Here is a 144,179-nt window from a genome sequence, read left to right as displayed (position 1 = left end):
TAAACCTACAGTTTTTGTACTCTGGTGTTATCATACCAATGTGTTTCATCTCAAATTGTAATTAAAGACAAAGCCAGACATCAGTAATCACTGTCAATCAGAAAACATTTTCTGTATTGCTAACAGAGTGAAGTCATTTTTTTGTGTATTTTTCAACGAGGAACCTAAACAGTAACATAAACAGGAACAACAGGAACGAGGAACATAAACAGTAACATAAACAGGAACAACAGGAACGAGGAACATAAACAGTAACATAAACAGGAACAACAGGAACGAGGAACATAAACAGTCATTAAATTATTTATATTTAAATCCTATTGCATTTTGATATTTATCACAACAATATCACAGAGACATTCATTACAAGTGGCTCCTGACATAAATTGAGGTATCTTGTCAGCAGAGTTTGAATCTGGCCTACTGCCCTTAGAGGTTGTGTCAATCTTTTATCACTTTCATCTTCTCTCTCTATCTGTTCAATAGTCGTAAAATTTATTTTTTACTTAAACACTTAAAACAAGATACCAAAAAAGAAATACTATTCAGATCCTGAAGTACAGTACCCTAAAATGTGTTCCCATTGTTTCAACAGCACATGGTCAGCAACTGTCGCCAAACAACTTGGCTACCAACTGGGCACACTACGTCATTTCAAAGTGGATAATTGGGTAATATTTGGATGAGACGTTCATGAATGAGATTACAACCTATATTCACCCCCTCAAAAAGACAGCCAAAAGTTTGTTGGATTTCCAATGTGTCAGATTTCTGGTTTGGTTGTCAGCCAATGGGACACTGCTCTTTCAACCATTCAAAATCACAGCAAAATTCTGTGACAATACAGAGGCGGATGCAAGATGCAAGCAACGATGGTTTAATGAATACAGTTTACAGCAGCAACAGGACAGACTGACTGTACTCAGATGGAATCCGACCCAGGGACTAGGGCGCATCTTCCGATGATAGCGTGCTGAGAAATCCAGGGGAGTGTGTCCGGATGTGTAGGAGGGAGCACAGCAGATAATCCACACAAGGGCGGTGAGAGATGAGTACGGACACACGACACAAACTCAGAGAAGTAACAACGATCTGACAACAAGAAACACTGGTTACAGAACATATAAAGGGAAGATAAGTGATTCCAGCTGGCACAGACAATCAGGCCGAGATTGGGAACCACGCCCACACAAACACGGGAGAGAGAGAGAGAGAGAGAGAGAGAGAGAGAGAGAAAGAGAGAGGGAGGCAGTGGATTCATGAACCGTGACAAATTCAAATGGGAATAGAATCTCAGATATTCTGTTTATTTATAGAACAGATGAATATGATTTCTCTGTGCTTCATGTAATAGCAGAACCAAATGACCTGGTTTGCAGTTGAGATTACATTAAATGTAGTTGAAGATTTTGCACAGATTGTTGCAACAATTGTGAAGATTTCCACAGACCTCTTGAACATGCATGCTTTAAATGCTTACATAATAATAAATGTATAGTTACAGTAACCTACAAATGTGGCCAGATTTAATTCTCCCGTTTATCAACAATAGAACACATACAAACAACGACATCATACGAACATCAACAACATCACACCTGCCCAGACCCACTAGCCCTCACCCATAACTCCAGCGATGCCCATATCACTTCCTGCCACATGGCCTCAAACTGCATGATTTTGTTTCTCTCCGTTGCCCATGCACTTTCAATATTAGATAGAAAAGTATTTTCCAACCCACCAGGTGTCTCACTGCAGACTCATATGCCATGTCTTGAAATATGCAGACATACAAATTAAAGTACATTTACATTGTAATACTTCTGACAGCCACCTTTCCAACTCGGACCATAACTTTTGGACTTTTTAACATTCCCAGAAGTCATGAATTATTGAGCAATTGTTAGTTTCACACTTCAGATATGAATCTGCCTTTGTGCTGTAGAATTTGTGAATGTTGTCTCTTGTATAATACATTCTATACATTAGTTTAAATTGGATTAAGCGTATATTTGCAATAACTGTAATCTCATAAATTATGTTCCAACATTCCCTCTATCTTGTGCCAATATCAGTTATTTTAAAATCTTGGTTCCAATCATTTATATTTATTTCTAAGAGATTGTCAGCTGGATAGGATCTCTGCAACGTTTTGTATAGCTTACCAATCATATGAAAGTATGTTCACATTCATTTGCTCTGTTAACTGGTAAACCTACCCTTTGGAATGACTTTGATTGCAACAGTGTAATCTCGTTTTTAAATGTTTTACTGCAGTTTTACAATGATATATTGGTCATTTTTTGGGTTAATCAATATACTATACCAGGGAAATGTCTTTCAGAGTGCAGGTGCATCCTGGGTAGAAGTCATGCTTGTGTAGCTTTGAACTACTGCACCCAACACTCATTTTGATGGACACGCCTGATACAAATACATTCTTAAACTCTTTCCCCTATAAATAATTATAATCAATACATAATGTACTCAGGGGGAGGTGCCCAGGACAGCTATGAGAAACCACAGAGCAATTTGTTATTTTAGAAAATTAAGGACTCATTGTTCAATGCAAAGTGTGTTATATTTATTACAAACCACGAATATGGTCTGTCAATAACATTGTGTGTGATGAGTAGAAGTGATTGACTGAAAATATAAAATCATATAATTAATAGAACTGGTAACAAGGTCTATCATATGAATTAAACAATGAATAAATTGTCCGATTATTTGATCATTCTCACCATTTATTCAAACCAAATGCCAGTCGTGTTCATGTGGTTGAAACATTGTATGGTTACCAGCCACCAGCTGGCTTATAAGAAAGGCAGTTTATCTTCAAATGAAACAAGATAGTGAGAATTAGATCATGAAAGTGTACAGGAACAGCCCCTGGGCTACTTAACTGCTTGAACTGTCTATCTGAATCATCAGAGATGCTAAACTGGGACCCTGAAACACCCAGGTGACCGACTGGAGTTCACCAAGCATGGTGCCACACAGCTGTGAGCGTCACAGAGGGGAAGAGATAGGGGTGTGGTGTGTGAGAGAAACAGACACAACTGAGATAAGCAGAGCAGAGCCTGTGTGGAACAGAATAGATTATCAAACATAAACTCTTAGACTATGGAATGGATGCATTAATAGTTACTTCTCATACGGTTTGACCAAATTATGGAAAATGTGCTGTTTCTGTGTGACCTGATATCTTTATTGAATAAAATTAAGGAAAGCTTTTCAATAGAGATCCTTAAAGAAGGGATGATTAGTTCATCTGAACTCTCTGTACATAAAGACAGAATACACCAAACAAATGAAGAAGGGAGCATGATACTAATAATTTGAGCAGATTTGATGGATGGAGTATAACTGCTAAGAAATTGTAGTAATACAGTAATTGTGTATAATGTACATGTGTTTGAATTGTTATATTCGTTTGTATTGTGGTGTCATGTTTAGTGTTTGTATACCTTTATATTCATATGAATGTCATGGAGTTTTTGTACCGGTTCTGTGTTGGTTTGTATCAGTATGGATGGCGAGCACAATAATACACAGCTGTGTCTTCAGTCTGCAGACTCTGTCCTGGTAAAGTCATTGTGCTGCTTGAAGTGTCTCTGGAGATACTGAACTTGTTTTTCAGTTTATCACTGTAATATGTGCTACCATCGTGACAAATGAATCCAATCCACTCTAATGATTTTCATTTAGGTTGGTGATTCACACCTGTACAGTAGCTGGTACTGGTTAAAGAATACCCAGAGACTTTACAGGTGAGGGTCAGAGGTAGTCCAGGCTGCAGGATCATAGAGCCTGGCTGTGTGAGTTCAGTCTGAAGAACACACCTGTGAAACAAAACAAACTAAATATTATGTTAATTACATTTTCTAAAACTCTATTACTCCCTATTACACCAATGTTGACATATCAGTCCCCCAAAACTCACAGGATACAGCTGCACCAACAGCAGAGATACAGGGAACATGGTTTGTGTTGAAGCTGAACTGAAGGTAACTGCACTTCTGAACTCAGTGAAAGAGAGTGAGATATTCCTCTTTATACACAAGAGAGGAGAGTTGCTTTGCATAGAGTGAAAGAGTTATAAAAGGACAAAATAAACAACTTGTATCTTTGTGACAAGTTATACACAGAATCAGTATCAGAATGTAATGACTTGCTGCTGATATTTTCAGTGAAATAACAATGGTTAACTATAGCTAGCTAGTATGAACTCTGAATTTTCTTGATTATTGACACCTCTTATAGAGCAAATAAGATACAACACATCATGTAGAGGGAAATGTACAGAGGAATGATTTGAGAATTGCTTTTGTCTATTTTCACACTTGATTTACTATGTAGACGTCTATCAATGGTACACCAGTATTTCTGGTCGGGGAAATACAATATGATTAAGTTTGTTTTCTACTCATGGCTGTTGGGATTTTTGGAAAAGTTTTGGGCTTGTTTGTTTCACTGTGGTAATGCGAACAGTAATAGACAGCGGTGTCTTCAGTCTGCAGACTCTGTCCTATTAAAGTCATTGTGCCTCTCAAAGTGTCTCTGGTCAAGCTGAACTTGTGTTTAAGATAATCTTTGTAAGCTGTGCCTGCATCGTGACACAGTAGATATTCCCAACCCACTCTGGTATAAGGACTTCAGGTTGGACCCATGACACTCCATAGAGGTTGGTGCTATCAGTCAGAGAATACCCAGAGACCTTACAGGTGCTAACCAAAGACTCTCCAGAATGTATAACCTTTTAACTTGGCTGGGTGAGCTTAAGACCACAGTGTACACCTGTTCAGAAACATCATCATATCATATCGACCAATCTCAAAAGTACAGCCATGTAAGCATTAATTACATAATATATTCCTGTAACAATGTTATAAGTCTGTAATTTTTTCAGGTGCATTTGGTATATTGACTATAACTCCTCTGATTTATTAACAAAGGAGATGGGCTAGACATTCTTACTGTCAGGGATTTCCTCTTCCGAAGAGGAGAGGCGAAAAGGATCAGAGGACCAATATGCGGCGTGGTAAGTGTCCATGGTTCTTTTAATACGTAAATGTACACATGAACAACTGACTACAAAAACAAGAAACGTGAAAACCCAAAACAGCCCTATCTGGTACAAAACACAGAGACAGGAACAATCACCCACAAACACACAGTGAAACCCAGGCTACCTAAATATGGTTCCCAATCAGAGAAAATGACTAACACCTGCCTCTGATTGAGAACCATATCAGGCCAGACATAGAAATAGACAAACAAGACATCCAACATAGAATGCCCACTCAGATCACACCCTGACCAACCAAAACATAGAAACATACAAAGCAAACTATGGTCAGGGTGTGACACTTACTGAGCATTTTATGGATAAAACATTTATTTTCTATACAATTAGTGGAAAAGAGGAGCATTACATTGCTGCTCTTCAGCTTCCATATTCTATACAGTGTCTCCCAAGAGGATGGGTTTTTATACAGCTCTGGTGCTGGTTTGTATGACTGTGAGGGTAGGCACAATAATACACAGCTGTATCTTCAGTCTGGATGTTCCCTTTTAAAAACACAGTATTACTGCTAGAGTCTACTGAGAGGCCCAACATGTTATTCAGTGAATCCTTGTATTGTGTGTCTCCAGAATATACATTTCCAATCCATTCCAGTGTTTTCCCTGCAGGCTGTCGAATCCAAGCAGTCCAAGTTTTAGTAACAGAATAAGAGACCTTACAGGAGATGGTCAGTGGTTGACCTGGCTGGACAGTCATAAAGGGTGGCTGAGTGAGTTCATAACTCTGTACACCTGTTGAAAGAAAATAATGACCTAAATACACAAAATAGCAACATGTTAGTTACGCTACATAAATTCTAGTAGTTGAGTTGAAGCTAGTTTTATACTACAGGCAATTTTCTTTGTTTTGTCTTTCCTCCAAACCCAGAGAGACTGCCAGCAGCAGCAGAGATGCAGGGGCCATGGTTTATGTTGAAGCTGAACTGGTGGGAGCTAGGACAGACAGATACAGTTTAAGTAGGAAAAGAACCACGTTTGCATTGACATAAATGGGGAGGGGATGTATAAGAGGTTAGGAGATAATGCAGGACCATGACCACTATTCCTGGACACAACCTTTGCAATCTGAAAACTCAGAGACCCTCTTTAGGTTATCTTTTTGAATAGTAGGGTGGGGTAAATATGAAACATTACATTTACAGCATTCTTGCGACTAGCAATCCCGGATCCGGGAGCGTAATCATAGCCTCAAACGAATTAGCATAATGCAGCGGACATAAATACCCCTAGAAACTTTTCCTATTCATGAAAATCACAAATGAAATATATTCAAACACAAGCTTAGCCTTTTGTTAATCCCACTGTCATCTCAGATTTTCAAAATATGCGTTACAGCCAACGCTAGACAAGCATCTGTGTAAGTTTATCATGGCATAATGCTATGCTAGGCTCTGCTGGCAGCAGGCAACATTTTCACGAAAATAAGAAAAGCAACCAAATTAAATCATTTACCTTTGAAGAACTTCGGATGTTTTCACTCAGGAGACTCCCAGTTAGATAGCAAATGTTCCTTTTTTCCCAAAATATTATTTTTGTAGGCGAAATAGCTCCCGTTTGTTCATCATGCTTGGCTGAGAAATCGACCGGAAAATGCTACCACTACAACGCCAAACTTTTTTCAAAATTAGCTCCATAATATCGACAGAAACACGGAAAACGTCGTTTAGGATCAATCCTCAAGGTGTTTTTAACATATATATTAGATAATATATCCGTCGAGGCAATTGGTTTCTCATAAGAAGCTATTGGAAAAATGGCTACCTCAGTATTTTACGCAAGATTTTCTGCGGGAGACACCATGTGACCACTTGCTAAATATGGTCCCTTACGGCTATTCTTCAACGGAAATGCGTAAAAAGACGTCACAATGCTGTAGACACATTGGGGAATACGTGGAAAACGTAAGCTCATTCGTAGCTCATTCACAGCCATATAAGAAGTCATTGGCATGAGGCGGTTTTAAAAAATGCGGCACTTCCTGGTTGGATTTTTATCTGGGTTTTGCCTGTAACATCAGTTCTGTTGCACTTACAGACAATATCTTTGCAGTTTTGGAAACGTCAGAGTGTTTTCTATCCAAAGCTGTCATTTATATGCATAGTCGAGCATATTTTCGTGACAAAATATCTTGTTTAAAATGGGAACGTTTTTCATCCAAATATTAAAATAGCGCCCCCTAACACTTAACTTGAGGTGGATGAAACATATTTAAGACACTACTTTCATTTTGACAAACTAAAGCATTTTGAATCAACATCCATATTATACTTTTTTCTTGTAATACATTTAAATAGCAGATTCTTCATCAGTACCGGTCTTTATTGTATTCATATGGAGAGAGAGTGCCAGAGAGAATAAAGTAGACGGCACACATCAAACGTATGATTTATGACCCTATGTCAGGATGACGTGTGCATGCCCATATTTGGGCATCCAGTCAGGACATCCTGGCGGGAACTGATCACGTACTTATGCATATATTCCTTTGAAATTGTCATGATGATTGATGTGTAGGGACCTGGTTGAACTGGGGGGGGGGGTTTGAACATTCGAAAGAGAATGGCCCCACACACCCTATTTTATTGCCCTTAGGGTTGTTGTCTATGAAGCAGGAATGTCTGGGGGGGAATTGTGTGTGTATGTGTGTGTGTGTGTGTGTGTGTGTGTATGTCTCAGAATGGGGTGTTAGAAACAAGGTCCCTTCGCATTGTGTACATTTCAAGCTTTCAACAACAATAAAACAACCATGTAAATAATGTTTCTCGCCCCAACACACTGTTGAGTTTCCTATTTAGTTGTCTTTATATGTACATGCACAGAGCTTCGAGGTGGCTCCAGCCTATGGATGTTCGGTGCATGTACACCGGGGGGATTTTGAAAGAGGGAGATTAGAACCCCAAAGTAATAGGGGGTTAGAAAGATCCTAAAGGTAATTTCAGATTCAGGTTTAGGGTGTAATAACTTTAGGGAAACCGCATTTCACACATGTACAGACAGAGAGCCAACACATAAAGGTGTAACAAGGATGAATGGATATTCAATGTACAACAGTAGTCTTCTGTAACAAGCAATACGTGTTAAATATGTGCCACAGTCAATCATGACAGCCTCTTTTTGAAAGGCCTTTACTTATGACTTAAACTTATGACTTTCTACCCATCTTATTCATTAATACTGTGGGATAAATCAGGTGTTTCTTGGTGGGCTTAAACACATCTACTGTGAAACAAAAGTGTACAATCTACACACATGGTTATTTACTTTTAAAAAGACCACAGTAACATGACAGATATAGTGGAGATGCGACAAAGTCTGTCAGTTCTCATGTATCGGCAGGGTAGCCTAGTGGTTAGAGTGTAGAGGCGGCAGGGTAGCCTAGTGGTTAGAGTGTAGAGGCGGCAGGGTAGCCTAGTGGTTAGAATGTTGGCCTGGAAACCGGGAGGTTGCAAGTTCAAACCCCTGAGCTGACAAGGTATAAATCTGCTGTTCTGCCCCTGAACAGGCAGTTAACCCACTGTTCCTAGGCCGTCATTGAAAATAAGAATTTGTTCTTAACGGACTTGCCTAGTTAAATAAAGGTTAAAAAAAGAAAACTTACAGAGCTTTGATGGAGCGTGCATGAGAGCCTAGCATGGTGAATTGGATACGGATAATGATCAATGCTAACCAGGCCCTATATCTGTAAGAAAGGAATAGTAAAAAGGTTTAAATTGTCGGGGTGAGAGAACGAACGACACCTGCTTCTGAGTGAGAACCATACCAGGCCAAACACAAAACCACACCATAGAAAAAAGAACAGACTACCCACCCCAACTCACGCCCTGACCAAACTAAAGACATAACAAAGGAACTAAGGTCAGAACGTGACAGTCGCAAAGAAAAATACTTACGGAAAGCCATGAGCGTGTATGTGTTTCAAAAATTAAAAGGGTAGGGGGAGTGTGTTCAACAATGCCCGGGCATCTGCACTCAAGGCCCTCTCTCTCTCTCTCTCTGTCTGCAGGGGTTGTTTGAAACCAAGGTTTGCACTACCATGCAAACGGTATGTTCAGATATCTGCCTACCCCCTTCCAAGAAGTGTGTCGGTGTCTCTTTCGATTCATTAGCACATATGCCCTTTCAAATCCAAATTTATCTCACCCCCCAGAGGATGTGGGGGATAAAAAACCAAACACCCCAGAGGATGTGGGGACTAAAAAGTCAAACACTCAAGAAAGAATACAATATGGCGAGACAGCCCCCTAGGTTTAAACAATGTTATTTATAATCAGCGCATATGCTAAAGGTCCCGCCACATCAATCATCATGACAACTTCAAAGGAATAAATGCAATATATGCATAAATTAGCACACCCTCTAACGCGTGAGAATAGGAACAGGATGCCCATATATTGGCATAAGCACGTGATCAGTTCCCGCCAGGATGTCCTGACCGGATGCCCAAATATGCGCATGCACACGTCATCCTGACATAGTGTCATAAATCATACTTTATTCTCTCTAGTGCCCCCTGTTGGTGCATCAACAACACCAGCACCATGTATTTAACTGGTGTATCATTGTGTTATTATTTGATACATCATTAGAATTGTTCCTCATGTTTCCCCTTGTCATGGTCTACTGGTCATACTATACATGTGTCTGTGTGTTTGGGCAGGTCCTTCCTTTCTCTACCAGATGTTTTTTTTACAGCTATTCTCATTAGTTTAACCATAGTGAGTCTATAGCACAGTAATACACTGCAGAGTCCTCTGGCTCATGTGGAGATAGGAAAGCACAAATTTCTTCGATACAGTGAATCGGCCCCTTACTACTGGGGCATTCCTCTTGTAAGTGTCAGAATAATAGTAAATTATCCATTCAAGTACTTTTCCAGGTGCTTGGTGGATCCAGTACATATTAGTGCTGCTTAGAGTAAGTCCACTACAGGCACTTGTGAGTTTGAGGAACCCTCGGGGTCCCCTGGACTGACTGTTCAGCCTGTGTGAGTACGACAAAATGCAATTGTATTTGTTTTCCGTAGTTTATGCCTGCCCATTCCATAACCCCACCATCACCATGGGGCAGTCTGTTTACAATGTTGACATCAGCAAACCCCTTGCCCACACGACACCATACATGTTGTCTGCGGTTGTGAGGCCAGTTGGGCATACAGCCAAATCCTCTAAAACAACATTAGAGGCAGCTTATAGTAGAGAAATGAACATTCAATTATCTCGCCACAGCTCTGGTAGATATTCCTGCAGTCAGCAAGGCCAATCACATGCTCCCTCGCCATCTGTGGCATTGTGTTGTGTGATAAAACTGCACATTTTAGAGTGGCCTTTTATTGTCCCCAGCACAAGGTGCACCTGTGTAATGATTGTGCTTTCTAATCAGCTTCTTGACATGCCACACCTGTCAGGCAAATGGATTATCTCGGCAAATGAGAAATCACTAACTGGAATGTAACCAAATTTGTGCTCTAAAAGTGTGAGAATTAAGCTTGTTGTGTTTATGGAACATTTTTGGGATCTTTTATTTCACCTCATGAAACATGGGACCAGCACTTTACATGCTGTGTTTATATATTTTTTCAAGGTATTTGATAACTGTGCATGCTATGAATAATCTGTGTTGTCCACGTCAAAGCCAGACTTATACAGGAAGACAATTTTATGCAGGACTGTGATAAGATGACAGTGTTACACTCTGCCAATATTTTTTGTATCATAACCCAGGAGTGTTATTGGTTATGGTTAGGAAAAGGGTAAGGGTTCACTAGAATGCTCTCCTAACCTGCTATGAAAAGTCATTTCCGTTCATAGCTGTACTCTATCTAGTCACAACTGTGTTAATGGTCTCAAATTTTTGGATATTTCATTTATAACATATTATTTTATATTTGTATATTTTTGATAATACAGAGCTTAGACCTTCTTGTTCTGTATTGGCGAGGCCATCTTCATCTTATGAATGATTAAAACATGCAATGGATCATGGATGAGTTCATTGAATGTTTACTAGACATCAATTAGAATACCATCAAGGTTGGCAAACAATTCAAACATTTAGTTCCAGCTTAAATTAATTTACACATTGGATATTGAGGAGCATCTATGTTCTATTCAATTTATGGAGTCCTATTATACAATGAATCCCTGGAGGAAGGGTTTTTGTACAGCTCTGGTCATGGTTTGTATCACTGTGTCCACCGAGCACAATAACACCTAGCTGTGTCTTCAGTCAGAATTTATATTTTATTTTACCTGTATTTAACTAGGCAAGTCAGTTAAGAACAAATTCTTATTTTCAATGACGGCCTAGGAACAGTGGGTTAACTACCTGTTCAGGGGCAGAACGACAGATTTGTAAACTGTCAGCTCTGAGATTTGAACATGGAACCTTTCGGTTACTAGTCCAACACTCAAAGTACTACTACTGCATGTATAACCAACATGCTCCAAAGCTTTGCCTTCAGCTTGTCATATCCAGTGAGGACAGTAAGAAGATATAGAAAACCCAGAGAATTTCAGGAGATGCTGAAAGACTCTTCTCGTTTTATAACCACTGGACCAGAATGGATGAGTTCAATACCACAGCAGACACCTGGAAGGAGAAACACACATCAATACACATACTGTAATTGACCATTTTCATCTGAAATTAGAAATGATCATTCCAGAGTTGTAAGAAATGTCTATTTTCTTAACAGAGAGCCTCACAGGAGGCAGCTGCCAGCAGCAGCAGCAGAGATGCAGGGAACATGGTTTGCATTGAAGATGAACTGGTGGGAGCTGCTCTTCTTTACTCTCCAGGACTCAAAGGGCCTCTAAGGACAGACAGACAGACACGGTTTAAGTAAGGAAAAAACAAGAGGATGGGTTTGCATTGACGTAGAGTGATGGATGGAAGGAGTGGTTATACTGTAGAGGTGGGCATCAGTGGAGTCTGCTGAGGGGAGGACAGCTCATAATAGTGTCTGGAATGGAGTGAATGGAATCATTTCAAACACGTTTGTCATACCATTCCTATCACTTCGTTCCAGCCATTACGATCAAATCCAGACATTATTATGAGCCATCCTCCCCTCAGCAGCCTCCACTGTTGGACATAGTAAAGCTCTTATCATATTGACTTAAAAAGAAGGTCCACAGTTTGGAACTTATATTTTATATTATGGAGAAGGTTGGAGCTAAACATTGAGAAAACCATATCTATTCAGTCTAAGCCAATTATTTGTTATCCTGTCAATGATATCAATGTAGTACAAACAGAATTAGAAATTACATGAGGGGATTAGACTTGATTTTATTACAGCAAGAAGGTTAATATCACCATTTACTGATTGAAACATATTGCTCCAACTGTTTAAGGGATGAGTGAGTTTTTGTACATGTCTGGCCCTGGTTTGTATCACTGAGTCTCTGGCACAATAAAACACAGCTGTGTCTTCAGTCTGCAGGTTCTGTCCTGTTAAAGTCACAGTATTGCTGGAGGATTCTAACATGAGGGTGTATTTGTTTTTCAAGGAATCCTTAAAGGATGTGTATCCAGTACAGTATATATGCTTCCAATCCACTCCAATGCTTTTCCTGCAGGCTGTCCAATAGCTAGATAAAGAGTATGAGACCTTACAGGAGATGGTCAATGGTTGACCTGGCTGAGTGAGTTCTTCATAGTGCACACATGTGGACAAAGCATTTGAAATGGAACTCACTACAAAATATAATCATATTAACATTTTAACAAAGCAAAACATTTGCATAAGGAAGACAGTCAGGTATAAAAGGACTGGGAATATCAGTGCAAAAATATGGGTAAAATATGTGATAATGTGTCTGTTTTTGGCACTACACTTATAGGCAATATGGGAGATATGTAGTAACTCCTTAGAATGGTTAAACATTCTCTATGGGACACGAATTACATAGGTGCTTGCTTATTATTGGTAATCGTGGCCTTGACCCAGCTCTCTGAGGGTGTCTCAGGGGGAGTGGGATATGCATGAAAATACATTTCCAATTCACACGTGTCTAATCTTGGTGAAATAGAACAAATATAGGCACCCACCTAATTATTATATATATATATATATACACATATTTATTGTATTTTTTAAATATTTTTTTTATATATTGTTTTAAACCCCTTTTTCTCCCCAATTTCTTCATATCCAATTGGTAGTTACAGTCTTGTCACATCATTGCAACTCCTGTACAGACGAGAGAGAGAGGCGAAGGTCGAGAGCCGTGCGTCCTCCGAAACACAACCAGGCAAATGACGCAATTCACACTTAACCCAGAAGCCAGCCGCACCAATGTGTCAGAGGAAATACAGTGCCTTTGACCGCTGCGCCACCCTGGAGGCGCACCCACCTAATTAGTATGATTATTCATTCTTTACTCTAAGTACACTACATGACCAAAAGTATGTGAACACCTGCTGGTCGAATATATCATTCCATAATCATGGGCATTAATATGAGGTTGGCTCAGCCTTTGCTGCGATAACAGCCTCCACTCTTCTGGGAAGGATTTACATGAAATGTTGGAACATTGCTGCGGGAGCATTATTGAGGTCTGGCACTGATGTTGGCCGATTAGGCCTGGCTCGCAGTCAGTGTTCCAATTCATCCCAAAAGTGTCCAATGGGGTTGACATCAGGGCTCTGTTTAGGCCAGTCAAGTTCTTCCACACCCATCTTGACAAACCATTTCTGTATGGACCTAGCTTTGTGCACCGGGACATTGCCATGCTGAAACAGGAAAGGGCCTTCCCCAAACTGTTGCCACAAAGTTGGAATAACAGAATTGTCCAGAATGTCATTGTATGCTTCAGCTTTAAGATTTCCCTTCACTGGAACTAAGGGGCCTAGCCCGAACCATGAAAAACATCCCCAGACCCTTATTCCTCCTCCACCAAATTACAGTTGGCACTATGCATTTGGGAAGGTAGCGCTCTCCTGGCAACCACCAAACCCATATTTTAGTATCGGATCAATTAGTCTTCTAATGTATGAATTATTCTTTACCTCACGTTAGTCTCATTCCAAATGTCGTAAATTCTTAAAGGCTGCACGAACCCAGCCTTTACTATGAATCATCCACACACCAATTGTCTTAATCATTTCTTTACTAACTAACTAACTAACTAAATAATCACAGAAATGCATAAACAAACAACAGTAGATATGGTTACAAGGATATGATAGGGGAGGTTCCCTAGTAGGCTAAGCCGATATGACGGCTTGGTGGACAAAGGGAAGTGGGTGTGGACTGAGAAGGGCGGGAAAGACAAAAAGGAGTCACTACACAGTTGACAATTATATTGATTGAAATGCTAATCCTTTGCACATGAACGCTCACTCAGTCGGGAATAATTGCAATCAATATATATTTACCCCCAGTGTGCCGTCGTGATCTCTATGGGAATCATCAGTCCTTCTGTTGGAAAGTTCATCTGAGCGTCTCTCTGCTTCCCTGAAGTCTTTCGTGGTTAGAATCGATACTTCAGAGTTCCATTCAGAAATGTTCTTATGGAATAGATGTTTCGGTGGGTGTCGGTCTTCGCATTCCAGGTTGACATAATTTCTTGCTGCAGACTAGTAATTAGTATCTAAGATTTGCTCTTATTCTGCCAGGATCGATAGCCTCGGCGTTTAACCATTTCCACCCGTGTAGCCAATGCACCACGTGGTATGGTTAGGAATTCAACAACCATTACAACCTTAGCTTATACTGAGGTTTTTGTGATCTAAACTCAACCTTTGCCCCCTCGGTGTCCATCGATGTACGTGTGGTCTGGTGAAGATTTCTTCAGGTGGGGTGTTACAGATACAGGTATCCTGTGTGTGTATTTATTTTCTCTCCTCCGCACAGGTGGCAATCATCATTCCCCAATCAGTCATCAATCAGTCGCTAATCAGAAGACACAACTCCTCCTGTTTCCATTACCCTATCACATTCCCTTTCCCTTGGTTTAAAAACCCTGTCTGTTGTTTGCTTTAGAGCTCAATCTCTCTTTCAATGCCATCTGTCTGTAGATCTCTTGTTTGGTTTTTGCAACTACATGTCACCTTGTCCCCACCTGTGAGTATTGGTTTTGTTATGGTGTTTGTTGGACAGTGGGAAAAGGGGGTACCGAGAAGTCACCCATGGACATACATTACCCGTAGGAATACTTTGTATAAAAACACTGGTTAGAACTGGGCGGACCACCCACTGTATTTTTGGTTAGTTAGTTAGCTGTATTGAAGTAGGCTAGTCTAGCTTAGGGGTATTTTGGGATATTTGTTTCTTTCCTTGGGTCCAGCTCAGCTACACTTTGCATGGGTCATGTTACGGGTCTCGTTACCATCCCCCTAGACTGTCGGGCCAAAAGGGATTCGTAACATGGGGGGTTTTGTTTGTAACAGTAGAAAAGGGCTGTCCCATGAGCCAGATCATGTCTGTGCTCATGGGGGCGGGCCAATGACTTAGTTAAACTTTAAAGGGAATACAATTCCTTCACATTAAAGGTTTAAAATCACATTACATCATTTCACAAATAGTTTCATCTTTACTCATTCATTTATACAATAATTAGATGCAAATCTCATAATGGTGGCTCCTGTATAAACAGAGTTATGGTAATGTGGCTGTATTGTCTTCCATGAGGTCACAAACATGAAACAAAACAGACCAGGTCGTAGCTGGCTTCTCCACGGACCATTTACACGTTCTCCAAAACATGGATATTGGTCAGTTCTCAAGTTCTGTGATGTAGAAGAAGTTCCTTTGTTCTCTCTGTGTCTCTTTCTGCATGGCCAGGGGGAGAGAGTCTCCTCCAGGAATTTACAACCTGAGATAACAGAACCTGGGTGTAGGAGAGAGGGGGAAGCCACTAGCTATACCCAAAGAGGGCCACGTCATGACACTCTGCAGTGCCTTGAGGTCAGAGATCGAGCAGTTGCCATACCAAGGAAGTGATGCAACTGATGGGGCAGCTGTAGAACATTTTGAGGTTCTGAGGACCCATGCCAAGTCTTTTCAGTCTAATGAGGTGGAATAGGTTGTCATGCCCTTTTCACGACTGTCTTGGTGTGCTTGGACCATGATAGTTAGCTGGTGATTTGGACGCCAAGGAACTTGAAGCTCTCAACCTGCTCCACTACAGCCCCGTCAATGAGAATAGGGGCGTGCTCGGTCCTCTTTTTCCTATAGTCCACAATCATCTCCTTTGTCTTGATCACTTTGAGGGAGAGGTTGTTGTCTTGGAACCACGGCCAGGTCTCTGACCACCTCCCTGTCTCATTGTTGTCGGTGATCAGGCCTACCACTCTTCTGCCAAACTTAGTGATGGTGCTGGAGTCATGCCTGGCCGTGCAGTCATGAGTGATCAGGGAGCACAGGAGGGGACTGTTGAGGATCAGCGTGGTGGATGTGGTTACCTACCCTTACCACCTGGGGGCAGCCTGTCAAGAAGTCCAGGATCCAGTTGCAGAGGGAGGTGTTTATTCCCAGGGTCCTTAGCTTATTGATGAGCTTTGAGGGCACTATGGTGTTGAACGCTGAGCTGTAGTCAATGAATAGCATTCTCACATAGGTGTTCCTTTTGTCCAGGTGGGAAAAGGCAATGTGGAGTGCAATAGAGATTGCATCATCTGTGGATCTGTTAGGGCGGTATGGAAATTGGAGTGTGTCTAGTGTTTCTGGGATAATGGTGTTGATGTGAGCCATGACCAGCCTTTCAAAGCACTTCATGGCTACAGACATGAGTGCTACAGGTCGGTAGTCAATTGGGCAGGTTTAACTTAGTGTTATTGGACACAGGGACTATGGTGGTCTGCTTAAAACATGTTGGTATTACACAATCGGACACACGAGAGGTTGAAAATGTCAGTGAAGACACTTGCCAGTTGGTCAGCGAACATTTCCCTAGGGCATAGACATCACATAGTAGGATTATTTATGAATTTATTTGCAAATTATGGTGGAAAATAAGTATTTGGTCACCTAGAAACAAGCAAGATTTCTGGCACTCACAGACCTGTAACTTCTTCTTTAAGAGGCTCCTCTGTACTCCACTCGTTACCTGTATTAATGTCACCTGTTTGAACTTGTTGTCAGCATAAAAGACACCTGTCCACAACCTCAAACAGTCACACTCCAAACTCCACTATGGCCAAGACCAAAGAGCTGTCAAAGGACACCAGAAACAATTGTAGACCTGCACCACGCTGGGAAGGCTGAATCTGCAATAGGTAAGCAGCTTGGTTTGAAGAAATCAACTGTGGGAGCAATTATTAGGAAATGGAAGACATACAAGGCCACTGATAATCCACACAAGATCTCACCCTGTGGGGTCAAAATGATCACAAGAACTGTGAGCAAAAATCCCAGAACCACACGGGTGGACCTAGTGAATGACCTGCAGAGAGCTGGGACCCCAAGTAACAAAGCCTACCATCAGTAACACACTACGCCACCAGGGACTCAAATCCTGCAGTGCCAGACGTGTCCCCCTGCTTAAGCCAGTACATGTCCAGGCCCGTCTGAAGTTTGCTAGAGAGCATTTGGATGATCCAGAAGAAGATTGGGAGAATTTCATATGGTCAGATGAGACCAAAATATAACTTTTTGGTAAAAACTCAACTCATCGTGTTTGGAGGACAAAGAATGCTGAGTTGCTTCCAAAGAACACTGTGAAGCATGGGGGTGGAAACATCATGCTTTGGGGCTGTTTTTCTGCAAATGGACCAGGACGACTGATCCGTGTAAAGTAAAGAATGAATGGGGCCATGTATTGTGAGAACCTCCCATCAGCAAGGGCATTGAAGATTAAACGTGGATGGGTCTTTCAGCATGACAATGATCCCAAACACCCTGCCTGGGCAACGAAGGAGTGGCTTCGTAAGAAGCATTTCAAGGTCCTGGAGTGGCCTAGCCAGTCTCCAGATCTCAACCCCATAGAAAATCTTTGGAGGGAGTTGAAAGTCCGTGTTGCCCAGAAAGAGCCCCAAAACATCACTGCTCTAGAGGAGATCTGCATGGAGGAATGGGCCAAAATACCAGCAACAGTGTGTGAAAACCTTGTGAAGACTTACAGAAAACATTTGACCTCGGTCATTGCCAACAAAGGGTATTTAACAAAGTATTGATATAAACTTTTGTTGTTGACCAAATACTTATTTTCCACCATAATTTGCAAATTAATTAATTAAAAATCCTACAATGTGATTTTCTGGATTTTTTTTCTTCTCATTTTGTCTGTCATAGTTGAAGTGTACCTTTGATGAAAATTACAGGCCTCTTTTTAAGTGGGAGAACTTGCACAATTGGTGGCTGAAGAAATACTTTTTTGCCCCACTGTATATGGACGGAATTAATCGAACAAAAAGGACCAATTGTGAGGTTTATGGGACATATTAAAGTGCCAAAAAAAGAAGCTTGTCAAAGGTAAGGCATGATTTATATTTTATTTCTGCGTTTTGTGTAGCGCCTGCAGGGTTGAAATATGCTCCTCTCTTTGTTTACTGTTGTGCTATCGTCAGATAATAGCTTCTTATGCTTTTTGCCACGCTGCATTTTCCCTGGCTTTTGGCCAAGTGGGACGCTAGCGTCCCCTATCCTAGAGAGGTTAAGAGGGTTGGCGCACCGATCCCTTTAGCGGGATCATTTTCGTCAACAGCCGCTGAATTGCAGAGCGCCAAATTCAAATTAAATGACAAAAAATATTTAATTTTCATGAAATCACAAGTGCAATATACCAAAACACAGCTTAGCTTGTTGTTAATCCACTTGGTGTGTCAGACTTCAAAAAAGCTTTACAGTGAATGCAAACCAAGCGTTTATATGAGGACATCTCTCTCAGCCGAAAAAACATTAAACAGCTAGCAGCAAAGTAGGTTGGTCACGAAGCCTTTGATCTTCGGATGTTTGCACTCCCGAGACTCCCAGTTACACAAATGTTTGTTTTGTTCGATAAAGATTATTTTTATATCCAAAAACCTCCATTTGGTTGGCACGTTTTGTTGAGTAATCCACAGACTCGTGCAGGTCACGACGGGCAGATGTAAATTCCAAATAGTATCCGTAAAGATCGTAGAAACATTTCAAACGTTTTTTATAATCAATCCTCAGGTTGTTTTTACAATAAATAATCGATAATATTTCACCCGGACGGTAGCGTTTTCAATAGAAGAGAGATAAAAGATCTCGCTCCAGTGGCTCGCGCATGCACAAGTCTGGGGACACCCAGCTATCCACTAACGCAATGTGATCATTCTCGCTCATTTTTCAGAATAAAAGCCTGAAACTGTCTAAAGACTGTTCACACCTTGTGGAAGCCTTAGGGAAAGGAATCTGGTTGATATCCCTTTAAATGGAGGGTAAGCATGCAATGGAACAGAGGTTTCAAAATAACAGCACTTCCTGGTTGGATTTTCCTCACGTTTTCGCCTGCAATATCAGTTCTGTTATACTCAGACAATATTTTGACAGTTTTGGAAACTTTAGTGTGTTTTCTATCCTAATCTAATTATATTCATATTCTAGCTTCTGGGCCTGAGAAATAGGCAGTTTCGTTTGGGCACGTTTTTCATCCAAACATCAAAATACTGCCCCCTAGTCTCAAGAAGTTTTAATTGATCAGCAACTGTCACAAAACCAATACATGGCTAAACAACACTCAATTACTTTTCTAATCAGAATTTGACATTTTCTCCCACATCTGCAATACATCACTGTTGTGTGGTTTTAAATGTGTTACTGCACTTTCACAATGATACATCAGCCCTTTTTAGGGTTAATCAAGATGCTATATCAGGGAAATGTCTTTATCAGAGTGCAGGTGCATCCTGGGTAGAAGTCAAGCTTGGGTAGCTTTGAATTACTCCACCCAACACCCATTTTGATACACACCTGATAAATACACTTTTTTAACTCTCTCCACTATAAATAATTACAATCAAGACATATTAATGCATTTAAGTGGAGGTGCCCAGGACAGATATGAGAAACCACATGTTTTTGTTGCACTGCTTTGCTTTATGTTGGCCAGGTCACAGATGCAAAAAAGAAATGGATCTCAACTCACCTACCTGGTTAAATAAAGGTGAAATAAATAAATAAATAAATAAATATGGACATTTGTTATTTTAGTTAAGGACTCCTTGTTCACTGCAATTCTTGAAAAGTGAGTTATGTATTACAAACACAAACCATGAATATGGTGTGTCAATAACATTGTGTTTGATGAGTAGCAGTGAATGACTGAAAATATTAAATAATAAAATGAATACAACTGTTGACAACGGCTTCTAATATAAATGAAGTTGTGATTCAATTGTCTCATTATTTGAACCTTCTCCCCATTTATTAAAACCAAATGCAAATTGTGTTCTTATGGTTGAAACATTGTATGGTTACCAGCCACCAGGTGATTTATGTAAAAGGCCGTTTCTCCTCAGTTGAAACATGGTAGTGAGAATTAGATCATGAAAGTGTATAGGAACAGTCCCAACAGTTCCTGGGCTACTTAACTACTTTAACTGTCTATCTGAATCATCAGAGATGCTAAACTGGGACCCTGAAACACCCAGGTGACAGACTGGAGTTCACCAAGCGTGGTGCCACACAGCTGTGAGGGTCACAAAGGGGAAGAGAGATGGATGGGGTGTGAGGAAACAGACAACATTGTGAAAAGGAGAGCAGGGCCTGCAAGGAACAGAGTGGATTATCAAACATAAGTCCTTAGACTGTGGAACGGATGCATTAGTAGTTACTTTTCATACAGTTTGACCAAAATGGAGACTCTTGTCTCCCTCACTAACTTCAAGCACCAGCTGTCAGTGTAGCTCACAGATCATTGCACCTGTACATAGCCCATCTGTAAATACCCCATCCAACTACCTCATCCCCATACTGTATTTATTTATTTATTTATTTATTTATTTTTCTCCTTTGCACCCCTGTATCTCTACTTGCGCATTCAGCTTCTGCACATGTATCACTCCAGTGTTTTAATTGCTATATTGTAATTACCTCGCCACTATGGCCCATTTTATTGCCTTACCTCCCTTATCTTACCTCATTTGCACACACTGTGTATATATACTTTTTCTATTGTATTATTGACTGTATGTTTGTTTATTCCATGTGTAACTCTGTATGTGTCAACTGCTTTGCTTTATCTTGGCCAGGTCGCAGTTGTAAATAAGAACTTGTTCTCAACTAGCCTACCTGGTTAAATAGAAAATAAAATACATGTTTTTTTTAAATGATTGGAAAATATGGTGTTTCTCTGACTTAAAGCATAATAATTATGACAAGTAACTATAAATGTGTTTATTCCATACTCTAAGTATGTACAATTAAATAGTTAGTTTATATTGATATGTTAATTAAATTTGGTCAGAATCTGTGATGCTTTGGCTACTTCTACATTTTAGCTCTTTAAAATGACTAAAGTTTCAATATCTCAGGCCCAGAAGATCAGATTCTTACGAGGTAAAGTTCTCATGGTTCAGCATGATCCTTGGTGGTCCTACAGACCACAATTTGTAGCTGAACATCTGCATTTTTGTCCTTTCTGTATATTTGCATGTCTTAAAGCATAATAACTGTTTGAAAAGTAACTATTAGTACATCCATTCCAGAGTCTAAGTGTTGTAGCTCCCAATGTTGGTGGACGTGCAGGAGCTAGAAACACCATAGAAACATCAGACTCCTGCACGTCCACCAACATTGGGAGCTAGAAACACCATAGAAACATCAATGGTGTTTCTAGTTCCCAATGTTGGTGGACGTGCAGGAGTCTGATGTTCTAATCCAGGAGGAGATTTTTGGTCCCATCCTGCCCATCCTAACCATAGTCTCTGGAGGAGGGCAAAGAATATCAATCAGCACGAAAAAACCCACCAAAACAGGTTGAAATTTCAAACCTTTTCAAACAGCTCTTACACTAAAAGTGCATTATCATCATGTTCACAATCTCACAGTATTCCTCTAACCTCGTAGTCTGGAAATATATATAAAACACAGAAAAATCATGCTTTTGACTGCACTGGGTATTTAAATACTTGTTTAATACTTATGCTTATTAGCCTCTTATTGACAGTTCTTCATTAACAAATCATTTCTTCTAAATAACAACCAGGTGAATTCATATGACTTGATATCTGAATTTAGCAGTAACAAAGTAATAACAGGTTTTTACAGTTTTCTTACCTGGTCATTGCAGTCTTATTTACCTGTAGTTTCCTATTGACGTTATTTCAGCACTGTAAACTGAAGTGCTACCAGCCTTTAATCCAGGGATTCACCACCCATCAACAAGGCATGTTGAGACGGGGGTGCAGCCCAATATCCTAGATTGGATTCCTCTCCTTGTCTCCTTCCCTTAACATGTACAAATCTGAGCACATGGGATATGTGGAAACAATATGGTGGAAACTTATTTCTGAAGGTTCATCTCTGTGCATTTCACATCTGTGGAGAGGAAGGAAGGAGAAAAGGAGTGGAAGCCACTTCAGCCTATTGGGACGCATCCTGGCAGGGATTACATCTCCCTCTACTGATCCATACAGAGATAAAGACATCCAATACACAAACTACTAACCAGCACACTGAAATAAACAATACACTGTGGCAGAGTAGCGCAGCATCTGGGTAGAGGATAGTTATGATGATGATGGTGGAGCTGACAAGTGTTGATGTTGATTTAGTTATGTTGGTGATCACGGTGGTGACCAAGGACCTGCTGATGATAAAATGGTGACTATCCGGCTAAACGGCTGTCATTTGTTTGTGCCCTATTGAGTGAGGATGTTCACTGGTTATTTCTCCATGGTTGGTGGAGACTGAGGAGAGGGTCAGATGGAGAAAGAGGTGGTCAGACAGGGAAACGCTGCTAGATGGACAGCCTGCTGGGCATTGTGCCCTCCTCTCCCCTGTCGTCAGCCCCTCAACACGTCGGTTGTCAAAATGCTATGACTCCGTCCCGGCAACAGTGTCACAGCGTTGGTCTTCAGCCTCGGCGGTCTGAGCCAATCAGAGCACTGACTATGCCAGATTACACAGCAGCCAGCCAATTGGGAAGCTGGGTGAACACAGTCTCTTCCCTCTCACGTGAATTCCTTCGAACCCTCCAGATATACACACACACACACACACAGATATTCACGCTCACACTCTTTCATTTTTTCTTGCAGACATATGCACACATTGTGAGAATGCAACGGTCTCCTCCTCTGTATTCATGGGAACCTTACCTAAATGCAGCCAGCTAATATTTTCAGTTGTTTGCCGAACTGTGAGCATCTGCATACAGACCAGTGACCACTGTCACACATGATTGGCCTTTCACATGGGAAACGTACCAGCCCACAGTCAGATGCACCCCAGTCTTGTGGCGTCCTCTAGTGGGCAACAATAGTGTTACAGTGATGAAACTAGGTGCATGACAGCAAATGGGTGGGTTTGCTGTGGGTAGAAAATCCTAATAAATTATATTTAATTGACACACGCTGTCTCCAATCAATTAATGTCTGGTTGTGCGTGTGGTTTGGTGGCAGTATCGCCTAAGCCAGTGGAGGCTGATCTACAAATAGTATTCCCTGCCAAATAATAGGCTTTGTGTGATTTAAGATTCAAAGATCGACGCCTCCCCTGGCTTCGACAAATCCCCCCCATCAAACAAACATGCAAAACAAGACTTTTGATTGATTGATTGATTGGAGAAAGCTTGTGTCAATTTAATTACATTTCCTAGGTTTTCAGCAGCAAACGTAGCTTATCATGCTGGAAATATCAGTAGAAAGTGCCAGAAAAACAACAACCAAAAAGCATGGTACTACTTATATGCTCTCTATGTTGTTCTCAAATGACATATGCAACCATATTTATATTCTTACTAAAGGTATATTTTAACGATTTAAAAACGATTAACTACAAATAACACACGAGGGAGTGTCACGACTCCGACCGAAGGACACTCCCCTTCCCGTTCGTGCTCGGCCTACTAGCTGCTACTGATTATTTCCTCCCCCTCCTTATGTGTTGATTGTGTGCACCTGTTTTGAGTTAGGTAGTAAGGCTTTAGTAGTCAGCCGGCCCGCAGGGTTCCTTGTGCGGGATTAATTATTGTGATCGTCTGTTTGGTGTACTTGTGTGCACGTCTATGGGTTTTGTGGTTTCCCATTTTGTGGGTTTTCCCTGGACAGTTTAAGTCCCCCTGTTTGGGGCATTTGTTTGTTCAGTACGCCCTGTGTTTTTGTGAGGGTTGGCTTATGTTCAGTGTTTTCTCAGGGCATTAAAATAGCACTCCCCTGAACTCTCTGCTTCCTGTGCCTGACTCCTCACCCACTACACTCAGACCGTTACAGAATCCCGCACCACTGAATGGAGTCAGCAGGAGCAACAGACACTCCCCTCCCATCGATGGAAGAGAGGGTTCTACATCACACCACCGTTCTCCATCGGATCGGAACTGCAATGGATCTGGTGATGGAGAGAATGGACCGATGGGAAACAAGCGGTCGCCTCTCTCCACCTTCGGCCCCCCCCTCCTCAGGACTCCCCATCTCCCGACTCCAGCACCCTCCGTCTTACGCTCCCGAGGGTCTATGATGGAGCGGCAGCAGGGTGCCAGGGGTTCTTACTGCAGCTAGAACTGTACCTGGCCACCGTCAGACCTACTCCCTCGGGAGCGGAGAGGGTGAATGTCCTCATCTCCTGCCTCACGGGTCGTGCTCTGGAGTGGGCAAATGCAGTTTGGAATGGCCCAGACTCAGCTAAGGAGCACTACCCCGAGTTTTCTCGCCGCTTCCGCGCCGTGTTTGACCATCCTCCAGATGGCCGAGCGGCGGGAGAACGACTATTCCATCTCCGGCAGGAGAAAAGGAGCGCCCAGGATTACGTGTTGGAGTTCCGTACCTTGGCAGCAGGATCCGGGTGGAACGACAGGGCCCTTATCGACCACTACAGGTGTAGTCTCCGGGAGGACGTCCGCAGGGAGCTAGCGTGTCGGGACACCGCTCTTTCCTTGGATGAGCTAATTGACATGTCCATCCGACTGGACAATCTGCTGGCTGCCCGCGGGCGTTCGGAGAGGGTCCTGTGTGTTCCACCACCCAGCACCTCCACTCCTATTCCGATGGAGTTGGGAGGGGCTTTGCCGAGGGGTACCGGAGGAGGAGGCTCCCTCTGCACCAACTGTGGTCGGAGAGGACACACGGCCGATCGGTGCTGGGGGGTCCGTCTGGGAGTCGAGATGGCAGGCGGAACATTTCTCGATCACCCCAGGTGAGTCAGCACCAAACTCACCCAGAACCCCCTGTTGGTCACATGTTTGTCTTGATTTGCTAGTCGATTCAGGCGCAGCTGGGAACTTTATGGATCGCGGACAAGCGGTGTTCCGCTTGTGCCGATAGATTCTCCCTTTCCCGTGCACTCCCTAGATAGCCGGCCATTAGGGTCAGGGGTGGTCAGGGAGACCACGATCCCACTGGACATGGTAACGCAGGGGAATCATAGGGAGCGTATCAGTCTCCATATTATTGATTCGCCTGCGTTTACAGTGGTGTTAGGGATTCCCTGGCTGGCCCGGCACAATCCTAAAATTTTGTGGAGACAGGGGGTTCTCCAGGGGTGGTCAGAGGAGTGTTCTGGAAGGTGTCTGGGAGTTTCCGTTGGTGCCACCTTGGTGGAAAGTCTAGACCAGGGTCCCACAGTGAGCATTCCCCCCACATCGACCGGGAAGGGATTGTGCGATAGATCTCCAGGTAAACGCTGCGCTTCCCAAGAGTCACGTGTACCCATTGTCCCAAGAGGAGACGTTGGCTATGGAGACATATATCACGGAGTCTCTGGGACAGGGGTACATTCGGTCCTCCATTTCACCCGTCTCCTCGAGTTTCTTTTTTGTGAAGAAAAAGGAGGGAGGTTTGCGTCCGTGTATTGATTATAGAGGTCTAAATGCCATCACAGTGGGGTTCAGCTACCCACTACCTCTCATTGCTACGGCAGTGGAATCCTTTCAGGGAGCGCAGTTCTCCACAAAATTGGATCTCAGGAGCGCATATAGCCTGGTGCGTATTCGGAAGGGAGACGAGTGGAAAACCGCATTTAGTACCACATCGGGCCACTATGAGTACTGCGTCATGCCGTATGGGTTAAAAAATGCACCAGACATTTTTCAATCCTTTGTAGACGATATTCTCAGGGACCTGCACGGGCAGGGAGTGGTTGTTTATATTGATGACATTCTGATCTACTCAGCCACTCACGCCGCGCATGTGTCTCTGGTACGCAAGGTGCTTGGTAGACTGCTGGAGCATGACCTATACGTCAAGGCTGAGAAGTGTGTGTTCTCCAAACGAGCCGTCTCCTTTCTGGGTTATCGCATTTCCACCTCGGGGGTGGAGATGGAGGGTGACCGCAGTAAGGCCGTGCGTAATTGGCCAACTCCAACCACGGTGAAAGAGGTGCAGCGGTTTTGGGGTTTTTCCAACTACTACCGGAGGTTTATCCGGGGTTTTGGCCAGGTAGCGGCTCCAATTACCTCACTGCTAAAGGGGGGCCCGGTGCGGTTGCAATGGTCAGCAGAGGCGGACAGAGCTTTCAACAGGTTGAAGGCCCTGTTCACGGATGCGCCCTGTCCGGACCCCTCTCTAGCATTCATAGTGGAGGTGGACGCGTCCGAGGCTGGGGTGGGTGCCGTGTTATCACAGCGCTCGGGTACGCCACCAAAACTCCGCCCCTGCGCTTTCTTCTCGAGTAAGCTCAGCCCAGCGGAGCGTAACTATGATGTGGGGGACCGGGAGTTGTTAGCGGTGGTCAGGGCTCTGAAGGTGTGGAGACACTGGCTTGAGGGGGCTAAGCACCCCTTTCTCATCTGGACCGACCACCAAAATCTGGAGTATATTCGGGCAGCTAGGAGACTGAACCCGTGGCAGGCAAGGTGGGCCATGTTTTTCACTCGATTCCGGTTCACTTTATCATATAGACCGGGCTCCCAGAACGTGAAGGCGGACGCACTGTCCCGCTTTTACGACACGGAGGATAGGTCCCCCGAACCTACTCCCATCCTTCCGGCCTCAAAGCTGATGGCACCGGTGGTATGGGATGTGGACTCGGACATCGAGCGGGCGTTACGGGCTGAACCAGCGCCTCCTCAGTGTCCGGCGGGGCGGAGGTACGTGCCGCTTGGTGTTCGGGACCAACTGATTCGGTGGGCTCACGTCCTACCCTCCTCGGGTCACCCTGGGGTGAGGAGGACAGTAGGGAGCCTTCGGGGGAGGTATTGGTGGCCTACCTTGGCTAGGGACGTTAAGGTTTATGTCTCCTCCTGTTCGGTATGCGCCTTGAGTAAGGCTCCTAGGCACCTTCCTAGAGGGAAGTTACAACCCCTCCCCGTTCCACAACGGCCATGGTCACATCTATCCGTAGATTTACTGACCGACCTTCCCCTGTCTCAGGGCAACACCACGATTCTGGTGATTGTGGATCGGTTCTCTAAGTCCTGCCGTCTCCTCCCGTTGCCCGGTATCCCAACAGCCCTACAGACTGCGGAGGCATTATTCACCCACGTCTTCCGGCACTATGGGGTGCCAGAGGACATCGTTTCTGATCGGGGTCCCCAGTTCACGTCCCGAGTATGGAGGGCGTTCATGGAGCGTCTGGGGGTCTCGGTCAGCCTGACCTCCGGTTATCACCCCGAAAGCAATGGGCAAGTGGAGAGAGTAAACCAGGAGGTGGGTAGGTTTCTGCGGTCGTACTGCCAGGACCGACCAGGGGAGTGGGCGAGATACATCCCCTGGGCGGAAATGGCCCAGAACTCATTACGCCACTCCTCTACTAATGTGTCCCCCTTTCAGTGTGTGTTGGGGTACCAGCCGGTCCTGGCACCGTGGCATCCGAGCCAGACCGAGGCTCCTGCGGTGGAGGAATGGGTGCAGCGCTCCAAAGAAACCTGGAGGGCCGTCCAGGAATCCCTTCAACAGGCTAGTGGACGGCAGAAAAGGAGTGCTGACCGCCACCGCAGTGAGGCCCCCGTGCTTGTACCAGGGGACAGGGTCTGGCTCTCGACCCGAAACCTGCCCCTCCGCGTGCCCTGCCGGAAGCTTGGGCTGCAGTGTGTAGGGCCGTTCAAAGTCCTGAGGAGAATAAACGAGGTGTGTTATCGATTACAACTCCCTTCCTATTATCGTATTAACCCCTCGTTTCATGTGTCTCTCCTCAGGCCGGTGGTAGCTGGTCCCCTACAGGACGGTGAGGTGCTGGAGGTCCCTCCTCCCCCTCTGGACATCGAGGGGTCCCCGGCGTATACGATACGGGCCATTCTGGACTCGAGACGCCGGGTGAGGGGCCTGCAGTACCTCGTGGACTGGGAGGGGTACGGTCCGGAGGAGAGGTGCTGGGTACCCACCAGGGACATTTTGGATCCGTCAATGTTGAGGGATTTCCATCGCCTCCATCCGGATCGCCCTGCGCCTCGTCCTCCGGGTCGACCTCGAGGCCGGTGTCAGCGCGCTGCGGGAGCCACGCGTCAAGGGGGGGGTACTGTCACGACTCCGACCGAAGGACACTCCCCTTCCCGTTCGGGTGGCGCTTCACGGTCGTCGTCGCCGGCCTACTAGCTGCTACTGATTATTTCCTCCCCCTCCTTATGTGTTGATTGTGTGCACCTGTTTTGAGTTAGGTAGTAAGGCTTTATTAGTCAGCCGGCCCGCAGGGTTCCTTGTGCAGGATTAATTATTGTGATCGTCTGTTTGGTGTACTTGTGTGCACGTCTATGGGTTTTGTGTTTTCCCATTTTGTGGGTTTTCCCTGGACAGTTTAAGTCCCCCTGTTTGGGGCATTTGTTTGTTCAGTACGCCCTGTGTTTTTGTGAGGGTTGGCTTATGTTCAGCGTTTTCTCAGTGCATTAAAATAGCACTCCCCTGAACTCTCTGCTTCCTGCGCCTGACTCCTCACCCACTACACTCAGACCGTTACAGGGAGAAGGACAAAGTAGGTAGTTTTAAATTATTTTTTATTATCAGAAGATAATTCAGCAATAACTGCTATGGTATGCTTTATTTAGTAGTGGTTAAATAAATAAAATGTCATCTCTGCTCAAATTCTATAACGCATTAACAAGAGATGAGAGCAAGTAAGCGCACAACCACATTGTCTGTTTTTGTGGGGAATAAAAACAAGAACACTTCCATGTCATCAAACCAGCTACAGGAAACCATAAATTAAAACTATGTAATGTTCTAAAGAAACGTGTTGTGATTTTATAAGAAAAGGTCTCATTTCCAGTTGAACTCCTAGAGATCCATCATATGGAAGTGTCCTGAAGTCATAATTTTGTCTGAAAAAGTAAATCAAAAGTAAGTTTAAGTTGATGTGAAAACCTTGGAATGTTTGTTTTACATTCAAAATGCTGAACAGGATGTGAGAACACCAAGTGTAGCTGTGGCTTATCCAGCAATACAATGAGAGTAAGTGTCAAAATGAAATTGCAGTGACAGATACATAATGCAAAGAAACAAACATATAGCCTTTGGGGAGACCAATTTGAATAATATTGAACATGAAGATAATCTGAATCCCCTCTGTGTGGGATGACATTCGATGTCTGAAACTCAACAGGTGCTTCAACAGGGAATTAAAGCAGTAAAGACACACTGGGACATAATGCATTCTTCTTTTTAAAAAAGGCAAACCACACAAATATATATTTGCACTTCAAAGCCAGGCAGTGAAAACCTGTGAGGTGGTTATATCCTCCCTCTCACCTTGACCAGAGTGACTTTGAAGCTGTAGATGAGGGAGATGAGGAAGAGGACCAGGAAGATGCAGGCCATGTTCCAGTTCTCCTCTGCAGTGTCTGCCAGAATGGGATCAGACCTGTTCTCGTCAAAGAAGACACCCTCCACCTCAAGGAGCTCTACTCAAAATGAAAGAGGAGATTTTCAGTGAGAAAAAGTTGCGGAAACAGGCTAGTCTGGAATCCATACTGAAATGCTCTGTTACAATGCTGAAACAGAGCATATGAGGCTAGAAACAGGCTAGCACCAGGAAAATGTTATTGTATCAGAATTGAGTGAACAGAGAGACACCTGGTTTGGATATGTTCAGGGCCAGAGTCTGGGTGGAGTGGGTCACCCTGCAGGTGTAAACAGCCACTGGTGTCCAATCCTGGTGTGCCAGACTCAGGTGACTCCTGATGCCGAACTTTCCTCCTGGTGCCCTGTAGGGGGTGCTAGTGTTGTTCCACAGCTCTGTGATGTTGTCCAGCAGCCAGGTGTTGTTGATGTCTGAAGGGCTGAAGCCAAGCACCAGGCAGACGAGCTCACTGGGACCCTGGAACAGGGTGGCTGTTGGTGCGGAGGGGGTCACTGAGCCTGGAGAGAGAGAGAAAGTGAGAGTCAGGGAAGATAGACTGGAGTGGATGAGACTGGGCAGAGAGGGGGCTGCATGACAGTCTGGGAGAGAAAATGGGTGGATGGAAAGGGGGTAATCACGTGCGATAACATCAACAAAACTGTGTACGTGAACAATAAACTTTTATTTGTTTCTATAGGTATGAGTGATGATGACTGAATAAAGGATGTACATACTTTGAGGCCTGGTGCTGAAACTCCAAGTACCCTAAAATGCTATATATTCTTGGGGCATTGTTTGCATCTTACTGAATTGTATAATTCATAGAGTCTCGCTGCAGTCTGCAGCCATAAACTATGATGTTGTAGCTACAGTATATCTACTTTTTCAAAACCCTTGTCGACTGCAAATCCAGAATCCGCTCCTTGACAGCTAGCAACACAGATTATTATTGGTGGTGGTGTTGTTGTATCATTGACACTAGGGTACGTTCTGACTCACGCGGCACTTGACCGCAAGTGACTTTGGCACCAAAACTTCAGAACCTTGGAGTTGAGAACTTACTAAGAAGAAAGGATATAATCAGTACGTCCTTTTAACTACTCAAATCAAATAGCTACATTTTTACATGTTTTCACTTATGAGTTATAATGAATTGGCTAAATGTGGAAATATCTACTTGTATTGTTTTGCTTCTTAGAAAAATGTGCAAATGAATGCACTAGATAGCATAACAATATAGCTTAGTTAGCTGAGTTAGCCAGCTAGATAAACATAACCAGCGAGCCAATTCAATTTTAGTTAGCAAATCCAACAGAACTGATAATTTGACTAATTTACCAATATATTGAGTAAATGTTATTCTGAGGTGTTTATAAAAATTGTACCAATGAAAATGGTCTGAGGTCAATTCTAAATTCAACTCAAAGAGTGGTCTGCTGACCTAGCCTACATTTCTGTCATGATGACATTTCTTTTACACAATGAGGGGTTTGGAGGATTGAATAGCCTATTCGTAGACCTACTATAGGGCATGAAAGACAGAGTTGGGATGCACAAAATGGGCATTGTGCACTACAAATCATTTTTATTGGAAGACACACTAACCACATATCTCTGGTATTGTTCTCATCTAAACTCTTCAAGTCATTAGACAACATTATCAACCAACAGTTTTACTATTCATCAGTACATGTTATTACAATCTAATTCATGTTACTGTTCAAATCAACAGTCCACTCACCAAATACATTCTCTAATGTGCTGGTGATCGGTCTCTTGGGACGACTCATGTCTGACAGCATAGGAGTAATTGGAGTTCTGATTCCACTCGGACCTGGGCACGATGAGTCTACTGTTCATGGAGTAGGTGCTGCTCCCTGCATAAAGAACTGAAGGGCTACTGGAGTAGCGAGATAAAGGTAGGCGACTGCCAACCTTCTCCCAATTCACTATTACATCAGAGGGGAAGAACCCAGACACTAAGCAAAGCAGTGTGGCATCATTTGACCCCCATAGATCAGAATCTGGTGGTCTCACAATCTTTATAGAGGGTGGCTTGGGATCTGGAGGGACAAAGCAAATGAACAGGAAACGGATTAGTTATTGGATTTTGGGCCTATTCAGTCAAATGTAACATTAACATATTGTTTATTAATATCTCAGATTGGCACTGACATAATAGCATGCACAAAGATGTATGTATGTATGTAATCAACATTCTGGGTTATGTGTACCACATGAGTGTTGAATTTGCCCACCTCTGCATTTGGTGATATGCTCCTCCTGGGCTTGGCTGGAGCGGTGGTGCTTCACCTCACAAGACACACGTTTGTGTGCATGCCAGTCCCTCACAGACACGTTAAACATGATCTGCTCAGTCTGTGTCCCATTTGAATGATCCTTGGAGGTCGGTGTGACCCCACCTTGAGAAGCCACAACCCCATCCACCTTCCAGCTGACAGAAAAGTCCCCAAGGCTGAGACCCACCAGCAGACAGGTGACAGGCACCGTTCCATCTGTCCTCAGCTCTTGAAGAGTGGGTCCCTGTAGGTAAACCCCCACTTTCTGAGATGATATTGGAGTCACTGAGAGGAAGGGGAATTGAGTGTCTTAAGCCATGTTCAGATAAAGAATTCCTACATTACTAAAGGATGGTTAGGCCTATATCGCTGCTCCTGGATAATATATGTCATAATAGCAAAAACTACCTGCACATATATTGATGGTCTTCCTGACTTTCTGAAGATACTCGTCAATGACCTCACAGGTGAAGACCATACCCTGGTTCCACTCCTGCTGTGTTACTGTGATATGACTGGGTACTGCCACATGTCCGTCTTCCCCCATCCTTCTCTTATAGGCTGCTGCAGACCTCTGTTCACACCCAGAGAGCCACTTGATCTGAGGGTTGAAGCCCCACCCAGAACACATGAGTTTCTGGGTCCCTGAGCCTGACGGCTCCTCACTGGGGACTAGAAGGAGCTCCAAGGATGGTTCACCTGGAAACAACACAAACACTTTCCCATTTTAGACATGGAGTGGTAAATTAAGATTATGCAACCAAAAATAGAAACCTAATTTCATGTTGTTAGGCCAAATACCATTAAATGGTTTTTTTGTTCGAGAGTTGGTGAATAAGGCGCTGGAGAATGCGGTAACTCAGCAGATGGTGAGGTTTGGACCAATTCCAGATTCCGACCAATGGGATGAATGCTACATGCCTCTGAGCCTTGTGGGCGATGCTGATTCATTCGATCCTGATGACCTACAATTAGATAAAACTTTTCTTAGTTCTGAAGTGTGGTTGTAGTGAAAATCATAAAAACTGAAGAGCTATAACTGGAAGTAGGGATAGAACTAACCCTTTAAGTTGAGGAATTAGTGTTGTAAATACTTGTATCTTGTGTGTGTAATATTTAGTCAATGATAGATTGATAGAAGAATTTGTATTTAAAGTAATGACTAAGATATTTCCCCCTGAAACTGTATCACTTTGTGTGAAATCCATTAGACACATAAGACTATAAGTTGATCATGTGTGCGGCTTAGGCAGGATAGAATTAGGACATTGTGTTTCTTTTTAGCTATGTAAGCAGGGTGTAGTTGTGACAACAAAGGATAAGATGAGCTATCGACAGACAACTTGTGCAACCAATAAGAGAAGATTCTGTCCTCACCCAGGGTAGTGGAAAAGTTCAGCCTGTCCGACTAGGGAGTAGCCCATGATAAGAACTTGTGTGTGTGTGTGTGTATAAAAAGACTAGCTCTGCACTAGAAGGGCAGAGCTCTCTGAATAAAGAACTGATTATTTGTATGCTGGGACTGTCTGTTTATTTAAACTTAGAGTCTTACAACCTCTAGGATACAGATGGAGTTATAAAATAGTTCAGTTAGAACATTGAGATAGAACCTCCCCTGTCACGAGAATTTCTAAGATTTTTGAAACAAAGGTGTAGACTGAAAATGACAGTTGTGAATTAGGGAGATGGTCTCTGGGGTTCAGTTATTATAGCAGACTATTGTAATGGGAGGAGACATTGGCTCTTGGTACACAGAATATATTTGCATCTCCATGGGGTTAGCCTGTTATGGCTGCAATCCCGATACCGGGATCGATATGACAACTACCAGTGAAAATAGAGGGCGCCAAATTCAAACCACAGAAATCTCATAATTACAATTCCTAAAACAAACATGTGTCTTATATAATTTTAAAGCTATTCTCGTTGCTAATCCCACCAAAAGGCTTTTTAGCAAAAGCACTACAAACGATTATGTTAGGTCTCCACCAAACCACAATAAGCACAGCCATTTTCCAGCAAAATATAGCATTCACAAAAAAACTGAAATAAAGATTAAATAAATCACTGACCTTGAATTGTCTTCATCAGATGACACTCATAGGACTTCATGTTACACAATACATGCATGTTTTGTTTGATAAAGTTCATATTTATATAAAAAAATCTGAGTTTACATTGGCGCGTTAGATTCACTAGTTCCAAAAACATCAAGTGATTTTGCATAGCCACATCATTCAACAGAAATACTCATCACAAATGTAGATGATAATACAAGTTATACACATGGAATTATAGATATACCTCTCCTTAATGCAGCCGCTGTGTCAGATTTCAAACAAAGTTTACAGAAAAAGAAACGCATGCAATAATCTGAGACTGCGCTCAAAAGTAAAAACACCACAGCCGCAAAGATGGCGTCAACATAAACAAGAAATTACATGATAAATATTCCCTTACCTTTGATGATCTACATCAGAAAGCACTCCAGGAATCCCAGGTCCACAATAAATGTTTGTTTTGTTCGAAAATGTCCATTAATTATGTCCAAATACCTTCTTTTGTTAGCGCGTTTGGTATACATATCCAAACGCTAATTCTGGTCAGCGTTATATCGGACAAACTTTAAAAAGTGATATTTCCGGTTGAAGAAACATTTCAAATTAAGTACAGAATCAATCATTAGGATGTTTTTAACATATAGCTTCAATAAATTTCCAAACGGAGTATTCCTTCTTGTCTTCGTGAGCAATGAAACTCAAGTAACTACCATGAGGAAAAAGCGTGATCACAAAATGGCTGCTTGATGGACATCTGATATATTCTGCTCTCATTCACTCCCACAACAACATAGAAGCCTCATTATAATTTCTATTGATGTTTGACATCTAGTGGAACCCCTAGGCAGTGCAACATCATTCATACCTTAAGGGGATTTCATTGGGGACAGATTTCTGACTTCCTAATTTGATTTCAACTCAGGATTTTGCCAGCCAATATGAGTACTGTTATACTCACAGACATCATTCAAACAGTTTTATAAATGTCAGAGTGTTTTCTATCTAATACTAATAATAATATGCAAATATTAGCAACAATGACTGAGGAGCAGGCCGTTTGATATGGGCACCTTTCATCCAAGCTACTCAATACTGCCCCTGCAGCCATAAAAAGTTGAACTTGTTCCATCTATACTTGTTTCATCTAAACTTGTTCCATCTATACTTGTTTCATCTAAACTTGTTCCATCTAAACTTGTTTCATCTATACTTTAACGTTATTGACCTTCATGGTTCTGTATACATATTGTACTAATCCTGTTTGCTGAAATTTGACATTTGGTTTCATTCAAATATACATTACGAGGTAAATGGTTTTAGCTGCTAGAGATTATAATTGAATGGCTGTAAAGATATTTATGTTTTTATCTTACAAAAATGACAGGTATGTTTTATGCTTTTCAAATAATAATGGTTATAATTTAGAGTAGTATGTGTCTACTCTCTCCTAGTGTTGGTCGGGCCATGGGATTTATGTTGACAGAGTCTGGAGCTCAGAAATATTTCACAGAATCTCACAGTAAGAGAAGTGCTTGCTTAATCAGTTTTTGTACAGCGCAGCAGCCTCCTGTGTCACTGTGTCTATCTGGCACAATAATAAACAGCAGAGTCTTCAGTCTTCAAACGGTTAATCTGGAGATACACCTGCTGCTTGCTGTTGTCTCTGGAGATGGTGAACCGACCCTGAACAGACTGGGAGTAGTAAATGCTGCCACCATCACTGATAGTTGCAACCCACTCCAGTCCTTTCCCAGGAGCCTGTCTGATCCAAGCATTCCAATTGTTGCCACCAAACCCAGAATATGTACAGGTCAGTTTGTGGGATTCTCCAGGCTCTTTAACCACTGATTCAGACTCCGTCAGTATCTGACCCTGAACACCTTTGGAAATTAAATTACAAATAATCCATCCATTTTTCTAGCAGTTCATAAAAATAAAAACACACATGAAAATGATGGTACATTCATTTTAGTTGACACATAATATTGTCACTTACTTTTTACAGACACCACCAGGAGTACTAAAGTCCAGGCAGTCCTCATTGTTCAGTATTAGTTAGTTCAGGACTTGTAATGTTATAATGTCAGTCCAAGCTGCCTATAATGAGAAGACCAGAGTTGAGTCTCTGATTATAAAGGGATGAATGGTAGGGATACTTTGCATAGACCGCCCTCTAGAGGCTTAAATAGAGACTGAGAGAGAGAGATCTTCTGCTCTATTCCTTGATTCTCTCTCCTCCCTGTCCTTTATTCTGCTCTCTGTAGTTCATATTTCCATATGGGATGTTCACACTAGATATGTTTTGTATTTTATGCAATGCTGAACAGCACAAAAACAAGAATATTTCCTTATGTGGGACAATACCATTAGTATTGAATTGGATTTATCTCCATTATTGCATGGAACTCCCTTCCATCTTATATTGCTCAAATGAAAAGCAAACCTGGTTTGAAAAAAGCAACACCTGCCGGCACAACGCCTCTCCCCTATTTGACCTAGATATTTTGTGTGTATGTACTGATATGTTGGCTATATGTGCCTTTATGTGCCTTTTTAAATGTGTGTAGTTCTGTCCTTGAGCTGTTCTTGTCTATTAATGTTCTGTATTATGTCATGTTTCATGTTTTGTGTGGACTCAAGGAAGAGTAGCTGTTGCCTTCGCAACAGACCTGTGCAGACAATAGTTCAGACCTGTGCAGACAATAGTTGTATGTTGTAGTTTATTTGATAATACCAACATTTAAAATACTCAAGAAAGTCAAATATAGTTTGTATAGAATTATATTTCGGATGTTTCAACGAAAGGCAACTATTTTCTAAGGGTTCTAAGATGACATATGGAATTGTTTTAAGATGGTTGTACCATGGAACATTTAGCTCTGTGTTTTAGAATTTTAGGACTCCTTTGGGTATCTACTGTAGCCCATAGAAATGCATTGAATAACACATCCATTAATGGCAAAAAAGACAGTAAAAAATAAATCATAAGGAATAAGGTTTTGAAGTGTCTGTCCTTTATCTGGGAGATATAATAAACCTCAGGAAATATATATATATATTTTGGACACATATTTTGGTCAAATTGATCATATTAGTTAGCCAAACCGTTTGGACGCTACAGACATTTTCACGAAAATAACGATCCTAGGGATGTCTCATGTTCTGACAACATCCATTTGGCTCGGCCACCTTCTACCGCAGATGCAGAAGGCCGCCATAGGCGGGTGTGGTGGATTGAGACGCAGCCCATGCAAAAAGACAGGTCTAGCTTAAACTGACGGATTTCAATGGGGATTTTTTTATTATGTTACTTAGATTGACGCACCTGTGAGGGACATGGAATCACCTCAACAGTAGAGTAGACCACTTTTGCAGCTTCTAGATGACTATCAAATATATTTTCATAAGGAATGAGACATAAGGTAATACGGGAACACTTGGCATCAAGTTATTATACATGTGTGGTATCTTTGTGATTATTACAATAGCAACCACTGCTTTTAATCAGGGCAAGGTGTCTGGTAACATGACCGAATACAAACAGTGCAGCTATTCCCTCCGCAAGGCTATCAAACAAGCTAAGCGCCAGTACAGAGACAAAGTAGAATCTCAATTCAACGGCTCAGACACAAGAGGCATGTGGCAGGGTCTACAGTCAATCACGGACTACAGGAAGAAATCCAGCCCAGTCACGGACCAGGATGTCTTGCTCCCAGGCAGACTAAATAACTTTTTTGCCTGCTTTGAGGACAATACTGTGCCACTGACACGGCCTGCAACGAAAACATGCGGTCTCTCCTTCACTGCAGCCGAGGTGAGTAAGACATTTAAACGTGTTAACCCTCGCAAGGCTGCAGGCCCAGACGGCATCCCCAGCCGCGCCCTCAGAGCATGCGCAGACCAGCTGGCCGGTGTGTTTACGGACATATTCAATCAATCCCTATACCAGTCTGCTGTTCCCACATGCTTCAAGAGGGCCACCATTGTTCCTGTTCCCAAGAAAGCTAAGGTAACTGAGCTAAACGACTACCGCCCCGTAGCACTCACATCCGTCATCATGAAGTGCTTTGAGAGACTAGTCAAGGACCATATCACCTCCACCCTACCTGACACCCTAGACCCACTCCAATTTGCTTACCGCCCAAATAGGTCCACAGACGATGCAATCTCAACCACACTGCACACTGCCCTAACCCATCTGGACAAGAGGAATACCTATGTGAGAATGCTGTTCATCGACTACAGCTCGGCATTCAACACCATAGTACCCTCCAAGCTCGTCATCAAGCTCGAGACCCTGGGTCTCGACCCCGCCCTGTGCAACTGGGTACTGGACTTCCTGACGGGCCGCCCCCAGGTGGTGAGGGTAGGCAACAACATCTCCTCCCCGCTGATCCTCAACACTGGGGCCCCACAAGGGTGCGCAGAGGGAACACCCCCCTATCCACATCGATGGAACAGTAGTGGAGAGGGTAGCAAGTTTTAAGTTCCTTGGCATACACATCACAGACAAACTGAATTGGTCCACTCACACAGACAGCATCGTGAAGAAGGCGCAGCAGCGCCTCTTCAACCTCAGGAGGCTGAAGAAATTTGGCTTGTCACCAAAAGCACTCAGAAACTTCTACAGATGCACAACCGAGAGCATCCTGGCGGGCTGTATCACCGCCTGGTATGGCAACTGCACCGCCCTCAACCATAAGGCTCTCCAGAGGGTAGTGAGGTCTGCACAACGCATCACCGGGGGCAAACTACCTGCCCTCCAGGACACCTACACCACCCGATGCTACAGGAAGGCCATAAAGATCATCAAGGACATCAACCACCCGAGCCACTGCCTGTTCACCCCGCTGTCATCCAGAAGGCGAGGTCAGTACAGGTGCATCAAAGCTGGGACCGAGAGACTGAAAAACAGCTTCTATCTCAAGGCCATCAGACTGTTAAACAGCCACCACTAACATTGAGTGGCTGCTGCCAACACACTGTCAATGACACTGACTCAACTCCAGCCACTTTAATAATGGGAATTGATGGGAAATGATGTAAATATATCACTAGCCACTTTAAACAATGCTACCTTATATAATGTTACTTACCCTACATTATTCATCTCATATGCATGAGATGGAGCCAGCCTGTGTTCTTGGAGATCTTCAATGCTGCAGAAATATTTTTGTACCTTTCCTCAGATCTCTGCCTCAACGCAATCCTGTTAGGAGCTCTACAGACAATTCTTTTGACCTCATGGCTTGGTTTTTGCTCTGACATGCACTGTCAACTGTGGGATCTTATATGGACAGGTGTGTGCTATTCCAAATCATGTCCAATCAATTCAATTTACCACAGGTGGACTCCAATAAGGGTAGCCTAGTGGTTAGAGCGTTGGACTAGTAACCGGAAGGTTGTGAGTTCAAACCCCCGAGCTGACAAGGTACAAATCTGTCGTTCTGCCCCTGAACAGGCAGTTAACCCACTGTTCCCAGGCCGTCATTGAAAATAAGAATGTGTTCTTAACTGACTTGCCTGGGTAAATAAAGGTAAAAATTAAAAATTAAAGTATATACTGCACTCTATATCATCGACTGCATCCTTATGTAATACATGTATCACTAGCCACTTTAACTATGCCACTTTGTTTACATTCTCATATGTTATACTGTACTCGATATCATCTACTGTATCTTGCCTATGCTGCTCTGTACCATCACTCATTCATATATCCTTATGTACATATTCTTTATCCCCTTACACTGTGTATAAGACAGTAGTTTTTGGGGAATTGTTAGTTAGATTACTTGTTCGTTATTACTGCATTGTCGGAACTAGAAGCACAAGCATTTCGCTACACTCGCATTAACATCTGCTAACCATGTGTATGTGACAAATAAAATTTGATTTGATTTGATTTGATTTGCATACGACTTTGCATAATTTTTTTAGATAAAGATGCTCAAAACATAATAGCCTTTGAAGTGCATAAAATTGACATTGCATTAATGTACAGTATTCAGACCCCTTGACTTTTCCACATTTTGAGACGTTACAGCATTATTCTTAAATTGAAAAAAAAAAAAATTGCTCATCAATCTACAGGCAATACCCCATAATGAATAAGCAAAAACAGGTTTGTAGAAATGTTTGCTAATTTATGAAAAATAAAACATTTAGTCAGTACTTTGTTGAAGCACCTTTGGCAGCAATTACGGCCTGCAGTCTTCTTGGGTATGACACTACAAGCTTGACAACCTGTATTTGGAGAGTTTCTCTGATTCTTCTCTGCAGAACTTCTCAAGCTCTGTCAGGTTGGATGGGGAGCATTGCTGCACAGCTATTTCCAGGTCTCTCCAGAGACGTTAGATTGGGATCAAGTCCGGAATCTGGCTGGGCCACTCAAGGACATTCAGAGACTTGTCACGAAGCCACTCCTGCATTGTCTAGGCTGTGTGCTTAGGGTTGTTGTCCCTTTGGAAGGTGAGCTTTCGCCCTAGTCTGAGGTCCTGAGTGCTCTTGAGTAGGTTTTCATCAAGGATCTCTCTGTACTTTGCTCCGTTCACCTTTGCCTCCATCCTGACTAGTCTGCTGCTGAAAAACATCCCCACATCATGATGCTGCCACCACCATGTTTCACCGTAGGGATAGTGCCAGGTTTCCTCCAGACATCACGCTTATCATTCAGGACAAATATTTCAATCTTGGTTTCATCAGACCAATGAATCTTGTTTCTCATGTTCTGAGAGTCTTTAGGTGCCTTTTGGCAAACTTTAACTGAGAAGTCTGGCCACTTTACCATAAAGGCCTGATAGGTGGAGTGCTGCATAGATGGTTGTCTTTCTATAAGGTTCTCCCATCTCCACAGAGGAACTAGAGCTCTGTCAGAGTAACCATCGGGTTCTTGGTCACCCCCCTGACCAAGGCCCTTCTCCCTCGATTGCTCAATTTGGCCGGGTGACCAGCTCAACGAAGAGTCTTGGTGGTTCCAAACTTCTTTCATTTAAGAATGATGGAGGCCACTGTGTTCTTGGAGATCTTCAATGCTGCAGAAATATTTTTGTACCTTTCCTCAGATCTCTGCCTCAACGCAATCCTGTTAGGAGCTCTACAGACAATTCTTTTGACCTCATGGCTTGGTTTTTGCTCTGACATGCACTGTCAACTGTGGGATCTTATATGGACAGGTGTGTGCTATTCCAAATCATGTCCAATCAATTCAATTTACCACAGGTGGACTCCAATAAAGATGTAGAAACATCTCAAGGATGATGAATGGAAACAGGATGCACCTGAGCTCAATTTCGAGTCTCATAGCAAAGGGTCTGAATACTTGTGTTTTTTATTTTGAATAAATGTGCAATATTTTCTATAAACCTGTTTTCGCTTTGTCACTATGGGGTATTGTGTGTAGATTGATGAGGGAAAAATGAATTTAATCAATTTTAGAATAAGGCTGTATCTTAACAAAATTGGAATACTTTCTTAATGCACTGTACACCTACTGCTTGCTGTTGTCTCTGGAGATGGTGAACCGAACCTGAACTGACTGGGGGTAGCAGAACAACTACCACTGCTATTATAAGAAACTCACTCCAGTCCTTTTCCAGGAGCCTGTCTGATCCAAGCTGCATCAATATTTCATCCAAACCCATCATATGTACATGTCAGTTGGCTTTTCTCCAGGCGTTTTGACCACTGTTCCAGACTCAGTCAGTGTCTGACCATGAACCCCTGTGGAAATACAATACCAAAAACTTTAGAGTGGAAACATTCATACACATGAACAGTGACATCTTTAAACAAGTTGATAGACACCGTTGTAGCAGATGATTTTGAAAGAATTCATGAAAATGATGAGACATTCATTTTAGTTGACGGAATATCGTCACTTACTTATTACAGACATCACCATGAGAACTAAACTCCAGACAGTCCACATTGTTAATGACCAGGTCTAAGTGTCTGATTATTAAGGGATGAAGGGGAAGGAGGCTTTGCATAGACAGCCATCTAGAGGCTTAAATAGGAACTGAAAGGGGAGAAATCTGCTCTTTACCCTGATTCCCTTCCTCCCTGTCCTTCATTCGGCTCTCTGTTTTTCATACTGTAATTAGAGCAGTAAAAATAAATGTATAGTCATACATGGTGTACGTGTCAGCATTCAGGGCTCAAACCACCCAGGTTATTTATTTTACCTTTATTTAACCAGGCAAGTCAGTTAAGAACAAATTCTTATTTTCAATGACGGCCTAGGAACAGTGGGTTAACTGCCTGTTCAGGGGCAGAACGACAGATTTGTACCTTGTCGGTTACTAATCCAACACTCTAACCACTAGGCTACCCTGCCGCCCCAGGGACAAGTAAAGACAAGTAAAGACAAGTATATGGTAAAGAAAGTATTCTCTTTCCAGTCTTTTCGGTCCTCTGAAGCAGCGGGTGGTCAGCAGGTTGTCACTGTCAAAAACACTGTCCTTGGAGAGCAATTCTGAGGTAATAATTTTGTGCAGACTGAGCAAGCGTTTATACGGTGAAAGAGAACTAGAACTGCCCGGTATCCTCCCTCCTTCACGGCCGCTACGAGGTAAAATAGAGCCAAGCACCCAGCATAGCAACGGACGCTTTGGTTCATTACATAATCCGGTGAGAATGTTGCAAGTTCTAGCAAGTGTCAACCAGTGTTTATACAGTGCAGCAGACTCCTGTGTCACTGAGTCTCTGTCACAATAATAAACAGCAGAGTCTTCAGTCTTCAGACTGTTCATCTGGAGATACACCTGCTGCTTGCTATTGTCTCTGGAGATGGTGAACCGACCCTGAACTGACTGCCACCATCACTGCTGGTAAAAGCTGCAACTCATTCTAGTTCTTTCCCAGGAGCCTTTCTGATCCAACAATTCCAAATGTGGCCACATAATTCAGTATACGTGCAGGTCAGTTGGTGTGATTCTCCAGGTTTTATAACTACAGATTCAGACTGAGTCAGTGTCTCACCATGAACACCTGTGGAGATAAAGCAACATAGAGATAATACCTGGACTAAAAACCTCACATAACAATATGTTTACATAAAACTAGTCTTAAAGTGTTCACCTGTCAACCCTACAATCATCAGTAGTAAATCAATAGAATATTTCATCATGAATTGTCAGAAGTTATGGTTTGTCCCTGTTCTTCAGACTAGTCCGTTTCAGTTCCTCTCCTTCGCTCTGCAGTGAGATAAGTAGTAATGGATGAGGTCAGAATTTTGCAATGACTCCTCCCCGGGTGGGAAGATCACACAGAGATCATATGGAGATTCAGAGATGGGGAACAGGTACATTTGACCTGAAAACTTAACTTATAGAGACAGTGAGTTAATTTACATTTTAACAAAGGGGAATGGATTACAGTAAAATGATACCTTACTATAAAAAGCATTTAGTTCACCTAACCTAGCTCGGAAACATAAAAACGAAGAGGGGAGCGTGATACTAATACTTTGAGCAGATTTGATGGATGGAATGTCACTGCTAAGGAACTGTAGTAATACAGTAATTGTGATGAAAGTATATGTGTTTTAATTGATATACAACTTTGTATTGTAGTGTTTATACTCATTTGAATGTCATGGATTATTTCTTCAGGTTCTGTGTCTGTTTGTATCACTGTGGGTAGCGAGCACAATAACACACAGCTGTGTCTTCAGTCTGCAGACTCTGTCCTGTTAAAGTAACTTTGCTGCTGGAAGTGTCTGGGGATTACTGAACTTGTTTTTCAGCTTATCACTATAAAATACAGTTGAAGATGGAAGTTACATACACCTTAGCCAGATACATTTAAACTAACAATTTCACAAATCCTGACATTTAATCCTAGTAAAAATTCCCTGTTTTAGGTCAGTTAAGATCACCACTTTATTTTAAGAATGTGAAAAATCATAATAGTAGTAGAGAAAATTATTTCTTTCAGCTCTTATTTCTTTCATCACATTCATCAGAAGTTTAAGTACACTCAAATAGTATTTGGTAGCATTGCCTTTAAATTGTTTTACTTGAGTCAAATGTTTCGGGTAGCCTTCCACAAGCTTCCCACAATAAGTTGGGTGAATTTTGGCCCATTCCTCCTGACAGAGCTGGTGTAACTGAAACAGGTTTGTAGGCCTCCTTGCTCGCACACGCTTTTTCAGTTCTGCCCACACATTTTCTATGGGATTGAAGTGATGGGCTTCGTGATGGCCACTCCAATACCTTGACTTTGTTGTCCTTAAGCCATTTTGCCACAACTTTGGAAGTTTGCTTGTGGTCATTGTCCATTTGGAAGACCCATTTGCGACCAAGCTTTAACTTCCTGACTGATGTCTTGAGATGTTGCTTCAATACATTCACATAATTTTCCCACCTCATGATACCATCTATTTTGTGAAGTGCACCAGTCCCTCCTGCAGCAAAGCACCCCCACAACATGATACTGCCACCCCCGTGGTTCACGGTTGGGATGGTGTTCTTCGTCTTGCAAGCCTCCCCCGATTTCCTCCAAACATAACGATGGTCACTTTGGCCAAACAGTTCTATTTTTGTTTAACTAGCCCAGAGGACATTTCTCCAAAAGTACGATCTTTGTCCCCATGTGCAGTTGCAAGCCGTAGTCTGGCTTTTTTATGGAGTTTTTGGAGCAGTGGCTTCTTCCTTGCTGAGCAGCCTTTCAGGTTATGTCGATATGGGACTCGTTTTACTGTGGGGCTTGCAAACTATTACAGACTACAAAGGGAAGCACAGCTGCGAGCTGCCCAGTGACACGAGCCTTCCAGATGAGCTAAATCACTTTTATGCTTGCTTCGAGGCAAGCAACACTGAGGCATGCATGAGAGCATCAGCTGTTCCGGACAACTGTGTGATCACGCTCTCCGTATCCGACGTGAGTAAGACCTTTAACCTCTTGCGTCGAGCAATCCCGTATCCGGGAGCGTAATTATAGCCTCAAGCTCATTACCATAACGCCATGTTAACTATTCATGAAAATCGCAAATGAAATCAAATAAATATATTCACTCACAAGCTTAGCCTTTTGTTAACAACACTGTCATCTCAGATTTTCAAAATATGCTTTTCAACCATAGCTACACAAGTATTTGTGTAAGAGTATTGATAGCTAGCATAGCATTAAGTCTAGCATTCAGCAGGCAACATTTTCACAAAAACAAGAAAAGCATTCAAATAAAATAATTTACCTTTGAAGAACTTCGGATATCTATTCGATGATAAATCATTCGTGGCAGCTGTGTTTCTCCTCGAAGCAAACTAAAAATACACGCAGCTGGAGATTACGCAATAATTGCAACGGAGGACACCATGCGGCCACCTGGTAGATGTAGTCTCTTAAGGTCAATCTTCCAATGATTTGCCTACAAATACGTGACAATGCTATCAACACCTTGGGGAAACGACAGAACGTCTAAGCTCATTCGTGACCCATACACAGCCATATAAGGAGACATTGGAACACAGCGCATTCAAAATCTGGGGCACTTCCTGTATGAAATTTCATCTTGGTTTCGCCTGTAGCATTAGTTCTGTGGCACTCACAGACAATATCTTTGCAGTTTTGGAAATCGTCAGAGTGTTTTCTTTCCAAAGCTGTCAATTATATGCATAGTCAAGCATCGTTTTGTGACAAAATATCTTGTTTAAAACGGGAACGTTTTTTTATCCATAAATTAAAAGAGCGCCCCCTATATCCAAGAAGTTAAACAGGTCAACATACACAAGGCTGCGGGGCCAGACAGATTACCAGGACGTGTGCTCCGGGCATGTGCTGACCAACTGGCAGGTGTCTTCACTGACATTTTCAACATGTCCCTGATTAAGTCTGTAATACCAACATGTTTCAAGCAGACCACCATAGTCCCTGTCCCCAAGAACACAAAGGCAACCTGCCTAAATGACTACGGACCTGTGGCACTCAAGTCCATAGCCATGAAGTGCTTTGAAAGGTTGGTAGTGGCTCACATCGATAACATTATCCCAGAAACCCTGTACCCACTCCAATTGCATACCGCCCAAACAGATCCACAGATGATGCAATCTGTATTGCACTCCATACTGCCCTTTCCCACCTGGACAAATGGAACACTAATGTGAGAATTGTATTAATTGACTACAGCTCAGCGTTCAGCACCATAGTACCCTCAAAGCTCATCACTAAGCTAAGGATCCTGGGACAAAACACCTCCCTCTGCAACTGGATCCTGACGGGCCGCCCCCAGGTGTTGAGAGTAGGTAGCAACACATCTGCCACGCTGATCCTCAACACTGGAGCTCCACAGGGGTGCGTGCTCAGTCTCCTCCTGTACTCCCTGTTCACCCATGACTGCATGGCCAGGCACGACTCCAACAGTGGTAGGCCTGATCACAGACAACGACGAGACAGCCTATAGGGAGGAGGTCAGAGACCTGGCCTTGTGGTGCCAGAATAACAACATATCCCTCAACATAGCCAAGACAAAGGAGATGATTGTGGACTACAGGAAAAGGAGGACCGAGCACGCCCCCATTCTCATCGACGGGGCTGTAGTGGACCAGGTTGACAGCTTCAAGTTCCTCGGTGTCCACATTAACAACAAACTAGAATGGTCCAAACACACCAAGACAGTCGAGAAGAGGGCACGACAAAGCCTATTCCCCCTCAGGAAACTAAAAAGATTTGGCATGTGTCCTGAGTTCCTCAAAAGGCTCTACAGCTGCAAAATCGAGAGCATCCTCGATGGGGCGGCAGGGTAGCCTAGTGGTTAGAGCGTTGGACTAGTAACCGGAAGGATGCAAGTTCAAACCCCTGAGCTGACAAGGTACAAATCTGTCATTCTGCCCCTGAACAGGAAGTTAACCCACTGTTCCTAGGCCGTCATTGAAAATAAGAATTTGTTCTTAACTGACTTGCCTAGTCAAATAAAGGTATGGCAATTGCTTGACATCACTGGTGCTAAGCTGCCAGGACCTCTGCACCAGGCAGTGCCTAAAAATTGTCAAAGACCCCAGCCACCCCAGTCATAGACTGTTCTCTCTATGTGGTACTGGAGTGTCAAGTCTAGGACAAAAAGGCTTCTCAACAGTTTGTACCCCCAAGCCATAAGACTCCTGAACAAATGGCTACCCGGACACAATTTTTTCACTGCTGCTCTCTGTTTTTTATATATGCATAGTCACATTAACTATACATTAATGTACATACTACCTCAATTGGGCCGACCAACCAGTGCTCCCGCACATTAGCTAACCGGGCTATCTGCATTGTGTCCCACCACCCACCACCTGCCAATCCCTCTTTTACGCTACTGCTACTCTCTGTTCATCATATATGCATAGTCACTTTAACCATATCTACATGTACATACTACCTCAATCAGCCTGACTAACCTGGTGTCTGTATTTCGCCTCGCTACTTTTATAGCCTCGCTTTTTACTGTTGTTTTATTTCTTTACTTACCTAACACCTTTTTCGCACTATTGGTTAGAGCCTGTAAGTAAGCATTTCACTGTAAGGTCTACACCTGTTGTATTCGGAGTACGTGACAAATACACTTTGATTTGATAAAGATACTTTTGTGCCTGTTTCCTCCTGCATCTTCACATGGTCCTTTGCTGTTGTTCTGGGATTGATATGCACTTTTTGCACCAATGTACGTTCATCTCTAGGACACAGAATGAGTCTACTTCCTGAGCGGTATGAACACTGCGTACTATTGTTTGTACAGATGAATGGAACGTGGTACCTTCAGGCTTTTGGAAATTGCTCCCAAGGATGAACCAGACATGTGGGGTCTACAGTTTTTATTGGGCTGATTTCTTTTGATTTTCCCATGATGTCAAGCAAAGAGGCACTGAGCTTGAAGGTAGGCCTTGAAATACATCCACGGGTACACCTCCATTTGACTCAAATGATGTCAATTAGCCCATCAGACACTTCCAAAACCATGTCTGGAATTTTCCAAGCTGTTTAAAGGCACAGTCAACTTAGTGTATGTAAACTTCTGACCCACTGGAATTGTGATACAGAGAATTATAGGTGAAATAATCGGTCTGCAAACAATTGTTGGAAAATTACTTGTGTCATGCACAAAGTAGATGTCCTAACCGACTTGCCAAAACTATAGTTTGTTAGCAAGAATTGCGTGGAGTGGTTGAAAAAAAGGTTTTAATGACTCCAACCTAAGTGTATGTAAACTTCCGACTTCAGATGTATGGTAATACTGCCACATATATATCAACCCACTCCAATGCTTTTCCTGCAGGCTGTCATACCCAACCTGTACAATAGCTGGTGCTGGTTACTGAATACCCAGAGACCTGACAGGAGAGGGTCAGAGGCTGTCCAGGCTGCAGGGTCATAGAGCCTGACTGTGTGAGTTCAGTCTGACAGAACACACCTATAAAACAAAACAAACAATGTTGTTAATTACATCTCCAAAACTCTATTAATCCCTATTACACCAAGGTTGATGTATCAGTCCCCCAAAACTCACAGGATACAGCTGCCAGCACCAACAGCAGAGATACAGGGAACATGGTTTGTGTTGATGCTGAACTGATGGTAACTGCACTTCTGAACTCAGTGAAAGAGAGTGAGATATTCCTCTTTATACACAAGAGAGGGGAGTTGCTTCACATACAGTGAAAGAATTATAAAAAGGAGGAGGTGACTTGTATCATTGTGACATGTTATAGACAGAAACAGTGTCAGAATGTAAGGACTGGTGTCCTCCAAGGATAACTAGCTAGTATGAACTGTGAAGCTAGTATGCTAGTATGAACTGTGAATTACCTTGATCATTGACACCTCTTATAGAGCAAATAAGATACAGCACACCATGTCATGTGAAATGTACAGAGGAATGATTTGAGCATTACTTTTGTGTTTTCACACTTGATTTATTATGTAGAAATATATTAATGGTACACCAGCATTTCTGGTTAAGGAAATACAATATGATTAAACTTGTTTCATTCTCATGGCTTTTATTCTACAGGTTTGGGGATTATTTGTATCACTGTGGTTTCAAGAACAGTAATAGACAGCTGTATCTTCAGTCTGCAGACTCTGTCCTATTAAAGTCATTGTGCCTCTCGAAATGTCTCTGGTCAAGCTGAACTTGTGTTTCAGTGAATCTTTGTAAGCTGTGCCTGCATCATGAAAGAAGTTCACAACCAGTGGTACTACTTTAACACAATAGCAAAACAATTGACTAACAGAATGCCAAAACAACTGGTTAACACAATAGCTAAACAATTGACTAACAGAATTCCAAAACAACTGGTTAACACAATAGCAAAACAATTGACTAACACAATAGCAAAACAACAGACTACCATAAAGGCAAAACAACTGACTAACACAATAGCAAAACAACTGACTACCATAAAGGCAAAACAACTGACTAACACAATAGCAAAACAACTGGCTACCATAAAGGCAAAACAACTGGCTAACACAATAGCAAAACAACTGACTACCATAAAGGCAAAACAACTGACTAACACAATAGCAAAACAACTGACTACCATAAAGGCAAAACAACTGACTAACACAATAGCAAAACAACTGACTACCATAAAGGCAAAACAACTGGCTAACACAATAGCAAAACAACTGACTACCATAAAGGCAAAACAACTGACTAACACAATAGCAAAACAACTGACTACCATAAAGGCAAAACAACTGACTAACACAATAGCAAAACAACTGACTACCATAAAGGCAAAACAACTGGCTAACACAATAGCAAAACAACTGACTACCATAAAGGCAAAACAACTGGCTAACACAATAGCAAAACAACTGACTACCATAAAGGCAAAACAACTGACTAACACAATAGCAAAACAACTGACTACCATAAAGGCAAAACAACTGGCTAACACAATAGCAAAACAACTGACTAACACAATGGTAAAACTACTGCATTGACTAGATTCACAAATATACAATGTTTCTTCCCAATCTCTCCAGTGTATAGTGTCCTGTATTTAAATAGACTTAAATCCCCCCCCACTTACATGGCAGGAAGGCCAGGAGGAGTAGGGATGTAAGAAATGGTCCTTTGTTTGTTTGCAGGCCGTGTCTGTCTGGTTACTAACATGCCAGGACTGTGCAAAGCTGTCATCAAGGCAAAGGGTGGCTACTTTGAAGAATCTCAAATATAAAATATATTTTGATTTGTTTAACATTTTTCTGGTTACTACATGATTCCATGTGTCATTTCATAGCTTTGGTGTCTTCAATATAATGTAGAAAATAGTAAAAATAAAGAAAAATCCTTGAATGAGTAGGTGTTCTAAAAACTTTTAACCGGTAGTGTATGTTACACAGGAGGTTGGTGGCACCTTAATTGGGGAGGACAGGCTCATGGTAACGGCTGGAGTGGAATAAGTGGAATGGTATCAAATACATCAAACACATGGTTTGCATGTGTTTGATGCCATTCCACTGATCCACTGGTATGTTGTAGTCATTAGATCATGGGATGTTTGTATCTAGATTTAGATTCAGACTCAGATCGCTCCCTCCTGGTAGATACTTCTAAATTCAACTGAACAAGGGAGCAGTGAGTTTTAGTACAGGTCTAGTGATGGTTTGTATCACTGTGGAGGCGAGCACAATAATACACAGCTGTGTCTTCAGTCTGCAGACTATGTCCTGTTAAAAACAATATGTTGCTAGAAGTGTCTCTGGTGATGCTGAACTTGTTTTTGAGTGAGTCTTTATAAGCTGTGCTTCCACCACTATTAATGAATCTAATACACTCTAGTGTTTTCCCTGCAGGTTGTATGCAAGCTACTAACTGAATATGAGACCTTACAGGAGATGGTCAGTGGTTGACCTGGCTGGACAGTCAAAGAGGCTGGCTGAGTGAGTTCATAGCTCTTTACACCTGTTGGAAGAAAAAATTGAACAATATTAAAACTCCAGATAACATGATATTTCAACTACATTTATGTCTGATGCAGTTTTCATTATTGTGTCTGTCCCCCCATAGACACTCACAGGATACAGCTGCCAGCAGCAGTAGCAGAGATGAAGAGAACATGGTTTGTGTTGAAGCTGAACTGGTAGGAGCTGATCCTCTCCACTCTCCAGGACTCAGAGGGACTGTTTATATAAATCCTAACTATAAGGGGAGGTAGATAGAGGGATGAAGAGAGAGGCATGGTTCTCTTTGCATATGGTGAGGAGGGAAATCTGAAAGATCTTAGAATATCAATGAAAATTGTGAAAACTTCTATCAGCTTTAATACTCCAATGTATTGTCGTTGTAAAATACACTTCAGTATATTGGCAGATAATGTTATTTGATGCAATGAACAAAAACATTTTGCCAATATCTTCCCTATACAACAGTATTATTGGAATAGGAAAATTAAAACAAAGTATAAACAAAGTTCAAGTAAATTCATAGAATGCTTCATAAACCGGAAATGATTACAAGATTATTTCTATGCAAATGAGAGGAATTTATTTACATACTTCTCTGTGTTACAAAACATATCAGCAAGCACAACAGGTGGAGATTTAATTAACCACCCTGAAGAAGGCACTGAATTGCTGAAACGTTGGTTATTATGGTTACCCATCAAATTGTTGAGAGCATATACAGTATGTTTATTTCTTTAATTTCATGGAGATTGAAGCAATAACATATATACTATATACAGACGGTCCCCACTATTCTCATTAGTTTAACCATAGTGAGTCTCTAGCACAGTAATACACTGCAGAGTCCTCTGGCTTCAACTGGCTCATGTGGAGATAGAAATTACTGCTGTCCTTCGATCCTGTGAATCAGCCCATTACTACAGGGACATTGCTCTTGTCACTGTCAGAATAATAGTAAATGATCCATTCAAGTCCTTTTCCAGGTGCCTGGTGGATCCAGTGCATATTAGTGCTGCTTAGAGTAAATCCACTACAGGCACATGTGAGTTTTGGTGTCCCCAGGACTGACTGTTCAGCCTGTGTGAGTACGACCTGACTGGACACCTGAGGAGGGAGAGGAATGACAGGTCAGATCAATCAAGGAGTCACATCAGTATCACATCAACACAGGTTAGACTGATCAGACTATAGTCAGGAACTCACAGGAGGCAGCTGCCAGCAGCAGAGATGTAGGGAACATGGTTTGTGTTGAAGCTGAACTGGTGGGAGCTGCTCTTCTCTACGCTTAGAAAAAAAGGGGCTATCTAGAACCTAAAAGGGTTCGTTGGCTGTCTCCATGGAAGAACCCTTTTTTGGTTCCATGTAGGACTATTTTCACAGAGGGTTCTAAATGGAACCCAAAAGGGTTCTAATATAGGGACAGCTGAAGAATTCTTTTGGAACTTTTTTTCTAAGAATGTAGGACAGACAGACAGAGCATTATATAACAGAGAGTGAGAGGAAGCGAGGGGTGAGATTATATTTGCATAATGAAGATAATCAGTATTAAAGCACTGGGAATATCAGTGAAAATGGTGGTAAAATATTTATAATGTGTCAGTTTCTAACACTACACTCTAGAATGGTTAAACATTGTTTTCTTATTATTGGTAATCCTATACTATATGTATAAAGTTATTATTGTAAAAACAAATGTATTGCGGTGTTTGTAAACATATTGCTATAAACACCTGTTAGATATACTGTCAGTAAGAATATTCCTGTGGTAGGAAACATGGTGATCTGTTTAGTTCTCTAATGGTAGTTGAGAGTCTACAGCAGAATGTTCTTTCAACAGAGACATTAATAAAGATGGAGGACTAGAATGTTTTGCATGAGCTCCTTCTTACTGGGAGGACCAATCATAAGAGGCTTTGATAGATACCCACAGATCACCTAGTATGAGGTCATCTTGAGATGCTCTGTTATGAAGAAGAAATCCTTCTGTTTGTGTGTCTATGTATTTATTTTCCCAGGTAAATTGATGGAGAATACATTTCCATGACAACACAAACCCGAGGAGGAGTTGTAAGGACAGTTTCAGAATTACTGTACAAATTATTACTCATGAGAGTAAAGTAATACTGGTACAAGCTGCCATCATGTTGTCATAGCATGATAAAGGGACATACTTCTGAAACATCCACTGAATCAATCCCACAATATAAACTTGTTGAATAACATTTTAATCAATGGTACAAAGTACTTAAGTAAAAATACTTTAAAGTACTAATTAAGTCATTTTTGGGGGTATCTGTACTTTACTATTCATATTTTTGAGTACTTTCACTACAGAAAATAATGCAATTTTTACTCCATACATTTCCCTGACATCCAGAAGTTTTCATTACGTTTTTAATGCTTAGCAGGGCAGGAAAATGGTCCAATTCGTGCACTTATCAAGAGAACATCCCTGGTCATCCCTACTGCCTCTGATCTGGCGGACTCACTAAACACACATGCTTCATTTGTAAAGGATGTCTTAGTGTTGGAGTGTGCCGCTGGCTATCCGTAAATAAAAAAACAAGACAATTGTGCCATCTGGTTTGCTTAATAAGGAATTTGAAATTATTTATACTTACTTTTGATACGTAAGTATATTTGAGTATTTTCATTTACGTTTAATACTTAAGTATATTTAAAACCAAATACTTTTTGACTTTTACTCAAGTCCTTTTCTATATCTATACTTGTACACAAGTATGTCAATTGGGTACTTTTTCCACCACTGATATTAACACATGTTTAATAGTGAGGGAATTGTGTTATACCTATATCTGTTCATATCCTATAGTAGTCATATGTTATGACTAGTGACTGATACTACGTCTAATTCATACAGTCATCAGATCATAGTAGGATGTATTTCATGTAAAGGCTAAGATCACCCACTCCTGGTGGGTACATATAACTCCAACCGTTTATGGAGTAGGTGAGTTTTTGTACAGGTCTGGTGCTGGTTTGTATCACTGTGACCACCGAGCACAATAATACACAGCTGTGTCCTCAGCCTGCAGACTGGTGATGTCTAAGTACAGTACATTACTACTGTCTCTGGAGATGGTGAATCTGCTCTTAAAAGAGTCTGCAGAGATGATGGATCCACCACCCCAGATGATCCCAATCCACTCCAGTGTTTTCCCTGGCTGATGTCGTATCCAACCTGTACCATAGTCTGTCAGGGCATAGCCAGAGACTTGGCAAGATAGTTTCACTGAATCTCCAGGAGGTTTGAGTTGAGCAGGGGAGGAGGTCAAACTAATGCTGTGTATATCTGAATGAGAGCAGAGTGAAGAGAGAGACAGAGACAGAGACAGAGAGAGAGAGAGGGGAAACTTAACCTGACGAAAGAGAATAAATGACTTTTTCCATATTTCTATGTCTTTTTACATATTTTTATTTAAACTCTACAAACTCATGGGCAAAAACAACCTTATTTACTGGATTTAATGTCCAATCTTGTTTTGTACCTTGTATTTGAAGATATTAAAATCCCCCCACTTACCTGGTAGGAAGGACAGGAGGAGGAGAGATGTGAGAAACATGTTTCTCTGTTGAATGGCAGACAGTGTCTGTCTGGGTACTGACAGACAGGGTGGTTGCAGTGATGAAGGTTGTGTCTGTGTGTGTGGCTGCCCCTCAGAGCTGGTCTTTGATATACAGTTTATAGCAGAGGGGATTATTTGCATATTAGACAAAAGTCAAAATTGAGGATCTAGGATCTAGGAAATATGCTGTACAGCTTTCCATGCACACATACACGACTACCTCTACCATGCTTGAGGTAGGAAACTACTGTAAGTGATCAACATCAGATATTACCTACGCTACAGTGATCATGGAGGATTTAGGCTTTTTTTCCCACAGGGACCAGACTGAGAGAGTATTAATAAAGTACCTATCTAGTTTGTCAAAAGAAAGCAGATCAAACCACCACCTACCCACAGCAGCACTACTTTAGATTGCATGGTCAGATGTTCTCGGTCAGATAGTTAGTTAGCACAATGTATCATTCACCACAGAGATTTGAAACAGATTTTGTGCCTGCGGAGAGAGTCTCATTTCATACAAGCACATTTCTGTCCATGTTCCTTCTCCTCGCCGCATCTCCTCGATTTTTTACCTTTATTTTTATTCATTTAACTAGGCAAGTCAGTTAAGAACTACCCTGCCGTCTCTACACTCTAACCACTAGGCTACCCTGCCGCCTCTACACTCTAACCACTAGGCTACCCTGCCGTCCCTTTGGCCTTAAAAAAAATGCAAGAACGACCCACTTTGTGTATGTTGTCAAATGTTGCTTTGTTATTAAATAAAATGCATTATTACAATTCAGAGGTTGTTGTTTAAGCGTTGTGAACATGTTCTATATGTAATGTAATATGTAGGGTGTGCAGGCTTTTACACAAACACATCTGATATTGACAGTCGAGGCCCTTATGCAGTGTCGCCTCTAGCCTTCTTGGGACCCTAAGCCAAATATGGTGGTCACCCCCCCTTGCCTTGACTTATGACATGTTTATATGATATCTGTATGATAGTGACTAACCAAATCAATGGGGTCACCTTGGGGATCAGGGACCCTGTGCTCTTGCCCTGTGCACAGTCAGTCATTTGGTTCTGATAGCTGGTTATATTACCTTACCTAGCAAACAAAATAATGGTAGCTGACATGGGCTTATTGAGTTTCTGACATAACAAGTGGAAAACTGCTGATGCCCTACCAAAAAAATTTTGAATTGGTTGGGCGCCACCTTGCGGTCGCAGTCTGTGTATAGGAAAAGGCAATAAGGTGTCCTTATCATCAGCGTATTTAATTTAGATGTGTTAGATCAGGTGTGTTAGCATTGTGAAAGATGACTCCTACACATGATGACCTGTGCATGTTTATTGTCTTATTTTTCTAACCCTCCTCAAAAGAATATCAAGAAAAACTCAAGGCCCTCTTCATGAAGCATAGACAGAGTTTCTAAGGTAAGGACATCTCATATTAAAGCATATGGTTGTTTACCCCAGCTGTTTACAGAGGAGGGTTAGTGAAGTGTGTCAGGGGAGAACAACAGTGTGTACATGTTTCACATCCTGTATCTATCCATGTCGGAGGGTTTTTTGTACAGATCCACCACACATTCACATCACTGTGTCCAGCGTGCACAGTAATACACAGCAGAGTCCTCTGCCTTCAGACCAGACAGTTTCTGATGTGTCATGCTCACTGAGCTGTCTTTGGTCAGTTCAATCAGTCCCTCCAGGGATTTGGCATAGCCCACTGCTCCAGTATTGGTGTTGATCCAGCCCATCCATTCCAATGGTTTCCCTGTAGGTTGGCGAATCCAGTTCATACCATAGCTTGTAAAGGTATACCCAGTTCCTCTGCAAGAGATGTTGAGAGTTTCTCCTGGCTTTTTCTGGAGTGGACTGGAGGGAATGGATTCCATAGTTTGACCATCTAAACCTGAAGGAGAGAAGGATAGAGAGGAAACAGGGGGAGAGGAGAAAGGAGAGAGGGTGGAATATTGAGTGAAAACAATGGAGAAATAAAATTGTCTTCAGTCATTGCTCAGATGAAGAACAGATGATAAGGAGTAAAACCAAGCAGAACTCACAGGTCAGACAGAGAGAGAGCAGCAGAAGGGAGTTTTCCCGTCATACTGAGGGTGGAGATAAGAACTCAGCTGCTTCATACAAGACAACAAGACAGCAGCAGAACATAAGTATATGACTAATGATGATAAATACAATCCACCTGTGTGTAATCAAGTCTCCGTATAAATGCACCTGCACTGTGATAGTCTCAGAGGTCCATTAAAAGCGCAGAGAGCCTCATGAAGAACAAGGAACACACCAGGCAGGTCCGAGATACTGTTGTGAAGAAGTTTGAAGCCGGATTTGGATACAAAAAGATTTCCCAAGCTTTAAACATCCCAAGGAGCACTGTGCAAGCGATAATATTGAAATGGAAGGAGTATCAGACCACTGCAAATCTACCAAGACCTGGCCGTCCCTCTAAACTTTCAGCTCATACAAGGAGAAGACTGATCAGAGATGCAGCCAAGAGGCCCATGATCACTCTGGATGAACTGCAGAGATCTACAGCTGAGGTGGGAGACTCTGTCCATAGGACAACAATCAGTCGTATATTGCACAAATCTGGCCTTTATGGAAGAGTGGCAAGAAGAAAGACATTTCTTAAAGATATCCATAAAAAGTGTCGTTTAAAGTTTACCACAAGCCACCTGGGAGACACACCAAACATGTGGAAGAAGGTGCTCTGGTCAGATGAAACCAAAATTGAACTTTTTGGCAACAATGCAAAACGTTATGTTTGGTGTAAAAGCAACACAGCTCATCACCCTGACCACACCATCCCCACTGTCAAACATGGTGGTGGCAGCATCATGGTTTGGGCCTGCTTTTCTTCAGCAAGGACAGGGAAGATGGTTAAAATTGATGGGAAGATGGATGGAGCCAAATACAGGACCATTCTGGAAGAAAACCTGATGGAGTCTGCAAAAGACCTGAGACTGGGACGGAGATTTGTCTTCCAACAAGACAATGATCCAAAACATAAAGCAAAATCTACAATGGAATGGTTCAAAAATAAACATATCCAGGTGTTAGAATGGCCAAGTCAAAGTCCAGACCTGAATCCAATCGAGAATCTGTGGAAAGAACTGAAAACTGCTGTTCACAAATGCTCTCCATCCAACCTCACTGAGCTCGAGCTGTTTTGCAAGGAGGAATGGGAAAAAATGTCAGTCTCTCGATGTGCAAAACTGATAGAGACATACCCCAAGCGACTTACAGCTGTAATCGAAGCAAAAGGTGGCGCTACAAAGTATTAACTTAAGGGGGCTGAATAATTTTGCACGCCCAATTTTTCAGTTTTTGATTTGTTCAAAAAGTTTGAAATATCCAATAAATGTCGTTCCACTTCATGATTGTGTCCCACTTGTTGTTGATTCTTCACAAAAAAATACAGTTTTATATCTTTATGTTTGAAGCCTGAAATGTGGCAAAAGGTCGCAAAGTTCAAGGGGGCCGAATACTTTCGCAAGGCACTGTATGAATTCTGAGGGATCTGGATTTACATCATGATGTCATGGGGGAGGGACTGATAACTCTGAGGTCAGGGGTCAAGCTATGACTCATTGGTGGGGCCAGGAGTTTTCATTGATAACATGACATGTCAAATGACACGGATAAACTCTGTCCCCATGTCATAATCAGGGCCTAGAGTTTTTCCTGATCTGGTCAAGGTGTTTGGTAAAACTGCAGGGAATCTTGGAGGATGGTTTTCTGAGTATTTATAGAAATAATTCCCCATTGTGGTTAATTTACTATAAATGTCAGATTAGGGATCAATCTATCAAGGACAGTCACCTTGTTTAACAGGAATAAACACAAATAGAGTATGTAGGCCTGTATGTGATTCCTCTTTATTTTCTATCTCTCTCCTCAGGGAAATATGTACCTTGTGTTGAAGTAGTTCTGTTGTTTTGGCTCTTAGGGGAATATTATGCTTCAGTAGATGTTACTCTGTTGTTCTGATGCTCTACTGCCCTGTTGACTCTGTTGTACTGATGCTCTACTGCCCTCTGTTGACTCTGCTGCCAGTTAGATTGTCTGAGACATTTTGTACAGATACTCCACACACTCACACCACTGTCTCTCTTACACAGTAATACACAGCAGTCCTGTTCTCAGAACAGAAAGCTTCAGAGTCATAATGCTGTTGGAATTATCGTTAGGCGTTTCCAGGCCTAGGTAACAATGCTAAAAGTTCATGGTTACCTAGGCCTAATCCAGAGTAACCTATCCATTCCAATGCTTTCCTTGCAGTTTGTCTTATCCAACCTGGGTTGTAGCTACTAAAGGTTTACCCAGATCCCTTACAGGAGAGACTGAGTTTCTCCAGGCTTTTTCTGGACTTAACTGGAGGGAATGGACTCCCGACTCCGGCCATTGAAACCAGATGGAGAGAGAGAAAGAAAATGAAGTGCTAGAGAAAAAAAGGAAAACAGAAAATTGAAGGCAAGATAAGAGTGTTTTAAAAATCCATTGTCCATGTTCACGAATTTCACTAATAGCAGCTGATTAAGTACAGTAGAACTGACAGGGCAGACAGAGAAAGAGCAGTAGTAGGGAGAGTTTTCCTGTCATACTGAGGGTGGAGATATGAACTCAGCTGCTCCACACAAGACAACAAGTCAGCAGCAGAACATAAGTATATATGAACTCTGAGGGATCTGAATTTACATCATGATGTCATGGGGGAGGGGCTGATGAATGAGGTCAGTGGTCAATTTAGGGCTCATAGGTAGGGCCAGGAGTTGTCCTTTATCACATGACCTCACCAGGAACAGAGTTCATTTAAATGGTATATACTGTAGAGACATCCATTTCCCAAGGAAATAATGTATTGAAAAGTGTTTCCATTAAGGTCATGGGTGACAAAAACAGTATAGTAGTTTTCAAAGGACATGTTTCCAATGAGGCAGTTAAGAAAAATCAATAATAAACAAAAATAGGTCCTTTTACATGTCTACTTTCTGTCATGAATGAACACAGTTTAATGAGATTCAACACCTCACATAGCCTGTACTTGGTTTTGTTTCTGCATACATGTGTTTTGATGATGTAATTAAGCAGTAAGGTACAAGAGGCCGTGTTATGTGCTGAATACAGTCACAGGTTACTGACGTTGTTTAGCACGAAGTGATAGCCCAGGCGTTGCTGACGCCTGTCGAATATTACAGAACCTGAATAGGTATTTTACCTATCAGCTAACCACATTGTATGTTATAGAAATCTATATAGAATTAGGAACTAGTGATTTAATAGGATCTCATAGGATCTCATCGACTCATCGACTGTCGATGACACAGTCGATGACGTGGCACACAACCATTGGTTGATGCATTCTCTCTACAGGGGAATTTACATTTCAAAAGTGAAAGAAATCTTCAGAGGTCTGCTAGGCAGACAGCTAGGCTTATATTAACCCCCGCTATACCAAACTAAATGTTGGGCTAGAAGCAAGGGGAAATATTGTGCGAGTTGAGATAAATACAAGAGATGATTCGGACAGCAACATGAACATGATATTCTTATGGAGGTGCAGTGATCATTTTCAGATGGAACATTTTCAGATGGGCATTGGTATGTCTGTGACGGCCAACACAGCACGGCTTGGAACGCTTCTTGTCCAATGAGCATTCAGGATCCAAACAACCCGTTTTATAATGTATTATAGCTGATACCAAATTACATACTGTACTATGTTTGTATATGATTACCTACAACGTCCAAAAACTCTGAGTGGTCCACATTGTGGTTCTTAAATCTGCATTTTGTAATGTCAAACAATGCATCAGTATATATTGTGGAGTGAAACTTTCATACATTTTTCTAACTTCTAACTTTCTACTCTTGCCTATAGGACAATGCTCATGTTAATAGTAGTTCAGTTGATGGTTTACTGGTTGCTTTAGTTTTCAGGAAATTGATGCTCTACTGCCCTCTTTTGACTGTGCTGTACTGATGCTCTACTGCCCTCTGTTGACTGTGCTGTACTGATGCTCTTCTGCCCTCTGTTGACTGTGCTGTACTGATGCTCTTCTGCCCTCTGCTGTACTGATGCTCTACTGCCCTCTGTTGACTGTGCTGTACTGATGCTCTACTGCCCTCTGCTGACTGTGCTGTACTGATGCTATACTGCCCCCTGTTGACTGTACTGTACTGATGCTCTTCTGCCCTCTGTTGACTGTGCTGTACTGACGCTCTACTGCCCTCTGTTGACTGTGCTGTACTGATGCTCTTCTGCCCTCTGCTGACTGTGCTGTACTGATGCTCTACTGCCCTCTGTTGACTGTGCTGTACTGATGCTCTACTGCCCTCTGTTGACTGTGCTGTACTGATGCTCTACTGCCCTCTGTTGACTGTGCTGTACTGATGCTCTACTGCCCTCTGTTGACTGTGCTGTACTGATGCTCTACTGCCCTCTGTTGACTGTGCTGTACTGATGCTCTACTGCCCTCTGTTGACTGTGCTCTACTGCCCTCTGTTGACTGTGCTCTACTGATGCTCTACTGCCCTCTGTTGACTGTACTGTACTGATGCTCTACTGCTCTCTGTTGACTGTGCTGTACTGATGCTCTTCTGCCCTCTGTTGACTATGCTGCCAGTTAGATTCTCTGAGGGGTTTTTGTACAGATCCTCCACTCACACCACTGTGTCTCTCTTGCACAGTAATACACAGCAGAGTCCTCTGTTCTCAGACCAGACAGCTTCAGATACACCACGCTGTTAGAATTCTCTCTGGTGACTTATATCCATCCTTCAACACTTTTTGCATATACAGTTCCACTAGCATCATTCCATATAATGCCTATCCATTCAAGTGCTCTTCCCGCAGGTTGACGTATCCAGGCCATGTTGTAGCTACTAAAGGTAAAGCCAGATCCCTTACAGGAGAGGCTGAGAGGTTCTGCAGGCTTTTTCAGGACTGGACTGGAGGGAATGTCCTCCAGACTCTGACCATATATCCCTAATAGAGAAAAGAGAAGGAAGACAATAGATCACTAATATGTTAAATCAATGGATGTTATAATTCTCTATATGTAAAATACCTTGTTCCAATGAATTGCTAGATTATTGAGTACATACTACAGAGGCCCAGCAAGACCAGGAGGAGGTGTAGTTTGCCTGTCATCTTTTCAGGATGGAAGACAATTCACACATGGTAGGAAACATCACAGAAGGACTTGAGAGACAGAACTTACATGACAATCATGGTTGGGTGATAACCCTTTTTTTGCATGTGACAGGCTTTCAAGGCAATCAATTCTAAGACAAAGCCAGACATCAACGATCACTGTCAATCAGCAAACATGTTCTGTAATGTTTACACAGTAAAGTAAGTTGCTGCTCCAGCCACAGCTGTGTTTTCACGTCTCTCATTCAAACCTTTCTTCATGTATTAAGAAGAGTAATTAAATAATTGATATTAAATCATATTACATTTTGATATTTCTCACAACAATAAGAAATTGTGGTATGTTGTCTTATACGTTCTAGGCATAGTTTTGAATCTGGCCTACTGCCCTTTGGCACAACCTCTATCTTTCATAACTGTCATCCTCTCTCTCTATCTGTTCAATAAAGTCAGAAAATACCTTACAAAATGTTTGGTTTTTTTAAACACACAAAACAAGTTCATTTTAAAAATTGAACCATTCACATCCTGAAGTACTGTACCTTGAAATGTGTTCCCGTTGTTTCAGTGTCCAATGATCAGCAACTGTCACTAAACCAATACATGGCTTAACGTCACTCAATGACTTTTTCAAATCATAATTTGACATTTTCTCCCACATCTTCAATGCATCACTGTTGTGTGTTGTTTTTAAATGTGTTACTGCACTTTCACAATGATACATCGGCCCTTTTTAGGGTTAATCAAGATGCTATTTCAGGGAAATGTCTTTATCAGAGTGCAGGTGCATCCTGGGTTAGAAGTCATGGTTGGGTAACTTTGAATTACTGTGCCCAATGCTCATTTGGATAGATACGTCTGATAAAAACACATTCTTAAACTCTCTCCCCTATAAACAAGTTCAGTTAGCAAGATACACTAAAGTATTTAGGGGGAGGTGCCCGGAACAGCTATAAGAAACCACAAAGAGCAATTTGTTATTGTAATTAATACTCATTGTTTTATGCAATTCTTGAAAAGTTTGTTATATATATTACCAACACAAACAATGATAATGTGTGATGAGTGGCAGTGAATGACTGACAATATTAAATAATTGAAGTACTACTGCTGTGAACAAGGTCTATAATATAAATTAAATTGTGATTAAATTCTCATTATTTGATCATTCTCACCATTTAGTCAAATCAAATTAAAATTGTGTTCATGTGGTTTAAACATTGTATGGTTACCGCCCACCAGCTGGCTTATGCAAAAAGGCAGTTTATCCTCAGCTGAAACAAGGTAGTGAGAATTAGATCATGAAAGTGTATAGGAACAGTCCCTGCAGTCCCTGAGCTACTTAACTACTTTAACTGTCTATCTGAATCATCAGAGATGCTAAACTGGGACCCTGAAACACCCAGGTGACAGACTGGAGTTCACCAAGCGTGGTGCAACACAGCTGTGAGGGTCACAGAGGGGAAGAGAGATGGGTGGGGTGTGAGAGAAACAGACACCTGAGAAAAGGAGAGCAGGACCGGCGTGTGTGTGTGTTTACTTCAAGATATCTACTACTGAATAAAAATATAAACTCAACATGTAAAGTATTGGTCCCGTGTTTCATGAGCTGAAATAAAAGATCCCAAAAATGTTTGATACACACAACAAGCTTATTTCTCAAAAATGTTTGTTTCCATCCCTGTTAGGGAGCATTTCTCCTTGCCAAGATAATCCATCCACCTGACAGGTGTGGCATATCAAGAAGCTGATTGAACAGCATCATCGTTACAAAGGTGGACCTTCTGCTGGGGACAATAAAAGACCACTCTAAAATGTACAGTTTTGTCACACAGCACAATGTCACAGATCTCAAGTTGCAATTGGCATGCAGTGCAGGAATGTCCAACATAACTATTGCCAGAGAATTGAATGTTAATTTCTCTAGGACGCCTCAAACGTCATTTTTGAGAACTTATCAGAACATCCAACCGGCCTGACAACCGCAGACTTTGTGTAACCACGCCAGCCCATGAGCTCCACATCTGGCTTCTTCGCCTGCGGGATCATCTGAGGAGGGGTAGAGGGGGTGCTGACAGTATAACTGTCTGTAATAAAGCCCTTTTGTGGGGAAAAAACTCATTCTTGATTGGCTGGGCCTGGCTCCCCAGTGGGTGGGTTTATGCCCTCCCAGGCCCATCCATGGCTGCACCCCTGCCCAATCGCGTGAAATCCATAGATTAGGGTCTAATGAATTTATTTCGATTAAATGATTTCCTTCTATGAACTGTAACTCAGTAAAATGTTTGAAATTGATGCATGTTACATTTATATATTTTCTTGAGTATACATCTACTATTCATACAATTAAATAATACTGCTTGCAAGATAATGGTCTATACATAAATATACGCAATGCATTATATTCAGTAGTCTATGGCAACTAAAACAGTCTGCCCACTTGAACCTGAATTTGATTCCAGCGATTTGATTTGATACCAGGGATATTCAAATATTACCCAATGAGGTCTGGATTAGCCTACTGCTGTTTTTTGTTGTACCTGATAATTAATTGATCCTACCTGGTGTCCCTGATTATAATCATTCCCTGATTAGAGGGGATAGAATGAGAAACTAAGCAGGGGAACCGGCTTTAGGTCCAGGGTTTAATTTGAAGGGCCTTTAGTCTATGGATACCCATGTTTCTCTTCAGCCCCAGACAGGTTTACAAGCTTGTTTTTCAAGTTCTACCAAAAGACTATTCTGCTTTCCAGATTAACTAGCCGCGTTGGTAGGAAAACCACTAGCACCAGGAAATGCGCCACTTTCTTCGGGTTCCCATAACAAGTCAAAGCCACCGGCAAATTGGAATGTGATTTATCTAAATTCAGAGACCGGTCTAAAGAGTGGCTCGAAAGGGCAACATATGACCATCTAGGCTACCTTTTGAGCAGAATCAGGTGCGTTTTAACTTTTTAATTTCCTCAAATTCCGACTAACATTTTGTTAGACTTCAGTTTATTTTTATTCATCATCAGCATCTATTTACGGGAAAATTCAGGTAGGACTTCACAACTTCATCCATCCTGAAAAGAGTGCAGCTTGTACAGTATCCTAACAAAGAGGGTTTCCGACGTAAAACTGTTTTAATGTGTAACAATTTGGTACTCTAGTTTAAATCGTTAAAGTTGCATCATCCATGCCTGTCACTATTGACATCCCGCCCACGCGTTCACATAATTATTGCAGGTTTTGCCGCGTTCATTCAAATTACCCGTAACACAGCTGTGAGCAACAAACCGTGAATAACTTGCATCAAGGTCTGATTTTCACCTTTTTATAGCCCATATAACGGGCCGCATATTTTGTCATCTTACCTTCTTAGCCTGCCTTTTTGCATTTTCTACACTTGACCTGAGCCAGGTGGTTCTAACGATGAAGCCGTGCCCTGGGTGTAGGCCTATTCATTACACCTATTTTGCAACGAAAACGAGAATTTCTATTGGACACTTTTCTAAGTCCCTCCCGTTCCGTTCTTAAATGGTAAAAGGTTTCTGTTAAAATATAATGAATACACCACTGGATTCATCATGTGTTCTCAATGCGCAACAAATGTATCTTGACTGAAAATATAAAACAGTGTTCAAGGCTACTTCATGTGGGCGTTTTTAAAAGACCACTGAAGTTTAGTCAGACAATGGCCAAGTCCAGCAGCCATTGATGTCTGGAATTTACAACTCTATATTGCTATTGGCAAAGTGAATGTCCAATAGCCAGGCTCTTCTCTCATCACTGGTTATTTTGGTTGTGTGCTGTCTCAATCCTGTTTTACCAGGTGACATTATCCGCTAACTCACTTTGTGTGTCTGTCTGTTGGGTGGACAGAGATGGCCAGCCAGAGCGAGGTGATTGACAGGTTGAGGGCTACGTTCAGGTCAGGCGTGACCTTTCCAGAGCAGTTCCGTATGACCCAGCTCCAGAACCTTCTCTCCCTGGTCGAAGAAAACGAGCAGCTGATACAAGATGCTCTCCACAAGGACCTCCATAAGGTACTAGCATACACTCAGACACGCGCAGACTGCTATACACTCAGACACGCGCAGACTGCTATACACTCAGACACGCGCAGACTGCTATACACTCAGACACGCGCAGACTGCTATACACTCAGACACGCGCAGACTGCTATACACTCAGACACGCGCAGACTGCTATACACTCAGACACGCGCAGACTGCTATACACTCAGACACGCGCAGACTGCTATACACTCAGACACGCGCAGACTGCTATACACTCAGACACGCGCAGACTGCTATACACTCAGACACGCGCAGACTGCTATACACTCAGACACGCGCAGACTGCTATACACTCAGACACGCGCAGACTGCTATACACTCAGACACGCGCAGACTGCTATACACTCAGACACGCGCAGACTGCTATACACTCAGACACGCGCAGACTGCTATACACTCAGACACGCGCAGACTGCTATACACTCAGACACGCGCAGACTGCTATACACTCAGACACGCGCAGACTGCTATACACTCAGACACGCGCAGACTGCTATACACTCAGACACGCGCAGACTGCTATACACTCAGACACGCGCAGACTGCTATACACTCAGACACGCGCAGACTGCTATACACTCAGACACGCGCAGACTGCTATACACTCAGACACGCGCAGACTGCTATACACTCAGACACGCGCAGACTGCTATACACTCAGACACGCGCAGACTGCTATACACTCAGACACGCGCAGACTGCTATACACTCAGACACGCGCAGACTGCTATACACTCAGACACGCGCAGACTGCTGTACACTCAGACACGCGCAGACTGCTGTACACTCAGACACGCGCAGACTGCTGTACACTCAGACAGGCGCAGACTGCTGTACACTCAGACAGGCGCAGACTGCTGTACACTCAGACAGGCGCAGACTGCTGTACACTCAGACAGGCGCAGACTGCTGTACACTCAGACAGGCGCAGACTGCTGTACACTCAGACACGCGCAGACTGCTGTACACTCTGCATGTCCTCTGCCTCCCTCTCTCCACCTCTCATTTCCTCTGTCACCACTCTCTTTCACCTCATCCTCTTTCCCTGTCCCTTTTTCTTCACCTTGGATCTTTCGTTGTCCTGTTCCCTCTCTCCCTCGATCATTTCACCTTCTCCCCTCTCTCTCCCCCTTCAGCCCAAGTTTGAGTCGGTCCTGTCAGAGATTCAGATAACCCTGAATGACCTGTACTTCGCCATGGAAAACCTCAGGACCTGGATGCAGCCAGAATACAACATTGGCAAGAATCTGGTACAGATTCCATCAACATTCACTGTCAACTGTTTGACTCTACCACCTTTTACTATGTCTCAACATGTAAACACACACAATTGGAATATTATTTTACTGACTTAAGTAATAATTGTCCAACCATCTACTTTCCTCTCTCCATCTTGTTCTAGGCCACTAGGATGGATGACTGTTTCATACGCAGGGAACCCTTGGGGGTAGTTTTAATCATCGGGGCGTGGAACTACCCTCTACATCTTATTCTCTTACCTTTGGTTGCTGCAATTGCTGCAGGTACACATCTATCATGCCTTTGTATACCTAGAGGCTTTGTTAATAGTAAGGGATTGGATTTATAGCGTTTTAACAGTAGCTCAAAGCATTTTACATCTACCACCAATGTTGCCTTATCAGTAATGTATGTGTAAAGTGAATGTTGACTCTGTTAGCATTTCATTGTTGATTAGGTTTGATTTTGTGACGATGACATATTTATTCCATGATGTCGTGAACCAGGAAACTGTGCCATTCTGAAGCCGTCAGAGATCTGTCAGGCCACCGAGCAACTCCTGGCAGAACTCATCCCCAAATACCTGTCTCAGGTAGTACACACACACCTATATGTGCTTTAATTTCCCTCTGCTTCTGTTACCTGTTGTGGATCATCAATGGAATGAAGGCCAACAGTGCCATATTTGCTCTATACCTGCCCACTTATTGTTTGTTTTTAATGTTTTGAGTTTTGCCATCTGACTATTGTAGGACTGCTATGCAGTACTATGTGGTGGAGCAGAGGACACCAAGTCATTGCTGAAGAATAAATTTGATCACATCTTCTACACAGGTAAAGCCTAACCGAGAGGACTCCTTAGACCAATAATATGTATTAGCTCAATCCCTCTTTTTAGTATGTTTTGTGTTTTAAAATGTCGGTCTTATGTCCCTTTTATCTCACCTCTGCCATATCACCTCTATCGCACACTCTTGCATACCCTTTCCTTCTCCTCTTCCTTTCCCTTCACCCTTCCCCATCTCCTCCCCAGGTTCCCAGGTGGTGGCCCGCTCCATCCTGCTAGCGGCGGCGCCTCACCTGACCCCCGTCACCCTGGAGCTGGGTGGCAAGAGCCCCTGCTTCATCTACGGCCATATCGACATCCAGAAGGCCGCCAAGCGCCTGTGCTGGTCCAAGTTCTTCAACACTGGCCAGAGCTGTGTGGCACCCGACTACGTCCTCTGCACAGCCCAGACCCGGGACGCCCTACTGCCCGCTCTCCGGGAGACCCTGCGGACCTTCTACGGGCCGGACCCCGGAGCGAGCCTGGACATGGGGCGCATAGTCACCCCACGCCACTGGAGACGCCTGATGGACATGCTGGAGAAGTCCAAGGGGAAGGTGGTGATCGGAGGGGGGAGCCGCGAGGAGGACAGGTATATTGGTGAGTTTGGGGGGTACAGGAAAGGACGATGAGATGCAGGCAGTGGTGTTGAGTTTGGTTTGTATACTGCTGCCACCTTGTGGGTGTGAATGCAAGTTGAAATATGTTGAGGTGGTAGCCTTGCTGTTAAAGTGGCTTTAATTTCAAATATGAGTAACTAATCAGGCATATAGAAGCAAATTCTTGCTGATCAAGTGGTGTTTCTAGCTCCCACAGTGTTGGTGGACGTGCAGGAGTCTGATGCTCTAATGCAGGAGGAGATCTTTGGCCCCATCCTGCCCATCCTAACCATAGAGTCTCTGGAGGAGGGCATAGACTACATCAACCGCCAAGAGAAACCCCTGGCCCTCTACGTCTTCTCTGACGAGACCTCGGTAAGACCATGACCTACATTACAGCACATAGATGTTTCTTCTCATATCTATTTTCTTATGTTATAGTCATGGTGGTGTCCTCCACTGAGCTATAGTTTAAAGTTATGTAGTTCTATGGCTGCCTGTGGCTCCACTCTTATGGAATAAATGCACATTCCTCCCCTCTCGCTGTCAGGTAGTGACCACAGTGTTGAACAACACCAGTAGTGGTGGTTTCTGCGGCAATGATGGTATAGTACACATGGCCTTGCCAGGCCTGCCCTTTGGAGGAGTAGGTAAGTGTGTGTCTGACAATGTAAATAAAGTAGTCATTATCAGAAGAAAAGCACTAGACATGGATCTGATCATGGTGCCCTGTCATCTTCCTCTACCCTCCAGGTGCCAGTGGGATGGGTAGCTACCACGGCCGCTGGGGCTTTGAGACATTCAGCCACAGGCGGGGCTGTATGAACCGGAGCTGGTTGCTGGAGAGGGTCAACGTCCTGCGCTACCCGCCCTACAGTGACTACAACCTGGGCTGGTTGCGCTGGGCCACCACCTTCAAGAAGAACAGCTGGGGAGGCTGCTCAGTCATGTGAGAGTGGCACCCGGTGCGTGCCTGACTGTACTTTCAAAGCCGATGGGCTTTTCTTAAAGGTACAATGCAGCCGTTTTTATCTCAATGTCAAATCATTTTGGGGTAACAATGAAGTACCTTACTGTGATTGTTTTCAATTAAAATGGCCAACAAGTAACATCTTCTTAGCAAAGAGCAATTTGCCAAGAAAGAATTTAGCTAGGACTGCCTGGGAGTTGTCTGGGTGGGGAGGGGAAAACTAGCTGTTGGCAGAGGTTTGGATCTCTTATTGGTCTATTAACTAATTTACCGCCTGAAGTTGTCACCAGGCATTCCAAGAGTCCCTTCCCACCTAAATGGGCTGAAATTTCAGGCAGTCTTTATAAACTGCTCTTACACTAAAGGGGTATTATAATTTTTCACAGTATTATTCCATCATGTGGAATGTATAAAACAGTTTTTTTTTTTTACTGCACTGGGCCTTTAAAGTATCTGTCCAGTGTTCCAGATTTCTATTAAATAATTTACCTAAAATGTTAATAAAAAACATATATATATATATATAATTAAGGATGTTAAACAGCTTTTCTCTGTGGCCTGATTGGAAATAGTGGTTGGGTGTACTCTAGTTATAAAATTAAAAAAAGCCCTGACATGCCAGCTCAGCCAATGAGATGCACAAACACTTGGATATTCAAATTAGCTACCAACGCCATGTGGGGCAGTGCTGTATGCCTAGCAGGCTTGCTTTCTTTTTTGGGGGGCCTTGGCTGTGTATAGGTTGCCTGCCCTGTCCGCTAAGAATCCGAGTCACATTCTGCACATGTTATTTTACGCACACTACATAACTGCTGCTCACACTCCCCTTCCATTACCTTTCTCTCTCTACTCACCCTCTTCTGAACTATGATGATGATGATGATCTCTGCCTTGTGTTTTTGAACAGCTGAAATAAAATAAAAACTGCTGCAAATTGAACAAACATTCCCCAAAATATTTTTTGAAGGCTAAACAACCTTCTCGGTTGTAACAGATATTTTAGTTGCACAAGCAGGACTCATTAAACTATCAGCGTTTTGTGTGATGTAGGCCCACCCATACTCAACTAGTGGACCGGATCGGTTGGGCTTCGATCCCTGGTATCATATAAACACACAGGACATGAAAGAATGCATAGAATTGCAGAATATTTGCTTTAAAACAGCAAAAAAATCATATTTGCCCCATGCAAAATGTGTAGAATTGCAGGAAATTAGCTATAAAACTGCAACATTTTCAAGATGGGTGTGAACAGATTGAGGTCGCATGGGTTGTGAGGTGGGGGTTTGTTACTACATCGATAAATTACATTATCCATCCGGACCACCTCGGAAATGTGTGTGTGACTGGACCTTCTCAAATAGTACTTGAGTACCCATGATTAGGCTAATCTTCATAGTTACTGTCATATTGTAGTAGTACTGTAGGATAATACAGGATAAGTACAGTAGTAAAGTTCCTGGAAAAATAATGCAACTTCCCACTTAGAGTTTTGCATAGGAACTCTGTGTTTTCCCACACACAGGCCCTACTAACTGCTATTTCGCTTTACAATGATCATGCAAGTACAGCATGAGTAGCGGTTCCACCTCTAGGCAGCTGAGCGTGTGAATCCGGACCGGTAACCTCAGTCTGACAGTGGGCGAGTTCATTCTGTGGTGCACGTGCGCTATTATCTGTTATATCGTTTGTCAACTACTGCCTACTATACTGAACAAAAATATACACTTTTTTTTTTACAATTTTACTGATTTACAGTTCATATAAGGAAATCAGTCAATTGAAATAAATTCCTTAAACCTTAATCTATGGATTTCACATGACTGGAGGGCATATTCCCACCTACTTGGGTGCCAGGCCAAGCCCATCAGAATGAGTTTTTCCCCACAAAGGGGCTTTATTATGACAAATACTCTGCAGATTATCGGCTGTCCAGTCCTGGGCTGGTTGCACGTGCGGTTGTGAGGCCGGTTGGATGTACTGCCAAATTCTCTAAAATGACATTGGAGGTGGCTTATGGTAAATAAATTAACATTACATTTTCTGACAACCGCTCTGGTGGACATTCCTGCAGTCAGCATGTCAATTGCACGCTCACTCAACTTGAGACATCTGTGGCAATGTGTTGTGATTACAACTGCACATTTAGTGCCTTTTATTGTCCCCAGCACAAGGTGCACCTGTGTAATGATCATGCTGTTTTATTTTTTATTTCACCTTTATTTAACCAGGTAGGCAAGTTGAGAACAAGTTCTCATTTACAATTGCGACCTGGCCAGGATAAAGCAAAGCATTTCGACAGATACAACGACACAGAGTTACACATAGAGTAAAACAAACATACAGTCAATAATACAGTATAAACAAGTCTATATACAATGTGAGCAAATGAGGTGAGAAGGGAGGTAAAGGCAAAAAAGGCCATGGTGGCAAAGTAAATACAATATAGCAAGTAAAACACTGGAATGGTAGTTTTGCAATGGAAGAATGTGCAAGGTAGAAATAAGAATAATGGGGTGCAAAGGAGCAAAATAAATAAATAAAATACAGTTGGGAAAGAGGTAGTTGTTTGGGCTAAATTATAGGTGGGCTATGTACAGGTGCAGTAATCTGTGAGCTGCTCTGACAGTTGGTGCTTAAAGCTAGTGAGGGAGATAAGTGTTTCCAGTTTCAGAGATTTTTGTAGTTCGTTCCAGTCATTGGCAGCAGAGAACTGGAAGGAGAGGCGGCCAAAGAAAGAATTGGTTTTGGGGGTGACTAGAGAGATATACCTGCTGGAGCGTGTGCTACAGGTGGGGGATGCTATGGTGACCAGCGAGCTGAGATAAGGGGGGACTTTACCTAGCAGGGTCTTGTAGATGACATGGAGCCAGTGGGTTTGGCGACGTATGAAGCGAGGGCCAGCCAACGTGAGCGTACAGGTCGCAATGGTGGGTAGTATATGGGGCTTTGGTGACAAAACGGATTGCACTGTGATAGACTGCATCCAATCTGTTGAGTAGGGTATTGGAGGCTATTTTGTAAATGACATCGCCAAAGTCGACGATTGGTAGGATGGTCAGTTTTACAAGGGTATGTTTGGCAACATGAGTGAAGGATGCTTTGTTGCGAAATAGGAAGCCAATTCTAGATTTAACTTTGGATTGGAGATGTTTGATATGGGTCTGGAAGGAGAGTTTACAGTCTAACCAGACACCTAAGTATTTGTAGTTGTCCACGTATTCTAAGTCAGAGCCGTCCAGAGTAGTGATGTTGGACAGGCGGGTAGGTGCAGGTAGCGATCGGTTGAAGAGTATGCATTTAGTTTTACTTGAATTTAAGATTTAATCAGCTGTCAGATGGATTATCTTGGCAAAGGATAAATGTTCACTAACAGGGATGTAAACAAATTTGTGCACAATTTGAGAGCAATAAGCTTTTTGTGCAAATGGAAATATTTCGGAATAATTTATTTCATCTCGTGAGGCATGGGACCAGCACTATACATGTTGAGTTTTATCTTTTTGTTAATTATATTTGATTATAATTGTCATAGTTATGCTGCCATATCGTAGCAAGAGTTGCTGAAAAAAGAACTAGCCAATGTTTGCAATGAGAAAATAATTGCTATTTTGACTGCCTGAATATCGTACGTGTGTTTGATGTACTGTTACTACAGACAAAGTTTGTAGGAACATGTCGATCATGTTTTCTGTGTACAACATGATAGCTGCATGTTAGCCTAACACCCCTCCTGAAAAAATAACATGAAATTGCACTTGAGGCATGGAATGCATAGTTTGAACATGCCCACCATATCTTTAGTGTACAACACAATGTTTCCCCCTCCATGTCAAGGAGGAAGTAGCAGCAGCAGAGCATGTTAGATTACTGCTTCTAAACAGCCAGCAGGCCAACTTACAAACCCCAGATTTTTAAATGGAAGCGACTGAGATTGTTGTTGTATAGGCTTACTCCTTTTTGCTAACACAACCTGTGGATTGCTTGGCTTGTGTGCTGCAGTGTGCCCTCTCCATTAACTGTTTGTCACAAGTCAGTTTCAGTGGGCCTGTTTGGTTTGAGTACTTGAAAAGAAGGCTGTACTTGTATAGGGCCATTGAGTCAGCAGAAAAGAGCTGTGAGAAAGGGGGAAAGAGGTGCTACCTGTGGTTCTGGTTTAACCAGGTTAAACCAAGGGAGGGACACAGGCTGCATCTCAAGTCTTAATTGGCTTCCTTCCCTTGTCTCCTCTCCTTTACCATGAAATGGAAAACTGAAGAAAGGTGAAAGTAATGTAGTAGATGCCAATGGCTTTCACCTGTCCTGTTCTTTCAAATCTTTGCAGCTGAAGGGAAGGAGAGCCGCTATTGCAATCCACCCAGGGTGTGGTTTCAGTTCTGTGTGTTCACTGCTACATCACAATGGTCTAAACCTGCTTCTTCCACTCGTCTTGCTTTGACCCATCAGATCAGAATAGATGAGTGGAAGCCACTATATTGAAATGTTTCCCCAGAGTTTGAAATGCACTGGCTACCAGGGTCTGGAGAGGTAAAGGGTTTTTAGCACTGTTGCACAAGACCCCCATTGTTTACCATGGGGTTAGTATAGTTCACAGAACGGTCTTATGTAACACTTTTACTGGGTTTTGTTAAGACTCTGTGTGACATATTAGGTGGTGGATGTTTTTGATTTTAAAAGTTTTGTTCAGAAGACATTAACTAATAAAACCTTACTTTACATGAATATATTTGTTGGCTTATACTTTAAGTGTCAATTGTACTGTTATTTCCCCATTCTCCCTCATCCCAGCATGTTGCTTTTCTTTGCAAGTCATTGCATCATTAGTGCTTTACTCAATAACTTTTTGAATTTAAGGTGACTGACAAACATTTCAATATCAATGAGACAAAATCCCACTCTTTAAACATTTTCATCATGACTTGATTAAAACTCACTCTTACAAGAGAGGCTTTATCTCCAAAATCCCCCTAGTCACTGACAGTGAGGCACTCTAGGCTTACACAAGTCGCATGTACAGTTGAAGTCGGAAGTTTACATACACTTAGGTTGGAGTCATTAAAACTCATTTTTCAACCACTCCAAAAAAAAATATTGTTAACAAACTATAGTTTTGGCAAGTCGGTTAGGACATCTACTTTGTGCATGACTCAAGTCATTGTTCCAAAAAGGTGTTTACAGATTATTTCACTGACCCACTGTATCACAATTCCAGTGGGTCAGAAGTTTACATTAAGTTGAGTGTGCCTTTAAACAGCTTGGAAAATTATGTCATGGCTTTAGAAGCTTGATAGGCTAATTGACATCATTTGAGTCAATTGGAGGTGTACCTGTGGATGTATTTCAAGGCCTACCTTCAAACTCAGTTCCTCTTTGTTTGACAGCATGGGAAAATCAAAAGAAATCAGCCGAGACCTCAAACAATTGTAGACTTCCACAAGTCTGGTTCATCCTTGGGATCAATTTCCAAATGGCGGAAGGTACCACGTTCATCTGTACAAACAATAGTACGCAAGTATAAACACCATGGTACCACGCAGCTGTCATACCGCTCAGGAAGGAGACGCGTTCTGTCTCCTAGAGATGATTGTCCTTTGGTGTGAAAAGTGCAAATCTATCCCAGAACAAAAGCAAAAGACCTTGTGAAGATGCTGGAGGAAACCGGTACAAAAGTATCTATATCCACAGTAAAAATGAGTCCTATATCGACATAACCTGAAAGGCCGCTCAGCAAGGAAGAAGCCACTGCTCCAAAACCTCCATAAAAAAGCCAGACTACAGTTTGCAACTGCACATGGAGAAATGTCCTCTGGCCTGATGAAACAAAAATAGAACCGTTTGGCCATAATGATCATTATGTTTGGAGGAAAAAGGGGGACGCTTGCAAGCTGAAGAACACCATCCCAACCGTGAAGAACGGGGGTTGCAGCATGTTGTGTGGGTGCTTTGCTGCAGGAGGGACTGGTGCACTTCTCAAAATTGATGGCATCATGAGGATATATTGAAGCAACATCAAGACATGAGGAAGTTAAAGCTTAGTCGCAAATGTGTCTTCCAAATGGACAATGACCCCAAGCATACTTCCAAAGTTGTGGCAAAATAGCTCAAGGAAAACAAAGTCTAGGTATTGTAGTGGCCATCGCAAAGCCCTGACAATCCTATAGAAAATTGGTGGGCAGAACTGAAAAAGCATGTGCGAGCAAGGAGACTTACAAACCTGACTCAGTTACACCAGCTCTGTCAGGAGGAATGGGCAAAAATTCACCCAAGTTGTTGTGGGAAGCTTGTGGAAGGCTACCCAAAACATTTGACCCAAGTTAAACAATTTAAAGGCAATGCTACCAAATACTAATTGAGTATGTACACTTCTTGGCTAAGGTGTATGTAAACTTCTGACTTCTGTATATTGCAAAAGAAAACGGCTCAGTTGATCTCATCACTGAGGCAATCAAAACACTTGTTACAGACTCAAATCACACGTTGATACAATTATAATCCGTTTTTACATCAGAGCCTGTATTCGTATAGCATTAAGAGTAGGAGTGCTGATCTAGAATCCGTTTTGCCTTGTCTGTCACAATGAATAAGATTGCATGGACAGGAGGAACTGATCCTAGATCAACACTCCTACTCTTAGATGCTTTATGAGTACAGGCCCAGGTTGGGTGTGTGACTCAAAGAAAATGTATTTTATTCCAGTTCGTGAAAATCAACATCACAATTGTGTCATGGCTTGTACAAATGGGGGCTATATTGTTTCCTTCACTGTAGAGATCTGCAGTCTTTGTTTGTGGTAAATACAATGTGCATATTATGGGGGACAGTACAAATCTAAGATTGGTCAAAAATGATCATTCTTAAATGTAAATATTCTAATACTGCTGCATTTTGCCTCTCCCAGAGGTTTATCCAGCATAGAGGTATACAATGCATGTCCTCTGTTCCAAACCGGCCCCTATCCACCCAGAGCACTTCTGTAAATTAAAGGATGGGACAGGTATAAGCAATATAGTAATAGCTCCACTTTGCCCTCTGGTAGGCTACGCTGTAACTTCTCGCATATTAGTATCCACTCCAATACATTTGGATTTACGGGACATCAGCATATGCTTGCACCTGTCCAATCCATTCCGATCTACAGAAGTGCCTTTAGGTGGTTAGAAGATAGAGGATGGCTTGTGATTGGTGTGGGACTGCTTCCTGGTAGTCTGAGGTCAGGGTTCGGGTTTGTATGAGGAGGGGGGGTTGGTCCCGGGGGGGGGGCTCTGCTCGGTGGCGGAGGCTGGCGAGGGGCAGATGGCGGTAGGGGGCTCCTTCTGGACCAGCTCTGGGTCATCCTGGCCCGCCTGGGGAGGATGCACCAACACTCGGTCGATGATCCCAAAGTCCTGTGCCTCAATGGGGCTCATGTAACGATCTCTCTCCATCACACTCTCTGGGAGAAAGAAAACAGAAGGGAATAATTGTATGGTTATGAGTTTTGGTGAAAATGTGCGACACATTGGTGGTGGCTGAGGTGAGTTCACTCTTACAAAGTGCTTTGAGTGAGGAAGGACTCAATCATCAAATCACTTAACCTTGAAATAGTGCTTGAATTTAGTTAGGAGTCACTAATTCATGTGACTCAGAGGCTATGGTACATTTTCCATCAGACAAAGACATTGAAGTATTTTTATTGGAATATTACTGTTGCATATTGGGATGTGTTTGGAAATACACTTAAGTACTGGCACGTATTAGAAAACACAAGACAAGTATAATTTCATGCATTTGAACCCAGGTCTGTGTGGCCCTACGGGTATTTGAAATAAGACTAAACGATTTAATCAAACCGTCCCGCCCCCCTGGATGCCTTTTCCCCAGAGCTAAACAACCAAATCAAATTCCGCGCATATTGTGTTAGTCTCTGCCTCATCTTTATGAGCAGCTGAAATAAAAACCCTGCAGTGACTTAAAGCCAGACTACTGAACTGGATGCCTTAGCTACTTACCTATATGTGTCAACAGCTGGCCAGTGTGTTTAGCGTAGAGTTGATTGATCTGTTTCTTTAGCTTCATGATCTCCTCAGCCTGAATGGCGATGTCTGTAGCCTGACCCTAATAAACACACACGAGAGAGAAGACAGATGTTATGTGAAGGCAACTGACGTGTCAAAATACTGAACTCATATTTACATGCCCAATCACAGGTCTGGCTTTTGATGGCAACACAAGCTCAACCAACCAACATCTGTACCAGGTTCTCTAACCCCCCCTTATTCCCTTACCTGCCGGACTTCAACCTGTCCCCCCCAGCTATTCCTGCTGCCTTCCTAGTCCCATTACCCCTTTCCATCCTTACCCTGGCTCCTCCGGAGGGCTGGTGCACCATGATGCGGGCGTTGGGCAGGGAGTGCCTCATGCCGGCCGTGCCCGAAGCTAGGAGAAGACTGCCCATGCTGGCCGCCTGGCCCACACACCACGTGGAGATTGGGTTGAGGATGTACTGCATGGTGTCGTAGATGGCCAGGCCTGCCGTCACAACACCGCCTGGGGGGGAAAGGGGATAGGAGAGGAACATCATAGTGAACCAGGATTAATGGTTTGTTGGATTTAGTTCATCAATGTTCTTCTTCCATCTCTCCATAAAGCTGGAATCCATAGCGGTGAACCTGCCATGTCCATTTGCGATATTACAACAAAGACGTTACTTCAAACAAACACTTTTTTCCATCTGACATCAACGCACGCACAATAGAACCAAGTATGTATGATTTTTTTTTTTACCACAATGCTGGATGCTCATTTCCTCAAAACAATGACAAATGCGCCTGGGGCTGTTGCGCCTATCATGGATCTCAGTTTTAACATTAACCTAATGAAGTTCATTTGAAGTCAAGGTAAAAGGAGTTTCTGACTGCACCCTTTATCTCCTATTATTGTCATCTGATCCACATGTCACTTGTGTTCTCTCTGTCTCTTTCCCCTCTAAGAAACATGCTTTTTAAAGTAACCATCCCTATTCCAACCATCCCCTGCACCACCATCTGTTCCTCTTTGTGAGAGGTCCCCCTCTATTCTCCTCCCCTATTCTCTTACCAGGACTGTTGATGTACATGTGGATGGGTTTGTTGTTGCTCTCTGACTGCAGAAAGAGTAGTTGAGCAATAACCAGACTGGCCACAGAGTCATCAATCTGAAAAAAAGGCAGGGGGAGAGGAGAGATTAACAAATTAATCTTAACTGCAACAGCAGACTCAGAAATCCAGATGTTTTAATCGGTGTGGGCTTACTTCGATTATGACCGTGCGCCGATAAGCAGAGTAAGTTGTATACATTTGATTTTCTTAGCTTTTATTTAACTAGGCAAGTCTTAAGAACAAATTCTTATTTACAATGACGGCCTAGGAACAGTGGGATAACTGCCTTGTTCAGGGGCAGAACAACAGATTTTTACCTTGTCAGCTCGGGGATTCCATCTAGCAACCTTTAATGACATCAGTTTCATATCGAATTATTAGTGTGCATGTAAACATACCCAATGTCTCCTGGTGTAGGTTTTGAATCCCAAACTATTACACACACAGACTTACAGACTTACACAGACAGTGATACCCAGTGAGACTTACCGGCCCCATTACACAGACAGTGATACCCAGTGAGACTTACCGGCCCCATTACACAGACAGTGATACCCAGTGAGACTTACCGGCCCCATTACACAGACAGTGATACACAACTAGAATTACAGTGCCTTGCGAAAGTATTAGGCCCCCTTGAACTTTGCGACCTTTTGCCACATTTCAGGCTTCAAACATAAAGATATAAAACTGTATTTTTTTGTGAAGAATCAACAAGTGGGACACAATCATGAAGTGGAACGACATTTATTGGATATTTCAAACTTTTTTAACAAATCAAAAACTGAAAAATTGGGCGTGCAAAATTATTCAGCCCCCTTAAGTTAATACTTTGTAGCGCCACCTTTTGCTGCGATTACAGCTGTAAGTCGCTTGGGGTATGTCTCTATCAGTTTTGCACATCGAGAGACTGACATTTTTTCCCATTCCTCCTTGCAAAACAGCTCGAGCTCAGTGAGGTTGGAGAGCATTTGTGAACAGCAGTTTTCAGTTCTTTCCACAGATTCTCGATTGGATTCAGGTCTGGACTTTGACTTGGCCATTCTAACACCTGGATATGTTTATTTTTGAACCATTCCATTGTAGATTTTGCTTTATGTTTTGGATCATTGTCTTGTTGGAAGACAAATCTCCGTCCCAGTCTCAGGTCTTTTGCAGACTCCATCAGGTTTTCTTCCAGAATGGTCCTGTATTTGGCTCCATCCATCTTCCCATCAATTTTAACCATCTTCCCTGTCCCTGCTGAAGAAAAGCAGGCCCAAACCATGATGCTGCCACCACCATGTTTGACAGTGGGGATGGTGTGGTCAGGGTGATGAGCTGTGTTGCTTTTACGCCAAACATAACGTTTTGCATTGTTGCCAAAAAGTTCAATTTTGGTTTCATCTGACCAGAGCACCTTCTTCCACATGTTTGGTGTGTCTCCCAGGTGGCTTGTGGCAAACTTTAAACGACACTTTTTATGGATATCTTTAAGAAATGTCTTTCTTCTTGCCACTCTTCCATAAAGGCCAGATTTGTGCAATATACGACTGATTGTTGTCCTATGGACAGAGTCTCCCACCTCAGCTGTAGATCTCTGCAGTTCATCCAGAGTGATCATGGGCCTCTTGGCTGCATCTCTGATCAGTCTTCTCCTTGTATGAGCTGAAAGTTTAGAGGGACGGCCAGGTCTTGGTAGATTTGCAGTGGTCTGATACTCCTTCCATTTCAATATTATCGCTTGCACAGTGCTCCTTGGGATGTTTAAAGCTTGGGAAATCTTTTTGTATCCAAATCCGGCTTTAAACTTCTTCACAACAGTATCTCGGACCTGCCTGGTGTGTTCCTTGTTCTTCATGATACTCTCTGCGCTTTTAACGGACCTCAGACTATCACAGTGCAGGTGCATTTATACGGAGACTTGATTACACACAGGTGGATTGTATTTATCATCATTAGTCATTTAGGTCAACATTGGATCATTCAGAGATCCTCACTGAACTTCTGGAGAGAGTTTGCTGCACTGAAAGTAAAAGGGCGGAATAATTTTGCACGCCCAATGTTTCAGTTTTTGATTTGTTCAAAAAAGTTTGAAATATCCAATAAATGTCGTTCCACTTCATGATTGTGTCCCACTTGTTGTTGATTCTTCACAAAAAAAAATACAGTTTTATATCTTTATGTTTGAAGCCTGAAATGTGGCAAAAGGTCGCAAAGTTCAAGGGGGCCGAATACTTTCGCAAGGCACTGTACCGGCCCCATTACACAGACAGTGATACACAGTGAGACTTACCGGCCCCATTACACAGACAGTGATACCCAGTGAGACTTACCGGCCCCATTACACAGATGATCCTCTCCCTCAGAAGACGAGAGTAGATGTCATACGCACGCTCTCCTCGACCCTAGGAAAGAAGAGAAAGACAAGGAGAAGGAATGAGGGAAAGAAAGAGGAAGATCTTTGAACATTGGAAAGCAGCTAGAATAGCAAGGACCAGGAACTTACAGGTGAAAACCACTAACTAAACCGTTCCAAACCAAGAGTGAATCAAGTTGCATAGAAATGTTGCAGTCCTACATAGAACTCTGTTGGGGTTCCAATTCTTACCGTCTGCTCCACAACGATAGGTACGAGAGGACTCCTCCATTGAGCACTGTGGTGAATGGTCCTGTGTGACTTTAAAGCTGTCACTCCACATTGTAACACTCTCTAAGAGAGGGGGATAGAGAGAAAAAGTTCATATGTCTCTAAGATCTTAACCTAAGTGTTGGGCAGGTTATTTCAATAATGATATGTTAAAGTTACATTCAGAGATAGCATGGTTATTTTTTTTCAACTCTGGCCCCTTGAAGTGTGTTCAAGACAAAACTATCAAATGTATTGTGATCTTACATCAACTCTGAACATTACACACACTTTAGGAAATGCTACAGTTACTCATGATTTCACATTAACAGTTAGGAAAATGTTGACAGTGGTTTCCTTAAAAAAATAGTAATTACATTTAGCTAGCTGGAGATGGGAATGAGTTAGGTTAGCTACACAATTTTGGTCAAGTTACACAAGTGTGGCTAGCCAGCTAGCTTTAATCGTCGCAGGTGCATGATGCATACTATTAATCTGATTCGAGAATGCACCGCTGAGACAGCTAATAAACATTTGCACATTGTAATCTATATAGTTTACAACACAAACGATGCATTTCCAAAATATGTTTTCACTCTTTATCTCCAATACTTACTCGTATAAGCATTGTGATGTCTTGTAATGTGCAATCCCCTTTGTTTGACCCCAATTTAACCGGAAACAATTCTAATTTGAGCGTCGAACTGTTCCTGAAGTGGCTGAGCAATATTCCTCTGTCATGTGACGAGTTTGTGTTTACAGCCTCGAATATGACGGCGCTAGATGGCAATGGTGCACAAGAAAAATCCACTAACATAATACTACAGTATTGCTTATCGTTGCCTTAATAGTTTTTAGATACCGACTATTTTTAAAATACAAAAGCCTACTTGTTATATAAATAATTATACTATTGAATAATAATGTGACGATTAAAGTTTAAAATTAAATGTCATTAAAATATAGAAATGTGTGTTGAAGAGCCAAAACTCGTGACATTGTAGATGGGGGTCTCTATAAATAAACATTTTTAAAAAGGAGCACATGACGAGACTGTATTTCGCTAATGATATCCTCGTGGTTCTGGGGTTGTTTAGAAAAAAGTTTCTTTATACAAAAGAGCGCCAAGACCATTCTAATAAAATACGTTTCCTTTGATTTACTTCACCAAAGCCTACTGTAGGCCTAGAAACCAGTGTATTATTGGCGACACAATATAAAACCCAAAGGAACATTTAATTTTCAGAAAATAGCCCAATCATTTGTTTAACTGACTGATCTATTATTATTATGTTGTTGTTGTTTTTTACATGTACACATAAGTGCCTCTACTGATAACCATCTTTAATTAGGGGCCATTCTGAAAGCAGTGGGGAGAACATTGCGTTAAAAAAAGCGGTGCGTTTTTTCAGAGAGAGGGGGAGCACTTGAGTCGCAGCGGCCTCATCAGAAAATATCGTTCTTTCAAGTGATAGCCGGACACTTTCACTTGGCCGTTGGACAGACCTCGCAGACATGTCGAATAACAGCGCAAACAGCAGCAACTTGGTTATCGCTCAGAAGGTGGTAAAACAACTTCGCCTAGAGGCGAGTGTTCGCAGAATCAAGGTAAAGACATTACATTCAGAAAGACTGATCAAAAACTGTTCTGCATTTGGTGTGACTGGCTGACTTGTCAACATGGCCCTTTGGTAACTATTGAAAAGCTATATATTATGTCAAGTTTGACTATTTTATGGGAAGCATCGCGTTATTTGTTACAAAATGCTGTTCCACTGGAACTATGCCATCTGTTTGCAGAATTGTAACTAACTGGAGCGCTGTCCCGTAGACTAACGGAGTAGCCCGTAAATTGACGTGCTCAATCGAGCGCCGCCTTTCACCTGTCATGTTACCGAAAGAAAAACGTAAGATTATAATGCGGTTCTAGTATTGCTGTATGCATAGGTGTTATGGTAAGTCTAGGCTACTCCTCAGCTCTTCACTTAGTTTAACGCCGTTTTGAATGGATGTATTTATGATATATTTAGAAGTTAACGATTTGCTGTTAATTGTGCTCTAAGTTAATCGTGTGAAATATGAAGATTTCCTGGAGTAGGCTGTGTTGTCCGGAGAAAGCAAACAGCTCGTAGGTTAGTTTCCGCGAATGGTGCAGCACAGTGGTGGCCTTTGTTGATTGTGGCTGTGACAGTAGTGCGATTGTTGGCCAAATTACTCCTTTTAGAGGAGAAAGCCAGATTAATCCGCAGACCTTAAACCACCCTGTAGCACTCAAGCTTTGAAGGGCATATGAGAATGCAGAAAAAATATAGGATTTTATCTATAGCCTATGAAATACGTTTATACCATATTATCAACTAACTAGATAAATAATAAACTCAATGCATAGCCCATTTGTGACTTGGTCCTAAAGTGCCATCTTGTGTTAATGGGGACAATGTTATTACAATGTTATGACAACTGTTATAGACTTCACCCATGAAACAACCCTCTAGTAAAGTACCAGATCATTATGCTATTGCTGAGTCAAGTCCTAGGTAGGGACTTTAGGAAAATAGCTGATCATTGCTCAGTTTCTCTCACAGTGTGAGCTTGGAGCATATTACTTTAGGTTCATTAAACTGAGTATCAGTAGGAGTATTGTGGCAGAGTGAAAGTGTTGGCCCTTCTATTTATTGATGTGTGGACCAGGTCTCTCTTGAAAAGCTGAGTTAAAACAAGTAGAAGCTAAGTAAAGCAGGATTGAGCTCAATTTACTTGGAACTTCTTTATAGAAAACGCTGTCACTGTCAATGATGACTCGTTCTCATGAATGCCTATGACATTGATATGTCATCTTTACAGCAGTCTTATGTAGCCTTTATGACACAGAATTAAAGTATAATGGAACTGACAGTGTCTCTGTTTCCACTCTCAGGTGTCCCAGGCAGCAGGGGACCTGAAGACCTTCTGCCTGCAGAACGCCCATAAAGACCCTCTCCTCATGGGGGTGCCCTCCAGCGACAACCCCTTCAGACCCCCCAAGTCCTGCGCCCTCTTCTGAGGTGAGATGACAGTCTGATGTGGTAGAGTAGGCTTCAACTAACTCCCTCTCTATCTCTCTCTTCTGTCTCTTTCTCTCACAAACACACGTGCATGGACACACACACTCTCTCTCTCTCTCTCTCTCTCTCTCTCTGTCTCTTTCTGTCCTGCTTTCTTTCTCTACCTTCCATCTACCTGTTCCTCACTCTCCTTTTCTCTCTCTGTTTGCTAACCTTTGACCCTTCTGGCTTTGATTGTTACAAAGAGAATGTAACCAATAGCAGCCATATCTCATCTAACTCCTGTGCCAGTGATCTGATCGGACTCTATGCTTTCTCACCGCAGGCGATGATGATGATGGAGGCTTGTAAAACACGTCTGAACATTCCCCAAGGATGCCTTTCCTACACCCTTCCCCACCACGTCCAGTCACTGAAGACCTCAAGGCCAGAACACAATCACAAGCATTAACCCTATGCTGAGTGAGTTTTGACATGTGTTCTGTGCTGTTCTACAGCACAATAAGGATAAAATGTGCAGTCCTTTCTGTGTTGAGATCATTAGAATGAAAGCACTCCTCAAAGTATAAATATGTCAGTCTCTCCCTGTAGTCTCTACCTTTTGTTACTTTTATTTTACTCAAAGTGAAATTGAACTGTATTAGGGTTTACACATTGTTGTTGGTGAGTCTTTTAAAGTGGTTGACCCAGTGCCATTACATGAGTATAGCCTACCGTATCAATGTTGTGAAGCTATGTTCAACACACTACAAGATATTACACCCGAGTTTGATCTCAGAGCTTGTTTTTCAAAATGGTGCTCAGTTGGTTGCAAACACAATGCAAAGTTCCACACAAACTCGCCTTAACACTGTCACTGTGATTTTTGTCAGATGAAATTGTGAAGCATTTCAATAAGTGTCATTTATGATTCTCTGCTAAAAGTGTGGTGACTCCATGAGCCTCAAGAGAATTTAGTCTTTTGACAGAAATTTTGCACGCATTCTCATGTTTTAAACACTCGACTACACTGTTAAGATCCTCAGTTGACAGTTAAACCACTGTGATGCAAAATTTAATTCAAAAGAAAATGGTGTTACTATGTCTTGAAAAGAGTGACTCAGATGTTAGAGATTTCTTATGGGTGTTGGCATATAGAGATCTCAAACTCAGGTCATGCAAAAGATCTGTTTCAATGCTGGTTTTGTGGTGTTGCTCAGTCAACATCAGAATAATGATATGAAGGATCATAACAAGAATATTAGGATTACTGTACTGACACTATAGATAAGTATAATTGCTGTGTATCATCATTATAAATAAGCCTGATCTCAGGACACTCAGTGGAAGGAGACTGCTACTCCATTGGTGCATCTACCTTAAAGTAAGGACACATTCTAAATGGTTTAAAGTCATTTTTCAGGTTCCCCACCCCTTTTACCTTTTACTCTTTGCGTTCTGCTTCAAACTAATGTGCCTTAGTATGTGCCAAACCTCTGGTAATTTAAATGCCCCGGTTTTAACACGAGACCAGGTTGAGGCCAAAATCTGCATTTACTTTCCCACTTGATTAATCAGAAACACTTAAAGAGGACCTGAAGAAGTTGAAAAACAACACAAGAGAATGAGTAATGTTTAGGAACCATACTGTGTTCTTATTACAACATGAAGTGTTGCTAAAAACTGGAGAACAGCCCTTCAACATGTTCCAATACCCAGAAACATGTCTTCAATAATGTCCTCAGACTTGACCACTGATAGGTGAAAGGACTAGGCCTACATAGATTTTCACAGTACTATTAGTCTTGCCTACCAAGTCCTTTCAAATCAGTGGCCATGCAGGAAAGGAGATGGAGGAAGCTCTTTTCACTATGGTGACAGAGACTGAGCTCTGAATTCCTCTGACGTTATAATAAAGTGAACAGAGAACCTTTGAGGACTACAGTGTCCATAATGCATGGGGAAAGCAGAGCACCTCTTTTTACAAATATTAGTCACTGAAATGCTCTGGTGGATGGATGTGGAAAACACTGTCATCCTGTTGTGCCTTAATGTTTCTTTTGTGTGTATTTGTCTTAGAATGGTACCGTGACATGTATTGACTGAATAATTTAATAAAATGTATAATTTCACCTTCAACATCTCCTTGAGTCTCATGTTTTATCAAGGAGTTTGTTAAGAGTTGGGCCCCTTAAGCTGACTGGCCAGAACACACAACAGAATCAGGGGTAGGCAACTCCTGTCCTGCAGGGACCTGAGTGTCTGCTGCTTTTCTCTTTCGCCTGGCACTTAATTAATCCACTGATGCCATACCTGGTTTATAAATCAGATGCTGATTTGGAGAGAACAAGACAACAGACATGCACTCAGGCCCCCGTGGACCAGACTTGCTCATCCCTGTCACATAGAATGCTGCTCAAGCAATACCAGTGCATATTTGCCAATAGTCTGCCAGATAAACTGTATTTAGCCACTGCCCAAAGTTGTAGGTTTTGGTACTTGCTGCATGACATGTTACACAGCAGAACCAATATTATTCACACAGATTTAACAGACCAGGATACGAAACGCAGCCTGGCTGACAGTCTGACATTTTTATTTAATTCAAATTATTATTCAAGATCCCCTATTTCTCTCTTTGTCCAACTAACTGTACTGTCTTTGCTGAAACAGTGTACAGCAGTGACAACAGAAGTCAGTACAGTCTACTGTATTTGCACTAAGCAGTTTGCCTCTCGGCCACAGAGTGGCAGTAGAGCTGTGTGTATCCCGTTTCCTGTCGTGAGTGCACGTCCAACGCTGGATGTGAGGCCACAGTGAGCTGTCTCTTCCCACAGATCGAAGATGGCGGTGTCGGTGTTTCCCGGCGTGCGGCTCCTCTCTATCGGAGACGCAAACGGAGAAATACAGCGTCACTCCGAGCAGCAGCCTCTACGACTGGAGGTGAAAGCCACACAGGACGCGGCCCTGATCAACCTCTCCAACGGTGAGTGGACTTGAGACAGCTCTTCCATATCCCGGTTCGGCCTGGGCTCCTTGTTAACTGACATTACCCTGGCTAACTAGCCAGAGCTCAATGCTAAAAAGATAGCTAGCTAACAGATGCGAGTTCCTGGTCTTGCACGTGTGTGCGGGTTCCACTTCAAAACCGACTGGTTCCACCTATAGAATCCAACGTAATGGGGACTGTTGTTTTCGCTTATCGCTATTAGCTAGCATAACTTAGTTAGCTAAGGTTACTTCTCCAGCACCACGACAGCGCACTGTTGGTAGCTTAGCTAACTATAGGTGGTTAGCTTTAGCAAGCTTACTGCGCTCATTTCGTGGCTTGTGGACCACGTTTTTTCTTAACTATCTATTTGTCTTGAGGAATATTCTTTAAAGTATTAATTTAATGCGAAGTAGTCAGTTTTAGCTCACACGAGACGTTTCCAGGACAGCAAGCTAAGTGTGACCAAGCACATTAGATACCTACCCTGTTTACTAATATAAACTTGCTAACAATTTAGCGCCAGATTGCATTTCAATGATTGCATTTCAGCTCGCTACACATTGACGTAGATAGCCAAAGCTAATTGACATGTTAACGTGCTCTTTCATTTTTGCCCCAATAAGCTATCAGCCATACTACGCAATGGTTTGCCCTTAATGCCACAGAGTTCTAACAGTTAAAACAAACTGCGTCATATGAGCATTGCCCTCTTTATTAGCTAGTTAGATAACATTAAACCCTTTGAGATGGGTATCTTAAAAGTGTGTTTTGTTTCGGAACGTCGTCTTTGCGCACAGATCATACTAGTAGCGGTGCAAACAAGCAAGCTAACCCCGATGGCTCGCGCGTGCTACTTTATGGTTATCTAATCTACTGTAGATGCCTAGTTGAGTGAATAAATATCGATAAACGAAATAGTTTTTTTTTAAAGGCTAAATATGGGTCCTTGTGTTTCGATGAGCTAAACCAGGCTCGTATTAGTTATTCATCTTTGTTCTCCCCTGAACAATAGCCAGCTAGTCCCCCACCTCCCTACTCCCCTGTCGATCACTTGTGTGCTCGCGCTGAGCGCATGCAGCTTTTGTTACACTGTGAGGCACAGATGGGATGTCCCTTTCAAGAAGCCGTGATGTCCCTAGTTTTGATACAGTCAAGCTTGGGCTGTGGGGAAAGTATAAATGTGTGTGTGGCAGGGTGTTTTTCAAGGTGTCCTATCAAACCTTTCTGATATGTGTGATTGCCTGGTCCGGTCCATAGGCCCCACAGCCGTTTCCTCTTCCAACATTCCCATGATGATGGAAGATAAATGTTTCCACACCAGGCAGGAATGAACTCCCGATTGAATTGCTACATAGACCAGCACGACTGAGTCTAAAGTAATCTGACCAATTTTATGTTTTCCACTTGGAAAAATAACCTCAGTGTCTTGCCACACAATCATTTTATTTCTGCTTTATTATAGACACAAAAGCACCTCAATCAAACACAGCACACTAGTAATGTCTGTATCGTGCTGGAATGGGTGTATTTACATTGTCCATGAGGGGCAATGCCTTGGCCCAGCAAAAATAGCACAATTTTGCTCTTCACTTTGACAAGTGTCTATTATGACCTGACATTATCCTGTTAGAACATTGACATGACTATCATCTGGTTGTTCCATATCTGTAACATGTTTATAGTGACAGTCCTTGTCCCCCATCTGTCATTGTCATTTCCCACAATGTTCAGCTGTGGGCCTTGTAGACAGGCCAGGTCTAGTGGAGGGAGATGGTTGTAGCCTACATATTTTAAAGCATGCACTCTATCTCTCAGCCCTTGCATCGAACACACACTTGTTAAGCAACACACACACTCCCGCTCTCATATTTATTGCAGGTTAATCCAGTGTCAGTCGCTAGTTTGGTCTGTTAATAAAACATGCTGCATCTGGCTAATCTAAGTAACAGCGCTAGTCTTAATCCCATCACAACTGCTGGATTAAACCACAGATTATCTCACTGCCATGCGGGCACAGCACTAGACCTACCATGCCAATATATTGCTTTCACATATCCAGTCTTTAAAACTGTCATCTTAATCATCCAGGAGTGTGTGTGAAATAGCTTCAATAGAAGAAATTACTGACTTTCCCTCTGCTAAAGGAGGTTAAAAATAGCTCTTTGCTTGCTGCTATGGTTGAGATGCTTTAATGCTAATTGAGTCAATAAAGCGCTGTGTGTGATCAGGCCAGTTCTGTTAGCATGTTGTTCTTCATGTTGTGTGACCTACGGTAAGCCACGTACTCCTGTGCCACGCTTATTCCATGAATTACCTGTTGTAGGAGTGTTGCTGGGCCCTAACTATTGTATGACTCCTCTCACAGCAGAGGAGACATGTGTGTTTAAGTGTTCGGTCTCCAGGGACACAGAGTGCAGTCGCGTGGGGAAACAGTCGTTCATCATCACGCTGGGCTGCAACAGCGTCCTGCTACAGTTCACCTCACCTGCAGGTAGCTAACCCCCGGCAACCACCACCGCTCTGTCTCAGAGAATGCTGTCATTGTCTGTATGTTTTTTCTGTCTGTCTTTGACTGCCTGCCAGTAAGCTATATCTGTCGCTGTCATTGACCCTCTGTCTCCTGTGTGTCTTTGACTCCCTGTCCTAGAGCACATGTTCCTGTCCTCATAAAGAGATTCTTATTGTTTGTGTCCCTAGTTTTGAAAAACTGAGAGAGATTATGACATATCCTATTCAATTACTAGAGGGGGCTCTCTACGGCAACACGCCTACGCCTAGTTCATACTTGTCTTGCCTCTGTCATCCTTGTGAACTGTTATAATTGGTTATTATTATTATTATTGTTTGTTTGATTTCTCCCCATTATGACTGGCTTATGACCATTTTATAACTAATGTCTGATTTGTCCTGCTTATAACCTGTTATGACGATCTCCTCAGAGTTCTCATCGTTCTATAACCTCCTGAAGAACTGCCGCGGCCACAGTGGAGAGCAGTCGGTCTTCAGCGACAGGACAGAGGAATCATCCGCAGTACAGTACTTCCAGGTGCACACGCAGAATCTGCCATGCATTGCAATAAATCATTTATTCCAACCTTTATTAGCTCAGTGACAATATTAAAACACCTCATGAAAAATAAGCTGTTCTGTCACTTTATTTTCCTCTCACTCCCTTGTTTTCTCTCTCTCCTCCACTCTTCCAGTTCTATGGCTACCTCTCCCAGCAGCAGAACATGATGCAGGACTACGTCAGGACAGGAACCTATCAGAGGGCCATCCTCCAGAACCACACTGACTTCAAGGACAAGGTACTGATGCACTGTCCTGGGACTTAAATATAGCTTGTTCTGAATTGAGTCCTTTGCTGTATTTGAAGCTAAACTATTGTTTAATTGGTTTGGGCAGTAGACACTGCTGGATTTCATTGATGTCTTTATCAGGGAAGAATTAGTCCATTCCTCTCTCTCTAGGTGGTGTTGGATGTGGGCTGTGGTTCTGGGATTCTGTCGTTCTTTGCTGCTCAGGCTGGGGCCAGGAAGGTCTACGCTGTGGAGGCCAGCACCATGGCCCAGCATGCAGAGGTAACACACACTAAACTGTCAATTAAGTGACCTATATATTTCCAATTAACTGCACTTTTTCTGGCCCGCAAATTGATTTTGACAAACCACCCCTGCTCAAACCCTATCCTCTTCTTGACATGCTATGTAGCCATAAATCTGGCAGATGTATCAGCCTCACTCTAATACACACACACACACACTAACCCTCCACTAGGTCCGAGTGACCTCTAACCCCCTAGTGTCCCCTCCACTAGGTCCTGGTGAACTCTAACCCTCTGGTGTCCCCTCCACTAGGTCCTGGTGACCTCTAACCCTCTGGTGTCCCCTCCACTAGGTCCTGGTGAACTCTAACCCTCTGGTGTCCCCTCCACTAGGTCCTGGTGAACACTAACCCTCTGGTGTCCCCTCCACTAGGTCCTGGTGAACACTAACCCTCTGGTGTCCCCTCCACTAGGTCCTGGTGAACACTAACCCTCTGGTGTCCCCTCCACTAGGTCCTGGTGAACACTAACCCTCTGGTGTCCCCTCCACTAGGTCCTGGTGAACACTAACCCTCTGGTGTCCCCTCCACTAGGTCCTGGTGAACACTAACCGTCTGGGGGACCGTGTGGTGGTGATCCCTGGTAAAGTAGAGGAGGTTACGCTACCTGAGCAGGTGGACATCATCATCTCAGAGCCCATGGGCTACATGCTCTTCAACGAGAGGATGCTGGAGAGCTACCTCCACGCCAAGAAGTTCCTCAAGCCTAGTGGTAAGACAGAGGGAAGGTTGGAGGGAGAGCATAGAAAGGGGTAAAGTAGGGGGGAAGGAGAAAGGGAGAAAATGTCAAAAGGTCTGAAGATTATTTTGAAGCCCAAGCAGTAAATAATATTAAAGTCTACATTTTAAAACCGAGACATTCATCATGACTAACCACTGGTGATTGTACCATCATTAACTGACTTCGTGTGTATCACAGGTAAAATGTTCCCCACCATCGGTGACGTGCACCTGGCCCCCTTCACAGACGAACAGCTCTACATGGAGCAGTTCACCAAGGCCAACTTCTGGTGAGTAGGAGGGGAGGGAGGAGAGAAACAGGGAGTAGGAGGGGAGGGAGGAGAGAAATAGGGAGTAGGAGGGGAGGGAGGAGAGAAACAGGGAGAAACGGGGAGTAGGAGGGGAGAAACGGGGAGTAGGAGGGGAGTAGGAGGGGAGAAACGGGGAGTAGGAGGGGAGAAACGGGGAGTAGGAGGGGAGGGAGGAGAGAAACGGGGAGTGGGAGGGAGGAGAGAAACGGGGAGTAGGAGGGGAGAAACGGGGAGTAGGAGGGGAGGGAGGAGAGAAACGGGGAGTAGGAGGGGAGAAACGGGGGAGTAGGAGGGGGAGAAGAAACGGGGAGTAGGAGGGGAGTGGAGGAGAGAGGAAGAAGAAGAAACGGGGAGTAGGAGGGTGAGAAACGGGGAGTAGGAGGGAGGAAAGAACAGGATGAAACGGGGAGTAGAGGGGAGGGGAGGGGCAGAAACGGGGAGTAGGAGGGGAGGGAGGAGAGAAATGGGGGTAGGAGGGGAAGAACGAAGAAACAGAAAAACGGGGAAGGGGAGTGGGAGTCGGAGTAGTGAGGGGAGAAACGGGGAGTAGGAGGGGAGAAACTGGGAGTAGGAGGGGAGAAAAGAAACGGGGAGTAGGAGCGAGAAGATAGAAGAGAAACGGGAGTAGGAGGGGAGGGAGGAGAGAAACGGGTAAGTAGTAGGAGGGGAGCAAGAAAGGGGAGTAGGAGGGGAGAAGGAAGGGGGGGAGGGCGGAAGGGAGGGGAGGAAACGGGGAGGAGGAGGGGAGGAAATGGGAGTAGAAGGTGGGAGGGAGGGGGAGAAATGGGGAGGAGGGGAGTAGGAGGGGAGGAGGAGAGAAAGGGGAGTATGGAGGGGAGAAATGGGGAGTAGGAAGGGGAGGGAGGGGAGAAACGGGGAGTAGTAGGAGGGGAGAAACGGGGAGTAGAAGGGGAGAAACGGGAGTAGAAGGGGAGGGAGGGGAGAAATGGGGAGTAGGAGGGGAGAAACGGGGAGTAGGAGGGGAGGGAGGAGAGAAACGGGGAGTAGGAGGGGAGAAACGGGGAGTAGGAGGAGGGAGAAGAAACGGGGAGAAACGGGGAGTTAGGAGGGGAGGGAGGAGAGAAACAGGGAGTAGAGGGGAGGGAGGGGAGAAACACGGGAGTAGGAGGGGAGGGAGGGGAGAAACGGGGAGTAGGAGGGGAGGGAGGGGAGAAATGGGGAGTAGGAGGGGAGGGAGGGGAGAAATGGGGAGTAGCAAGGGGAGGGAGGGGAGAAACGGGGAGTAGGAGGGGAGGGAGGAGAGAAACGGGAGTAGGAGGGGAGAAAGAAATGGGGAGTAGCAGGGAGGAGGGGAGAAACTGGGAGTAGGAGGGGAGAAATGGGAGTAGAAGGGGAGGGAGGGGAGAAATGGGGAGTAGAAGGGGAGGGAGGGGAGAAATGGGGAGTAGAAGGGAGGGAGGGGAGAAACGGGGAGTAGGAGGGGAGAAACGGGGAGTAGGAGGGGAGAAACGGGGAGTAGGAGGGGAGGGAGGGGAGAAATGGGGAGTAGGAGGGGAGAAATGGGGAGTAGGAGGGGAAGAAACGGGGAGTGGGAGGGAGGAGAGAAACGGGGAGGGAGGGGAGAAACGGGGAGTAGGAGGGGAGAAACGGGGAGTAGGAGGGGAGAAACGGGAGTAGGAGGGGAGAAACGGGGAGTAGGAGGGGAGAAACGGGGAGTAGGAGGGGACGGAGGAGAGAAATGGGGAGTAGGAGGAAGGATGGGGTTGGCGGGACGGAGGGGGGAAATGGCAAGAGAAGAAGCAGTGAATGTACGGAGATATCAGTCACTTTTCATTGGGATGCTGTAGTTGATGGGATTGAGTTGATGATGAATCTCTCTCTCTCTCATTCAGGTACCAGCCTTCCTTCCATGGTGTGGACCTCTCAGCCCTGCGAGGAGCAGCGGTGGATGAGTACTTTCGCCAGCCCATTGTGGTACGTAGAATTCTCAGTTGTATGTCTGACTCTTGAACACCTATCTTCTGATATTGCCTGGAGGATACCATTTTTTATTTATTTCACCTTTATTTAACCAGGTAGGCTAGTTGAGAACAAGTTCTCATTTGCAACTGCGACCTGGCCAAGATAAAGCATAGCAGTGTGAGCAGACAACAAAGAGTTACACATGGAGTAAACAATTAACAAGTCAATAACACAGTAGAAACCATGACAGTTAAAGCGATACACCCCTGGTTCTGGGTACAGCCTCTGTTCTAGATCGTTAAATTAAGGCATAGACCGTCTCCGTACCCACTCTAGCCAATGCTGCCATAAAACATTTCTACCTCACTGGGACTTACCTGAATACTCTTGCTTTCCTCTTCCCCATCTCTCTCCTTCCTCCTTTTTCTCTCTCCCCCCCCCCCCCCCCCCCCCCCCCCCCCCCCCCCCCCCCCCCTCTCAGGACACATTTGATATCCGTATCTTGATGGCCAAGTCTGTCAAATACACAGTCAACTTCCTGGAGGCCAAAGAGGAGGATTTGTACAGGTCTGTGTGTCGTCTGTCTGTGTCTGTTATTCCCTCATATATTTATTATTGAATTGTTATTTATAGATTGAGTTGAGAATTGAGATGCGTAGATGCATGTTACTAAATGTAGGGATGTCCTACTTCTCTAATATGGGGCTACTTCCGATTTAGAATTTTCTACATCAGCAAAAATACTACATAATTCCTTCTAGTGTCTAAAAATAACCTTAAAGCAGCAATCAGCAGTAGAAACAATAACAAAGCGAATTCCCCGTCCTTCTTTATGTAAAAAGCTGAAGGATGGGGCTGGAGAAATGTTACCACTCTCACATTCATAGACTGAGCTATGGATGCAAGGACTGACCATCCATGATATCAACATTATAATTTTAACCATGTTTTGATGATATATATATTGTTTACATTTACTTTGTTTACAAACATTGAAGTAAAACAAACTTATATTTTGGGTTCTGATGGGGTACGGGAGTTGAACTAAGCTCATGAGGTATTTATAAGTTATATTCTTCAAGACATAATGGGTATATATCATTAATTTTTAAGTAAAAAAAATGGGTGTAGCAACAGCTGATTGCCCCTTTAACTAGACTAACACTTATCCCACTCTTTTCTCTCTTTCCCTCTCGCCTTCCCTTCTCTCGCTCTCTCGTTCAGGATAGAGATTCCCTTTAAGTTCCATATGATGCACTCAGGGCTGGTGCACGGCCTGGCCTTCTGGTTCGACGTAGCGTTCATGGGGTCAATGTAAGTTGGCCTGAGCTGCCTTAACCAGGGCTGAAGTAAAATCACTTGATCCAGGACTCCTGACCTACATGGATCCTGACTACAGCTACACCGTCACTTTCCTTTTTCTTTCATCACTTGTTTTTTCTCACAGACATTGTAATAAACACAAAGACAGAAAGCGGCTACAACTTAAAAGCAATACAATATAGTACAATACATTCACTATAGAAACATTTCACAATAAGTTGTAAAGGGCTGTTCCTACCGAATATCTGACCATGCTTGTACTGGAGTAGGATGACCTCTAACCCCCTCCCTCTCTCTGCAGGGTGACAGTGTGGCTCTCTACAGCCCCCACAGAGCCCCTGACCCACTGGTACCAGGTCCGTTGTCTGCTCCAGTCACCCCTCTTCACCAAGGCAGGAGACACACTTTCCGGCACAGCACTGCTCATCGCCAACAAGAGGTGAGAGACTGTAGAGGGATCTACTGGGAGTCTGTTGGGGAGGGGAGGCTTTGGTGTTAGTGTGTTGCCATTCACCTCTAGGCCCAGGCTTGTGTTATATTATGACAGTTCTGAATGAATGTGTGTAGGTGATATACAGTGAGCTCCAAAAGTATTTGGACAGCGACAATTATAAAGAAAATTGCCTCATACAATGACTATAGGGATAAAGGGCAGACTGTCAGCTTTAATTTGAGGGTATTTTCATTCATATCGGGTGAACCATTTAGAAATGGTTTCCAATTATTTTGTGCCCAATTGAAATTGATGGTAAATAATGAATTGTCATTTTTGAGTCACTTTTATTGTAAATAACAATAAAATGTTTTTAAATACTGTGGATGCTACCATGATTACATAATATCCTGAATTAATCGTAAATAATGAGTGAGGAAGTTAGTGTAAGGGTTCCTTCCATGTTTACACTGTAACCTCATGCTAACCTCTCCCCACTACAATAACAGGGGAGGTTAGCATTTGGTGGGGTGGGGGGTTGTGGGTGATATGTGCGTCTGCAACCTCATGTATCAAAACAACAAAATGTCTCACTGCCTCAATACTTTGAGCTACCCAGTGCCTTTGGAAAGTATTCAGATCCCTTGACTTTTTCTACATTTTGTGAGGTTATAGTCTTACTCTAAAATGTATTAAATAACAAAAATCCTCAGCAATTTACACACACCAGCCCATAATGACAAAGCGAAAACAAGTTTGTAGAAATGTTTGCAAATTTATTTAAAATACATAAACTTACCTTATTTCCATAAGTATTCAGGCCCTTTGCTATGAGACTCGAAATTGAGCTCAGATGCATCCTGTTTCCATTGATCATCCTTGAGCTGTTAATACAACTTGATTGGAGTCCACCTGTGGTAAATTCAATTGATTGGACATGATTTGGAATGGCACACCTGTCTATATAAGGTCCCACAGTTGACAGTGCATGTCAGAGCAAAAACCAAGCCATGAGGTTGAAGGAATTGTCCGTAGAGCTCCGAGACAGGATAGTGTCGAGGCACAGATCTGGAGAAGGGTACCAAAACATTTCTGCACCATTGAAGGTCCCCAAGAACACAGTGGCCTCCATCATTCTTAAATTGGAAGAAGTTTGGAACCACCAAGACTCTTACTGGAGCTGGCCTCCCGGCCAAGCTGAGCAATCGGGGGAGAAGGGCCTTGGTCAAGGAGGTGATCAAGAACCCGGTGGTCACTCTGACAGAGCTCCAGAGTTCATCTGTGGCGATGGGAGAACCTTCCAGAAGGACAACCATCTCTGCAACACTCCACCAATCAGGCCTTAATGGTTGTGGCCAGATGGAAGCCACTCCTCATTAAAATGCACATGACAGCCCGCTAGGAGTTTGCCAAAAGGCAGATAAAAGACTCTTAGACCATGAGAAACAATATTCTCTGGTCTGATGAAACCAAGATTGAACTCTTTGGTCCGAATGCCAAGTGTTACATCTGGAGGAAACCTGGCACCATCCCTACGGTGAGGCATGGTAGTGGCAGCATCATGCTGTGGGGATGTTTTTCAGAGGCAGGGACTGGGAGACCAGTCAGGATCGAGACAAAGCAAAGTTCAGAGAGATCCTTGATGAAAACCAGCTCTAGAGCACTCAGGCGAAGGTTCACCTTCCAACAGGACAACAACTCTAAGCACACCGCCAAGACAACGCAGGCATGGCTTCGGGAAAAGTCTCTGAATATCCTTGAGTGCCCAGCCAGAGTCCGGACTTTAACCCGATCAAACATGTCTGGAGAGACCAGAAAATCATATCAAATTGTATTTGTCACATGCGCCGAATTCAACAGGGGTAGACCTTACTGTGAAATGCATACTTACAAGCCCTTAACCAACAATGCAGTTTTAAGAAAATACCAATAAAAAAGTATGACATAAGAACTAATAATTAAAGAGCAGCAGTAAATAACAATGACTATATACAGGGGGTACCGGCACAGAGTCAATGTGTGGGGGCACCTGTGTCAAGGTAATTGAGGTAATATGTACATATAGGTAGAGTTATTAAAGTGACTATGCATAGATAATAACAGATTAGCAGCAGTGTAGGGGGAGGGGGTGCAAATAGTCTGGGTAGCCATTTGATTCTGTTCAGGAGTCTTATGGCTTGGGGGTAGAAGCTGTTTAGAAGCCTCTTGGACCTAGACTTGGCGCTTCGGTACCGCTTGCCATGCGGTAGCCGAGAGAACAGTCTGACTAGGGTGGCAGGAGTCTTTGAACATTTTTAGGGCCTTCCTCTGACACAGCCTGGTATAGAGATCCTGGATGGCAGGCAGCTTAGCCCCAGTGATGTACTGGGCCGTACGCACTACCCTCTGTAGTGCCTTGCAGTCGGAGGCCAAGTAGTTGCCATACCAGGCAGTGATGCAACCCGTCAGGATGCTCTCGATGATGCAGCTGGCAGTTTGTAGAACCTTTTGAGGATCTGAGGACCCATGACAAATCTTTTCAGCCTCCTGAGAGGGAATAGGTTTTGTCATGCCCTCTTCACGACTTCCTTGGTGTGCTTGAACCATATTAGTTTGTTGGTGATGTGGATGCCAAGGAACATGAAGCTCCACTACAGCCCCGTCGATGAGAATGGGGGTGTGCTCAGTCCTCCTTTTCCTGTAGTCCACAATCCTCTCCTTTGTCTTGATCACATTGAGGGAGAGGTTGTTCTCCTTGCACCGCACAGTCAGGTCTCTGACCTCCTTATAGGCTGTCTCAACGTTGTCGGCTATAATTGGCTAGGCTATAATTGCTGCCAAAGGTGCTTCAACAAAGTACTGAGTAAAGGATTTGAATACTTATGTAAATGTCATATTTCAGTTTTTTTTAAATAATATAAATCAGGAAAAATTTCTGACTTGTTTTTGCTTTGTCATTATGAGGTATTGTGTTTAGAATTTTTATTTTTTTAATCTATAACAAAATGTGGAAAACGTCAAGGGGTCTGAATACCTTCCGAAAGCACTATATATATGTGTATTACAGATGTGTGCTTGTTGAATCTGTGCTTCTCTGTCTGTCTGTGTTGGTCTGTGTTAATCTATCCACCTCCCTTCTCACCTCCTCCCATACCAATCCCTGGCTCTCTTCCCTCCTCACAGACAAAGTTACGACATCAGTATTGTCGCCCAAGTGGACCAGACAGGCTCCAAGTCCAGCAACCTCCTGGACTTGAAGAACCCCTTTTTCAGGTGAGTTGGTCTGTTCCGCTGCCCTCGGCCTGTGCCATTCAGGATAACGAGGGGGGAAGGGGAGCGCCCTCTCATGGCGTGTATGTTGTTGTGTATGTGTGTGTTTTTGTAGGTACACAGGCAGCACCCCCACACCCCCTCCTGGGTCGCACTACACCTCCCCCTCTGAGACCATGTGGAACACTGGGGGGGCCTACAGCATGAGCCAGGGCATGGCTGTGTCAGGTAAATACACACACATAGAGGACACTGGTAGAGGACACACACAGAGGACATACCCACACACACACTGCATGAGGCAGAACAATGCTGTGTCAGGTAAACACACAGACGATACAAACACAATCTGACCCATGATAGCATCTCAGGCAAAAGCATCCATACAGCATCACCACCAAATGTCTTACTAAACTGTAGGGATATCACAGAATAGATCAGGCTGACAGAGCAGCTGATAGATGGGGGATGCATGCTCTCTCTGAGGGGAAAACGGTGTGTGAGAAGAGAGGATGCTTATGCTTCTCTTGTGCTTTTCTCCCATTTCGCTCCCTTTCTCTCCCCATCTCTCTCGTTCTCTCTCCTCCCCATCTCACTCTCTTCCCTGTCTCACCCTTTCATCTCTCTCTCTCTCTCTCAGGGATGCCTACAGCCTATGACCTCAGTACAGTCATGGGCAGCGGCTCGACGGTGTCCCACAACAACCTCATCCCCCTCGGTAGGATACTATGGACTGATGGACTGACAGACAAGCACAGACCGTGTGACTGACTGTATGTTTGCACGTTTGTGTGTGCGTTAATAGTCTCACTATTTCCTCTGTTCCCGCCCTCAGTGAACACAGGGATAGTGAATCACACCCACTCCAGGATGGGCTCCATCATGAGCACCGGAATCGTCCAGGGTACGTCTCTTTATATACTATACAAGAGTTTCCTAAACTCGGTCCTGATTTAAATAATGAACTCATCGAGCTTTGATTATTTGTAGTGCAAAACCAAAACGTGCACCTGGGGGGGGGGGTGATAACTCTTTCCCACTCTCTCCTTCCCATTTTCTCCCCCTCACTCCAGGAGCTTCTACTGGCCAATCAGGTCCTAGCAGCAGCAGCAGCTCTAACCAGCAGCAGCAGCATTATCCCGTCACCAACCAGTTCACCATGGGGGACCCGCCATCTCCATGGCCTCTCCCATGGCCATCCCTAGCAACACCATGCATTATGGGAGTTAAGACCTCGTCACCCTTCACCTCCGAACCCCTGCATGACCTCTACTAGCCCCTCCCCCTGACCAACCACAGCCAGAACCAGAATACCAAAACCAGTGCTGTCGTGTTGTCCCTTCAGCACCTTCCTTTCTCCTTTACTGTCCATCTCTCTATCACTGGAGTTATTCTCATATCCGTCCCTCCCCGCCGCTCTCTCCGCTTTGAGAGCTGTTCCCCATCTCCCCCCTCTCATCATCGTGCAGCAGCTATGATATCACCAGTCCAGCCAGAGGGTGGCAGCACCTCTACGTTCAACTGACAGACTGATCAGCACAAAGAATTGGCAGTTTTTCTGAATGGAGAGCTGAGCTGAACTGAACTTTGTTTGACTGAACCTTTTTATGCTTTACAGACACATGTACACCTACACATTGAACACAGACTTTTGCTGCAAAGAATAACTCATTGCACGATTGTACAGCAGGTATCATCTCCTTTATCCGGGTTCCCTCCCTTTTGGACATTTCGCCTCCCCTAGTGCCAGTGTGATGCCCCACCCTTCCCCCTCCTCCACCAAACACCCACCCAACCCCATCCACTACAGCCAGTTGCTATCCCCCCTCCCCTTATCGCTGGATTGGATGTCCCCCACTACAGATCTGCACTGAAAGGACAGGGGGCTTTCCTGTACAGTAGAACACTATGAACACCCCTCACTGATGCCATTTTGTTTTCATATCGAGGCACTTCTCCACCTGCCTGTAGAGCCTCTCTCCTTAAACGGCCCCATTCCAGAGCGATAGCTAGCTCCCCCCAAGGTGTTTGTCTGGTCATCCATAGTGGTAGTCTTTAGCCTAGGTCTACTGGGCTATCTCAAAAGACACCCTATTCCATATACAGTGCTCTACTTTTGACTAGAGCCACATGGACAAATGAAGTGCACTGTATAGGGACTAGGGTGTCATTTGAGAGACAGCCTAGATGTCAGTGTGATCTTGAAAAACACCAACTCTGGAACTCTGTTAGAACCTCACCGATTGAGGTGTGTTGTCCAAAGCCCAATGAGCTTCGAGGACACAGCAGAAGACCTGGCCCCCCACTCCCCTTCATAGCCAATCAGGATTGCAGTGAGCCAAGGGTATTGGTGGAAGCAGGATGAACCCACAGAAAGACAGACTGGACCAAGGACACTGATGTTGGCCGTTGGAGCAGCTGAATCCTAGTTTACATTCTTCCCCGGTTTCCTTTCCTTCATTTTGAGACTGCGGTGGGGAGTTCGGGACAGAGGGAGTCACCTCTTTCCCTATGATATATCTAAACCTCTCCTGGGCAAGTCGATTGCCCAACCTTCAGACAAAGACTTAATGGACATGTATGCATTGCTTCCAGTCACAATTTGTGGGCTGAGTTAAAAAAAAATTGATTTAGCAAGTTTTATGAAGAGAAAATGTCTTGCTAGTTTGTAGGGTTAACTTTTCAGTTGTCTTTGTTTTACTTCTTTCACAGAAAAGCAACAAACAAAAAACAAGTATAAAAGGAGTCAATTAAATGTTGGTGGAGAAGTCCCCAAAAAAATCTTTGGATCAGGTCTTATAATTGATGTGATAGTTGCTAGCATTCAAACACTACTTTTCTCTGGGACCTCAAGGGACATCTATTGATGGAAAGTGCATCAGGAAGACTCCTGTTTGTATTGCTCAAGGTAATAAATTGCCCCTGACAATTAGCCACAGATCAAGGAGCGGATTTTCCAAACCAAAACCAGCAGTTAGGGACGACTAATGAAATCTGATTTTATAACGTCATCTTGAGCCTACATGGTCAGCAGACGATGTGCCCAAGGAATATAGCTGTAAATGTGTCCTCCAAGCACACACACAAAGCAACTACCTCAAATCTCAGGGTTAATTGCTGAGCCTAGCCCCTGAGGCTTCAGGACAAACAAGAATCCATGTTTTCAAAGTACAGTAAGCTGAGGGCTGGAACAAATGCTGCATACTTCATATGAAATGTAGATGGTGGATATTTCACAGCCTTTGTCCCAGCCCAATACCTACCAACTAATTAAAGTAATATTAATTTAAATCAGATGTGGTAGTGTTGGGCTGGAACAAAAGCCTGCCAAGACAGCACTCCAGGACCAGCGTTAGACCCCTGCCCTCAACACCAAGAAGACGAAGCAATTGACTGGAATGACAGTTTAATCACAAAAACCCAGAAGTGAACAAAGAATAAATAATTAAATACACTGAAACCCTTTCCTTAATCTACAAAAAGAAAAAGTGTGGATACATTAGTCAGCACAGTACTACACGTTCCAGGTCATAGGAGTGGTTTGAGTTCTAGAACAACCCTTTTCCATCTCGGAGGTATTCGCCCGCAGAGGGCTGGCGTGGGTGTAGTAGGCCTTGGTTCCAGCCAAGCTGTAACATGTCTGATGGTAAAATCTGGTGTTTTTGCTTGGCTTGAACAAAAGTATGCACCTTTATGGATAAGGTTGGCCACCCCTGTATTAGTACATTAGTTAAACATTCATACAGCATTTCCCTTCAATAGATTCATCTCAAGATCAGACTACAGCTGAGGATTTCAAGTCTAAAAATAATTTCTCTCCATCTGCACTAACAGAACTGAGCTGGTTAGAGCAGATCTCATATGCTTCCTCCTTTCCTATGTTTTTTAGTGCAGATAGAGATAAGAAGTCTCCCGACTATTGAGGTGCACCCAACTTCTCCATGATAAATATTGATTTATTACAATATACAAGTGCGGAATCATTTCTGCAGCAGAAGCAAAACATTTCCCCCCCAATGCAATCCTCATAACCCATCATTTGTTTATACTCATAGACCTCGATCCTTGTCCCTTCTCTTTGTAATAACATTTGTAGTCAATTACACAGTACTTTTAATGAGCTGCTGATCCAGTTAAGTCCATAATGTACTAGAGTAGGGCTCACACATCCAGAACCTCCAACACAATTATGGGTACCTTTGACCACTTGTCAGTCCTCTGTGGATCCTTATTATTGGTTAGAGCATCGGAGTATGCAGGAGCTACGTCCCCTTCTCTGATCTGAAAGGACTGGATAATGTGTGACCCACTGAGCTGAAGAAAAAAAAAGTCCACACAGGTGCCGTAAACTGATTTCATCCAACGTTTCCCCCTCGACTCTTATAGTCCTACTCACACAATGTAGTTAGCGATTTCGCCATTGACTATCATCTGTTTTGCAGTCAGCTAGCTACTCTTCCAATGCTCACAGAGTAGGTAACAAAAGCCTAAACCTTTTATCTAGTCCTTTCAGATTCCCCAGTGGTCTCAAACATTATGACACATCTCCCTCCCTCATGTTCCTCTTGGTCAGTGGGTCTTGTTGGTCAATTGTGGTGCTGTGTGGTTGGGTGCGAGTGTAGGAACTGGTGTGCGAGTCGCTGTCTGGAAGAAATACATCTGAAAGATAGCATAGAGGGACAGGTGTAAAGGGTTAGAAACTTAATGAAGAATGAGGGACATGAGGTTTATAGATAGACTGAAGTAGGGTGTTGGAGATGAGACATGAAACATTTCCCCTGAGGCTCATACAGCTGAGACATTCCCATTTAGATTAGGGCCTGGTTCAAACATTTTTTGTTTAAGTGAAATGACCATGATCACTGCCATTCTTCTTCAAATTATTTGAACAGGGCCTAGGAGGATGGGGCTAGGTAACTATTACCCATAGCACTCTTATAGTGGGATCTTACCTTGCAGCCAATTGATAGCAGCGCATGGAGAACGACGATTGTTGCCACGGTGGCAAAAGCAGTCACCTGGGTGTCATCGCGGACGACAGGCCAGAAGGTGAGCACCAGGACCGACCCAGAGATCACCATGGCGACCAGGATGAGGAGCCATCGGAGCCATTCGAAAGGTAAGATCCACAACACCTGAGAGGGAGGTGTTGGTTTGTTACTAGAGAACAAAAATGTTCGGATTGGGTCCCAATCAGATAGAAATATACTATAAAGAAAAGGGTCATATTCACTAGGCACAAAAACGAAAGAAAACTATGAAACCGTAAAGTAGGTACCACCTGAACTTCATTTTCCATTGCAAAACATTTAGCTAGGGGATTAATATGTTTTGCTAGTTGAATTACAACCCAGACATTAACTAGTGTGTCTGCTGACTCACTGAGGTGGGGATGTAGATGAAGAGGGAGTAGCCGTAGACACACACCGTCTCCAGGAAGGAGTAACCACTCTGCTGCCTCTCCTCCCTCTGCCTCCAGGTCAGGAAACCCCATACACCCAGGGGCACCAGCCAGGCATACAGGAAGATCACTACTGCAGCTATCGTCACTGAGGGAGTAAGAAAAAGCAAGCAACATCAACACTGCTATTGCATGTAATATAACATGGTCTTGAAAAAAAGCCTCTGTGCTGAAAAGTAAAGATAAACAAAGGGGATTGTTGACTGTTTTACATAGCAAATCTGACATGAAACCATTGATAAGGAGCCAAGCTGTAACCCCCAGGTACCATACCTCTGTGGAACTGGGGTCTGTAGTGGTAATCGGGGCTCCCCAGAGAGTTCAGGAAGGTGGACAGGTTTCCACTGATGGCCAGAGAGAACACCAGCGTCACGCAGATCCAGAAGGGACCTGGACATACGGGGAACCAGGAGGTAAGGTTAGTCTGGGTAGAGGTGGTTCACATTACAACCGAAGATATGCAGAGTTTGGCAAACTGTCGTCCAGTTTTACAGCAATAAAAGTTAACATTCTAAGGTCCATTCTGATTCAGATCTAACTATCTAGGAACAGTTTTATCTAAGCTATAGTGGTGATTTGTGTCCTATTACCATATAAATCCGGACTCGACTGAAGGGTATGTTTGATGAAGTTCCGCCCTGGTAAAGGAACCAGCGACCTCTTGACCCTGTCCAGCACCTGCATCCCATGACAGGAAGTCAGTCAACCAATGGACATTGTACAGCAACTAACACCACTACATTTTTGGTTTCTATATGGCAGGTGTTAAACAGCAACATATAGGCCAGCCTCACGAGTGCAGATTAAACTGTTATTTCAAGCATATTGTACCTGCATTGTATCCACATTGAAGAACGACTGGTAGTACTCAAAGGTCCAGAAACCGCTAGTTTGTTTCTCCCCTCTTAGGAGCTGTAAACAGTAATGTCAATCAGTTATCCCCATATTGCTTGGTTTTGGGCTGTTTGTGCAAACATTACAAAGGCAACATTTCAGATTATCAATGGAGCGATGTGATTGGACTCATTCATTGTCCTGACCTCTGAACTCTCCTCCTGTCCCTCATCATCGGACATGTCCAGTTTGATGTCCCCAGTGGCACCGGCCGGGGCCGTACTGCTGGAGCCAGACATACTGAGGGTGGAGGCCCCAGGGTCTGCTAACAGCAGGTCAGTGGCCTCCTCAAACTCTAGAGGAGAGGAAGACAGAGGAGGTTAGAGTGAGGGAATGAAGGAGGGACCGAGAGAGGAGGTGCGGGACAGTGGCAGTGAGAGATGTAGAGACAAGGAGAGAGGGGAAGAGTGAAGGAGGTGAAAGGGGATAAACAGAGAGGAGGATGGGAGCCACTCCATGAGCCTCACCTTGGAACTTCAGATCATCTGGACTCGCCATGGTAACTCTGGAAAGATGACCACCTCATGCAAGACCTGTAAGGAGATGAGAAATGTACTCATAACTGTTGAGTCGGACGTATGGCAACAGTCCGTTCTTCTCTCGGATAGGGTAGCCTGCAAGCTTTTGCTACATATGGACAAGATGTTCTCTTTGTTGGCTGCCTTCTAAAGCATATGTAACAGCATCATGTGTAGGCATGCGACATCGAATATGCGGGTGCAATTTTTTAATCTGACAAATGACAGATTGTGTTGATCTGTTTGGCAGGCTAGCAGTCTGTGTCATGTTTATGCTTATAGTTTACTGTAACTCTGTCAGATTTATAGTCATACGTTGGCCGTCGTGGTCCGAGACTTACCGGTTTGTCGCAGGAGGTTCTGTTGTGTTGTATCCGCAATGCGAGCCAGTCAGCTATGTTAGCAGTGCTGACACGACCACCTCGCTAGCCTGACAGCTGTCGAGCTAGCACTGTTGTCTCGCTTTATATCTCAATATCAACTCACCTAACAACAGCAGCACATAGTTATATATATTTTTTTAAACGTGTACTGCGTTGGTTGTCTTAATAAACTAGCTAGCTAATGGTGGTAATTTCAACTATGGTGCACTAAATTCACATTATCACTCGCCTGTTCCACGTCACCTTATGTACACAACGGATCCTGTGTTGGCTCAAGACGGATCATCGTGTTCACGTGACCAGGTACAGACGGAAGATAATGCGGTGCGCCAAATGTGTTTTCTTTGTAATATGGGTGTTACCCGAATGTAAAAAACCGAAAAAACATTTGTACTTACATTATATTTATTAGTTTCTAATGATGTTACAGGGATTTAATAACATTATTTTTAAGCAGAACTGGATATGGATATTTGTTTTTTTACGGGAAAAATAATAATAATACAACTTTTCACTGACATGCCATTTTGTCTCAATAAAGAAAAAGAAAAAATCACATTGGAAATGAATTTATTTTCCGGTCCGCTGTGTTTTTCCGATCCGAGCCAGTCCGAATGTGAACTTCCGGAACGATCGGCTTCTGTCTGACGAAAATGGCTGCCTCGTGGGTGCTCAGGAGATGGTGCTCCACCTCTGTAGCAGAAGCAGGAGCAGCACCCGCCAATGGCACCCGATGGGAGAGGTTGAAAAATAGCAAATTGGGTAAGAAATCGAAGAAATCTCTTGGTTGCCGTGTTAGCCCACCACGCCTTTACGAACCTGAACGAACGCATGATCTTTCTTGCTTAACTGTCTTGCCAAAGTCATTCATGAGGTTATCAGATTATGTGACATTAGCTTCAAACAAACTGTATCACGTTGTGGCTTTTACACAAGTTAGATTTGAAAATGTACTTCATACTAGTCTATGTAAAGGCATTGTTAGCTGTTGATCCTTCACAGTTGCCCCTGCTTGCAATCACAGGGTGGAGGAAGGTACGTGACAGGTTATTGCTGTGACCTCTCTGAGACAATCCCTGTCAGTTTGGAGATGCAATGCAATACAATACAGTGTTGGCACACAAAACATTATAATTGTGTGCATGCCTCACTACCATGTCTAGGGATATGGTGTCAGTCTGTTTTGCCTTTGTTTTAGTAAACCATCTATCTTATCTCGTGTGAATGCTGTCTGTCTTTTTCTCACAATTCTCTCCCCTCTCAATCAGGTGTGTGGTTTAGCGGCATGTCCAGAGACTACAAGGAGGCGTGTCGTGAGATTGTGGTGGGCGCGTGGGAGAGGCCAATCAAAGCTTCCATCTACCTGAGCCTTCTGGGTGGAGCCGGCACCTGCATCTACACAAACCCCGACGACGCCTCCTTCGAGACCACCGTCCTGGATACAGCCAATCAGCTCGGGCTCCTGACGCCGTGGATACGCAGTGGAACATCGGATGGGCACGTGCAGAAGCTGGCGAAGCTTCGTAACGAGGGAAGGTTACGTCACCTCAGCCTGGGAGTGGTCTCACTCACCTACTTTGCCGATTACAACCCAGACGCCAGTCTTTACGAGGCACAGTGCTCCAACCTCTCTATCCCCTGGAGGGAGCTCCACACGCGGGTACTGGACGTTGGCTTCGCAGGTCGCTGGTGGATCCTGGACCATAAGATGAAGGACTATGATGTGAACGATGAAGAGTTCAAGCACCTGCCGCCTGCTATGGCCGCCACAGTGCCCCCTGGTGTCCAGGGGGTGGAGAATAACGAGAGGCTTCACAAAGAGTCATGGATGCCTCTGAAGACGGAGGAGAATGAGGAGAAGGAAAAGGCATCGGCAGCCGTAGAGGAGGAGGGGGGCATTGTAGAACAGATAAAGATGGACAGTTTAGATCTTGTAGAAACAATAAAAATAAAGACAGGCATTGTAGCTCAACCACAGGAGATAGCTGACCCAGAACCACAGGAGCTGACGCTGACAGAGACGGAGACACAGGAGTAGCAGACACAAGCTCAAGCAAAGGCCTAATGTGTCATGGACCAACTAGCAGGACAATGACTGCTGGACACATAATGAGATGGCTGAACAAGAATCTCTGAAAGGACATATTTATTGGATGTTGACAAGATGGTATGTGTGTATAAGAGTACCTTCTGCACTGTTTAACGTGTTATATAGCGCCCAAGCCTATTAACACTCTACTATAGCTACACATGACATGATGTTAAAGGGTCTCCTTTAGAGAATATATTACTGTTAACAGTTTATTAATGATACTTATTTGGTATGTAGTGCTCTATACTGAGATATGATAATTGATGCCATGGTCAGCAACCGAGATTCTCTAAACAGCCATTACAAACTTAAAATAACTTGATATTCTCTGGCACTTTTGAATTCGTTTTAGCCAGTAGTTCTGAAAGTAGAGCTCACGAGCTAAAAGTGGTCCCCGGAAATGGTGTACTAGGTCACATGTGCACCATGTCATTGCTCTTGCTCTGCTGTGTGCATCTTGTTACCTGCCACTCAAATAGTAAGGGGCTGAAGCTCATTAGCTAGAACTATAATTGTTAGGGGGCTGGCCCGTGTGGGGGAAAATGTAGGAAAATGGCGAAGCACAGCTTCCAGAAAAACAGTTGCTTTCAAACTAGGGATTTTGTGGTTAATTGAGGTGAAACAGTAATTCTGCTCATAGATTATGCCTGTATGAACTACACATTGACAGATCCAGCCCAAAGCAGTAGGTTTAAAAAATACTTAAAGTCGCCAAAGTTCCGGAGCACGTCTTTAACAATACAATAAACATTCTCTAAATGGTCTGGATTTATCATTTATGAATTATTGTCAAATTAAAGTACTATTGTAAGAATTTGAGTTTTGTGATGATCATTTCCTCTGAATACCTCCCCATGATTTGATCTTAGACAAAGCAGAGGTACTATCCAGGGAAGAATATACCAAGATATTCAATTTAAGTGGAACGGGTAGCCATTTTGGATTCCTCCAGTCCAGACTGTTTTTCAATACTTTCCTCCTCAGGACTAATATCACAGTAGCATTAATTCTCAGTGTGTGACTTCTTCCATAAGAAGTGAGTGTTTGTCTCCCTGAGGTAAGTCAATCAGTATTTTTGCCGCCTCCTCTTCCTGGGATTATAGAAGCTGTGTATTGCTGTGCTGCCCTTCAGGCAGATAGAATGGGCATCCTTTCTTCCTAACGTTTGAGAGTAATTATTCCGTTAATCGTATTGCCTTTGACCAACCTCCCTTATCATTGTGGAGCTTAACTCATTTTGTGGGAAAATCCTCTCCAGATTAATCTCTCTCATACCCTTCTATCTCTCTCTTTCACTCCATCTCTCTTCTCTCTCTGTTCATGTCTGTTATTGATCCTGCTGTTGTCTTGACACTGATCCTGCTTTGGCTCCAGTTACTGATCTCCGTCTGATCTTTAGGACAGGATCATTCATCCTGATCAGGGGCCATTCACACAAGGACGGTGAGCTATTGAGGTCTGCAACACGAGTCAAGGTGGACTAATAGTCTCTCACAAACAACTAGACTCTCAAACATGCTCAAACAGAACTAGACTCTCAAACGTACTCAAACATGTCTAGACATATATACAGCCTACATCTCACTCAGCGCATGCCAGATGTGCATGATATTTCTGAGCAGCTCAGCAACATTATTGTATCTGGATGATGGCTACTTGCAAATACTCAGAAAAACATACACACTAACAAAGGCAGCAGTTATCAGAGTACGAGTTTCAAAAGGTGACTGAGGGCCTGCCCTGAAGTTGGCCCCCTCTTGGATCTCGACCCCTGAGGTCCCAATTCTTTGTAACCCAACCCCAGGATGGAACCAAAGACTAACCTGAAACTGACTTTTTTTTTTTTTTTTTTTTTAACTAGGCAAGTCAGTTAAGAACACATTCTTATTTACAATGACGGCCTACCCCGGCCAAACCCAGATGACGCTGTGCCAATTGTACGCCGCCCTACGGGACTCCCAGTCATGTCCGGATATGATCCAGCCTGGATTCAAACCAGGGACTGCAGTGACGCCTCTAGCACTGAGATGCAGTGCCTTAGACCGCTGTGCCACTCCGGAGCCCAAAGGGGTCAAGAGGTGAAACAATTGTCATTTACAAACCACTGGTGAGGATGGTCGAATGTCACCTACGAGAGGCAGGTGTTCTGGATCAGAACTGCCTTAGTAGAAGGATTCATATTTTATGGTTCAAAACCCCTTGTCAAACCTAATGCTCATGAATAATATAAATTATTCAAACCAAACAGCCTTGTTTTGGGATGGATGCAGGTACTCATACACTCTGTTTATGTGTGTCAAGTCCACAGAACTAGAATGAGATACTATTTCTATGGTCAAGTCAATATAGGCTGTGATAATACCGGTCTACAATCTCTTAGACATAAATGGGTAAGAACATGAAATGTACTAAAACTGTTTTAATCAGCGTGGAATTCCTGTCATCCATCACCACTCTATTATCTTACATCCTTCCACCCAGCCGTCTCTCAATCCCCTTTCCCTTCCTCTCATCCTTCCACCCAGCCGTCTCTCAATCCCCTTTCCCCTCCTCTCATCCTTCCACCCAGCCGTCTCTCAATCCCCTTTCCCCTCCTCTCATCCTTCCACCCAGCCGTCTCTCAATCCCCTTTCCCCTCCTCTCATCCTTCCACCCAGCCGTCTCTCAATCCCCTTTCCCCTCCTCTCATCCTTCCACCCAGCCGTCTCTCAATCCCCTTTCCCCTCCTCTCATCCTTCCACCCAGCCGTCTCTCAATCCCCTTTCCCCTCCTCTCATCCTTCCACCCAGCCGTCTCTCAATCCCCTTTCCCCTCCTCTCATCCTTCCACCCAGCCGTCTCTCTATCCCCTTTCCCCTCCTCTCATCCTTCCACCCAGCCGTCTCTCAATCCCCTTTCCCCTCCTCTCATCCTTCCACCCAGCCGTCTCTCAATCCCCTTTCCCCTCCTCTCATCCTTCCACCCAGCCGTCTCTCAATCCCCTTTCCCCTCCTCTCATCCTTCCACCCAGCCGTCTCTCAATCCCCTTTCCCCTCCTCTCATCCTTCCACCCAGCCGTCTCTCAATCCCCTTTCCCCTCCTCTCATCCTTCCACCCAGCCGTCTCTCAATCCCCTTTCCCCTCCTCTCATCCTTCCACCCAGCCGTCTCTCAATCCCCTTTCCCCTCCTCTCATCCTTCCACCCAGCCGTCTCTCAATCCCCTTTCCCCTCCTCTCATCCTTCCACCCAGCCGTCTCTCAATCCCCTTTCCCCTCCTCTCATCCTTCCACCCAGCCGTCTCTCAATCCCCTTTCCCCTCCTCTCATCCTTCCACCCAGCCGTCTCTCAATCCCCTTTCCCCTCCTCTCATCCTTCCACCCAGCCGTCTCTCAATCCCCTTTCCCCTCCTCTCATCCTTCCACCCAGCCGTCTCTCAATCCCCTTTCCCCTCCTCTCATCCTTCCACCCAGCCGTCTCTCAATCCCCTTTCCCCTCCTCTCATCCTTCCACCCAGCCGTCTCTCAATCCCCATTCCCCTCCTCTCATCCTTCCACCCAGCCGTCTCTCAATCCCCTTTCCCCTCCTCTCATCCTTCCACCCAGCCGTCTCTCAATCCCCTTTCCCCTCCTCTCATTCTTCCACCCAGCCGTCTCTCAATCACCTTTCCCCTCCTCTCATCCTTCCACCCAGCCGTCTCGCAATCCCCTTTCCCCTCCTCTCATCCTTCCACCCAGCCGTCTCTCAATCCCCATTCCCCTCCTCTCATCCTTCCACCCAGCCGTCTCTCAATCCCCTTTCCCCTCCTCTCATCCTTCCACCCAGCCGTCTCTCAATCCCCTTTCCCCTCCTCTCATTCTTCCACCCAGCCGTCTCTCAATCACCTTTCCCCTCCTCTCATCCTTCCACCCAGCCGTCTCGCAATCCCCTTTCCCCTCCTCTCATCCTTCCACCCAGCCGTCTCGCAATCCCCTTTCCCCTCCTCTCATCCTTCCACCCAGCCGTCTCTCAATCCCCTTTCCCCTCCTCTCATCCTTCCACCCAGCCGTCTCTCAATCCCCTTTCCCTTCCTCTCATCCTTCCACCCAGCCGTCTCTCAATCCCCTTTCCCCTCCTCTCATCCTTCCACCCAGCCGTCTCTCAATCCCCTTTCCCCTCCTCTCATCCTTCCACCCAGCCGTCTCTCAATCCCCTTTCCCCTCCTCTCATCCTTCCACCCAGCCGTCTCTCAATCCCCTTTCCCCTCCTCTCATCCTTCCACCCAGCCGTCTCTCAATCCCCTTTCCCCTCCTCTCATCCTTCCACCCAGCCGTCTCTCAATCCCCTTTCCCCTCCTCTCATCCTTCCACCCAGCCGTCTCTCAATCCCCTTTCCCCTCCTCTCATCCTTCCACCCAGCCGTCTCTCTATCCCCTTTCCCCTCCTCTCATCCTTCCACCCAGCCGTCTCTCAATCCCCTTTCCCCTCCTCTCATCCTTCCACCCAGCCGTCTCTCAATCCCCTTTCCCCTCCTCTCATCCTTCCACCCAGCCGTCTCTCAATCCCCTTTCCCCTCCTCTCATCCTTCCACCCAGCCGTCTCTCAATCCCCTTTCCCCTCCTCTCATCCTTCCACCCAGCCGTCTCTCAATCCCCTTTCCCCTCCTCTCATCCTTCCACCCAGCCGTCTCTCAATCCCCTTTCCCCCTCCTCTCATCCTTCCACCCAGCCGTCTCTCAATCCCCTTTCCCCTCCTCTCATCCTTCCACCCAGCCGTCTCTCAATCCCCTTTCCCCTCCTCTCATCCTTCCACCCAGCCGTCTCTCAATCCCCTTTCCCCTCCTCTCATCCTTCCACCCAGCCGTCTCTCAATCCCCTTTCCCCTCCTCTCATCCTTCCACCCAGCCGTCTCTCAATCCCCTTTCCCCTCCTCTCATCCTTCCACCCAGCCGTCTCTCAATCCCCTTTCCCCTCCTCTCATCCTTCCACCCAGCCGTCTCTCAATCCCCTTTCCCCTCCTCTCATCCTTCCACCCAGCCGTCTCTCAATCCCCTTTCCCCTCCTCTCATCCTTCCACCCAGCCGTCTCTCAATCCCCTTTCCCCTCCTCTCATCCTTCCACCCAGCCGTCTCTCAATCCCCATTCCCCTCCTCTCATCCTTCCACCCAGCCGTCTCTCAATCCCCTTTCCCCTCCTCTCATCCTTCCACCCAGCCGTCTCTCAATCCCCTTTCCCCTCCTCTCATTCTTCCACCCAGCCGTCTCTCAATCACCTTTCCCCTCCTCTCATCCTTCCACCCAGCCGTCTCGCAATCCCCTTTCCCCTCCTCTCATCCTTCCACCCAGCCGTCTCGCAATCCCCTTTCCCCTCCTCTCATCCTTCCACCCAGCCGTCTCTCAATCCCCTTTCCCCTCCTCTCATCCTTCCACCCAGCCGTCTCTCAATCCCCTTTCCCCTCCTCTCATCCTTCCACCCAGCCGTCTCTCAATCCCCTTTCCCCTCCTCTCATCCTTCCCCGATGCCCCCTCTCGACCGTGACTCCCAACCCCATCCCTCTCTCCTCCATTGACTGCTGATGGTCATTCTCTCTACCAGAGGGGTCAGTGTTGTCATTGTCAGTTTGTGTGGTCTATCAGCAGATGACCACTGCTGGTCAATCAGGCTGGTCTCATAGACTGGACATTACATAGTAAAGGAACATCTGGGACACTCAAATTAGTATGATATGTTACTTTTGGTTTATTTATGTTATGTGTCACATGTTATGTAACATGTCACATGTCTGTGGAACTTGTTCAGTTTATGTCTCAGTTGTTGAATCTTATGTTCATACAAATATTTACACGTTTTGTTTGCTGAAAATAAACGCAGTTGACAGTGAGAGGACATTTCTTCAAATCAAAGTTTATTTGTTACTTGTGCTGAATAAAACCTTAGAGTTACTTGCTGACTCTAACCAATAGTGCAAAAAAGGTATTAGGTGAACAGTAGGTAGGTAAAGAAATAAAACACCAGTAAAAAGACAGGCTTTATACAGTAGTGAGGCTACATACAGACATTTGTTAGTCAGTCTGATTGAGGTAGTATGTACATGTAGATATGGTTAAAGTGACTGCATATATGATGAACAGAGAGTAGCAGTAGCGTAAAAGAGGGGTTTGGCGGGTGGTAGGTGGCACACAATGCAAATAGTCCGGGTAGCCATTTGATGACCTGTTCAGGAGTCTTATGGCTTGGGGGTACAAACTGTTGAGAAGCCTTTTTGTCCTAGTCTTGGCACCCCGGTACCACTTGCCATGCGGTAGTAGAGAGAACAGTCTATGACTGGGGTGGCTGGGGTCTTTGACCATTTTTAGGGCCTTCTTCTGACACCGCCTGGTGTAGAGGTCCTGGTTGGCAGGCAGCTTAGCCCCAGTGATGTACTGCGCTGTACGCACTACCCTCTGTAGTGCCTTGCGGTCAGAGTCCGAGCAGTTGCCATACCAGGCAGTGATGCAACCAGTCAGGATGCTCTCGATGTTGCAGCTGTAGAACCTTTTGAGGATCTCAGGACCCATGCCAAATCTTTTTAGTTTCCTGAGGGGGAATAGGCTTTGTCGTACCCTCTTCATGACTGTCTTGGTGTGTTTGGACCATTCTAGTTTGTTGTTGATGTGGACACCAAGGAACTTGAAGCTCTCCACTTGTCCACTACAGCCCCGTCGATGAGAATGCGGGCATGCTCGGTCCTCCTTTTCCCGTAGTCTGAAATAATCTCCTTAGTCTTGGTTACGTTGAGGGATAGGTTGTTATTCTGGCACCACCCGGCCAGGTCTCTGACCTCCTCCCTATAGGCTGTCTCGTCGTTGTGCCTACCACTTGTGTCGTCTGCAAACATAATAATGGTGTTCGAGTTGACCCTGGCCATGCAGTCATGGGTAAACAGGGAGTACAGGAGGGGACTGAGCACACACCCCTGGGGAGCTCCAGTGTTGAGGATCAGCGTGGCAGATGTGTTGCTACCTACCCTCACCACCTGGGGGCGGCCCGTCAGGAAGTCCAGGATCCAGTTGTAGAGGGAGGTGTTTAGTCCCAGGATCCTTATCTTAGTGATGAGCTTTGAGGGTACTATGGTGTTGAACGCCGAGCTGGAGTCAATGAATAGCATTCTCACGTAAGTGTTCCTTTTGTCCAGGTGGGAAAGGGCAGTGCAATAGAGATTGCATAATCTGTGGATCCGTTTGGGCGATATGCAAATTGGAGTGGGTCTAGGGTTTCTGGGATAATGGTGTTGATGTGAGCCATTACCAGCCTTTCAAAGCACTTCATGGCAACGGACGTGAGTGCTACGGGTCTGTAGTCATTTAGGCAGGTTGCCTTTGTGTTCCTGGGCACAGGGACTATGGTGGTCTGCTTGAAACATGTGGGTATTACAGACTTAATCAGGGACATGTTAAAAATGTCAGTGAATACACCTGCCAGTTGGTCAGCATATGCCCGGAGCACACGTCCTGGTAATCTGTCTGGCCCCGCAGCCTTGTGTATGTTAACCTGTTTAAAGGTCTTACTCACATCGGCTACGGAGAGCGTGATCACACAGTCGCCTGGAACAGCTGATGCTCTCATGCATGCCTCAATGTTGCTTGCCTCAAAGCTGAGTTTAAAATTGTGTTAACCCCTCTACACCCCCCCCCCTTTTCAGAGGACAAATATCTTTTGGTTTTTTTTACAGGTTTTTGGCTACATATACATACATGTTACATACATGGTACTTTTATATAAAGCAATCACAACAATAATACATTACCAAACATAAACTCTTTAATCCCAACCCTCACCATAGACCACCCCTCAGCCTCTCTCAGCCCATCCCACCTATCACCATAGACCACCCTCATTTGGTTTCCATGTGCCATATATTTTTCAATTGTGCTGTGATGTTTTATAAAATGTTTGAACCATTCTAATTATATTTTATCCACAGGTTGTGAGTTTAAGATGAAAACCTTTCCTATGAGTATTATGATATTATTTATTGACTATGGCTTTCCAAATCGCCCAACGTTGCTATTTGTAAGGTTAATTTTAATTGCATGTGATTTTTTTAACCATTCCTGAACCTGTGACCAGAAACAAGCCACATCGTGGCAATACCAGAATAAATTAACTATTGATTCTGTCTCTTCGCAGCAAAATCTACAGAGCTGAGATTGTTGTATGCCCCATATACAGTGGGGCAAAAAAGTATTTAGTCAACCACCAATTGAGCAAGTTCTCCCACTTAAGATGAGAGGCCTGTAATTTTCATCATAGGTACACTTCAACTATGACAGACAAAATTAGGAAAACAAAATTCAGAAAATCACGTTGTAGGATTCTATGAATTTATTAGCAAATTATGGTGGAAAATAAGTATTTGGTCACCTACAAACAAGCAAAATTTCTGGCTCTCACAGACCAGTAACTTCTTTAAGAGGCTCTTCTGTCCTCCACTCGTTACCTGTATTAATGGCACCTGTTTGAACTTGTTATCAGTATAAAAGACACCTGTCCACAAACTCAAACAGTCACACTCCAATCTCCACTATGGCCAAGACCAAAAAGCTGTCAAAGGACACCAGAAACAAAATTGTAGACCTGCAACAGGCTGGGAAGACTGAATCTGCACAATTCGTGGCTGACTAAATACTTTTTTTGCCCCACTGTATATAGCAATCTATTGGTGGCAATAATTTTATATAATAATTTAAATTGAAAAACTAAGTGTTGAATCAAGTGTAGTTTTTTGTACCAGTTCATAAACCATATGCAATGGAATTGGTACAAATGTTCCTCCTATTTGTTGCACCCTGTATGGCGCAACTGTCAACATTTGTCCTCAGATGAAACTGGTATATTATTCTATTTATGCCAGTTCCTTTCAGCCAATTTGTATCTTTAATATATGGCAGGCAAACAAGTTCCCTACCTTCTCCGTTTTCCACTTGCCTCCTCCAGTTTTGTGGTAGTGCTGCAATCAATTGGTTAAGTTTGGATTGAGCAGATATGCAGTTATCGAAAATATGGGAATGTGACAACTCCTGTTTCTATTTATAACATAAGCAAATATAATACCATATTTAAACATTTTTTTCCATTGTTTTTTTATTAAATCAGTATATTTTAATTTAATCATAACATTTGTTCTATCTTTTCTGGAGGATAAAACTGAAATTGTATGGCTTGTGTAATGGTATTCGTCGTCGGAAGACGAGGAATCATCGGACCAAAGCGCAGCGTGGTAAGTGTTCATGCTTACTTTATTAAAACTGAACAAACAACAAAATGAGTCCTGAAAGGTGCAAAACACTAAACAGAAATTAACTAGCCACAAAAACCCTGTGGGAAAAAGCTACCAGTTATGGTTCCCAATCAGAGACAACGATAGACAACTGTCCCTGATTGAGAACCATACCCGGCTGTTACGAATCCCTTTTGGCCCGACAGTCTAGGGGGGATGGTAATGAGACCCGTAACATATCTCATGCAAATTATTGTGACAAAGTAAAAGTGTGAACGAAATAACCACGACAACAGAAATCTACCGTCAAACTCCAGGTTTATTTATAAACACACGGTAATGGGGGGGAGCAGGAAAAGGGGCTGAGCTGAACCCAAGGAAAGAAACAATAAATATACAAAAACACCCCTAAGCTAGACTAGCCTACTTTAACAGCTAACTAACCAAAAATACAGTGGGTGGTCCGCCCAGTTCTAACTAGTGTATTTAACAAAGTTCACCTACGGGTAGTGTATGCCCATGGGCGACTTGTCTTGGTTTCCCCCTTTTCCCACCAGCAACAAACACCATAACCAAAAACAATACTCACAGGTGATGACAAAGTGCTATGGAGGTGCTCAAACAAAAGAGAGGTTAAGACACAAAGCGAGAGTGAAACACAGTCCTACAGACATGGCATTTACAGAGAGATTGAGCTCTAGAGCAAACAAATGATGGGGTTTTTAAACCATGGGGAAGGAACTGTGATAGGGTAGGAAATAGGAGGAGGTGTGTCTTCTGATTGATGATTGAGTGTTGACTGATTGGGGAGTGATGATTTTCACCTGTGAGGGGAGAAGGAGAGAAAACACACACACACACAGGATAACTGTATCCGTAACACCGGCCAAAACAAAGAAATGCAAAAACATAGAAAAAGGAACATAGAATGCCCACCCAAATCACACCCTGACCAAACCAAAATAGAGACGTAAAAAGCTCTAAGGTCAGGGCGTGACAGCTTGTTTAAGAAAGAGCGATACTTTAAACACAATTTCATTTTCAATTAGTCGGAAATGAGAAGTTGTAATCTGTATAAAGGCAAAAAGGCCATTTTAACAAAGGATGAGCCTTTCTTAATAATCTACTTGAAAACCATTTTGGGTTTGTCATATTAATTCTAATTGTAACATATCATACAAAATGGATGATGGACATTCACAAATGAATACATACCATACCTGTCACGTTGGCATAAATGATTCGGGAGACAGACACAGGAATGCGTAATAAGGTGTTTTATTAAGCCCCAAATTATGGCGTGCCGTGTAAAGGCACGGGGACGAAGACCAAACAAACACGTAACAAAAACACAGGGTAGAAACCCAAACAAAAGAGTGAGGAGTACCTCTAATAAATAACACACGCACACAATAATTAACACACTGGACAAGACCCGTAATCATCTGTGCAATCCACAATGGCATGAAGGCCAAAACACACAGCACAGGTACTCACACGCACCAACGGACATAGTAACAATAATCGACAGCCCAATGGAAACCAAAGGGCACACTTATACAAGTACTAATCAGTGGGAATAGGGGACAGGTGTGCGTAATGAAAGTTCCGGAGGGATCCGTGACAATACCAAACATAACATATCATACTAATTTCATTGGCCCGGATTTTCATTTACTATGTTACGCCTACCCCTCAGTCCAAGTTGCAGGTCTATGGGATTAGGACAGGACCAGACGTACAGGATATTCAGCCTCATATTCTATACATGGATTGGAAGAGGATGACCATGATGTCATAGACTAAAGCGATGTTCCTCTGCTGCTCTTTTGGTTTGCCAGATTGTTATCTAATACAGATTTAGTGAACTCTCAAGTGTTTGTTGCAATGTAAGTGGTCCACAAAGAATGAACAGCAATATCATGTCCGGTCCCGCATGGCCCAAGGTTGAGAGACACTGGAACAAGGAAAAGCTCTTATCCAGTTCCACTCACCAGTACAGGAATAGTCTCTGGAGAATGTTGGCATTGTTGTCCCATATCTTTTTCACATAATTCTATAGCTGATTGCAATTTGCATGCCTAGCTTCTGCATGAAGAGAGAGGGAGGGGGTTGTCTGGCCACCATGTTGACCTCAATGACAGCACCAGCCCCATACACACTAACTAATCAATATGTAACTAAGGAAGGAGAGCGGATGATGGAGAGAGGGGTAGAGAGCAAGAAGAATAGAGGAATAATGATATTGGAGGAGAGGTTTATCAATAACGCAGGGGAATTGTTCTGTTTTTAGGTTTATCCCACAAACAGCAAGCTTATTTATTATTTGTGTTCGGCTTTGGTTAGTTTTATTTCATGCATATTACATTCATAAAATTTGAACCAATGCATCCATCCAAACTCTATGGAAGATACAAAACACAAGTAACAGTATTTTTGTTTCACTTGCCATATTTTGGCACATTTGGCTAAATTTAGATTTGTTTTAGTTTCTATCAAAGTAGTACGACTACAAAAGGAAACATCATAGCTCCAAATATCTCCCAATAAACAATGACATGCCTGTGAGTCTAGGTTCTTTCAGTTACAAAAGACTTGGAATAGAGCAGCATTTACTGTCACGATTGTTGTGGTGTGAATACATACTTTTAATGAATGACGAAAAAAAAAACACGAAGTACACTAAACAAACAACCGTGACCGCTATCAACACTGAGTGCAAACATGCAACATCACATAGACAATAACCCACCAACCACAATACAAAACAGGCTACCTAAATATGGTTCCCAATCAGAGACAATGACAAACACCTGCCACTGATTGAGAACCATATCAGGCCAAAACACATAGAAACAGACTAACTAGACATGCAACATAGAATGCCCACTCATATCACACCCTGACCAAACAAAACATAGAAACAAACAACGCAAATAATGGTCAGATTGTGACATTTATATGATAGTATTATACAAAGATTATACAAAGGGGGTTAATAAATACAGTGTGTGTGTGTGTGTGTGTGTGTGTGCGTGCGTGTGTGCAAGAGAAAGAAAGAAAGAATAAAGATAGTGGAATGACAGGGATTAAGGGCGGCATGTGTATAAATATAAATGGAGTGTGAACATTTTTTAAGGTGGGAGAGAGAGTATGCAAGCACACATGAGAGGGAGAGAGAGACAGGGTGGAGGAGGGGGAGAGGGGGAATAGGGAGAGGCAGAGCGTACACAATATTCATTCAAACTGACACAGGCTGCATGTCCTGGTTTGCACTTCTCTCTCTCTCTCTCTCTCTCTCTCTCTCTCTCTCTCTCTCTCTCTCTCTCTCTCTCTCTCTCTCTCTCTCTCTCTCTCTCTCTCTCTCTCTCTCTCTCACTCACTCACTCACTCACTCACTCACTCACTCACTCACTCACTCACTCACTCACTCACTCACTCACTCACTCACTCACACACACACACACACACAGGCACAGAAACACCAGACAGTCTGCAGTTAAGTTTACAGCAGCAGGAATAAGACATTGGAGAGGTGAAGAAGGAGAGAGAAAGAGAGTGATAGACCGGGGAGGGGGAGGAAGGAAATACAAAACAGGGAGAGGCACTGGGGCGGGGGGGGGGGGGGGAGGTGAAGGAGACGGATGAGTGAGAATAGAGAGAGAGAAAGAGAGGGCAGAGTTTGCAAACGGGGAGAATAGAGGATGTAAAGGAGAGGGGGTAAAGGAAGGGATAGACAGAGATAGAGGAATGCGGGGCGAGGGAGAGAAACGGGGCTTGGCGTACGGAGGGGGCAGAGAGGAGGAGAGAGAGACAGAGTGTCTGGCTGCATGTGTCGGGGTTGGACACAGGAGGACAGAGGGTAAGTGCATTCTACCTGCAATCTATCTTAAATCATTACAGTCATTTACTATTTTTATATCCTGCTTGTAATGTTGTATATAAAGTATATCTTCATGTTGTATAGAAGGACATAGCACTTTCATAGATCTGGATATAACATCTGAGTGCATTGTCATCCTATGGAAGAGTTTCTTACAACCAGACATAAATATGATGTGACAAATGTGTCAAGGGCTGTTTGTGTGCTTGGACATGAATGCATGATGCAGCTACTGGGGGCTATTTAACGGAGGCTTGCATGGCTAGTGTTTTAATATGCATCTATGTAGTCATGCATGGAGAACATTTTCACAATAGTATGAGTTCCAGCGAGTGAATTTATTTGTGGTGAGTGATTTCCATTCACACCTCAGAGTGTTATATGATAGTATGATAGTAGTGACAGTGCATGTTGTCGTCTTACCCATGTCGGTTTGATAGTACTAATTGAATCCATGCCACTGAATGTGTGTTTGTTTTAGAGCGTTAGGCATAATACATTAACGTGTGTGTTGTGAGGGTTATTGATGAAGATGTCAGAGGTAATGGGAATGGTGATGGACCTTCCCCCTCGTCTGGGTGACTGAGTCTGTGTCTACCTGCCCCAGACTGGATCAATACTTTAATGCAATAGCCATTCACTTCAATTGGGACTGGTGTGCGTGCGTGCGCACACACACACACACACACACACACACACACACACACACACACACACACACACACACACACACACACACACACACACACACACACACACACACACACACACACACACACCAATTCACTGACCCTGACATAGCAGTTCAGCAATATCAGACAGAGACAGAGTAAAACCCTCGCTCCCCCTTCGCTCTGTGTGTGTGTGGACTTAAGAGTACGTAAGTGCATGTGTGTTTGCGTGTGAGGGTGTGTGAGGGTCAATGCTAAATGTTTATTTTGGTTGTTGTTAGCAGAGAGTTGTGCTAACAGTGGAGTGTTAAGTGTCTCCACTCCATCACTGTCTGTGTGGTGACAATTAGCATGCTCTCTCTGTCTGCAATTTGTGTGGTTTGGTTTTCCTATTCCTAGTTAAAAAAGTACAATTCAGACATTTGGCCACAAGAAAAATGTTTTTTTAGGTTTAGGGGTTAGGTTTAAGGTTAAGGTTAAGATTAGGGCTAGAAATAGGGTTAGGTCTCGAGTTAGGGATTAGGGAACATAGGATTTTGAATGGGAATCAATTGCTTGGTCCCCACAAGGATAGTACAATAAATGTGTGTGTTAGACAAGTGGCTAAAACATTTTACGTCCAGCCCTGTATATATGTAGCCTACCAATATATACGTACATGTGTGTTTGTTTATGTGTGCAAATACATAAATAGCCGAGATGTTTTGGATATATGTATATGTTTATGTCCGTGGGTAATTCTACATGTATAACGTGGGTTTTAATAAGTGTGTAGGCTACAGCTGTGTGTGTAAGTGGGGGTGTGCATGGGTGTTAGTATCTATTTAGATGTTTGTTGCTGGCGGTATGTCCATGTGATCTTGTTATGTGAGCAGCCAGCCCAGCCCCATGCAGGAGGAGTGCGGGAGCAGACAGACAAACACACGCATGGCCAAACCAGACAGACACACACAACCTCTCTTTCATAGGAAATGAGACCAGGTGACCTCTGACCATTCAGCCTGTCTGGAAACGCCAAGCCTGGAATCGATCAACACCCCCCTGCCCAGACAGCCTCCCTCCCGCTTTTTCCCTCCCTCCCTACCTCTACTCCTTCCAACCATTCCTCCTCTCCTTCTCCCCCACTTTCTCTCCACCCGGTGACCCCCCTCACCCTTAACTCGCTCTCCCCTCCCCCACAATCAGATGATCAACCCCACAGTGGCTATGCTATACCTCACTCAGCAGCACAGCAACCTCCAAACACTGAACAAGACCTACCACTCCCTCTCTCTCTTCTTCTCCTCCTCTTGCTGGGTCTGAACCTCTGACCAAACACTGCACAGGACCCTGCTATGTTCCCAAAACATAAGGGAAGAGGAGGCAAGTCTTTCTTTTTTGACCTTTATCTAACTAGGCAAGTCAGTTAATTAAGAACAAATTATTTTTTACAATGACGGCCTACATCGGCCAAACCCGGACAATTGTGCGCCGCCCTATGGGACTCCCAATCACGGCAGGTTGTGATACACCCTGGATTTTAACCAGGGTGTCTGTAGTGACGACCTCAAGCGCTGAGATGCAGTGCCTTAGACCGCTGCACCACTCGGGAGCGTGTGTGTGAAATAGATGGCAATTTATGAGTTGTCATCTATACATGTCATTCTATATGCAAGTTAGATTGGGATTTCCCACTGTACTTTGTTCAGTCAAATGTATTTTATAAAGCCATTTTACATCCGCAGTTGTCACAAAGTGCTATACAGATACCCATCCTAAATCCCCATAGAGCAAGCAATGTTTTTGATCACTGCTTATGTGTACAGGTGTATGTAATCCGGATTGTGTGTTATGTTACATTCTATATTGGGGTTTTATGTGTACAGGTGTATGTAATCCAGATTGTGTGTTATGTTACATTCTATATTGGGGTTTTATGTGTACAGGTGTATGTAATCCAGATTGTGTGTTATGTTACATTCTATATTGGGGTTTTATGTGTACAGGAGTATGTAATCCAGATTGTGTGTTATGTTACATTCTATATTGGGGTTTTATGTGTACAGGAGTATGTAATCCAGATTGTGTGTTATGATGTGTGTTATGATACATTCTATATTGGGGTCTTTTTGAACCCATTTATTTTTTCCATATTTACTAAGAAGCACCAGGTTACTGGTTTGCACCTATTACACACAGTAAAACATAGTAAAACAGGTTATGACACAGTAGGCTGTATGCAGGTCTGATAGTCAATCTGTCTATAGCATTCATGTCCCAGTGAACATTCAACGCTGTCGGTGAGTTTGTGACTTAGAGAAACCATCACGTGTTGAGTGTACCCTGCCTCTTGAGTTCACATCTTTGCACACACACACACACACACACACACACACACACACCTCATCTGGATTAGAGTACACACTGTAGCGCTTACCAAGATGGCTGCCAACGAGGTCCTTCAGTGAGCAGTGATGTTGCTATGAAAATGCCCTATCTCTTCACCCACTATGATGTCATAAGGAAAAGGCCCTATCTCTTCACCCACTATGATGTCATAAGGAAAAGACTCTATCTCTTCACCAACTCTCACAGAGCAGGGTCCCGGTTCACATTCATCGCTGTCGGTGGGTTTCAATGCTTTGACTCGCCCGATGATGAATGACAACTGTGGCCAAGCCTGACCTAATTTCCCCCCGATGAAACATCCTTCATGTCTGCTGTCTGAAGGGATTAGTTATTACCTGTATAACAATTGTGAATTTGTCAAAGAGGTGAGATTTACTTTTCAATAAACACCCTAAAATGTATAACCTGAGAATTGTCATGTTGTATTTTATGAAATGTCCTGATTTCACAGTATTCGCACACAAAAGGCTGGGTAAGGACATCAATGCAACACCTGTTTTTCATATGATGGTTACTCATAATTCATCCATGGAGTTTAAGTGAAGAGTCATTTTTACAGTACAGCCCTGTAAAACAGATAGAGATAAAGAGAAATTGAGATAAGAAGTTGACATAAAAAGAGTAGATAAAGAAAAGGAGAGTCTCCCTCAAATGAGATAAGGAGAAAGAGGAGGAGCCATGTTTTAACCTCCAGACAGCTCCAGTATATATACACTATATAAACACTCACTCAAACACACAACACTTTCACTCTTACAACCCCCCCCCCCCCACACATTCACACACACTACATATGCACACAAACACTAGGCTACCCTGCCGCCCCAGGGTTAGAGCGTTGGACTAGTAACCGGAAGGTTGCAAGTTCAAACCCCCAAGCTGACAAGGTACAAATCTGTCGTTCTGCCCCTGAACAGGCAGTTAATCCACTGTTCCTAGGCCGTCATTGAAAATAAGAATTTGTTCTTAACTGACTTGCCTAGTTAAAAAAAAGGTAAAATAAAAAATAACAAACATAAGCATACCGATGCCAGACAAACATACGGTACACACACACACACACACACACACACACACACACACACACACACACACACACACACACACACACACACACACACACACACACACACACACACTTTCACACTCACATGCTGCTGCTACTCTGTTCTTTTCCTTATTCTTATTATAATCTATCCTGATGCCTAGTCACTTTACCCTGTCTTCATGTACATATCTACCTCAAATCCCTTGTTCCTCTGCACAGTGATATGGTACTGGTACTCCTTGAATATAGCTTCATTCTTTGTATTTTATTCCTCTTGTACTACTATTTTTATATAATTGGATTGATTGATTGTCTATATGGCCTCCAGACAGCTCCAGTATGACTGCATGGCCTCCAGACAGCTCCAGTATGACTGTATGGCCTCCAGACAGCTCCAGTATGACTGCATGGCCTCCAGACAGCTCCAGTATGACTGCATGGCCTCCAGACAGCTCCAGTATGACTGCATGGCCTCCAGACAGCTCCAGTATGACTGCATGGCCTCCAGACAGCTCCAGTATGACTGCATGGCCTCCAGACAGCTCCAGTATGACTGCATGGCCTCCAGACAGCTCCAGTATGACTGCATGGCCTCCAGACAGCTCCAGTATGACTGCATGGCCTCCAGACAGCTCCAGTATGACTGCATGGCCTCCAGACAGCTCCAGGATGGATGTATAGCCTCCAGACAGCTCCAGTATGACTGCATGGCCTCCAGACAGCTCCAGTATGACTGCATGGCCTCCAGACAGCTCCAGGATGAATGTATAGCCTCCAGACAGCTCCAGTATGTCTGCATGGCCTCCAGACAGCTCCAGTATGACTGTATGGCCTCCAGGCAGCTCCAGTATGACTGCATGGCCTCCAGACAGCTCCAGTATGACTGCATGGCCTCCAGACAGCTCCAGTATGACTGCATGGCCTCCAGACAGCTCCAGGATGGATGTATAGCCTCCAGACAGCTCCAGTATGACTGCATGGCCTCCAGACAGCTCCAGTATGACTGCATGGCCTCCAGACAGCTCCAGGATGAATGTATAGCCTCCAGACAGCTCCAGTATGACTGCATGGCCTGCAGACAGCTCCAGTATGACTGCATGGCCTCCAGGCAGCTCCAGTATGACTGTATGGCCTCCAGACAGCTCCAGTATGACTGCATGGCCTCCAGGCAACTCCAGTATGACATGCTGAGCACTTGTTGGCTGCTTTTCCTTCACTCTGCGGTCCAAATCATCCCAAACCAGCTCAATTGGGTTGAGGTTGGATGATTGTGTAGGCCAGGTCATCTGATGCAGCACTCCATCACTCTCCTTCTTGGTCAAATAGCCCTTACACAGCCTGGAGGTGTGTTGGGTCATTGTCCTGTTGAAAAACAAATGATAGTCCCACTAAGCGCATGCCAGATGGGATGGTGTATCGCTGCAGAATGCTGTGGTAGCCATGCTGGTTAAGTGTGCCTTGAATTCAAAATAAATAAATCACTGACAGTGTCACCAGCAAAGCACCCCACACCATCACACCTCCTCCTCCATGCTTCACGGTGGGAACCACACATGCGGAGATCATCCGTTCACCTATTCTGCATCTCACAAAGACACGGAACCAAAATCTAAAATTTGGACTCAACAGACCATAGGACAGTTTTCCACCAGTCCAATGTCCATTGCTCATGTTTCTTGGCCCAGGCAAGTCTCTTCTTCTTATTGGAGTCCTCTAGTAGTGTTTTTTTGCAGCAATTCGACCATGAAAGACTGACTTTGTTATGTGTTTGTTTGGTCTTTGTCCTCGTGCCTTTACATGGCACGCTGTAATTTGGGTAAAGACATTTTTTAAAACTATTACACATTCCTGTGCCTGTCGCCCGATCCTTCACGCAACGTGACTCTTCTTGTCTTAAAGTAATGATGTACTTTCGTTTCTCTTTGCCTTTTACCAAATAGGGCTATCTTCTGTATACCACCTATACGTTGTGACAACACAACTGATTGGGTCAAACGAATTAAGAAAGAAAGAAATTCGACAAAATAACTTTTAACAAGGCACACCTGTCAATTGAAATGCATTCCAGGTGACTACCTCATGACGCTGGTTGAGAGACTGCCAGAGTGTGCAAATCAAAATAAAATAAAATCTTATTAGTCACATGCGCCTATACAACAGGTAGAAGACCTTACAGTGAAATGCTTACATACGAGCCCCTAATCAACAATGCAGTTTTAAAAAAGAATACGGAAAAGAATAAGAGATAAAAGTAACAAGTAATTAAAGAGTAGCAGTAAAATAACAATAGCGAGACTATATACAGGGGGGTACCAATACAGAGCCAATGAATAGACTGACGAGTTTCAGAAGAAAGATCTTTGTTTCTGGCCATTTTGAGCCTGTAATTGAACCCTCTGATGCTCCAGATAATCGACTAGTCTAAAGAAGGCCAGTTTTATTGCTTCTATAATCAAAACAACAGTTTTCAGGTGTGCTAACATAATTGCAAAAGGGTTTTCTAATGATCAATTAGCCTTTGAAATTGATCAACTTGGATTACCTAACACAACGTGCCATTGGAACACAGGAGTGATGGTTGCTGATAATGGGCCTCTGTACGCCTATGTAGATATTCCATTCAAAATCAGCTTTTTCCAGCTACAATAGTAATCTACAACATTAACAATGTCTACACTGTATTTCTGATCAATTTGATGTTATTTTAATGGACAAAAAATGTGCTTTTCTTTAAAAAACAAGGACATTTCTAAGTGACCCCAAACTTCTGAACGGTAGTGTATATTGTACACATTAAAGAAAATAAATTACAGTTCAACAGCTGAATATTGCTCCCAGTTTTGATCAAAGCTCAGAACGCTTATATTCTTGATCGGAGTTCTAATTGCACCTGCCTCTTTGCGAACAAGTGGAGTAATGAACAGTGATTTGTTCACTATGTTCACCTGCATTCCCTGGATTTGCCTCCTGGATTTTCCTTTATAACAGCGCGTTCACCACTCGGCCAGCTCCGCCCTCTCGCAGCTCAGGCCAATGTCCTGAGATGTAAAACAAACTACCCTAGCTCGCAGTCAGCTCAAGTAGGTGAATAGAGACACTGCTGATGTGAGATGCCGGACAAAAGGCAATTAAAAAAAACTTCTCCAGACTCCCGCCGTGTCTACAGACATCCCCCAAACAAACAAAAACCGACTCTCGGAGAATGACTGAACAAATAGTCGTTTATAGATATGTCAGTCAGTCAGGTGACTAGCTGCCGGCAGAGACCTCTATTGCAGTAACATTGAATTGCTCTGGCTAGTATTACTTAGCCAGCTAGAAGAATGAAGTATGAAGCTAACGTTAAACGGAGTCTACCTCAGCAGGAGCAAAAAATACTCTACTAGGTTTTCATAATACCTTGCTTTACAAAGAGTAGGATACTGAGACAGACAATGATGTGGTGCTGAGTGGTGAGGCTGAGCCAGGCTGCAATGCATGCAGGAGGAAGCACAGGAGACAGAGAGAGGAAGGAAGCAGTAAGAGAGGTTGGTACAGTGGTTCCCAAACTAACAGTGGTTCCTAAACTAAACCCTGCTTATGGCCCTGAATAGGATGTCAAATGTAGTGCACTAGTACAGTAAATGGCTGTCATCTCTGAGGCAGCACCTGTCAAAAGCTATACCACAAAACCCTGAGCTGTGGTGGTAAGTGGTGGGGGTGACAGTACTTCAGGTCCCAGGGTAGGTTGATGTAACTGTGGTAATGTCACTTAAAATAGCTGTCATCTGCTTCGGTTACTCCATAGAAGCCTCTCCAAGCCAATGAAACAACAGAGGCAAACATCCCCACCAATCAGAGACACACTTGAGGGGGCTTTGGGTTCTATATGAGCTTCTCCTTCAAACCATAAGCAACATAATGAGGGGCGGCACCTGAGGAGGCTTCAATGTATGAAGTAACCTGGTCCAGGGCGTATCTCAATAGAATAGTCTGAAGTGCCTTCCTCTCCTTGTCCCCTCTCCTTAATCTGAACTGATCTAAAAGGAGCAGACATCTGAAAACATTATGGTTTAAGCCCACACAACGGACCTTCTCCTTACAAGGTCAATGCATACAAAAGGAGAGAGAGCAACTTCAGACTATTGGCAAACACAGCATTTCCTGCAAAGCTGACTGCCTCCACACGCAGTCTAGTCCTCTTTGACCCCCATGACCTATGACCCCTGTTCATTATCTGAAGCATCTTCTGCCACGGGGCTCAGAATAAATTAGTGGAGCTGCAGTGATCATACATAACACTATAACTGACTTGGATTGGATCTGTACAGCCCTAAGAGAGAGAGAGAGAAATGTTATGCCAAGGATTGGATTGAGAGAGCGAGAGAGACAGAGAGAGACAGAGAGAGAGAAATGTCATGCTAAGGATTGGATTGAGAGAAAGAGGCCCCAGACTCCACTGATAAGCAGACATGCTAGCTAATGTGAAAACAGCAGGTCTGTGCCTGTGTGTGTGTCTCTTTACAGTCCCTGCTGTTCAATAAGGTGTATTTTTATCTGTGTTTTTAAAAATCTGATTCAACTGCTTGCATCAGTTACCTGATGTGGAATAGAGTTCCATGTAGTCATGGCTCTATGGCTCTATGTAGTACTGTGCGCCTCCCATAGTCTATTCTTGGGGATTGTGAAGAAACCTCTGGTGGCATGTCTGCCAACCTCTGGTGGCATCCAGGTAAGCCTGGATGTCCGCGCTGTGTGCTAGTGGGTTAAACAGACGCCCGTTTGCATTCAGCATGTCAACACTTCTTACAAAAACAAGTAGTGATGAAGTCAATCTCTCCTCCACTTCGAGCCATGAGAGACTTACATGCATGTTGTTAATGATAGTTCTCCGTATACATTTAAGAGCCAGCTGTGCTGCCGTTCTGAGCCAATGTTCCTTAGTCCCTCTTTGTGGCACCTGACTACACGACTGGACAGTAGTGTAGGTGTGACAAAACTAGGGCCTGTAGGACCTGCCTTGTTGACAATGTTGTTAAGAAGGCAGAGCAGCGCTTTATCATGGACAGACTTCTCCCCATCTTAGCTACTCTTGCATTAACATGTTTTGACCATGACAATTTACAATCCAGGGTTACTCCAAGCAGTTGTAACCTCAACTTGCTCAATTTCCACATTATTCATTACAAGATTGAGGTTAGTTGAGGTTTAGGGTTTAATGAATGATTTGACCCAAATACAATGCTATTAGTTATTAGCTATTAGTTTTTTTAAATATTTAGGACTAACTTATTTATTGCCAACCATTCTGAAACTGACTGCAGATCTTTGTTAAGTGTTGCAGTAATTTCACTTGATCTAGTAGCTGACGTGTGAAGTGTTGAGTCATCCACATACATAGACACACTGCCATGTCATTAGTAAAGATTGAAAAAAGTAAGTGACCTACACAGCTGCCCTGGGGAATTCCTGATTCTACCTGGATTATGCTGGAGAGGCTTCCATTAAAGATGAAACCCTCTGTGTTCTGTTAGACAGATAACTCTTTATCCACAATATACTGTAGTGGGGCGTGTAAAGCCATAACACAAGTTTTTCCAGCAGCAGACTATGATCGATAATGTCAAAAGCCACACTGAATACTAACAAACATTATCATAAATTTCTCTCCGCTAATCATCAGTCATTTGTGTAAGTGCCGTGCATGTTGAATGTCCTTCCCTATAAGCGTGCTGAAAGTCTGTTGTTAATTTGTTTACTGTAAAATAGCATTGCATCTGGTCAAACAATTTTTTCACAAAGTTTACTAAGGGTTGGTAACAGACTGATTGGTCGGCTATTTGAGCCAGTAAATGGGGCTTTACTATTCATGGATAGAGGAATGACTTTTGCTTCCCTTTAGGCCTGAGGGCAAACGCTTTCTTGTAGGCTTAGATTGAAGATATGGCAAATAGGAGTGGCAATATCGTCCGCTATTATCCTCAGTAATTTTCCATCCAAGTTGTCAGACCCAGGTGGCTTGTCATTGTTGATAGACAACTACAATTGTTTTACCTCTTCCACACTCACTTTTCGAGTGAATTCAAAATTACAGTGCTTGTCTTCCATAATTTGCTCAGTTATACTTGGATGTGTAGCGTTGGCATTTGTTGCTCACATGTCATGTCTAAGTTAGCAGATTTTGCCAATGAAAAATCATTAAGGTAGTTGGCAATATCAGTGGGTTTTGTGATGAATGAGCCATCTGATTCTATGAATGATGGAGGTGAGTTTGCATTTAAGGTGCTCCAAAGCTTTTTACTATCATTATGGTTAGTGACAGAGACAGGGACTGGCTGGTTGAAAGCTGCTTTAAGGCGTGGATCTGTGGAGTCTAGGGCCTCTCTCTTTTCCCCTCTCTCTCTCTCTCTTCCTTTTTCTCTCTCCCATGCACAGGCCTACTCCTGTCCCTCTGCAGTCAGTCGAGTGTAAATCACAGTGAACACATGCTCATAAACCAGCGATATGAGGCCACACCTCACCCTACTCCTCTACACCAACCCACAGCCTTCCTTCCTCTCTTTCTCTAATAACGCCTTCAATCTCGCTACCATCTCCTTTCTCTCTCTCTCCCTCGCTCTCTCACAACTCCTCATATCCTCTTCACCTTATGATGTCTCAGTCTTGTTACCCTTTTTCCACGCCTCACTCTCACATCTCCTTCACTCCCAGCCTCTGTCACTCTTCTGCCTCACTCCATCCCTTCCACACAACTCTCTCTGTCCTTCTCACCCGCTCCCACGCTATCTCTCTATGTCTCCCCCATACCTATGTCTCTTTTGCTCCCTCCCCATTCTCCCTATCGCTCTCTGCTCTCTGCCTCCCTCTCTCTCTCTCTCTCTCTTCCCACATCTCTCTCTCTCTTGCCCCCCCCCCTCTCTCTCTCTGTATCTGTCTCTATCTTTCTCACTCCAACCAACCAGCCTTCCCTTCCTTCCTCTCTCTCTCTTTCCTGCAGTTTTATGATCTTCAGTTGGGAGGTCAGTCACAGTACCAAGAGCACAAGTAGAGGGCAAACGCGTCAAAGCCAGGATCAGCTGCTTTGGCTACTTCTAGATTTCCTTGTCTTTTAAAGGCGTTCTTTGTTAATAGAATAATAACGGAGTGCTTGAGAATTCTGTAAATATGTGTGCATGTTGTTGCATTGCAAGACTAGTAGTGGTATCTTGTAACTGTGTTTTTTTAGGCCTACAGTATGTGTGTGCTCTCCACTAAGAGCAGGAGAGGACATCCCCACAGTCAACATCCATGTAAACACTCCTAAACAACACACACCATCAAAGCTGCCACCATCTCCCTTAAGCTGAAACACAAGCCATTCATACCCGACTGAGATGATGATTGACGGCCTGGGACTATACCTGTTGTTCCAGTGATCCCCTTAGGAACCAGTTCAATGGCTTCTAATTTGGAATGGGAAGGTTTGTCAATTCAATCTACTGATCTCCAACTGCCACCCAACATTGAGGGGGTGAAACTCTTGTGACCTGTTGTCACAAACACACAAAGTACACAGATACAGTGTGCTCACAAGTGACAGTAATACAGCATTCCAAATTCAGTCTAAGAGTGTTCACTATGGCAGCAAATAATCAAATACTCCAAAAAGGAACAACAATGGCAGCAGAAATGGGAAAGAGAGAGTGTGTATAGCTGAGTGTGAGAAAAAGAGAATGTGTGTGTGCAGTATAGACAGGGGCGTGTGTGTGAGAGAAACACAGGTCTGCAAGAGAGAGGAGCAGACAGGTGAGAGAGAGAGAGAGGGGGGACCAGACAGGTGAGAGGGAGAGAGAGGGAGAGAGAGAGAGAGAGAGAGAGAGAGAGAGAGAGAGAGAGAGAGAGAGAGAGAAGCTGAGATTATGTACAGTGCTTTGGTCATCCCCAGTCTACACACGCACAGGGGACCTGCATCACAGAGCCAGGAGAGCAAAGTCATAGCTCATCTCACCACCGGTGTGCTGTGGGGGTTGTCTGGGAGGGAAACAATACATACTGTATGGATGCTGTGAGTCTGAGACTGGGATGTGACTCTTATACCAAATGTACGTTTTTAGCGTGCAGTTAAATGGTCTATTATGAAAACCCTCTCTGTTATTCTGAGTGAAGAGATATCGATTCAAAGTCTACCACACCTCTGTTGTTGATACATGCTAGGCCACCACCACATATACAGTGACTTCAGAAGTATTCATTATCCTTGACTTATTCCACATTTTCTTGTGTAAGCGCCTGTATTCACCCATCTACACACAATACCCATTAAAGACCAGGTGAAAACATGTTTTTATTAATTTTTTCAAATTTATCGAGAAGGAAATACAGAAATATCTAATTTCCCTAAGTATTCACATGCCCGAGTCAATACTTAGTAGAAGCACCTTTGGCAAAAAGTACAGCTTTGAGTTGTCTTAGGTATGTCTACATCAGCTTTGAGTTGTCGTAGGTATGTCTATATCAGCTTTTAGTTGTCTTAGGTATGTCTATATCAGCTTTGAGTTGTCTTAGGTATGTCTATATCAGCTTTGAGTTGTCTTAGGTATGTCTATATCAGCTTTGTGTTGTCTTAGGTATGTCTATATCAGCTTTGAGTTGTCTTAGGTATGTCTATATCAGCTTTTAATTGTCTTAGGTATGTCTATATCAGCTTTTAGTTGTCTTAGGTATGTCTATATCAGCTTTGAGTTGTCTTAGGTATGTCTATATCAGCTTTGAGTTGTCTTAGGTATGTCTATATCAGCTTTGACTTGTCTTAGGTATGTCTATATCAGCTTTGAGTTGTCTTAGGTATGTCTATATCAGCTTTGAGTTGTCTTAGGTATGTCTATATCAGCTTTGAGTTGTCTTAGGTATGTCTATATCAGCTTTGTGTTGTCTTAGGTATGTCTGTATCAGCTTTGTGTTGTCTTAGGTATGTCTATATCAGCTTTGTGTTGTCTTAGGTATGTCTATATCAGCTTTGAGTTGTCTTAGGTATGTCTATATCAGCTTTGACTTGTCTAAGGTATGTCTATATCAGCTTTGAGTTGTCTTAGGCATGTCTACATCAGCTTTGAGTTGTCTTAGGTATGTCTATATCAGCTTTGAGTTGTCTTAGGTATGTCTATATCAGCTTTGAGTTGTCTTAGGTATGTCTATATCAGCTTTGAGTTGTCTTAGGTATGTCTTTATCAGCTTTTAGTTGTCTTAGGTATGTCTATATCAGCTTTGAGTTGTCTTAGGTATGTCTATATCAGCTTTGAGTTGTCTTAGGTATGTCTATATCAGCTTTGACTTGTCTTAGGTATGTCTATATCAGCTTTGAGTTGTCTTAGGTATGTCTATATCAGCTTTGACTTGTCTTAGGTATGTCTATATCAGCTTTGAGTTGTCTTAGGTATGTCTATATCAGCTTTGTGTTGTCTTAGGTATGTCTGTATCAGCTTTGTGTTGTCTTAGGTATGTCTATATCAGCTTTGTGTTGTCTTAGGTATGTCTATATCAGCTTTGAGTTGTCTTAGGTATGTCTATATCAGCTTTGACTTGTCTAAGGTATGTCTATATCAGCTTTGAGTTGTCTTAGGTATGTCTATATCAGCTTTGAGTTGTCTTAGGTATGTCTATATCAGCTTTGAGTTGTCTTAGGTATGTCTATATCAGCTTTGTGTTGTCTTAGGTATGTCTATATCAGCTTTGAGTTGTCTTAGGTATGTCTATATCAGCTTTGAGTTGTCTTAGGTATGTCTATATCAGCTTTGAGTTGTCTTAGGTATGTCTATATCAGCTTTTAGTTGTCTTAGGTATGTCTATATCAGCTTTGTGTTGTCTTAGGTATGTCTATATCAGCTTTGACTTGTCTTAGGTATGTCTATATCAGCTTTGAGTTGTCTTAGGTATGTCTATATCAGCTTTGAGTTGTCTTAGGTATGTCTATATCAGCTTTGAGTTGTCTTAGGTATGTCTATATCAGCTTTGAGTTGTCTTAGGTATGTCTATATCAGCTTTGACTTGTCTAAGGTATGTCTATATCAGCTTTGAGTTGTCTTAGGTATGTCTACATCAGCTTTGAGTTGTCTTAGGTATGTCTATATCAGCTTTTAGTTGCCTTAGGTATGTCTATATCAGCTTTGAGTTGTCTTAGGTATGTCTATATCAGCTTTGAGTTGTCTTAGGTATGTCTATATCAGCTTTGAGTTGTCTTAGGTATGTCTATATCAGCTTTGTGTTGTCTTAGGTATGTCTATATCAACTTTGAGTTGTCTTAGGTATGTCTATATCAGCTTTGAGTTGTCTTAGGTATGTCTATATCAGCTTTGAGTTGTCTTAGGTATGTCTATATCAGCTTTGAGTTGTCTTAGGTATGTCTATATCAGCTTTGAGTTGTCTTAGGTATGTCTATATCAGCTTTGAGTTGTCTTAGGTATGTCTATATCAGCTTTGACTTGTCTAAGGTATGTCTATATCAGCTTTGAGTTGTCTTAGGTATGTCTACATCAGCTTTGAGTTGTCTTAGGTATGTCTATATCAGCTTTTAGTTGCCTTAGGTATGTTTATATCAGCTTTGAGTTGTCTTAGGTATGTCTATATCAGCTTTGAGTTGTCTTAGGTATGTCTATATCAGCTTTGTGTTGTCTTAGGTATGTCTATATCAACTTTGAGTTGTCTTAGGTATGTCTATATCAGCTTTGAGTTGTCTTAGGTATGTCTATATCAGCTTTGAGTTGTCTTAGGTATGTCTATATCAGCTTTTAGTTGTCTTAGGTATGTCTATATCAGCTTTTAGTTGTCTTAGGTATGTCTATATCAGCTTTGACTTGTCTTAGGTATGTCTATATCAGCTTTGACTTGTCTTAGGTATGTCTATATCAGCTTTGAGTTGTCTTAGGTATGTCTATATCAGCTTTGAGTTGTCTTAGGTATGTCTATATCAGCTTTGAGTTGTCTTAGGTATGTCTATATCAGCTTTGAGTTGTCTTAGGTATGTCTATATCAGCTTTGAGTTGTCTTAGGTATGTCTATATCAGCTTTGTGTTGTCTTAGGTATGTCTGTATCAGCTTTGTGTTGTCTTAGGTATGTCTATATCAGCTTTGTGTTGTCTTAGGTATGTCTATATCAGCTTTGAGTTGTCTTAGGTATGTCTATATCAGCTTTGACTTGTCTAAGGTATGTCTATATCAGCTTTGAGTTGTCTTAGGTATGTCTACATCAGCTTTGAGTTGTCTTAGGTATGTCTATATCAGCTTTTAGTTGTCTTAGGTATGTCTATATCAGCTTTTAGTTGTCTTAGGTATGTCTATATCAGCTTTGAGTTGTCTTAGGTATGTCTATATCAGCTTTGTGTTGTCTTAGGTATGTCTATATCAGCTTTTAGTTGTCTTAGGTATGTCTATATCAGCTTTGAGTTGTCTTAGGTATGTCTATATCAGCTTTGAGTTGTCTTAGGTATGTCTATATCAGCTTTTAGTTGTCTTAGGTATGTCTATATCAGCTTTTAGTTGTCTTAGGTATGTCTATATCAGCTTTTAGTTGTCTTAGGTATGTCTATATCAGCTTTGAGTTGTCTTAGGTATGTCTATATCAGCTTTGTGTTGTCTTAGGTATGTCTATATCAGCTTTTAGTTGTCTTAGGTATGTCTATATCAGCTTTGAGTTGTCTTAGGTATGTCTATATCAGCTTTGAGTTGTCTTAGGTATGTCTATATCAGCTTTTAGTTGTCTTAGGTATGTCTATATCAGCTTTTAGTTGTCTTATGTATGTCTATATCAGCTTTGAGTTGTCTTAGGTATGTCTATATCAGCTTTGAACATCTGGATTTTTCCCCATTCTTCCTTGCATATTTTCTCAAGCTCCATTAAGTTAGATGAGGAGCAGCGGTGAACAGCAATCTTCAAGTTTTTCTACAGATTTTCAATGAGATTTAAGTCTGGGCTTTGGCTGGGCCATTTAAAGACTTTCACATTCCTGTTCTGAAGCCTTTTCAGCATTATTTTGGCTGTATACTCGGGATCATTCGCCTGTTGGGACATAAATCTTCACCCCAGTCTAAGGTCATTTGCACTCTGAAGCAGGTTCTCATCAAGGATTGGCATGTATTTGGCTCCATTCATTGTTCCCTTTATCCTCCTCTTATCCTTACCAGTATCCCAGTCCCTGCTGCTGAAAACCATCCCCACAGCATAATGCTGCCACCACCATGTTTCATGGTAGGGATGATTTTTGATGGATGATGACCCGTGCCTGGTTTTCTCCAGACATAGCGCTTTGCATTCAGGCCAAAGAGTACAAATGTTGTATCATCAGACCACAGAATATTTTGCCTTATTCTCTGAGTATTTCACGTGCCTTTTTGCAAGCTCCAGGTATGCTGTCATGTGCCTATTTCTCAGGAGTGGCTTCTGTCTGGCCACTCTCCCATAACGCCCAGATTGGTGTTGTGCTGTAGAGACTGTTCTGGCAGGTTCTCAAATATCAGCCGAGGATCTCTGTACTTCTGTCAGAGTGGCCATCGGGTTCTTGATCACCTCCCTGACCAAGGTCCTTCTTGCCCAGTTGCTCAGTGTGGTCAGATGGCCAGCTCTAGGCAGAGTCTGGGTAGTTCCATTTCCCAATGACAGAGACCACTGTGGTCCTGGAAACTTCCAACACTCTAGAAATAGTTTTATACCCTTCCCCAGATATATGCCTCATCACAAATCTATTTCGTAGATCTACGGATTGTTCCCTGGACTTGGTATAGTTTCTTCTCTGACATGCACTGTCAACTGTGGGACCTTATATAGAAAGGTGTATTTCTTACTAAATCATGTCCAAACAATTGAATTGGCCACAGGTGGACTCCAATCAAGTTGTAGTGACATCTCAAGGATAATCAAAGGGAATTGGAGCTCCATTTGGAGTTTTATTCCAAAGGGGGGTGAATACTTATGTAAATGAGATATTTCTGTATTTCATTTTCAAAATATTTACAAAAATGTCAAAAAAACATGTTTTCATTTTGTCATTATGGGGTATTCTGTGTAGACGGGTGAGAAATAACCCGATTTAATCCATTTTGAATCCAGGCTGTAACAAAACAAAATGTGTAATAAGTCAAGGGGTGTTTTAATGCTTTCTGAAGGCACTGTATGTAGTTACATGGTTATAAACCGTTTTGCTTTTAGTTTCCATCGTTCATGTCATCATGGTGCAGGAACATAACTGAAGGCTCTCTAGTCTGTGACAAGAGGTCTGGACCTTTATGGCACACATGAAGTAGTTCACTGGGCTGGCTAGATGCAGTGGCTATTCCAGTCTATGGACTGTTCCTCTAAACATTAAACAGATGCTTTAATCCAGAGTTGACAGGCCAGGCCTGTATAGAGATTGTAAAGTATAGAGGCTATATAATAGCATACATGTGATTGTTAAAATATTAGGTTCAACTCACTTGCTGCAACCAATGTATATATAAATAATCGGCTGCGACCCGCAACATGCAGTCGAGCAACGAGCACAGAGACAAAGGGACGATGTTCACTTCAGAAGTCTCTATGATTGGTTGTGCGTGTTACCATTGGAAACAGTGAGAAGGAGGAAGTCATTTTCCAATTTTCCTTAACCTTTTCCCATCACCTCGACATGGTAATGTAATGATATTTTACAGACATGAGAATTTCACATCATTGTATTCGGTGCATACAGCTGACAAGAACAGACACACAATGAAGATATCCTAATATAACGTATTCATGGTGTGTTTGACAAAGGTGAACTACCTGATATAGTCTTACATGGCTAGGTGTGTTAAATTACACATCAAGTAGACAGACTGGGGTTACACTAGCATGAGGCTTAATAGGTTTACCTTTATATAGTGGTCTATAGGGGCCATTTACAATGCAAAACATTTACAGTATGCTGTCTATGAAAGACTCATAAATTATCAGAAAGAGTCAGAGAGAGAGAGATTGACATTTGTTTTCCAGAGAAAGTCATTCATTTGCTCCACCATTTCATGAAATGTTTCGAACAACTTTGGGCAGAAGTGTCTAGGAATGAGATTAGGAATAACCAAATATCTGACATCATGTTTTGTTTACAGGTACTGCACATTCGGATCTGACTCTGATTGGTCAACCATGAGTGACAGCAGGGAGGACCCTCCTCCTCAGACACAGGGTTCTGGAGGAGACAGAAAGGTAAGCTAGGCTAACATGAGTAGGATGATGCTGATATGCTAACATGAGTAAGATGATGCTGATAGGCTAACAGGAGTATGATGATGCTGATAGGCTAACATGAGCATGATGATGCTGATAGGCTAACATGAGTATAATGATGCTGATAGGCTAACATGAGTAGGATGTTGCTGATAGGCTAACATGAGTAGGATGATGCTGATAGGCTAACATGAGTAGGATGATGCTGATAAGATCAGTTTTGGTGAATTGATACTGGCTATAGTCTGTGTGAAATTAGTTATTAGTTACTGAGTAATTACATGTAATTACCAAAGAGAGAGACAGTCTCAGCAGTTTGTTGCGTCACTCCCCTGGGACTCTGTCTGGTGACTAACACACCATTAATAGTGTATAGACCAATCAGCACACCTTTGTTAACAGTGTCATCATAAGTGCAGTTTTCTACCCACCAAATCCAACTCCTACATTTGTGTGTTACACCCCCTCGGATGCATTTACACCAGCTCACCCTATTACACAGCGGCCTCCAGTCTTGGTGTCTGACTACCTTTTTTAGAGGGGTCCCCAAATCCCAACCTTGACCCTTAGTGGATGAATGAGTAATATTGACCCTGTAATTATGGAACTTTCATGTACTCTAACCCAGCATGGACTCAGCTGTTTGTCCACGGTAGGGCCTCTTTAATGGGTATAATGAGGCAGCCTCCATCTGTCATTATGATGGAAATAAGACTGTGTGTAGAGCCAAGAGGCTCTTGTCCAACAGGTGTTTCATACGAGCACAGCCACCGCCAATAAGTTAGGAGCACTAATGAAAAATCTTTCATAGAATATTCAGTCCTCTGTATTATCACAAATGGGCAAAAGGCCCATGTTCCGCCTTCTCTCTTATCCTTCTCTCCATCCCTTTCTTCTCCAACAGCATCACACCCTTCTCATCTTCCCCATCCATCCTTTCTCCTCCTCCATCCATCTCTCAGCTTGACGTGCAGAGGGTGGATCCTGTAGTAGATGTTGAGGTTCAGACAGCAGGTGAAAGAATGCTGAGGGTGAGGCAGGTGAGACCTAATGACCTAATACTGTTCACAGTATTGAAGAAGTGCCATGAGACTCTCAAATATCAAATCAGTCAATTGCAGGCCTGTGTGATCAAGAAAATGCCATTGAGTATCGGTGGTGTTTCCTCTCAACCTCGGTCTGTGGCTCAAAGTGCACTCTAAGGCCACCGTTGTACGACAAGAGTACGAACAGGCCCTGTTGTACAGTGCCTTGTGAAAGTATTCGGCCCCCTTGAACTTTGCGACCTTTTGCCACATTTCAGGCTTCAAACATAAAGATATAAAACTGTATTTTTTTGTGAAGAATCAACAACAAGTGGGACACAATCATGAAGTGGAACGACATTTATTGGATATTTCAAACTTTTTTAACAAATCAAAAACTGAAAAATTGGGCGTGCAAAATTAGGATTCCAGTGAAGAGGAGGAGGAAGGAGGAGAGGAACTGTGGGATCTAGAAGCAGACACAGAGCCTGTGGTAAGGAACTGTTACTAAGGGTCTGGTGAGACAACCTGGATCAAAAAGAGACACAGCCATAAACCCACTCAGACACGGATGGACAGGCAATGGCTAAACGAAACTTGAGATCTGTGCACATGACATGTTTTTTCATGCAAAGCGCCTATTGACATTAACATCACATTGCAATCATGTGTTCAATTTACCAGGCAGAGTTGAAGAAGATAATGGGGGAGTGGAGTACAGAACCATGCAAGTTTGACGACCAATCCAATGTGCTCTCATGGCCTCTGTCTCCTATTGGCTCGTCTCCTTTGGAGCCCCTCCTCATTGAGATGATTGACATGTATCTTGACACCCTCCTTGTTACCTTGGAGGATGGGTTAGGGCAGAGCAGTAGAGAACACGGGTTGTTTACCCTGGAGGATGGGTTAGGGCAGAGCAGTAGAGAACACAGGTTGTTACCTTGGAGGATGGGTTAGGGCAGAGCAGTAGAGAACACAGGTTGTTACCTTGGAGGATGGGTTAGGGCAGAGCAGTAGAGAACACGGGTTGTTTACCCTGGAGGATGGGTTAGGGCAGAGCAGTAGAGAACACAGGTTGTTACCTTGGAGGATGGGTTAGGGCAGAGCAGTAGAGAACACCGGTTGTTACCTTGGAGGATGGGTTAGGGCAGAGCAGTAGAGAACACCGGTTGTTACCTTGGAGGATGGGTTAGGGCAGAGCAGTAGAGAACACTGGTTGTTACCTTGGAGGATGGGTTAGGGCAGAGCAGTAGAGAACACAGGTTGTTACCTTGGAGGATGGGTTAGGGCAGAGCAGTAGAGAACACAGGTTGTTACCTTGGAGGATGGGTTAGGGCAGAGCAGTAGAGAACACAGGTTGTTACCTTGGAGGATGGGTTAGGGCAGAGCAGTAGAGAACACAGGTTGTTACCTTGGAGGATGGGTTAGGGCAGAGCAGCAGAGAACACAGGTTCATAAGAGCAGACCAGGTGAAGAGGGTGGAACGAATAGAAAGATACTCAATATAGATCACAAATATGTATGCACATTGTCATATACTGGCATTTTACGTCAAGCCTTTCTGCAACAAATGCAAAGAATGTAATTGAATTCATATCAGAACTACACACATTACCTCTGAATGGTTGAGTCTTGTGTTTTTTTTGTGGCATAATATTTCTTTCTTTTTTTACCAATAGATCAATAAAAACGAATTGCATGATGTGAATTGAATGGCCTTAATTCAGCATAATCCATATAACTGAATGAATATGTTTTTAATATTGTGAATGGTGCTCATTGACATTTTTCATTCATTCTTTATAGACCCTTCAATCCTTCATTGTCTTTTAGACCCTGCTGTCCATGTTGGCGACCGTAAAATGGGACAAATGAATCAATAAGGAGGTAATCCCACCACGTGTAGCCACCGGCCACAGCAACCCTGTCATTCAAGACACAAGTCACTGGTGAGGAGCAGGGTTATCACTCGCCTCCATCTACTGCCTCAACCAATGACAATGCTGTGTTGAGCCAACCCCCTCCGACACGCCCAGCCAACCAGAGCTCAGTCATTCATGTACAAGAGTGCATATTGTCAACTAACTAAGTATTGTGTAGATGACAGAGTGGGACTAGGAAGACACACACACACACACACAAACCTAACTCTCTGACTCCCGTGCCAGAATTAAACACACACACTTGGCACCAGCATCTCTCGGCTCCACCCAACCACAACCCAAGCCTGAGTTGTTACTGCATCTCCAAACCCGACAGTCAGTTCTTTATCATCAATCATATTAAACCGTGGCCTTCTCTTAATGAGATTTATAGGCGTGGCTTTCACAACGTGATCTGCCCTCTCAGTCTGCTGTGATTGATCACCGTGTGTGGGTCCCCTTCGTCTCCACAGACTGAGAGTGAATTAGCTATTGATCCCGGCCTGGGCTCACTGTGTGTTATAGGACAGGGACCTGACTGGAAGTGTGGTTTGTGGGATGTGGAGACACTCCTACTGCTTAAAGTCATGGAATGATAGTTTCCTCTTAGTGTTAATGAGGAGATGATGAATTGTATAACGGAGGAAATATTGGGAGCCACTGTATGTTGGTTGACTGTGGATCAGGGATGGATGCTCTTCCACTGGCTACTACAGTATACAGTGGTGGTGATATGGATGTGTGTGTTCATCCAGATCCTCAGGGCTTGGTCCTGAGCAGACAGAGAATACAGAGTGGCAGCAGTCCAGGCCAAGCGGGCAGGAGACATGGAGCTAGCCAGACATTACTATCGGAAAGCAAAGGTACCACACACACCACTCATTCACTCTCACCTGACTAAGGTGAGTCACACACCACATGCCCAAACATGACACACAGCCAAGATGCCACCAGCGTGCTACCAACCAGCTATTTGGCAAACACTGCTCTGCCCAGTGGAGCCAAACCAGATGGGCATCTTTACTGCCATCCTTCCCTGTTCCCACCAACCAACCAGGGATCTGGGTCACAGCCGTACAGTATATTCTCCCCGGTCATCGAGGGCAGACGTCTCTCATAACCTTCCTCAGGATAATGTGTGTGTGTGTATATGCCATTTAGCAGAAGCTTTTGTGTGTATGTGTGTGTGAGTACACAACAGTCAGTCTGATAGATGGCCTCAGCAGCATGTAATATAATAGAGTCAATAATGAGGGTCATAAGTCAAGTTAATGTTTTGTTTGCTTGCTTGTGTGTATTTGTGTGTTTCTCTCGCTCTCTTCTACCCTTTCTCCTCCTTCCTCCTCCTCCCCTCTTTTCCTCTCTCTCTCCCTCTCTCTTTCTCTCTCTTTCTCTCTCTCTCTCAACCGCTCTCTTTCATTTTCTCTCTCTCTCCATCCATCTCATCCCCTCCCTTTCTTCTTCTCTCAGAAATTAGAGGTGATGGTTGAAGAGGCATCTGAGAGGAGTGAGTGGTCATCAGCTCTATACCACCCCTCCTGGTGAGTCCTTATCATT

The 144,179-nt window shown here is 43.4% G+C and overlaps 6 protein-coding genes, 3 long non-coding RNA genes, 1 pseudogene and 1 gene segment (V, D, J or C); 4 read left to right on the top strand and 7 right to left on the bottom strand.

The window, feature by feature from the left end:
* Positions 1 to 11,071: 11,071 nt before the first annotated feature.
* Positions 11,072 to 15,297, bottom strand: LOC116375940 (uncharacterized). Its single transcript, XR_004211359.1, has 3 exons — positions 14,470 to 15,297; positions 11,793 to 11,899; positions 11,072 to 11,676 (listed from the first exon to the last, which is right to left on the bottom strand). It is a non-coding gene; the product is annotated as an uncharacterized LOC116375940 (long non-coding RNA).
* Positions 15,298 to 29,064: 13,767 nt separating this feature from the next.
* Positions 29,065 to 37,501, bottom strand: LOC109892024 (immunoglobulin heavy constant gamma 4-like). The segment is given in 7 exon segments: positions 29,065 to 29,405; positions 29,833 to 29,984; positions 30,157 to 30,441; positions 31,665 to 31,986; positions 32,182 to 32,508; positions 32,632 to 32,922; positions 37,480 to 37,501. Coding segments are annotated over 7 exon segments (1,411 nt in total).
* A 6,414-nt stretch (positions 37,502 to 43,915) lies between these two features.
* LOC109892023 (immunoglobulin heavy variable 2-70-like) lies at positions 43,916 to 48,841 on the bottom strand (annotated as a pseudogene).
* A 5,356-nt stretch (positions 48,842 to 54,197) lies between these two features.
* Positions 54,198 to 54,873, bottom strand: LOC116375938 (uncharacterized). The gene is made up of 2 exons (XR_004211356.1): positions 54,724 to 54,873; positions 54,198 to 54,492 (listed from the first exon to the last, which is right to left on the bottom strand). It is a non-coding gene; the product is annotated as an uncharacterized LOC116375938 (long non-coding RNA).
* Positions 54,874 to 56,091: 1,218 nt separating this feature from the next.
* On the bottom strand, positions 56,092 to 62,416 carry LOC109893597 (uncharacterized). Its single transcript, XR_004211353.1, has 2 exons — positions 61,887 to 62,416; positions 56,092 to 61,767 (listed from the first exon to the last, which is right to left on the bottom strand). It is a non-coding gene; the product is annotated as an uncharacterized LOC109893597 (long non-coding RNA).
* Positions 62,417 to 64,509: 2,093 nt separating this feature from the next.
* Positions 64,510 to 74,343, top strand: LOC109893596 (aldehyde dehydrogenase family 3 member B1-like). 2 transcript variants are annotated; one of them, XM_020486862.2, is made up of 10 exons: positions 64,510 to 64,874; positions 65,800 to 65,963; positions 67,133 to 67,246; positions 67,399 to 67,519; positions 67,742 to 67,827; positions 67,988 to 68,069; positions 68,269 to 68,661; positions 68,869 to 69,035; positions 69,211 to 69,310; positions 69,414 to 74,343. In XM_020486862.2, exons 2-10 carry the CDS (start codon positions 65,802 to 65,804, stop codon positions 69,611 to 69,613), a joined length of 1,425 nt encoding a protein of 474 aa, XP_020342451.2. In that variant the 5' UTR covers positions 64,510 to 64,874; positions 65,800 to 65,801; the 3' UTR covers positions 69,614 to 74,343. The 2 variants fall into 2 exon arrangements, with proteins under 2 accessions (XP_020342451.2, XP_031690763.1); XM_031834903.1 differs by having other exon boundaries at positions 64,510 to 64,975.
* On the bottom strand, positions 73,446 to 82,100 carry LOC109892022 (ATP-dependent Clp protease proteolytic subunit, mitochondrial-like). The gene is made up of 7 exons (XM_031834904.1): positions 81,971 to 82,100; positions 81,337 to 81,438; positions 81,062 to 81,133; positions 78,706 to 78,802; positions 77,969 to 78,156; positions 77,619 to 77,724; positions 73,446 to 77,062 (listed from the first exon to the last, which is right to left on the bottom strand). The coding sequence occupies exons 1-7, from the start codon at positions 81,980 to 81,982 to the stop codon at positions 76,842 to 76,844; spliced, it is 798 nt and encodes a 265-aa protein (XP_031690764.1). The 5' UTR covers positions 81,983 to 82,100; the 3' UTR covers positions 73,446 to 76,841.
* Positions 82,101 to 82,775: 675 nt separating this feature from the next.
* Positions 82,776 to 86,516, top strand: LOC109893594 (guanine nucleotide-binding protein G(I)/G(S)/G(O) subunit gamma-5-like). Its single transcript, XM_020486861.2, has 3 exons — positions 82,776 to 82,962; positions 84,272 to 84,398; positions 84,724 to 86,516. The coding sequence occupies exons 1-2, from the start codon at positions 82,870 to 82,872 to the stop codon at positions 84,395 to 84,397; spliced, it is 219 nt and encodes a 72-aa protein (XP_020342450.2). The 5' UTR covers positions 82,776 to 82,869; the 3' UTR covers position 84,398; positions 84,724 to 86,516.
* A 632-nt stretch (positions 86,517 to 87,148) lies between these two features.
* Positions 87,149 to 101,714, top strand: LOC116375935 (histone-arginine methyltransferase CARM1-like). Its single transcript, XM_031834901.1, is given in 17 exon segments — positions 87,149 to 87,363; positions 89,735 to 89,860; positions 90,309 to 90,415; positions 90,573 to 90,677; positions 90,840 to 90,950; positions 91,507 to 91,684; positions 91,892 to 91,982; positions 93,857 to 93,938; positions 94,408 to 94,493; positions 95,151 to 95,240; positions 95,551 to 95,688; positions 98,845 to 98,934; positions 99,047 to 99,159; positions 99,572 to 99,649; positions 99,767 to 99,835; positions 100,005 to 100,088; positions 100,091 to 101,714. Coding segments are annotated over 17 exon segments (1,761 nt in total). The 5' UTR covers positions 87,149 to 87,221; the 3' UTR covers positions 100,162 to 101,714.
* Positions 101,715 to 102,320: 606 nt separating this feature from the next.
* On the bottom strand, positions 102,321 to 106,505 carry LOC109893584 (protein YIPF1). The gene is made up of 9 exons (XM_020486854.2): positions 106,146 to 106,505; positions 105,754 to 105,819; positions 105,433 to 105,581; positions 105,224 to 105,304; positions 104,983 to 105,070; positions 104,666 to 104,782; positions 104,314 to 104,480; positions 103,884 to 104,066; positions 102,321 to 103,590 (listed from the first exon to the last, which is right to left on the bottom strand). Exons 2-9 carry the CDS (start codon positions 105,782 to 105,784, stop codon positions 103,501 to 103,503), a joined length of 906 nt encoding a protein of 301 aa, XP_020342443.1. The 5' UTR covers positions 105,785 to 105,819; positions 106,146 to 106,505; the 3' UTR covers positions 102,321 to 103,500.
* Positions 106,494 to 109,093, top strand: LOC109893587 (mitochondrial import inner membrane translocase subunit Tim29). Its single transcript, XM_031834902.1, has 2 exons — positions 106,494 to 106,949; positions 107,456 to 109,093. The coding sequence occupies exons 1-2, from the start codon at positions 106,841 to 106,843 to the stop codon at positions 108,223 to 108,225; spliced, it is 879 nt and encodes a 292-aa protein (XP_031690762.1). The 5' UTR covers positions 106,494 to 106,840; the 3' UTR covers positions 108,226 to 109,093.
* Positions 109,094 to 144,179: the final 35,086 nt, after the last annotated feature.

The sequence above is a fragment of the Oncorhynchus kisutch genome, linkage group LG10 (genome assembly GCF_002021735.2).
Source record: "Oncorhynchus kisutch isolate 150728-3 linkage group LG10, Okis_V2, whole genome shotgun sequence".
NCBI classification, from domain to species: domain Eukaryota; kingdom Metazoa; phylum Chordata; class Actinopteri; order Salmoniformes; family Salmonidae; genus Oncorhynchus; species Oncorhynchus kisutch.
This window is presented reverse-complemented; position numbering and strand designations above follow the sequence as displayed.

Bases quoted from the DNA above. Each gene is read 5' to 3' on its own strand.
- LOC109893596 (XM_020486862.2), top strand. From the start codon at position 65,802: ATGGCCAGCCAGAGCGAGGTGATTGACAGGTTGAGGGCTACGTTCAGG. The intron at 67,828-67,987 runs GTAGTACACACA...TGACTATTGTAG, and splicing joins TCCCCAAATACCTGTCTCAG to GACTGCTATGCAGTACTATG. The intron at 68,070-68,268 runs GTAAAGCCTAAC...TCTCCTCCCCAG, and splicing joins TGATCACATCTTCTACACAG to GTTCCCAGGTGGTGGCCCGC.
- LOC109892022 (XM_031834904.1), bottom strand. The intron at 81,134-81,336 runs GTAAGAATTGGA...CTTCTTTCCTAG, and splicing joins CTATCGTTGTGGAGCAGACG to GGTCGAGGAGAGCGTGCGTA. The intron at 78,157-78,705 runs GTAAGAGAATAG...TTTCCCCCCCAG, and splicing joins CATGTACATCAACAGTCCTG to GCGGTGTTGTGACGGCAGGC.
- LOC109893594 (XM_020486861.2), top strand. From the start codon at position 82,870: ATGTCGAATAACAGCGCAAACAGCAGCAACTTGGTTATCGCTCAGAAG. The intron at 82,963-84,271 runs GTAAAGACATTA...TTCCACTCTCAG, and splicing joins CGAGTGTTCGCAGAATCAAG to GTGTCCCAGGCAGCAGGGGA.
- LOC109893584 (XM_020486854.2), bottom strand. From the start codon at position 105,784: ATGGCGAGTCCAGATGATCTGAAGTTCCAAG. The intron at 105,071-105,223 runs GTACAATATGCT...CATGGGATGCAG, and splicing joins TCAATGTGGATACAATGCAG to GTGCTGGACAGGGTCAAGAG. The intron at 104,481-104,665 runs GTATGGTACCTG...TTACTCCCTCAG, and splicing joins CAGACCCCAGTTCCACAGAG to TGACGATAGCTGCAGTAGTG.
- LOC109893587 (XM_031834902.1), top strand. From the start codon at position 106,841: ATGGCTGCCTCGTGGGTGCTCAGGAGATGGTGCTCCACCTCTGTAGCA. The intron at 106,950-107,455 runs GTAAGAAATCGA...CCTCTCAATCAG, and splicing joins GTTGAAAAATAGCAAATTGG to GTGTGTGGTTTAGCGGCATG.